General features: G+C 44.2%; 1 protein-coding gene across 2 annotated transcripts; it reads right to left on the minus strand.

Annotated features, from left to right (window-relative positions):
* Positions 1 to 9,679: 9,679 nt before the first annotated feature.
* On the minus strand, positions 9,680 to 112,529 carry LOC120916461 (carcinoembryonic antigen-related cell adhesion molecule 1-like). Of its 2 annotated transcripts, none has more exons than XM_040327438.1 (9): positions 112,157 to 112,529; positions 104,945 to 105,301; positions 86,392 to 86,664; positions 81,656 to 81,910; positions 65,926 to 66,064; positions 63,147 to 63,178; positions 30,157 to 30,185; positions 19,786 to 19,845; positions 9,680 to 10,266 (listed from the first exon to the last, which is right to left on the minus strand). In XM_040327438.1, exons 1-9 carry the CDS (start codon positions 112,200 to 112,202, stop codon positions 10,183 to 10,185), a joined length of 1,275 nt encoding a protein of 424 aa, XP_040183372.1. In that variant the 5' UTR covers positions 112,203 to 112,529; the 3' UTR covers positions 9,680 to 10,182. The 2 variants fall into 2 exon arrangements, with proteins under 2 accessions (XP_040183372.1, XP_040183371.1); XM_040327437.1 differs by having other exon boundaries at positions 63,129 to 63,178; positions 112,157 to 112,527.
* Between the last annotated feature and the right edge of the window lie 31,650 nt (positions 112,530 to 144,179).

The following is a 144,179-nucleotide window of genomic DNA, read 5'->3' on the forward strand; positions in this document are numbered from 1 at the left end:
GCATCAAGTGTTCTGAATGAGGCTGGTGGTAGGGGAAGCAAGTGGCTGCGGAGCATAGCCGCATAAGCCGATTGCTTCCTGTATAGTGTCGGCTCCTGTCACAGGCAGAGTGATACCAAATGCACTCCGCCTGGTACAGCAACAGCCAGCAATACCTGAATAGAAGACGGATATTAAAGGAAAGTGTATTACTAAAATCACAGTGTATGGGCATATCTGTTCTTCAATAGTTACTGGACTGCTTTCAAACTGATCCACAGGTGTAGTGCACCAGCAGATTACTTGCACTGAGCCATAGACTTCTGTTATTACCGGCAGGTTTGGTGCACTACCCCTGCAGGATATAATAGAAGTCTATGGCAAAGTGCAACTAACCTGCAAGAAAGCCACAGGTGCACTGCACCCGCGGTGTGGGTAAACTGCAGAGCATTAGTGTGAGGCCCCTTACACACGACCGAGTTTCTCGGCAGAATTCAGCCAGAAACTCGATCGGAGCTGGATTCTGCCGAGAAACTCGGTCGTGTGTACACTTTTCAGCGAGGAAGCCGACGAGGAACTCGTCGGGCCAAATAGAGAACATGTTCTCTATTGCCTCGTTGTTCAATGAGGAAAGTCGGCCCGCCGAGATCCTCGGCGGCTTCAACACTGAACTCGACGAGGAACTCGATGTGTTTGGCACGTCGAGTTCCTCGGACGTGTGTACGGGGCCTGAAAGTAGCCTTAAGCCCTTTTCACGCAATCGGTCCGACCCAGTCAGACCCTCCATTCACCTTTAATGCCAACTGCTAAAAAAAGCAAAAACAGAAGGGGATCCATCCCCTTCCATCTGGGTGGATCGGAGGGCCCATAGGGTAGAGTGGGCTGTGTCCATGTCCTCTCTGAATATGCAGAGTGCACATGGACCTGCCATCCACCCGCTCTGCATATTGTGGCCCGCGACTGGTTACCAAGTCGCTTAAGTGGCCCTCGCTCTTCAAAAGGTTGGTCATCCCTGCTGTATGTAGTTCAGAAGGCAGGCTCTGTGATATGTGTGACACAGCAGTATGAATACATGTTACAGAATTCAAAGTAAATGTGAAGGGGGTCCTCAAAATATAATTATTTTCAGATTAAAAGGAGTAGGCTAAAAAATAATGTATATACAATATAGAAATGTATATATGATTTTACATTTTGAACATAGATACACTTTAATAGTAAAAACACTAAAAGCACATTATTATTTTAGCACAAAGGCACACAAATGTATCTTAGTAAACTATAACACACTGTGATCGGTGAAGGTATCTAACCGGCATTCCCTTACTACGCTTAGGATATGAATACACGAGTTACAATTATTTAATATTGATGATGGATAAGGATTGATGAGACTATCTGATGCTACAAAGTTCAATAACCCACAGCTAAACCTTACCTATGTAATTTCTTACGACAAAGTACTGTCTACTGTATATCTGTGACTTCCTCATGTTGGCACCATCATTTACATAATACAGAACATGCGGTTCATATTGTACCATGAGAACATTTTCCTTTGTTTAGAGCTGCTCGGGTATATTGTGTTGAGAAGCAATGTCTGCAGTTAGATTTGGCAAATTGTACATCAATGGCAAACATTTTTGTGTGGATATATTGTGATATGGCACAGTGTTTTCTTCTTCGCATATCCAGATTTCAGCATGATAGTATTATTGTGGCTAGAATTAATGCTCTAATGTTTATGGAAATATTTAACACTGTTCAATTTTTCAGTAATAATGGTACTGGTAGAATCTCGGCTAAGCTTTAGGTTAAGGGTCAATTTGGGTCTAAAAATTGCTGTGCTAAAAAAATGGGCAGACAGGGTGCAAAGGACTGGTAACCAGCATTGCCTGTGGCCCCTCTGCAGCTGATTTCCCCCCCATCATTGTCTTACTATGCCTTGTTCAAAACTGTGTCTCTGTAGAGGCGGCCATTGTCAGGGAGCCAGCCTTGCCAGCCACCGAATGGCGCACATGCGCAGTGGAACAGCGCTCCGGCGCATACCCATGCGCGGTCAGGTGGCACGGCGCGTGCACGGGCGGGCACACGCGCGCACACCCCAAAACTAGACTGGCCTATTTAAACCAGCCCCTTGTCCATGACAGGTTGCTGGTTTGTCGTCAGCTCCTGCTTGAACTTCTGTTACTGTACCTGCCTCGTTTTGACCCGGACTTCCTCACGACTCTAATCTCTTTTCTGAACCTGACCTCTGGCTTACATCCCTGGATTTGCTGCTGTCTCCAACCCCTGACCTCTGGCCTGTATTTCTGGACTTGCTACCTTCTCCTGCCCTTGACCTTCGGCTTGCACCCTGGACCCGCTTCCAGTCTCTGCCCCTTGAAACGTGCTCCGTGTACCTGAAACTGTCCTGCTATCTGATCCACAGCTTGCCTCTAGTGAAGTACCCCTGGCTAAGTCTCCTGTCCAGTACCTGCTATCAAGCTCAGCTGCCTCGCTGGTACCGGTGCCTCCTTGCGCCTTCCCCCTCTGTCTCAACTCCAGGGGGCGGAGTGCGCCAGGTCGCAAAGGTGAGCCGCCCTCAGCATCTCGGTAAGTACATACCTGACAGCCATCTTGGTAGAGGCAGAGTATATTTTAGAGAAGGGGTCTCAAACTGGCGGCCCTTCAGCTGTTGCCAAACTATAAGTCCCATGAGGCATTGCAAGGCTGGCAGTTACAAGTATGACTCCCACAGGCAGAGGCATGATGGGACGTGTAGTTTTGCAACAGCTGGAGGGCCGCCAGTTTGAGACCCCTGTGTTAGAGCCTCCATCAAGGGGAACAGTGGGCAGCACAGTAGTGATATCAACAAATCTCACTCTAAATCTCCTGAGACTAGCAGCCACAGATGATCTTATACTGAAGATATACAAGGTGTGACAATTTAATTCCTGTTATCAAAAATAAATCTGTATTCTTCAAAAGATCTTAGGGAATTTGAAAATGATGTTCTTTCTGATCTTCTGTCAAAATTCAAGGCTCGCTCTTTGCAGAAATCTTTCTCGTTCCCAAATCCTCCTTTAGAATCGGTCGCACTTCTTTGTTCATGTTCAATTCTTCTGCCATCATTCTCACTGTGAATCTTCTATCTGAGCAGACAAGGGTTCACACTCTGGCCAATATTTCCATCTGTCCTTTGCGTTTTTGGCTGCCCGCCTCTTGCGTCATCTTCCCGACCCCTCCATAAACCTCCTATGCTATTCAAAAACACTTGATTTCTTCATGGAATGTTCTCCATAAGCCTATTGTTACAGAGCAAAAGTTTCACTTGCACTAATTTTCAATGCAAATCCGCTGCTCTGGATTCCTGTCACTCATTTTCTGCCAACAGCGCAACGCACACGTGTTATTTATTCTACTACTCCGTAAAGACAAATGGTCTGCGAACCAGGCGAATGCAAGGTAGAACATATCAGAATATGCTTGAGTGTAAATGGCTGTGACTCAACACCATAGTGCTATGCCATGGGCATTCCAGGAATTAAATTGTTACACCTTGTATAGCTATGAGCCTAGGCACACTCACATGCCAGGAAAAGCACTGCTATATTGTAGGAGAATTCCAGACAAAAAAGGTAAATTTTTCAGGGTACTGCTTAGTCTGAAATAGAGTTCAGTTCCACTTTAACCAGTTCCCAACCACCCTATAGCGAGGTTGTCCATTTCTGGGAGGACATTCATAGACTTCCACCCAGAACCCTGCCCCCTGCGCATTTCCTGCGGCGGGCATCGGGAGCATTCTGTGTCTTTTGGACACAGCTGATGACAGATCAGGGTAAAGGATCAATCACAGCGGCCCTTTACCATGTGATCAGCTGTGTTCAATCACAGCTGATCACATGTAAACAAACTTGCTGGTTATTGGCAGTCCATTCCTCCCACATTGTGTCTGTGGGAGGAAAGGAGAGCCGGTAACCAGTAAGCCTGCCAGCAAATCATTTACACTGATAATCAGGGCACTGATCATCAGTGCCAGTCAGTGCCACGTTATCAGTGCCCATGAGTTCAGCCTTATTAGCGCACATCAGTGAAGAAGAAAAATTACTAATTTGCAAATTTTTTTTTTTTTTTACATTTTCCATAATTTTTTTGTTTGTTTAGCAAAAAATGTAAAACCCAGTGATGATTAAATAGCACCAAAGGAAAGCTCTATCTGTAACAATGTCATATAGGTACAGTGTTGCATGACCATGCAATTGTCATTCAAAGTGTGACAGCACTTAAAGCTGCAAAATTGGCCTGGGCATGAAAGGGGTGAAAGTGCCCTGTATTGAAGTGGTTAAGGTTAAGTGGTTAAGTTGGGCTTTAGACATAGTACAGTACATTGGTATGTGATCAAATGGTGTGAAAAATATGAGCAGAATAATACAAGTAGTATTGGCATCAGTGCTACATACAAATTTGTGGTAAGATGACTCACTTTGGCAAGGTTCTTGTAAGGACTGTGGAACCCAAAAATGTATGTCCAAGCCAACCAAGCCAGTTTTGAAGAACATTACCAGGTCCAGGAAAAAATTTTTTTAATTTAGTGTGCGGAAGGGTTGGAGCCCATGTCAAGACTGCATTGCTGTCTGTGTCTTAATTGGGGAGATTTCTACTCAATGCCAGTCAAGAAATCCCAATGGGGATTCACACATAAAGTGTCATCTTTAGGAGAGTAAGAAAGGTTAACAAAGTTTTCACTGCTGTCTGGGCCTTCCTGTCCTGGTGGCAATGGCTTCTCTATATACAAAGTGTTACTTTTGCGATAACAGTAAGTGGTATCTATAAATTCCTACACGTGTGTGCCTGTTAATGTTGCTAGCATCAGTGTGTGTGTTCCCACACGAAACATAGGTTTAAATAAGGGATGTGATGGACACTGCGCTGCTAAACTCAAGTGCTCTAATGCATATATGCCCCTGGAAGAAGTAATATTTTACTAAACAGACGTAGTGCGGTGCGGCGCGCTGTTGTCACCCAAGAAGCTCCAAATGTTCCCCCAGTGGACGGGTGCCTGAGAATTTGTGTCTGGCCGGCACATCAGATTCAAGGCGATTTTTTAACTGCATGATTGTAAGTGCAATTTTATTTTTAAAATAAATTCTTTTACTCATGTAATACACTATGTGGAGCTGTTATTGTTTCTTACATGGTGGGCATTGATGCAGATGAAATTGCTTGTGAATGAGACCCATTAGGACCGTATATATCTGAACCACTGGATTGGGATTGACTACCTAGTACATGCTGTTCATGATCCCCTCTCATAAGGGATCGTGGAAATCTGGTAAGGAGCCAATCTATAGCCTGGTGGAGGATACATCACTGTTTCTTTTGGACATGTTTTTGAACTAATCTGAAATGTGGCACAATTACACGGGTGTTTGACATCTCATTTGTTAAATATTTATGGACTTTTATTGTCACAATTTCGAACTTTCAATTCATTTTACTTTCACATTTATTTAAAGTTATAATTTAACTTGAGTTATATGTTTTTTGATTGAAATATTATTTGGTTTTTCTTTTTGTATTAATCACCAATATCACTATTATTGAGGGGTGTTGAGATGGCTGCATAGTGCACCCTAGTGGCCATTATACTCCAATGTTTTGATTTAGCAGCGAGCTTTATATATATCACCCACTTGTAAATGCCTAAAACTTGTGTTTGTCAAGGAGGGTTTAGAGGTAGCGCGATTTATATTGTTTTCATATATAAACATAAATAAAAAATACCAATAAAAGTTATAATACTTCAAAGGAAATATGTGTCTATGATCCTTAATGTGTACAATTCATTATCATGAAATAAAGACTTATACAATATCACACAACTATATCACAAGGATTACATTACAATTAGAGCGGTAAATCCACGCTGTTCAAAAAAATGCTAACAAGCACAATACCGGTGATGTATATGTTGTTCCGTAAATTAACCAACCTCCGATATCTCAAAATTTGTACCTAAAACTTCACACACTGTGTGCCACCTCTGATTACAGAACTCTCACCTCCAGGTTGATGTCATATAGCCTGTATATGGTAATCCTCCCAGATTAGGATGGTAATCCCCTCCTCCTCTATGCCTCTAGGGGGCTTTCCATTCGAGCTTCCTGAGGGTTCCAGTGATAGGGGGAGTGTGGTGTCCTTTCATTTTATTTTATGGATGCTGCCAAAATGCCTTGCCCTTATGTGATAGAGAAACATAGGGGTAATGCTGCCTCTGAAGCTACAGCCTGCATTCAGATAGTCATCGACCTGATCTATGCGTCACTGACCAACCTAATCAGAATCTCTTCCCAATATCTATCATCAGCAGCCCCGAGGAAGGGGGAGTCCTTTGTCCCCTGAAACGCATTGGCTTTATCTGTACTCTTAATAAAACATTTTTATATTTACATCTACCGGACACCTGGTGCTCATTTACATCCACTTTTCTCAATTACATATGGAAGCGACCATCAGGCTGCACCCAAAGGTAGCAGCCCAGGCCCCCAACAGTGACCACCACCCTCCCAAAAAGGCCGGGCACCAATCTTTGGAGGGAAATCCTTCTTACCTGCCTTCTTGACCTCCTATCTACAAATAGTGACCGATCAAGTCAGTCCAGCGCAATCTCTACTCTAAAAAGTACAAGTTGCCCATATGTGGGAAAAATACCAGAAAGCCTCATATGGTGCAGTATGTTGGTAATATAAAAATGTTTTAGAAGCAAAAATGCACTTTCACTTTAAAATCTTTAAATACGCTTCAATACAAACAATCCCAGACCTTACTTCTGCAGGACGTCACTTCCAGTCCACGTCTGACACCGCCCATGCCCAGAGGTGGCACACAGTGTGTGAAGTTTTAGGCACCAATTTTGAGATATCGGTTGTTGGTAATTTAAAGAACATTTACATTACCAGTATTGTGCTTGTTAGCACTTTTTTGAACTGCGTGGACTTACCACTCTAATCGGATTGGAATCTCTGTGATATAGTTTATGATATTGTAGAAGTCGTCGTTATGACTTGTACAAATTAAAGATCACAGACACATATCACCTTGGAGTATTATAATTTTTATTGGAGTTTTTATTTATTTGTATATATGCATTGGAGCACTTGAGTTAAGCAACGGCTCCTTTATAATTAGTCCTGGTGTCACAGGGACGCGATCACAGGAAGAAATAAAAAACCTGACAGAAAAGACTGATTGATATATTATTTGTAGTAATCAAATCTCATATACCTAAATTATGGAATTCAAATAAATTTCCATCTGTAAACGAATAAAAGGAAAAGGGAACTTATTGTATGAAATTAGAAAAATACATTATCTCAAACAAAGCAAATTGAAAAAACTGTTATAAAATATGGAATCCCTAAACTAAAAACATAAATAACTTCATTAGTTCAACTTTGTTAAGAAATGTTGCTAATAATTACAGGTTATGTTCTTAACTTGTTTGAATATAACATTTGTATTGAACAAATTTGTCCCAATCCTCGGGGTCCTACATTACACCCCTCTATTCTGTTCCATCCCACGCCATACAACCCCTTCCCTTCCTCTCCTTTCCCTTACTTTGCCTATTTTCAAAATAACAGCAAATATGACCTTGTATTTGTTAAGCTGCTTTGTATTGTAACATCTATATGTCATTCTGTTTTCTATACCTTTCGTTTTGCTACCCTGGAGTATTGCCTATAAATAATAATAAACCCATAACTAACAAAAAAATACACATTTTATTTCTTCTCCACTCGATCGCTCAATGCTTAAAAAAAGAAAAAGTAATTGGAGTTAGACTATAATGTACCAGAAATGAACAAAGGCAGACATGTTGAAGTCCAGCATGGGTGGCAACCATAGTGCTTTCCGTAGATACAGTGGAGAAGAGGGCATAGCCAACCCGCCAGGATAGGAAATACACTAGATTACCAAAAGTATTGGGACGCCTGCCTTTACACGCACATGAACTTTAAAGGAATCCCAGTCTTAGTCCGTAGGGTTCAATATTGGGTTGGCTCATCCTTTGCAGCTAGCTTTAACTCTTCTGGGATGGCCATCCACAAGGTTTTAGGAGTGTGTCTATGGGAATGTTTGATCATTCTTCCAGAAGCGCATTTGTGAGGTCAGGCACTGATGCTGGATGAGAAGGCCTGGCTCGCAGTTTCCGCTCTAATTCATACCAAAGGTGTTCTATATGGGTTGAGATCATTACTCTATGCAGGCCAGTTAAGTTTCTCCACCCCAAACTCGCTCATCCATGTCTTTATGGAAAAAAACATGCAAGGTGCTTTGTGCACTGGTCCAAATCATTTGGTGGAGGGGGGATTATGGTGTGTGGTTGTTTTTCATGGATTTGGCTTGGCCTCTTAGTTCCAGTGAAGGGAACTCTAAAGACGTTAGTATACCAAGACATTTTGGACAATTTCATGCTCCCAACTTTGTAGGAACAGTGTGGGGATGGTTCCTTTCTGTTCCAATATGACTGCACACCAGTGCACAAAGCAAGGTCCATAAAGGCATGGATGAGCGAGTTTGGGGTGGAGGAACTTGGCTGGCCTGCACAGAGTGAACAAGAGAAGAGACTGAGGCCGCGTACACACGGTCGGTCCATCCGATGAGAATGGTCCGACGGACCGTTTTCATCAATTCACCCCTAAAGTGGCCTGATGTGCGTACACACCATCAGTTCAAAAACCGATCGGGTCAGAACGCGGTGACGTAAAACACACGACGTGCTGAAAAAAACGAAGTTCAATGCTTCCAAGCATGTGTCGACTTGATTCTGAGCATGCGTGGGTTCGATTTTAAAGCAAGTTCTATCATTTTTGTCCGAAGGACAACAGACCGATGGGCCATACACACAGTCGGTTTGGACCGATGAAACTGGACTTCAGGTTTTTATCGGTTTGGACCGACCGCGTGTACGCTGCCTGAGAGCCGGGCCTTGTCATCAGCATCAGTGCCTGACCTCACAAATGCACTTCTGGAAGAATGGTCAAACATACCAATAGACACCGTTCCTAAACCCTGTGGACAGCCTTCCTAGAACAGTTGAAGCTGTTACATCTGTAAAGGATGGGCCAACTCAATACTGAACTCAAACAAACTAAGACTAGAATACCATAAAAGGTTATGTGTGTGTAAAGGAAGGTGTCCCGATACTTTTGGTAATATAGTGCATGTACAGGATTACCAGGTAAAATAAAGGGGAAACAAGCCTGAAAACAAAAAGAAAACCAATGCAGCCACTGTATCCAAGGAGTGGTAAGCTGCAATATATTACATTTCTTTTGGTTTAGAAACTCTTTAGACCCCTTTCACACTGGGGTGCTTTTCAGGCATTTTTGCTCTAAAAATAGCGCACAAAAAACACCTCTCAGTGCTGCCCAGTGCTTTCACACTGGGGCGGTGCGCTTGCAGGATAGGAAAAAAGTCCTGCAAGCAGCATCTTTGGGGCGGTGGGGGAGCAATGTATACACTGCTCCTCCACCGCCCCTGCCCATTGAAATGAATGGGTGCCGCCTTAAAAGCAGCGCTAAGCGGGTGCTTTTAACCCCTTCTGGAGTATTAAAAGCGCCCGGCTAGTGGTAAAACTAGCAACGCTTTACCGCTACCCCCCACTGCCCCCAGTGTGCAAAAATACTGCATGTTCTTTTGTAAAAATAAATGCAAAAAAAAAAAACACATCTAAATTAGATTTCTATTTGAAATGCATTTTAAGTGGTAAACAGAAAGCATTTTACTGCAGGAAAAAGTATGAATGCCCCCTAATTGGTTCCAGTTAAAAAAAAATAATACAAAAAAAAAAGTTACAATTTTGTTAATCAATTACTGAACGGTAAACATGACTTCAGATACACACGTTAACCAGCAACAGTTCATAGTCCATACCGGTTATTTGCATCTACAGTTTGGCTTTACATCTCAGTTCTGTCCACACTTCTGTGGTCTACATATATTGACTTGGAAATCGAGCATGAATTCAGAACTGAAGTTAAGCCAAGATTTCAGATCCTAGTTGTGAACACTTCCTGTAAACATTCCATTGACCTCGTAAATCCTTCATAGTGGCACAAAGGGACATCATCCCGAGTCCTGATGATGGAGAGTTGAGTGACACTAACAGGAAGACACAAACAAATTGTGCTGCATTTCCAGTCAAGGTGGCCAAGATCAGTTTAGTCTTAGGTCGGAGTACACGGTCTCCTGAGGGCGCACCAGGTCGGCTCTATTTGCATACAGCACATCAGGAGGGGGCTGAAAGAAAATACAGAGACAGCTTTCAATACAGAGTTGACCTATTATTATTTATCCATACAGTCATTTTAATAAGCTTACATTTTTAATTATTATCGAAATATTTAACTTAATGTACACATGACACACATACAGTATAAATATGCAAAAGAAGAGGTTGTGAAATGGATGAATCTATTTTAGCTTTTTTCACAGAAACATTTACCACGAAAAAGAGGAAGAAAGACCCAAATTGCACAGTTTTTTTTTTTCTTTCAAATATTAAGTGTTAAAACTGAAGTATGGATTCACAATTATCAAACTAGAAAATTAAGTATGCAAAATCTGAGGCGATGAATCTAACAGTTTCAGAAGCTAGATTCCCTGCTTTGGAATCTAGCTTCTCGTTTAAATGGGTGGCAAGAGACTTGGGGGCCAGATTCACAAAAGAGATACGATGGTGTATCTCCTGATACACCGGCGTATCTCTGTGTTAGGGCCGTCCTAACTATGCGTCTGATTCATAGAATCAGTTACGCATAGTTAGCCCTAAGATCCGACAGGTGTAATTGAATTACACTGTCGGATCTTAAGGATGCAATTCTAGGCCGGCCGCTAGGTGGCGAGGCCATTGCAGTCGGCGTAGAATATGCAAATGAATACTTACGGCGATCCCCGAACGTCCAAGCTGCCCGTCGATCTAACTTTATGTTGTTTCCGTCGAGTTACGTCGCGTAAAATTAGGGCTACCTCCTAGGTGTCCTAAGCCATGTTAAGTATGGCCGTCGTTCCCGCTTCGAAATTTAAAAAACAACGTTGTTTGCGTAAGTCGTCCGTGAATGGCGCTGGACGCCATTTACATTAACGTCTAAGCCAATGACGTCGGTGCGACGTCATTTAGCGCAATGCACGTCGGGTAATTTACCCAACGGAGCATGCGCAATACGCTCGGCGCGGGAACAGGCGCCTAATTTAAATGGTGCCTGCCCCATTTGAATTGGGCGGGCTTGCGCCGAGCGCATTTACGATACACCGCCGCAAGTTTACAGGTAAGAGTTCTGAGAATCAGGCACTTACGCTGTAAACCTGCGGCGGTGTAATGTAAATCACATACGTTACGCTGCCCAGGAGCAACTTAATTCTATGTGAATCTGGCCCTAAAGCTGCATTCACACCTTGGCGTACCTAATCGCGGCGTTTTGTCCCGCGAATTGCGGCGACAAATTGCGGCGTTTTGTACCGCGATTTGGATTGTGAATGCAGCTTACCCCCCGGTCTACATCTCCTATGCCGAACGCCGAAAGCCGCCTGAAAAAAAAGGTCCGGGACTTGTTTTCAGGCGGCAGGTGTACGGCATTCGGCGTGGAGATGTGAACCATCTCCATAGAGGGCAATGTAAAATCATCCCTCCAGCGTCTTAGGCCCCGTACTCACGACCAAACATGTCTGCTGTACGCCGTCGTAAGTCCGAATCTGTGCCGTCGTAGCTGTGCGCCTGATTCATAGAATCAGATACGCCTCTCTGTTGCCAAGATACGAGCGGCGTAAGTCTCCTACGCCGTCGTATCTTGGGGTGCATATTTACGCTGGCCGCTAGGGGCGCTTCCATAGATTTACGCGTTGAATATGTAAATTAGGTAGATACGTCGATTCACAAACGTACTTGCACCCGCTACGCCGTTTACGTTAGGCTTACATCCGGCGTAAAGTTACACCTGCTATATGAGGCGCAGCCAATGCAAAGTATGGCCGTCGGCAAGCGTATCTTTTTACGTCATTTACGTAAGTCGTACGTGAATAGGGCTGTGCGTAGGTTACGTTCACGTCACAGGCATTGGGCCTGGCGTATCTTAGGGCGTAAATTCGACGTGATACTGAGCATGCGCACGCATGTGCCGTTCGTTAGGCGCGTCATTTACGTGGGGTCACGATTGATTCACATACAACACGCCCACCTCTTCCACATTTGAATTACGCGGGTTTACGCCTGCCCATTTACGCTACGCCTGCCGCAACTTACAGAGCAAGTGCTTTGTGAATACTGCACTTGCCCGTCTAAGTTGCGGAGGCGTAGCGTAAATAGGATACGCTATGCCCGCACAAAGTTACGCCCTCCTACATGAATCTGGCCCATAGATTACACAGTGCATAACCAATATGTTCTGGCATCATTTCCTACAATTGCTTGTTAATATCAGAAGCGATCTTAGGGCATGGCGGAACTTGACACATACATGGTTTGGGAAAATGTTTATTTTAAAAATGAATGTAATGCCTCAAATATTGTATCCATTTCAGACCCTGACTGTGTCAATTCCAGCTAATGCTAACTTACTAAGTCATATTAAGCTGGAATTTATACAGTTCATATAGGCAGATTATCCACCCAGGATTAAGGCAGATTCACTACTATGCCTAAAAAATGTGGGGGCATGGGATTTCTAGATCTCCGCCATTACCAAGCAGCACATCTATATAGAGTCTTAGACTGGTGTAACCACACAGGGTCAAAGAGTTGGCTATCTATTGAACAATCCACCATGACTTTCCCTCTTAAGGCCCTTCCATTGTTACCATGTAATAAATGTCCAAACCAGGTAAAGGAACATCATATTGTTGGCAATACCTGTAAAGAGGCGTGATCAACTAAACCTAGGGGGATCAGATGCTCCATGTTGTTGAACTATGACACCAGTGATTGGGAACCCAGATTTTACACCAGGATTAACTGACCTTAAATTTAATTGATTCATAGAAATGAATAAAATCAGAATGCAAAACTTTAGGGACTCAGGAAGATGAAAATCCATAGCTGATATCCAGTCAATGCTATCACCATTTCTTCAGGTATGGTGGGCAATTCAACTACGACATTATCACTATCATTTGCACCAACAGCAGTGGAGGAGAATACTGTCTTTGAACAACTATACGCGTCAGGTCAAATCATCAGACAAGGCCTTTCGATGGCATATGCAGAATTGATAGCACCTCCGGAATTATATATTCCCTCTTATATTGTCGCATGGGAAAATAATTGAACATATCAATCTCTGATGAGCAAAGAGACTTTATTTTCCATTGTATGCATATGCATCATTTATATCATCCAGAATGCAAGAATCAGGATATAAATTATTAACTCAGTGGTATAGATCAGTGTTTCTCAACTCTAGTCCTCAAGGCGCACCAACAGTTCATGTTTTCAGGATTTCCCTCAGATGAAACAGCTGTGGTAATTACTAAGGCAGTGAAACTGATTAAATCACCTGTGCAAAATATTGGAAAGCCTGAAAACATGACCTGTTGGGGCCCCTTGAGGACTGGAGTTGAGAAACACTGGTATAGATCACCCGAGAAATTACATTGTATGAATTCAAACGCAGACCCCACTTGCTGGCGTTGCGGAGAAGATAGGGGGCAATTTTCCACTTATTCTGCCTTTGCCCCCAAATATGCCCTTGCTGGCAAAATGTATGCAATTTAAACAAAGACCTTACTTGTCTATGCCTTGACCAGAATCCAGCAGTTTGCCTAATTCACCTCAGTCCCCTTTCTAACAATAAATATCAACAATGAGTGGTGAGGCATTTGCTAAACACGGCAAGGGCTTGTGTGCCAGAATTTGTGCCATCACTGTAGATCAATGAATCAGAGCAGTAAATGAAATTATGAGAACAGAGTTACTTACGGCATTGTGAAAATGTGGAAAATCAATGGGGCTCTGCAGTGCATCCCCACAAGTGTTATAAATTCAATGTGATATGTTTTTTTTTAAAGAAAATTTGGAGCAGAACATGCGCATATGCCACATGTGTTGCCCTCTATTCTTCCCTCTCTTCCATTCCTATAAATATTATAGGTTTACTGGGGTGAATGATGCTTAATAATGTGGAAAGATTGAAATAGTAGCCTAATAGGACATAAGGGAGGAGAGGAAAGAGAAGGGAGGTGAACTTCTGTACCTTTGGTTCTGAATAAGAAGAGAAAGAACTAAGCAGATAAGAATATGCTACATTTAGAAGTGGAGGCTGGTGCGCTGTGGGATCTTACATGGTCTCCGAGAGTGGCCAGTTACTCCTCATCAGCGGGAGCAGCACTCCGGCGATATATATATATATGCACACACACACACACACACACACAAACAAGAAATTCTAACCCCAACCCAACCATCAGAACTGACTGGTTCATACAACCTTCAGTAGACAAGAACTATGGGCCAGATTCTAATATATTTACGTTGCTCCACGGCAGCGTAATGTATCCCATTTACGTTACACCGCCAAAGGTTTACAGCGTAAGTGCCTGATTCACAAAGCTCTTACTTGTAAACTTGCGGCGGTGTAACGTAAATTCGCTTGGCGCAAGCCCACCTAATTCAAATGGGGCGGGCACCATTTAAATTAGGCGTGTTCATTGCGCTAAATGACGTCGCAAGGACGTCATTGGTTTCGGCGTTAACGTAAATGGCGTCCAGCGCCATTCACGGACGACTTACGAAAACAACGTTGTTTTTTAAATTTCGACGCGGGAACGACGGCCATACTTAACATGGCTTAGAACACCTAGGGCTCAGCCCTAATTTTACGCGGCGTATCTTGACGGAAACGACGTAAAGTTAGATCGACGGGCAGCGCGGACGTACGGGAATCGCCGTAACTAGTCATTTGCATATTCTACGCCGACCACAATGGCCTCGCCACCTAGCGGCCGGCCTAGAATTGCATCCTTAAGATCCGACAGTGTAATTCAATTACACCTGTCGGATCTTAGGGCTAGCTATGCGTAACTGATTCTATGAATCACCTGCATAGTTACGACGGGCGGATCACAGAGATACAACGGCGTATCAGGAGATACGTCGTCGTATCTCTTTTGTAAATCAGGTGACAACTCCAAAAAGTGATGAGCTTAGGGATAGTGTTCCTCCCACATCACTACCGAATGTAAGGCCATACATTGTGCAATCTTCTTTCCCTCAGCCACGGGTCAAAAAGGAAAGGAAATTACCCAATCACCCCCATCAACACAGTCAGTGTTGATGGGGGAATCCCTCCCACAGCGCTACTGTGTTCTGTTGGCGGGGAGCCCTCCCCACTGGCAGAATACAATGATCACTGCTGCACAAATGTAATAAAACATGTTCAATAGTATATTTAACAGAATGTGAGGGAGAAAATAGAAGTTGATTGTTAGGATTTACATACAGTACACTTTAGCAAACTTTCTTGTACCAAATGTCTTCTCTGTTTCTCGCTTATCTCTATTGCTTTTTTTTATTTATCTATTCTTGTATCTCTCTCCGCACAAGACTGAGTTTTCTTTACTCTGCTGTCATTTTCTGACTCTCTTAAAATGAACATTGAAGAACAAGTTTACAAAAAATAATAAATGTACATATTCTTGCTGGTTAAAAAGTATGCATTTGTTATTGTTATAAAGTATTGCACCTGTGATCAGCAGATTGCAAGTGCAATGTCAGACTCCTGCAGACAGTGGGGTAGATTCAGAAAGCAATTGCGTCTGCGTAACCATAGTGATGCAGCGCAATTGCTTAGTTGTGCCAGCGTAACGACTTTTTTGTATTCAGAAAGCTCGCTGGCATAAGGCTCTTATGCCGGCGTATCGTAGGCTGCATTCTTACGATGGCCGCAAATTGCATACTAACGCCGATTCACAACCCTACGCGAGCCCTGCGTACGCATTTTACGTCGTTTGCGTTCGTCGGGTTCTGCATAAGGCTGCTCCTGCTATTAGCAGGGGCAGCCAATGCTAAGTATACCCGTCGTTCCCGCATCGCAAATTTTTAATTTTACGTTGTTTGCGTAAGTGAATCGTGAATGGCGCTGGACGCCATTTACGTTCACTTTGAAGCAACGTCATTTGCGACGTCATTTGCCGCAATGCACGTCGGGAAAGTTTCCCGACGGAGCATGCGCACTACACGTTCGGCGCGGGAACGCGCCTAATTTAAATGATCCACGCCCCCTACGGGATCATTTAAATTACGCGCGCTTACGCCGGCCATTTTTATGGAGCGCCTCCGCAAATTACGGAGCTACTGCTTCCTGAATCAAGCGTAGCGCAAGTAATTTACGGAGGCGTAGCATAAAAACGTAACGCAGAGCCTCTGTAAAAAGTGCGTGGCACTACCTGAATCTACCCCACTGGCTGCAGCTTTCAGCCCATACCTCAGTACGGACTCTCAGTTTGCAAGCTAGAAGACGTGTAAATGGACTACGAGTGTGCTCACAGCCTATTCATACTACAAGTCTGTCTACGGCTATGGTAGATGGGACTTGTAGTTTTCTCATTCACAGATTCCTGTGAATGAATGAGGCGGCTGGGCAGGCAATTTTAAAATGTGACAACAGCTGCTGGGTAGAGGAACCCCTGCCCGCTGAAACTGACAAAATAAACAGAGCAAGATTACTCATGGTATTCTAAGAAATGCTACCTGCTGAGATATAAATCACATTTATGATCAACAAACAATATTTTCTAATTTGTAATAGAATGTACTAGACATGCAGTTTAGTAAAAGTTAAATTATAAATGATGAGCAAGCAAGAAAGTAACCGGTCTGGGCTGTAGCGCCCAGATCTGCATAGATGACATAATGCTAAACTGAAATTCGAAAAGAAAGAATGAACTCACTTTTCACACCAGCAAAACAGAATGGAATATACAGTCCAAGATGTTTAACCAAAGTGACAGATTAAAAGCATACAGTATAACAAAATAAAAATTACAGTACTAATTCAATAATATAAATTTATATTATTGAATAGAGTTCGGCTAACGGTTTGGCCCAAGCATGAGTTTGGGCCGAACATTGGCTGTTTGCCTGTTCAAAATACACCCGAATTGTTGGGGGTTTCCACTGTTTGTTTGGCCCGCCGATTGACCACAATGCACTGCGCCACTGCACAGTGCATTGGAAGCCCTGATTAGCTGAAGCAATTAAAGCTTTGCCCAATCAGGGCACATAGCACTGTCAGAGCCATGATTGGACGCTGTGATGATGACTCCAATCATGGCTCATTGCTCTTAGGCCTCGTACACACGATAGGTTAAACAGAGGACAATGGTCTGATGGACCGTTTTCATCGGTCAAAACCGATCGTGTGTGGGTCCCATAGGTTATTTAACCATCGGTTAAAAAAAAGGCAACTTGTTTTAAAATTAACCGATGGATTCCTAACCGATATGACAAAACCGATCGCTAGTAGGCACGACCATCGGTTAAAAATCCATGCATGCTCAGAATCAAGTCGACGCATGCTTGGAAGCATTGAACTTCATTTTTATGAGCACGTCGTTGTGTTTTACGTCACCGCGTTCTGACACAATCGTTTTTTTTAACCAATGGTGTGTAGGCGCGACGGACCATCAGTCTGCCTCATCGGTTAACCAATGACAACGGTCCTTCAGACCGTTCTCATCGGATTGACCGATCGTGTGTACAGGGCATTAGTCGCACCAAACACTATAAAAATATTCTACCCATAGTGGCCATTTCCAGTGTGATATTAGCATGGAGAGAGATAGAAAAGGGCTCTGCTCGATGCTACTAGCGAGTTAGTGTGCTATTGTGACTCTATTGTCATCAGTGTAGAATATCAGTTTAGTGTGAATCTAGTGATAGTGCAGTGTGAGTGTAGTTTGACCATTCACTTTTACTTTAGTGTGAATCTAGTGATAGTGCAACCATTAATTTTTATTTTATTTTGTCAGGGCAGGTTTCCTGCAGTATATTTCAGTGTGTTACTGCCCGTTCAATGCAGTATATTTCAGTGTGTTACTGCCCATTTAATGCAGTATATTTCAGTGTGTTACTGCACGTTTAATGCAGTATATTTCAGTGCCTTGGTGCAAATTTTCCGCAGGAAATTGCAGTGCCTTAGTGCATGCTTAACGCAGTATATTTCAGTGCATAGGTGCACGATTAATGCAATATATTTTAGTGCGTTGAAGCACATTTAACGCAGTATATTTTAGTGTGTTAGTGCTGGTTTACCACAGTATATTGCAGCGCGTCAGTGCAGTCTAGGGGGACAGGAGCCACACCGGAGCAGAGATTCTTGCAGCTCTGCAGGGGCAGGCCCAGAGGTGGTTCACGCCACACCAGCTGGAGCCAGGAATGGTGGTGTGTGATAATGGCATAATGCAGTGTTTCCCAACTCCAGTCCTCAAGGCACACCAACAGGTCATGTTTTCAGGATTTCCCTCAGATCAAACGGCTGTGATAATTACTAAGGCAGTGAAACTGATCAAATTTACCTGTGCAAAATAATGGAAAGCCTGAAAACATGACCTATTGGTGTGCCTTGAGGACTGGAGTTGGGAAACACTGGCATAATGTTCACCTTTAGATAGGGAAAATTGACACATGTGCCATGCCTGACACATCTGGCTGCCATTGGCTGCCTTTCAGCAATGCAGTGGCGCTGAAGCTGACCTGGGTTGCGCACTATAAAGTAAGGTGATGGGCAGTGCAGATGAAAGGTCTCTCCTATTTCCCGGCCGGCCAGACAAACCCACCCCCCCAGCCAGCCAACCTCGATGGCCACCCAAGCCCCCCCTATACACTGGCCATTAGCAGTTCGACTTTATTTCTCTTATAGGCAGTACAGCGGTGCTCAAATTATTGGGCCGCACAGCCATTACTTTGACAAGATGTCACCAAAACCGGCCCGCTGAGTTAACGGCCCACTGGGAACCTCCCTGTAGTCCCAATGGCCAGTACATGCCTGACTGTGGGAGATCAGATATAGTGAATGCAGGGTCCTGGGTTAAATAACACAGTAAGGGTTTATATTTATTTTTTAGCAGCCGGTTATTGGTTGAAGAATATGTTATTTGTTTTAAAATTTTCTTGTAGAATTGTCTCACAATTTATCATATTCATCAGCGCAGGAGGTTTTATACATTTGTTTAGATTAAAAGCATAGTCTACACAAGCATGAGATCAAATGGAGAGCTCTCCCATGGATCCCATATGTGGTTAAAGAAATTTAAGGATCAGATGTTCGACTTTTGAATGTTCATTTTTTTCTTTTCATGTTGTATAGAGTAAGAGAGGGTTATAACCCCTCTCCGTTTTTTTTGCCATCTGTGTCCCATTGGAGAGATTTCCCTTCACTTCCTGTCCCATAGCCAAACAGGAAGTGAGAGGAATTCCATACAAATTAAGGGAATCTCAAGGGAATCTGAAGGGAATCTCTTGGGAATCTCTTGGGACCCCCCCCCCAGGTCACTAGAACTAGTGTCCACATCAGAAGATATCCTCTTTATTACTTTTCTGGGGACAACACAGTTTAAATGATAATTGTAAAGACAAAATAGGGTGAATCATCCGAACAGGGGCACAGACAGTAATAAATACTGACAGGCGTTCTAATTAATCTCTCCTCCATCCAAAACTTTTTTTTTTTAAGTTTTGCCTTGGGTCACACTTTAATTTACAATATTTTTTTTTCATCGATTAACGTTTTAATTTTTTAGTAATTGTCAATGTCAAAAGGATGGTGTTACCTGCTGTCTTCTTGGCATGTTTTTGCTAAAAACGATATCAGCATACTGTAGCTCAGGTTCCTGAAATGAGAAATGAACAATAAAAAAATGCAAACTAAAAGAATGAAACGGTATCAAAACACAAATATAAATGTACATTTTTATCTTTATTTTAATTTTTTACTTGTGATCCTGCCAGTGATACAGTTCCTGTCCTCGTGTGACAACTCTAACTCACTGTATGATCTCTACAGAAGATCAGAAATGTAATCCAAGAACAGGAAACATATTCGGAATACAGGACCTCTCCCTGTCTCCCCTGGAGGTGGGGATTCTGTAATTTCTAGAAGAGAGAGGTGGCGGCAATGCTACCTTACAATACAACATTAAAGCACAGGCATAGAAGATAGGACATTATAAGCTTGTAGGCAGATGCAGTCTATGTTCTCCATTGTAGGTGGCGCTCATCCACAGAAGCAATGCAGATGGGAGAGGAAGTTGAAAGAAGCGGTCTCTCTCTGATTTCCTTTGTCTCTTAGGTAGTTATCCGATTGGATGCACATACCCCATGCGACCATCTTGGGTCAGACGGAGTCTATTTAGAACACTGACCCCTGAGTGGTTTTATGCAAGTGGACAGGTTAGGGACAGTAGCAGCAACAGGGAAAGGTTCTGGAGGAGTAGGGAGAGAGCAGGAACTAAGGGCCAGATTCACAGCCGAGATACGACGGAGTATGTCAGATACTCCGTCGTATCTCTCAGAGTATCTATGCGACTGATTCATAGAATCAGTTACGCATAGATATCCCTAAGATCCGACAGGTGTAATTGTTTTACACTGTCAGATCTTAGGATGCAATACCGCGGCCGCCGCTGGGGGGAGTTCGCATCATAAACCAGCGTCGGGTATGCAAATTAGTAGTTACGGCGATCCACGATGGTTTTTCGCATTCGCTACGTCGTTGCTAGTCTAGTTTCCCGTCGCAAAGTTAGTCGTCGTTTTAGGTGCCCTAACTTTACACAGCACACGTATGTGCTGTATAAAGTATGGCCGTCGTTCCCGCGTCGAAATTTAAAAATGTTTCCCTCTTGCGTAAGACGTCCGGGAATATGGAAGTACGCTACGCATGTCGCCGTCCGAAAAAATGACGTCACTTCGCGCAAAGCACGGCGGGAAATTCAAAAGGGAGCATGCGCAGTAGGTCCGGCGCGGGAGAGCGCCTAATTTAAATGGCACACGCCCCTTTGAATTACGCGGGCTTACGCCGGAGGCCGCCGGCGGAAGTTTTCTCGCAAGTGCTTTGTGAATCAGGCACTTGCGATGAAAACTTGCGGCGGTGTAACGTATCTATGATACGCTACGCCGCCGCGATTCTACGTGAATCTGGCCCGAAGTCTACTGCTTCAGGAAGCTTCCCATATGGGTTAGACTGGCCAAGCCGCACCTTGCTCCCAGAGTCTTTGACCACGGTCAATTCGCTGCATATTTTACGTGGCTCTGGATGGTGAGCTTCTGTTCACTATTGTTCAATACAACGTTCTTTATAAATTGGGATTCTGGACAGAGCAAAATCTGGTGCAGCTCTATATAGCAGACAATCAGCTTTTGACTTCCGCTTGTTCAATTAAATGTTGTAGATGTAGCTGTTGCACTCTCAAGTTTTAGTAAATCAACTTCTGTCTGTTTACTGCCTGCCACACCACACTGCACCTACCCAACAAGCACCTACAAAACAGATCTAGCAAAACACATTTAAATAATAAACATACCAAAAAGGCAGTAGTAAAAAAAAATCATTGTTAGGATTTACATGCGCTTCTTTAACTGCTTCCCACCCAGCCAATGTATAAAATGGCTAGGTGGGAGCTTCCCCATTCTGAGTGGACGTGCCCATACGTCGGTTAGAACGGGAGGTCACACAGCAGCGCAATTCTGTGATGAACATCACAGAACAGGACATGGGCGCTGTGACTAGCCTTCCCGATCACGTGATGGCTGTGTCCAGTTACAGCCATCAAACAGAGCTCAGTGCGAGGGAGCGGGGGATGCTGCAGCTTATGACGGATCTCTGTGTAACTGATTTTAGTGTTCGGTTACATAGAGATCACACATACTGCAGCCATCCACACACAGTACACAGCCATCTCCACATCAAGCACCCCTGTCCCTGTCCAAGTGTGCCATGAACATCTGTACCAGTGTCCCAGTGCACAAAACCTCTGTGATAGTGTACCAGTGTCCCATCAACATCTGTACCAGTGCAAAAAAAATCCCCAATAGTGTTCCATTGCAACATCAACATCTGTGGGCGCACCCACCGCAGGCTTTGTGACCGTGTCCGCGGGACCCGTAGACGCCCGCCATTGTAAACAAGGCATCTCCCTGTTCAGCCTAGTGACAGGACAATGATCTTCTGCTCCTTGACATCAGTGCAGGGCCGATCCTAGGCAGGGTGTACGGGGTGCTCCGCACCCAGGCGCCACAGAGGTGGGGCGCCAAAGCTCCAAAGTGCTCCCCTCCCTCCTCCTTGTCAGTGGTTCCCCATCCCACTTGCTCTCTCTGCTGGCAACTGACAAGAGCGCATACCTCCCGCTGTCCCCGGAATCCGGGCTGGGTACCACAGTGGAGCCTAGTACTGGAACACGTTTCGGCATTAGGCTCCACTAATTAATTTTTCCTGTGTGCATGGAGCAGTCTCCTGTCTGCCCCGCCCCCTCTGCGTGTGTTGGCTCTTATCCCATAGGCGGTGTGATGAGAGGCTTCTGGGTTGGCCAGAGCTGCTGCCAATCATCCCGTTTACTCCCAGAAATGCTCTCCGAGTGCCACCCTCCAAGTAACCAAAGATGCCACGTATGCCCCGCCCCCTGTAATGTGCTTCTGCTCCCAGTGCGCCCGAGCTACAGGGATCTATTGGACAGGTACTGATCTATGGGGAAACCTAATGTGGGGGCTCTGATGGGGACACCTGCTGTGGGGGGGGCTCTGATGGGGGACACCTGCAGTGGGGGGGCTCTGATGGGGACACCTGCTGTGGGGGGGGGGGCTCTGATGGGGGACACCTGCAGTGGGGGGCTCTGATGGGGGGCAACTGCTGGGAGGCTCCGATAGGGGAAACCTGCTGGGGGGGACTCTGATGGGGGACACTAATGAAGACTTTTTAGGGGAGCATCTCTGTGCTTGAGTCGTAGCCATAGAAACATGTGTAAAGGGGAGGAGTTGGTAAGATGACCACGCCCATGTGGGGCCGCCAGAAATATTTCTGCACCCAGGCGTCTGTGACCCTAGGATCGGCCCTGCATCGGTGATCAGTGTCGTGTCACTGGTAGCTAAGCCCCCACACAGTTAGAATCACTCTCTAGGGCACACTTAACACTTCATCGCCCCCTAGTGGTTAACCCCTTCCCTGCCATTGTCATTTACAAAGTAATCAGTGCATTTTTATAGCACTGATCGCTGTATAAATGACAATGATTGCAAAATAGCATCAAAAGTGTCTGCTGCAATATCGCAGTCACGATAAAAAAATCGCAGATCGATGCCATTACTAGTAAAAAAAAAAATAATAATAAAAATGTCATAAAAACTATCCCCTATTTTGTAGACGCTATAACTTTTGCGCAAACCAATCAATATACGCTTATTGTGATTTTTTTTTTACCAAAAATATGTAGAATACATATCGACCCAAACTGAGGGAAAAAAAAAAAAATTATATTTTTTGGGATATTTTTTGGGATATTTATTATAGCAAAAAATATTGAATTTTTTTTAAAATTGTTGCTTTTTTTTATTTATGACGCCAAAAATAAAAACCGCAGAGGTAATGAAATATCAGCAAAAGAAAGCTCTATTTGTGGGGAAAAAAAGCATGTAAATTTTGTTGGGGATTTACGTCGCATGACCGCGCAATTGTCAATTAAAGCGATGCAGTGCCAAATCGCAAAAAGTGGCCCGCTCGTTTGGCAGCCAAATCCTCCTGAAGCGGTTAAATACTGAAGTTTCACAAATGTGCACAATTTTAAAGCATGACATGTTTAGTATCTATTTACCCAGTGCAATTTTTTTTTTTTTTTGCCAAAATTTGGGTATTTTATTGTCTTTGTGCGCATTGAAATTCATAAAAGTTTATTTATGCAGTAGTGTGTAAAATTGCATTCGAAAAACACCTGTGCAAATTCCGTGTGACATAAAAATTTGCAAAGTCCACCATTTTATTTTCTAGGGCCATATACAGTATACTGTTTAGGGGGTTCTGAGCAATTTTCTGGTAAAAATATGTTTTTTACTTGTAAACAAAAAGTGTCAGAAGAAGGCCTGATCTTAAATTGGATAATGGCTGACCAGGCCATTTATTTGCGATACAGCACTGCGTCGCTTTAACTGACAATTGCGCGGTCGTGCGACGTTGTACCCAAACAAAATTGAAGTCTGTTATATTCGCACAAATAGAGCTTTCTTTTGGTGGTGTTTGAACACCCCTGCGGTTTTAATTATTTGCGCTATATAAAAAAAATAACGACTATTTTGAAAAAAATACAATATTTTGTACTTGTACTTTGTACTCGCCATGCCTCTTACTAAATACCTTGGATGGTCTACATTCCAAAAAGGTAATTTGGGGGGTATTTGTACTGGCTTGTTAGGGTCTCAAGAAATTAGATAGGCCGTCAGTACATCAGGTGTGATCAATTTTAAATGATTGTCACCATAGCTTGTAGACTCTCTAACTTTTACAAAGACCAAATTATATACACTAATTTAGGTTATTTTTACCAAAAATGTAGCAGTATAAATTTTGGTCCAAATTTATGAAGAAAAACTACTTTTTTTCAAAATGTTCAGTCTTTTTTCATTTGTAGTGCAAAAAAAAAACAAAACAAAAAAAAACAGTGGTGATTAACCACTTCCTTACTGGGCACTTAAACCCCTTCCTGACCAGAGGACTTTTTGCGATTCGGCACTGCGTCGCTTTAACTGACAATTGCGCGGTCGTGCGACGTGGCTCCCAAACAAAATTAACGTCCTTTTTTCCCCACAAATAGAGCTTTCTTTTGGTGGTATTTGATCACCTCTGCGGTTTTTATTTTTTGCGCTATAAACAAAAATAGAGCGACAATTTTGAAAAAAAAAAACATTTTTTTTACTTGTTGCTATAATAAATAGCTCAATTTTTTTTTTACGTTTTTTTTTTATCCTCAGTCTAGGCCGATACGTATTCTACATATTTTTAGTAAAAAAAAAAAAAAAATCGCAATAAGCGACTGGTTTGCGCAAAAGTTATAGCGCCTACAAAATAAGGGACAGAATTATTATTATTTTATTTTTTTTTACTAGAAATGGCGGCGATCTGCGATTTTTATTGGGACTGCGACGTTATGGCGGACACATCGGACACATTTTTGGCGCCATTCACATTTATACTGCAATCAGTGCTATAAATATGCACTAATTACTATATAAATGTGATTGGCAGGGAAGGGGTTAACACTAGGGGGTGAGGAAGGGGTTAAATGTGTACCCTAATATTAGTGTTCTAACTGTGGGGGAAGGGGGGTGACTGGGGGAGGTGACCGATCTGTGTCTCTATGTACAAAAGACACAGATCCGTCTCCTCTCTCCCCTGACAGCACCGCTGTCTGCGAGAGCCGGGAATGAGAGATGATCTCATATGTAAACATATGAGATCATCTCTCATTGGCCGCACAGATCGCCTAGGAAACGGCCGCTCCGATTGGCCGTTCACGGCGATCTGTGACTGGCTGTGTCCAAGGGACACGGCCAGCACAGCAGTTCCCCGCTGCGCGCTCGGGAGGGCGCGCGGGGAACGTGCAAAGGGGCGGCCGTAAAAAGACGGCCTGTTAGAGATTGGGAGCCGCGCTGCGGCCGTACAAAGTCGTACGGCCGTCAGCAAGTGGTTAAATACTACCAAAAGACAGCTTTGATTTCTGTGAAACAATGATAAAAATGTCATATGGGGACAGTGTTGCATGGCTGAGTAATTATCATTGAATTATGAAAATTGGCCTGGGCAGTGGGCAGGAAGGGGGTGAAAGTACCCTGTATTGAGGTGGTTAAAGAATAATTCAAGGCATGGATTTCACAGTTGCATTGTACCATATATGTTGGGGGCACTCTAGTAGCTACTCCTACCCCAGTGATCTCCACTAGATTCCAGGTCCCATGCCAAAGGGCTGCGCTGCTACTTGGCTACCCGACACAGGTGCCACTCAAAATGCAAAGGCGACGTGGTGACATCAGAAAATGCTTTGCCATTTAGAAATGGAAATAGTTTGCTCAGGCCAGCTTGGCTCAAACAGGTAATATGAAACCTGGAATTCTACTTAACCATGGTAGCTGCAAATGTTTAATTAATTGTGTCGTTTGCTAAATGTGCACTTTTGAAAACTAAAAAAATAAAAATGGTTTTGGCAGTGAAAGCGTTAAAATTTAAGAGGAAGTTGAAATAAGATTTTATCATGAATTCAAGGGTTCTCCTTTTTGACAGGCTTATCCTCTTTAGACAAATTAAATGGATACATTTTAGTAGTTACTTAATTTTATAGTATATTATAAACCAAGCTGCATATTTCAGATTTTACTCAATACAATTTTTCTTACAGTTTGTTTTCTTTAGAAAGCAGTGATACCTGATTAGAAAAGCCAGTCCCATACCCATGCCAGTCTGTCTCCTACCAGCAGTGGCACTGCATCCATTATGGCGAACGGGTGACGCTGCCTCTCTTCAGCCACCCCCTTTGTGTATAATGGATAAATTCATGCATTGCATGAATCTATCCATGGCCACTGTAGTCAACCCCTATTCAGGCGTCTGAACACTTTTCGGACGCCGGGCGCCTGCATTGCAATGGTGTTTTTTTTTTTTTTTTTAAGCACCTGATTAGAGACATAGGGCCGGATTCAGAAAGCACTTACGCCGACTTATCTTCTGATACGCCGCGTAAGTGCACGGATGCACCGTCGTATCTCTGCGCCTGATTCTTGAAAAAAGATACGCCTGAATTTTGGCTCCATCCGACTGACGCAAGTCTCCTACGCCGTAGTATCTTGGACGCATATTTACGCTGGCCGCAAGGGGCGCTTCCATTGATTTACGCATCGAATATTTAAATGACCTAGATACGCCGATTCACGAACGTACTTGCGCCTGTCGCTGTAATCTACGCCGTTTACATAAGGCGTACGTCCGGCGTAAAGTTATTCCTCATATAGGAGGCGCAACCCATGCAAAGGTATGGACGTCGGAACAGCCGTCGTATTTTACGTTGTTTACGTAGAACTATGTGAATAGGGCTGGGCGTAGGTTACGTTCAGTGATTCGACGTATCTTAGGCGTTAGGTCCGACGTGATTCTGAGCATGCGCACTGGGAAGAGTCCACGGGACGTTCGTTCGTTCGGCCATTCATTTGCATGGGGTCACGGTTCATTTAAATGGATCACGCCCACTTCCTTCCTACTTTGAATTAGGCGGGCTTACGCCGGCCAATTTACATTACGCCGTCACAACGTTGGAAGCGAGTGCTTTGTGAATACTGTTCTTGCCTCACTGAGTTACGTCGGCGTAGCGCATATGAAATGCGCTACGCCGGTATAAAGATGCGCCGAGCTACGTGAATACGGCCCATAGGCTCTATTAGGGTTCAAAAAAAGTGACCTGCGAGTGCAAAGCATTGCGGGTGGTTACAGTGGCACTATTTGATGGGCACAGTGACAGCATTTGATGTGGCACTATTTGATGCGGCACAGTGGCAGCATTTGATGTGGTACTATTTGATGGGCACAGTGGCAGCCTTTGATGGGCACAGTGGCACTATTTGGGCACAGTGACAGCATTTGATGTGGCAGCATTTGATGGGCGCAGTGGCAGCAATTGATGGTCACAGTGGCTACATTTGATGGCACAGTGAGGCAGCAATTGATGTGTTTTTTTTCAGAATTTTTCAGTTTTTTTTTCCACCCCCCCCCCCCCCCCCCAAAAAAAATGTTAAGCACCAGCTGCCATTGCCTGCCAGTAACCTACCATTGCCAGCCTGTCCCCTGCCAGGACCATACCCCTGCCAGCCTGTCCCCTGCCAGGACCATACCCCTGCCAGCCTGTCCCCTACCAGTAACATACTTGCTTAATTGTCCCCTGCCAGTACCATACCCCTGCCGGCCTGTCCTCTACCAGTACCAAACCCCTGTTAGCCTAACCCCTGGCAGTACCATACCCCTGACAGCCTGTCCCCTACCAGTACCATACCCCTGCTAGCCTATACCCCCTGCCTTACCATTAACATATCTGCTACCTTGTCCTCTGCCAGTACCATTGCCCTGCCAGCCTGTCCCCTGCCAGTAACATACCCGCCACCTTGTCTCCTGCCAGTACCATACCCCTGCCATCCTAACCTCTGCTAGTACCATATCCTTGCCCTCAGTGTAGAAGCAGTGGTTTATCTGCAGAGTAGGGTTGCCACCTCATCCCTTTAAAACCAAACACATATGAATTGCACAGGTGCTAAGGCGACTTTAAAGCGGATGTGCCATTAAAAAAAAATGTTTAAAGCCAGCAGCTACAAATACTGCAGCTGCTGACTTTTAATATTAGGACACTTACCTGTCCTGGAGTCCAGCGCCGTCCGCAGAAGAGGACGAGCGATCGCTTGTCACTCTGCTGCTCCCCCGCCATCCTCAGTGAGGGAACCAGGAAGTGAAGCGCTCCGGCTTCACTACCCGGTTCCCTACGGCGCATGCGCGAGTTGCGCTGTGCCGCTGATTGGCTCCCGCTGTGCTCTGGGAGCCGAGTGTTCCCAGAGCACAACGGGGGGAGGACAGGAGGTGACGTTCTGCCCGCAGTCTGCCCGAGACTGTGTGGCCGGAAGTGGGTGCAAATACCTGTCCTCCCTGTCCTGCACCCCCCTCCCCCCTGAAAGGTTCCGATCAGCGTAAGTTCCACTTTAGGGTGGAGCTCCGCTTTAATGCAGATAAGGCACCAAGTGAGTTTAATTACCACCTTAATCAGCCACAGAACCTGTGTAATTAATATGTGTTCAGTTTTAAAGGTATGAGGTGGCAACCCTTACTGCAGAGGTCCAACACATCCCCTTCTGAGTCAAACCTATAGCTCTTCAACCAGCAATGCTCACTTCCCATGTGATTGGAGAGCTGTAGCTTTGACTCAAAAGGGGACATGTCAGAGCTCTGAAGAGAGATCACGGATTCAATATAGAGTAAGAGTTTTCTCTGAAGCATGCTGGCAGGGGACAGCCTTTTCTACTCAGGCTCTGGCTGCCAGCTAAAGAAACGAAACTTTAAGGGCCAGATTCACAGAAAAAGTACGCCGGAGTATCTGCTGATACACCGGCGTACTTTCAAATTTGCCGCGTCGTATCTTTAGTTTGAATTCTCAAACCAAGATACGACGGCTTCTGGCTTCGATCCGACAGGCGTACGGCTTCGTACGCCTTCGGATCGTTGGTGTAATACTTTGGCGCCCGCTGGGTGGAGTTCGCTTCGTTTTCCGCGTCGCGTATGCTAATTAGCTGTATATACGGCGATCCACGAAGGTGTCGCGCGGTCGTCGCATTCTCTTACGTCGTCGCTAGTCGGCTTTTCCCGGCGTAAAGTTACGGCTGCTATTTCGTGGCTTATATTTAGACTAGCCTTGTTAAAGTATGGCCGTCGTTCCCGCGTCGAATTTTAATTTTTTTTTTTTCGTGTAAGTCGTCCGTGAATAGGAACGTCGCCGTTCAAAAAATTACGTTGGTGCGACGTAATTTCGCGCAAAGCACGACGGGAAATTTCAAAACGGAGCATGCGCAGTACGTTCAGCGTGGGAACGCGCCTAATTTAAATGATACACGCCCCATTTGAATTAGGCGGGCTTGCGCCGGACGAATTTACGCTACGCCGCCGCAAGTTTACAGGCAAGTGCTTTGTGAATCAAGCACTTGCCCGTAAAACTTGCGGCGGTGTAACATAAATGCTATACGTTACGCCGCCGCAATTGTACATGAATCTGGCCCTAAGACTTTGCACGCCTTTTGTTTTGATGCAATGATTTTAACCGATTTGAACTCAAAGTTGAGTTGGGCTTTAAGATCAGTAAAATATTAAAGGAATTTTTTTTTAATATATATTCTAACTTCTTGCATTAACTAAACAATTGATAAAGAATCTAAAAAGGAACACTCAAAAACAGGATCTAATGGTCAGAACCCTCTTTCATGCTTGTGCAACATGGCCCCACAACTTCCCCATCTTTTTCCTCTTTTTGTCTTTTTGCAGAACATTTCCTAGACACATACAAACAGATGACATGGTGTGCTATCATGTGTATGTACTGCTTAAATAGGAGATTACTATTAATTATAAAAACAATATGTTGACTTACCGGAGCTGCTTCTGGGGGGTTGGTCTGACCTAAATAGAGATAAAGGCCATTATTAATATGAGACACTTTATACCCCTAATAACTAAACAGGTTCATAGCTGCGAGGCAGAAGTGATTATGTATCCAAATTTCTAGCTGCAAGTCCCGTCTGTACTAACAAAGAGCCCAATTCAGTACATGGATGTCTTATTTTAGCTATTTTAAAGCAACACTCTGGAAAATAATCTAGTCCAAATACATGAATTTTAGATGCATTTCTAAAAGAATTTAAAATCACATGACTAATTGAACAGAATAATAAACTTTTAATTCTTTTTTTTTTTTTTTTTTTTAAGAAAATGGAGAATGCCAGACCAAAACCAGATAAGAGTCCAAGATAATTAAAATTATATATATAAAAAAAAAAAAGCAAAGACATGTTTCGGGTGCAATACCACTCCCCCCCTTCATCGGGGCTTCAAGAACACACACAAAATATAGTCATACTGATGAAAAATTAAATCTTAACCCTTTCATGCCTAAGCCCATTTCTGACATTTGGGCCCGGATTCACAAAGGAGTTACGACGGCGTATCTCCAGATACGCCGTCGTAACTCTGAGTGTGAGGCGTCGCATCTCCGCGCCTGATTCATAGAATTAGATACGCCTCACAGTTGCCTAGATACGAGCGGTGTAAGTCTCCTACGCCGTCGTATCGTAGGGTGCATATTTACGCTGGCCGCTAGGGGCGCTTCCGTATATTTCCGCGTAGAATATGCAAATTAGCTAGCTACGCCGATTCACGAACGTACGTGAACCCGGCGTATCAAGATACGTCGTTTACGTAAGGCGTCGGACCGGCGTAAAGTTACCCCTCATAATGCAGGAGTAAGTCATGTTAGGTATGGACGTCGGAAACGTACGAACAGCATCGTATTTTACATCGTTTGTGTAAGTCGTCCGTGAATGGGGCTGGGCGTAGGTTACGTTCACGTCGCCTAAGCATTGAGCGGGCGTAATTTACTTTGAAAATTCGACGTGATACTGAGCATGCGCACGCATGTGCTGTTCGTTCGGCCATGCATCTACATGGGGTCCCGCTTAATTTAAATATAACACGCCCACGACATGCCTACTTTGAAATACGCGCGCTTACGCCAGCCTATTTACGCTACGCCGCCGTAACTTAGGACGCAAGTGCTTTGTGAATACTGCACTTGCCTCTCTAAGTTGCGGCGGTGTAGCGTAAATGAGATACGCTACGCCCGCACAAAGTTACGCTGCCCTACGTGAATCTGGGCCTTGGTGTTTAATGTTTGGGAGTAATTTTCTAGCTAAAAATATGGATTTGAACTTGTATATATATATATATTTTAGTATAGACCCTAGAGAATAAAATTGTGATTGCAATATTTCATGTCACACTGTATTTGCGCAGCGATCTTTCAAATGCAATCTTTTGGGAAAAAATATACTTTCATGAATTTAAAAAAATAAACTAAACAGTAAAGTTAGCACAATTTTTTTGTATAATGTGAAAGATGATGTTTTTTAAACATGTCATGCTTTGAAATGGCGCAGACTCGCGACTGTAACGGTTTAGGGGTTAACACCATTTACGATATTCCATTCCACCAACCCAAGACAGCTTATCCGACAATCCAGCAGACAGGACCCATTCCATTCCCCAGAATAACGAGACACAAGCTCTGTTCTTTGGTTCCAAACGAATGAACACTTTAATGGTAAATTCAGCTTGTTATATACAGTTAGAAACCAAATCTGGACAATTATTCTCACCTGCCACATAATACACATTCCTTTAGTAAACATAAGACTGTTGGTCTTACTGCAGGGAGGAGTTCTTCCCGTGAATTGATATAGGATGAGGTAGATAACATGGGGGGGAGAGGGGAACGTGACGAGTTATTTATATGAATAATAGTGTTGATGTAATTAAGAGAAACATAGGCGGTGTATGTGTGTTGGCCTCCTAGTTTGTTTACTGTTTTTTGTTTGTTTTATTTTGTTTATTTTTTTTCAATATGTATTTATTTGTTTTTGTTCCAAGTGTTGTAAACTAAAATAGAAGCAAATAAAAATTAAGTGAAAATGTTGTTCTCGTTAGTTACCCAATAAATATGAAAATGAACAGCAATACACTGAATAGATGACTAACCAGCAAACCTCAACTCCTCCTCCCTATTTTATGACGGACCTGTTTTTCTTCTGTTATTGCCAACTAAATAGAATTATCAGTTTAATAAAGTATGCCGCTATTTATAAAACTGGAGCTCAATTACAGAAAATTATTTCCTCCATGTTGCAATCTGGAAAAGCACTTAAAAGTGTACACAATGCCTCGAGGCTGCCATGAGAAAGTGCCAGATGGATGGCGCTAGTTCCCCGAACAAGGAGCAGTTGTACTAATTTCTGCAAAGTGGATCAACTTTGGTGCTTTCTACAATGTTCACATATGTCACTGGTCTCCAAACTGCAGCCCTGAGGCTGGATGTGGCCATGGGTGTCCGCTGAAATTTTTTCAGAGGGGGGCACTTCGGCAGCGGTGATACACAGTCGCATTTGACCCTTTCTTAAAATGCTAACGGGGGTTAAAAGCGCCCCCACTAGCGGCCAAATAGCGCAGCTAAAGCGCCACTTTTTAGTTGTGCTCTACCGATAACGCGGCCAGCTGGCAGTGTGAAATAGCTCTTGAGATAATTCAGCTACATCCATGCCCATATGAATATAGCCTAGAGAATGTACAGACCCCTCCATTCAGCACAGATGGAACACTCCTTCAGCACATACCCCCGCATTCTGCACAGACCCCCCCATTCAGCACAAATGGACCCCCCCATTCCGCACAGACCCCCCTCAGCACAGATGGACCCCCTTTACGTACATACCCCCCCTTCATCACAGATGGACCCCACATTCAGCACAAACCCCCCCTTCAGCACAGGCGGACCCCCCTCCCCCATCTCATTCAGTACCTCAGATCAGCCATCAGCGCGGCACAGGCACAGCAAGTTCCCTCCCCCTGTGTACACATAAACACCGGAGGGGGAGGCGGCTTCACTCTGTTCGCTTGCCTGTGTGACATCCGGGTCGAGACCGCTCAGACAGCCCGCAGCCGCTAGACTCTTCAACACCTTCTTGATTTTCCGGGGGGGGGGTCAATTGCCCCCCCTTGCCCTATGGAGCGCACACCCATGGATGTGGCCCTTTGCTTGCCTTTATCTGGCCCTTGAGGCATTATTCTTTCCATTGACGCCAACAATGGGGCATCATTTCTGCCACTGACATCAACAATGGTGCACTATTCCTTCCACTGACAACAAAAATGGGGGACTATTCCTTCCAACGACACCAACTATTTCTCCCCCTATTACCAAAGATTAAAATACCAGGCATTAAAATATTACTATGCAGTGCTAATCTGATGTTGAATATGACATATAAAGTCCATATAGTAGATAATGAGGAAACAGATGAAAGCCCTGCATCAGCTTCAGTGTGATGAATGATACAGGCAGCACCACAGTGTTTTCTACCCCAATCCTCAGCACCTGGCATCAGGTGAAACAGCTCACATCAAGGTTTCTATGAGCTGCAGATGCAGACTCCCAATTCATGCAAACGACATTGTGACCATATTATGCACACTCTGCTCCCAGATCACGTGAAGCTCAGCAAGGTAATAAACATGAAAAATCCCATAGTGAAGCATGTGTAGGAAGATTAAATTTCTTTATTTAGAAACCTTACAAACATCCAATAAAATCAGGCATCAAAAAACGGAATAGTCAAGATGGCCACAGCTTGTAGCCAGGGCCAGATTAAGAACATCATGGGCCTGGTGCTGAGGATTTTGGTGGGGCCTTTTAGGCTGCATTCACACCTCCGCGACAAGTAACGCCGCGTACGCCGCGTATTTTGCCGCGAATAGTGTAACTTTTTTTTTACAAATCCTTCCTATTGCTTTGTATGGCCGAACACCAATGCCGCCTGAAAAAAAGGGTCCGGGACTTTTTTTCATGCCGCAGGTGTACGGCGTCTATGAGATCGTGCGTTTTGTCGCGGAGGTGTGAATGGGGTGTAATAAATAATAAATAAATGCGTGGGAATGACATGAACGCAGCCCAGCCAAGGCAAGTGACCAAAGGCACAGAACCCAGAAGGAAGACCGGGTGAAGATGGAAGTGTCCAGGCCCCGCCTGATTCATCGCAGCACTGGAGGGCTCAGTCTGAAAATTGAAGTGTACACTAATGTGCTAATATGCTGTGCATACTTGTACATTGTGGCATAACCTACCCCAGGGCCTCTAAAAAGTAGTAATGTCAGGAAAGTTTACTACCGCTTTATTACCACAGGATCCCAGGAGCCCATCATGGGGCCCCCTACTGACCCGGTGGACGGTGGCCCTTGGGCAGTGCCTAAGTGCACAGTTGCCAACATTTAAAAAATATTTTCAGGGCCACTTTTTTATATAAGTGCTATATTTAGAGTAGCTGAGATCCCCGATGTTCCTCTATACATCATAGTAGTAATCACAAAATTAAATGAGTACTAATAATGGGGCAGAACAAATATGAGAACTGATATTTCCTTTAGTTGAACTAACAAAAGTGTGTCCATTCTAGAGCTGGTAACATTGAGGATATTCAGTATAATTTTAAAGAACTGTTTTTGTGGGTAAGCGACAAAGGGGATGAGTATGGACGGTATATAAGTGGGAAGTATGTGCAGGTGAGGGAGAGGAATGTGGAGGGTCTAACAGTGGGCACTATGTACAGGAGAGGAGTACAAAGGGTACGGAAAAAGTACTATGTACAGGAGAGGAGTGTGAAGGGTATGACAATAGGCAGTATGTACAGGAAGAGTGAGGGGGTATGACAGAGGGTAGTACGTACCAGAGAGAAGAGTGGAGGGTATGATGGGGCAGTATGTACAGGAGAGGAGTGTGGAGGGTATGACAGTGGGCAGTATGTACAGGAGAGGAATGTAGACGGTATGATAGTGGGCTCTATGTATAGGAGAGGAGTGTGGAGGGTATGACAGTGAACACTATGTATAGGAGAGGAGTGTGGAGGGTATGACAGTGGGCACTATGTATAGGAGAGGAGTGTGGAGGGTATGACAGTGAGCAGTATGTACAGGAGAGGAGTGTGGAGGGTGCGACAGTGGGCACTAAGTACAGGAGAGAAGTGTATGACAGCAGGCACTATGTACAGGAGAGGAGTGTGAAGGGTATGACAGTGGGCGCTATGTATAGGAGAGGAGTGTGGAGGGTATGACAGTGGGCACTATGTACAGGAGAGGAGTGTGTAGGGTATGACAGTGGGTACTATGTATAGGAGAGAAGTGTGGAGAGTATGACAGTGGGCACTATGTACAGGAGAGGAGTGTGGAGAGTATGACAGTGAGCACTATGTACAGGAGTGGAAGGATATTTAGGGACTGAGTAGTGGTTAAGCGGGTCATACATGGATTGAAATTACGCCAATTATGCAGAGACCAGCCATAGTCAATCTATGTATGGGCTAGCTGGTTTTACACAAGTCAATCTATTAATCAACTTGAGTACAACCAGCCTGTTTTTTTTTTTTCTTAAAACAATCAGTGCTGCCAGCTAAAGTTAGCAATACTGATCATTGTACGCACTGGCAGAACACAATAACACTGCAGGAGTGATTCCCCCATCCACAGGTCAGCAGGTGAGAGGGTGTGTGGGGACAGGCTGGGGAGAGATACTAGTCAGTGGCTGGGTAGGCACTGGTAGTATCAGAGCCAGATACACACAGGTTACATACGCCACGATCGTTAGAGCGAGAACAATAATTCTAGTACTAGACCTCCTCTGTAACTCTAAACATGTAACCTAAAAAAATGTAAAGCATCGCTTAGGATACCAAAAAAAATTGTGCTAACTTAACTAACTAACGTTTTTTTGGAAAAAAATGTTTCATTCATTAAAAAAACAATGTTTGAAAAATTGCTGCGCAAATACCGTGCTAGAGCTGCACAATTAATCGTTAAAAAAATCGTGATCTCGATTCAACCCCCCTGACGATCTTCAATGCAGAGTTTGCTGATTCTTTCATATAACAAGTAGAGAGACTTTCAGCTGTCAAAAGAAAATATCTGGGCAGTCTGCCAAGTTTTTAACAGGAAACATTGTAACTGACACTTCCTTCTTAGATCAAAGGGATACACTTCTGTGTGTAAATAACAAATCTGGGCAGTCTGCGAAGTTTGTAAACAAAATGAAACATTGTAACTAACTAACATTGTAACTAAATTTAACCACTTAAAGTCCAACACTTGTTTCTTAAGTTAGAAAGCAATATTATTTGCTAGAAAATTTCTTGGAACCGCCAAACATTATATATATTTTAGCAGAGACTCTAGGGAATACAATGGCTATTGCTGCAATATGTTATGTCACACTGCATTTTCCCACTTCAATGAATAATAAAAACCATAAAAACAAAACAGTGAAGTTAGCCCATTTTTTTTTTTTTTTTTTTTTTAATGTGAAAGATGATGTTACGCCGCAACAATTGTGAGAGAATCGTGATCTATCTTCTAAGCAAAAAAATTGCAATTCTCATTTTAGCCAGAATCGTGCAGCTATGTACCATGCAACATAAAAAGTGCAAAGACCACCATAGAGTAATTTTCTAGCAAAAAACAAATGGTGATTTTTACATGTAGTAGAGAAGTGTCAGAATTGGCCTGGGTGGCAAGGGGTTAATTACCATGAGTAATATACAAATAATTATTATAAGCCCTGTGACCCTATCAGTCTGCTGCAGTGTGTCAGCTTGTATTTATATTGGCCGCTCTGAATGTAGCTTCTGACAGGCTGTGCAAGCAGGCCCGTATCTCCGGAACCATAAATGATAGCCGTCCCATATTTTAACCAGGTGTGGGGTAGCTATTCCCATGCCTACCCCCAAATGTGGGGTTTCTGTGACCTCTGGTCATCGAGCTACAACCCCCCAAATTCGATCTTAGAAAAAAAAAATTCTTAAAAAAAAAAAAAATTGTTTTTTTTTTTTTTTTGGGCAAATGGGCCTATCTTGAGAAAGGGGCCTGGAGCTGCAGCTCCATCAGCCCCATTGTTAATCCGGCCCTGCTTGTAGCGTGCTTGCATCCTACGTCAAGTCCCCCCTAACGCATTTTTGTCTTCATATAGACATCTTTATGCAAATGAGCCATGCAAATGAGGCGTGACCCCATGAAAATGATGGGCCGAGCGCCACAGATATGTATAACCAACAGCGCATGCGCCGTCCCAGTGCGCATGTTCAGAATCACAGGGTTTGGTTCCAAACCCCTTATATCTACATCATGGATGATGGTACGCTCCCCTACAAGTATTAACTTTCATACCCTCAGAGGTTACACATCAATGCTCAGAATCACGTCGGAACTACTCCCTAAGATACGTCGGATCACTGCCTACGGCGTGAACGAAATCTACGCCTAGTCATATTCACGTCCTACGTAAAATACGTCGGCTTGTGTTCCCTGCTGCAGCCATTTGCATGGATGCTGCCGAGTTACACCTCCTTTATGGGGCATAACTTTACGCCGGACGTATGACTTTACGCGCACTGCGTCGGACGGACGGACGGACGTTCGTGAATCGGCATATCTCCCTCATTTGCATATGTGAATAGAAAATCAATGGGAGTGCCAAATACGTCCAGCGTAAATATGCGCCCACTCTACGCCTGCGTAGGCAATTTCCTTTGGTCGGATGAAGCCTATTTTCAGGCGTATCTTAGTTTCCGAGTCCGGCGCATAGATACGACGGCGCATATTTGCACTTACGCGGCGTATCTTTTTTTTTAAGTGTATTTTTGTGCGTGTACTCGAGAGCGGAGCCGGACTGCAGGAGTTGGGAGTAGGCAGGCCTCCCCCAGAGGCAATCTGCCACCTTTCTCCATGCCCCGGGTGGCAATGGCGGGTGTGTGAGGGGGTCCTCCCACATAGCCCGCCCTACCTGCTCCGCTTTGAAGCCCAACGGGGCAGAGGGACTCCCTATAAGGGAGTGAGAGGATTTGCCCGCTCAACCAGCCTTGTTAGTCCTTCGCCTCTCTTTTTAGAGACCGCATGGTCAAAGTGCGTGCATGTTAACCCAATTTCGAGTGCGTGTAAGTGTGGTGGTTTTTGTGGGAGGGGGTGGGGGTACTAAGCACAGGCTTACCTTGCATAGCACACCCACCGGGAGCCGGGCTGAGACCACCAAACTCAATTCACATGTAGCCGAGACCGGGATCCAAACCCCTAGCTGCAGAGATGAATGGCTTGTCAGCGCAGTGCCAATAGCGTTGAGCCACCGCAGCTCCCCTTACGCGGCGTATCTTGAGATACGTCGGTGCAAGTGCTTTGTGAATCCGGGCCTATGTGTTTGGTGCAGACATTCTTTTTTTGTTTACAAACTTTTATTGCAAAAGATAGAGAGCGGTACATAGTTGAATATATATGAAAAAACAGCATAATTACAAAAGTTGCGGTAAGTTCATATCAGAAACAGAAATATAATATGACACAGCAAAGCAATTGGGGTTAACAGGCTTCTTTTAGTGATGGAAAAAAACCATGGAGGATCTTGAAAGAATGGTGCAGACATTCTAAGGCCCCGTACACACGACTGGATCTATCTGCTGGGATTTATCCGCGGATCAGTTCCAGCGGATAGATCCGGTCGTGTGTAGGCCCGAGCGGACAATTTTCGGCGGATAAAAATCCAGCCGACGGATTCCCAGCGGATAAAAATTTTGTAGCTTGCTACAAAATCTATCCGCTGGAATCCAGTCCAGCGGACTGATCCGGTCGTCTGTACAGACTCACCGGATCAGTCCGTCCGCTCCCATCCCTCGCGTGCGCCGTAATGATTCGACGCATGCGTGGAAGTATTTACCGTCCAGCGTCGCGCACATCGCCGCGTCATCGTCGTGGCGATGGCGCGACACGTGACCGCGGATGTTTTCCGCACGGATTTTGATCCGATGGTGTGTACAAGCCATCGGATCAAAATCCGGAGGGGAAATGTCCGATGGAAACGGTCCGGCGGACCATTCCCATCGGATAACCCCTCGTCTGTACGAGGCCTTATGGACAACTCTTCAAGTTGAAACGAGCATACGGAACAGTAAGGCAACGGCAGGCCCAAATCTAAACCAGCAGCTCCTTAGGGGGTAGTGCTTCATATATTTGAAGACTCCAAAGTGATCCTGATATATTAGAGAAAGGTTTAAAACCTATTAATCAGAAAAAAAGAAAACCTTTGCTTGCAGTTTTATAAATAATCTCCTAACCAAGACGACCACAAACAGTGTAACTGAATAAAAATAGCTTTGCTACTATGAAAGAATAAATGGGATTCAAGTTTCTGCATGCCTGATCTACTTTGCAGCCTAGAAACCAGCGGCTATGTACAGACTGCATTATAAAGCCTTTTATAAAGACTTGGCTTCATTTTCTGCTCACTCTTCCTGATAAATTTTCAGGTCACACTCCCAGAAACATCAAATACTTTGCACACACCTCTTCCACTAATTGGTTTGCATGGTTACAAAATATACAGCTTTCTTTGTTATTAATTGTAGCCGTTGTGTCATTCTGAATAACATATTTCTCACTGTAAAATAAAGAAGGCTTTTTTGAGGTCATAGTTGTATTACGTGTATAAATAGACAGTGAAACCAGTTCCGTCTGTGAAGCTTAACCACTTAAGCCCCGGACCTTTAGGCAGCTAAATGCCCAGGCCAGGTTTTGCGATTCGGCACTGCGTCGCTTTAACAGACAATTGCGCGGTCGTGCGACGTGGCTCCCAAACAAAATTGGCGTCCTTTTTTCCCCACAAATAGAGCTTTCTTTTGGTGGTATTTGATCACCTCTGCGGTTTTTATTGTTTGCGCTATAAACAAAAATAGAGCAACAATTTTGAAAAAAATTCAATATTTTTCACTTTTTGTTGTAATAAATATCCCCCAAAAACATATATATATATATAAAAAAAAATGTTCCTCAGTTTAGGCCGATACGTATTCTTCCAGCTATTTTTGGTAAAAAAAAATCGCAATAAGCGTTTATCGATTGGTTTGCGCAAAATTTATAGCGTTTACAAAATAGGGGATAGTTTTATTGCATTTTTATTAATTTTTTTTTCTTTACTACTAATGGCGGCGATCAGCGTTTTTTTTCGTGACTGCGACATTATGGCGGACACTTCGGACAATTTTGACACATTTTTGGGACCATTGTCATTTTCACAGCAAAAAATGCATTTAAATTGCATTGTTTACTGTGAAAATGACAGTTGCAGTTTGGGAGTTAACCACAGGGGGCGCTGTAGGAGTTGGGGTTCACCTAGTGTGTGTTTACAACTGATGGGGGGTGTGGCTGTAGGACTGACGTCATCGATCGAGTCTCCCTATAAAAGGGATCACACGATCGATGACGCCACCACAGTGAAGCACGGGGAAGCCGTGTTTACATACAGCTCTCCCCGTTCTTCAGCTCCGGGGAGCGATCGCGACGGAGCGGCTATAAACGAATAGCCGCGCCGTCGTCCCGGATCGCTCCCCGCGGGAATCCGACCGCCGCATGTAGCGGGGGGGTCCCGATCGGACCCCCCACCTGCTAGAAGGCAAGGACGTACCTGTACGCCCATTTGCCTGTACGTGCCATTCTGTGGATGTACATATACATGCGGCGGTCGGGAAGTGGTTAAAAGTGTTTGTCAGGTAGGGTTGCCACCTGTCTGGTATTTACCCGGACAGTTGGGGTTTTGAATCATGTGTCCGGGTTTCAGACCAACTGAAACCCGGACACATTATTCAGACCGGATTCTGGCTTCCCAGCAGGGTTGCTGTCTGCAGTTCTCCAAGCAAAGCGTGCAATGTGTTCTCAGTGTTCCCCCTTAAATCAGAGTTCCCAGAGCATCCCTTAGGTCAGAGTCCCCGGGCTTCTCCATTACATCAGTCTGCAGAGTTCCCCTTTACAGTGTAAGGAAACTCTGCAAGTTCAGATGTAAAAGGGGAAATCTGCGGATTCTGGTTTAAAAGGGGAACTTTTAAACCCGATGTAAGAGGGGACTCTTGTGATTAAAGTGTCACTAAAGGAAAAAAACATTTTTTGCTGAAATGACTGTTTACAGGGTATAGAGACATAAAAGTTAACTGATTCCTTTTAAAAATGATTACAAATAGATACAAATCAATCATATAATGTGCCTGCAGGTTAGTTTCACTTTTAAACTGGTTTCATGTTCCTGTGAACTAGAGAGACCCACAGAACAAAAACAAACAAATCCAGGGCAGTGTTTTGTTTTTAAAATGAATCTGATTGGTTCTGTTAAGTTTTAGACACACAGTAATGACAGCTTAGACCACCGTGAAAAGCTCCCAGTACTGTGGTTATAAGGAGCCAGACAACCAGGAAGTGTGGAGATCACAGCAGAATTACAGCAACTTCAAAGCAAAAACAAACAATAAGGACATGAAACCAGGACTGCAGTAAGGTAAAGGAAGCTATTTAGCTAAAAAAAAAATTCCTTTAGTGATCCTTTAACTTCAAATGGTTATAAATGTTAACCACTTGCCGACCGCGCACCGCCGTTCTACGTCGGCAAGTTGGCTCTGCTGGGCGAGAGCACGTAGTATAACGTCCTCTCTCTCAGCCGCCACTAGGGGCGCGCGCGCGCCCCCCGCTCGCCCCCGTTCGCTCGTTACAGAGCGGGGACCGGGAGCTATGTGTGTAAACACCCAGCTCCCGGTCCTGTCAGCGGGGGAAATGCTGATCTTCTGTTCATACAATGTATGAACAGAGGATCAGTGTTTGCCCTAGTGAGGCCACCCCCCCACAGTAAGAACACACCCAGGGACATACTTAACCCCTTCCCCGCCCCCTAGTGTTAACCCCTTCACTGCCAGTGGCATTTTTATAGTAATCCAATGCATTTTTATAGCACTGATCGCTATAAAAATGCCAATGGTCCCAAAAATGTGTCAAAAGTGTCTGAAGTGTCCGCCATAATGTCGCAATACCGAAAAAAAATCGCTGATCGCCGCCATTACTAGTAAAAAAAATATATTAATAAAAATGACATAAAAATACCCCCTATTTTGTAAACGCTATAACTTTTGCGCAAACCAATCAATAAACGCTTATTGTGATTTTTTTACGAAAAATAGGTAGAAGAATACGTATCGGCCTAAACTGAGGAAAACAAATGTTTTTTTATATATTTTTGGGGGATATTTATTATAGCAAAAAGTAAAAAATGTTCATTTTTTTCAAAATTGTCTCTCTATTTTTGTTTATAGCGCAAAAAATAAAAAACGCAGAGGTGATCAAATACCACCAAAAGAAAGCTCTATTTGTGGGAAAAAAAGGACCCCAATTTTGTTTGGGAGCCACGTCGCACGACCGCGCAATTGTCTGTTAAAGCGACGCAGTCCCGAATCGCAAAAAAGTACTCTGGTCTTTGGGCAGCAATATGGTCCGGGGGTTAAGTGGTTAATCACAAAATATATGTACTGCATAGTATATGCTGTCAAAAAATTAAAATTGTGTGCCGCTTAATCAGGTTTGACTTGAAGAAAAAGGTGGCAACCCAATTGTCAGGGCATACTAAAAAACATATGTAGTACATCTCTGCAATACATTCACATTTCCCAGGTATTACCCCACCTCTTTGCATTACTTACACCTGACCCCTGTACTCTGAGGGTTACTACTGACTCAAGCACTCTCTGCATTACTTACTCCTGATCCCTGCACCCTTTGCATTTCTTTCTATGAGGGTTACTTACTACTGACTCTAGCACTATTTACATTACTTACTCCTGAACCCTGTGCTATGAGGGTTACTTACTACTGACTCCAGCACTCTTTACATTACTTACTCCTGACCCATGCACTCTCTACATTGCTTACTCCTGGGCTTTGCAACGTTTGCATTACTTTCTCCTGGGCCCTGCAATATTTGCATTGCTAATTCCTGACCCCTGTACTCTGAGGTTAACTTGTTCCTGACCCCTGCACTCTTTGCATTATTTACTATTGACTCCTGTGCTATGAGGGTTAATTAATACTGACTCCACCACTCTTTACATTACTTACTCCTGACCCCTGCACTCTTTGCATTACTTACTCCTGACCCCTGCACACTTTGCATTGCTTACTTCTGACCCCTGTACTCTGAGAGTTACTTACGCCTGACCTCTGACCCATGCGTTCTTTGCATCACTTATTCCTGACCCCTGTACTCTGAAGGTTACTTTCTCCCACCAACTGCACTCTTTGCATTACTTACTACCAACCCATGTGCTATGAGGGTTACTTACTCCTGACCTCATCACTCTTTGAATTACTCACTCCTGACCCCTACACTCTTTGAGTTACTCACTCCTGACCTCTGCACTCTTTGCATTACATACTCCTGACCCCTGTATTCTGAGGGTTACTTACTCCTGACCTCTGCACTCTTTGCATTACTTATGCCTGACTCCAGCACTCTGTGTCACACACTACTGACCCCTGCTCCGGGATCAGTCCTCAATAGCCACAAAGACAATAAATTTACTTTGTGTAACCAAATGCCTTTACAAACTCAGATCTGATCATGTAAAAGTAGCAGTGACATCATCACTCTGCTGTACATATCCTGTGCAAAAAGCAGAGCTGTGGGAGGAACTCAGCAGGCTCCACCCACTACAGGCTGCCTGTAAATTACAGGAGGGGGTGGAGACAAGACAGAGGCGGCTCTAGGCTTTGTGAAACCTCAGGCAAAATTGAAACACAAGGCCCCACTCACGCCCTTTGCCGGGGTTAACCGGCCGCCGCATGTATATGTACGTCCACAGAATGGCATGTACAGGCATATGGGCGTACATGTACGTTCCTGCCTTTCCGCGGGTCGGGGGTACGATCGGTACCCCCCCGCTAAATGCGGCGGGGAGCGATCCGGGACGAGGGCGCGGCTATTCGTTTCTAGCCGCCCCCTCGCGATCGCTTCCCAGAGCTGAAGAACGGGGAGAGCCGTATGTAAACACGGCTTCCCCGTGCTTCACTGTGGCGGCTGCATCGATCGAATGATCCCTTTTATAGGGAGACTCGATCGATGACGTCAGACCTACAGCCACACCCCCCTACAGTTGTAAACACACACTAGGTGAACCCTAACTCCTACAGCGCCCCCTGTGGTTAACTCCCAAACTGCAACTGTCATTTTCATAATAAACAATGCAATTTAAATGCATTTTTTGCTGTGAAAATGACAATGGTCCCAAAAATGTGTCAAAATTGTCCGAAGTGTCCGCCATAATGTCGCAGTCATGAAAAAAAAATCGCTGATCGCCGCCATTAGTAGTAAAAAAATAAAAAAAATAAAAATATTCCCTATTTTGTAAACGCTATAAATTTTGCGCAAACCAATCGATAAACGCTTATTGCAATTTGTTTTACCAAAAATAGGTAGAAGAATACGTATCGGCCTAAACTGAGGGGAAAAAAATGTATATATGTTTTTGGGGGATATTATAGCAAAAAGTAAAAAATATTGAATTTTTTTCAAAATTTACACTCTATTTTTGTTTATAGCGCAAACAATATAAACCGCAGAGGTGATCAAATACCACCAAAATAAAACTCTATTTGTGGGGAAAAAAGGACGTCAATTTTGTTTGGGAGCCACGTCGCACGACCGTGCAATTGTCTGTTAAAGCAACGCAGTGCCAAATCGCAAAACCTGGCCTGGGCATTTAGCTGCGTAAAGGTCTGGGACTTAAGTGGTTAAGGAAGAACCCCGAAACAGAGCATGTTATTACTGCTGTTGCTTGTGTGGTTCAGGGATGTGAACTGCGCCAATCACATGGGATGAATAGGAGAGGAGGGTCAGCAGGGACGATGTTCTTTCTCCCAGGTTCCTCCCCGTGTCTGAAGTGTCTAATGACAGACCACACGAGGAGAAACCTGGGAGAAAGAACATCGCTGACCCACACAAGCAACAGCAGTAATAACATGCTCTGTTTCGGGGTTCTTCCTTAACCCGGGCAAAGGGCGTGAGTGGGGCCTCAAGTTTAAATTTTTCCTAAGGCACCTGGAAAAGCGCACTCGGCTCTGTTACTCTGGGCTGGCATGGCATGGGAGATGTGTCTGGATGGATGCCTGGCACTAGCGGTGGGAGAGTTCAGTGCGGCCACCTGGAGAGTTGTGCTGTCACTTCTGCAGAAGCCGGGCTTTTGTATTCAGAAGTGACAGCGATAATCAGAAAGTATAGGGCAGCACCGGAAATAGTGGAACGCCACCCTGGTGATTGACCACATGAAAATTAGGTGGCCGCGAGGCCCCTGTGAATGTGAGGCCTTAGGCGACCGCCTAATTAAAGAGCCGCCTCTGAGACAAGACCAGTCACCCTGCACAAGGATAGAGAGCAGCAGTGACTGGTCTTTATTACAGGAGGCTCCTGCACAGGGGCAAAGTTTCACACTGCATTGATCTGGAAATAATGCACAAAGTACACCAAGATTCCAGCAAGAAAACAAATGGCTCTTTTTTTGACTTGTAAATTTCCCTCTGCTCTTGAGCCTTTCTGTTCAGTAAATACGCCCCAGCATTATCTAAACTGATATTTTAGATAGCAGCTTTCTAAGTTTAACCACTTGCTTACTGGGCACATAAACCCCCTTCGTGCCCAGGCGAAATTTCAGCTTCAGGCACTGCGTCGCTTTAACTGACATTTGCGCGGTCATGCGACGTGGCTCCCAAACAAAATTGACGTCCTTTTTTCCCCACAAATAGAGCTTTATTTTGGTGGTATTTGATCACCTCTGTGGTTTTTATTTTTTGCGCTATAAACAAAAAAAGAGCGACAATTAAAAATATATATATATATGTTTTACTTGTTGCTATAATAAATATCCCAATTTTTTTTTTAAAAAAAACGTTTTTTTTTTCTCAGTTAAGGCCGATACGTATTTTTCGACTTATTTTTGTAAAAAAAAAAAAAAAAAAAAAATCGCAATAAGCGACTGGTTTGCGCAAAAGTTATAGCACCTACAAAATAGGGGACAGAATTATGATTTTTTTTATTATTTTTTTTTTTACTAGTAATGGCGGCGATCTGCGATTTTTATTGGGACTGCGATATTGCGACTGACGTATCGGACACTTTTGACACAAATTTGGGACCATTCACATTTATACAGCGATCAGTGCTATAAAAATTCACTAATTACTGTATAAATGTGACTGGCAGTGAAGGGGTTAACACTAGGGGGGGAGGAAGGGGTTAAATGTGTAGCCTGGGTGTGTTCTAACTGTGTGGGGGGAGGGGGGTGACTGGGGGAGGTGACCGATGCTGTGTCCCTATGTACAAGAGACACAGATCGGTCTCCTCTCCTCTGACAGCACGTGGAGCTCTGTGTTTACACACAGAGCTCCGCGTATCTGCTGTGTTGCCGACGATCGCGTGTACCCGGCGGACATCGCGGCCGCCAGGTACACGCATCGGCTCCCCAGCGATGCGCCGGGATAGTGTTTACCCGCTGCGAGCCCCCAGAGGCGCGTGCGGGTAATGCACTTGAAATGACGTCCAAAGACGTCCAGTTGGCACCTGAGAGCCGTGCTGTTGACGTCTTTTGTCAATAGCGCGGGTCTCAAGTGGTTAAAGAACCTTTCAGTATTATTAATGAATTTATTTTTATTACATAGAGAAGTAGTTCAAGGAATGAGACTAAAACTTTTTGTGGCTAACAAGGGTTCCTTTTTCTCCCCTCTTGGAATATCTTTGTATACAGTATATAATGGCACTAGTTCATATAATCATACGCACCTACCCGGTTCACACAAAATAATTGGTGGTTTTCAAATTTGCAAACTTTAAACTGAAATGAAACTTCCTCTTCTGTTACCAGTGGAAGTCTGCAATACTTAGATGTGTCCTAATACTGTCTTGGTGCAACGTTCTCACTGTTGTTGCACCTCAACATTACGCAGCTTGGTTAAAACTTAAATCCAAAATTCATTAGAATCTTCCTCTTAAAGGGGAACTAAACTGAAAAAGTAAACAATTTGTCACAGACCGGCTATTGATTGCAGAAGAGATGTGTTATATACTCTTCTGCAATAAAACGACTTACCTGCCTGTTCCCAATCTTCTTGAGAATGTACAATTAGTTCTGTTGTCATCTATTTATATTAAATCCCATCAATTTACCTTCCTCTTCATTCCAGTGGTCTTTGCTGCACAGTCTTGACAGCCAGCTAAAACGGTCCTTTAACCACTTCCTTACTGGGCACTTAAAACCCCTTCCTGCCCAGAGGACTTTTTGCGATTCGGCACTGCGTCACTTTAACTGACAATTGCGCGGTTGTGCGACGTGGCTCCCAAACAAAATGTACGTCCTTTTTTTCCCACAAATAGAGCTTTCTTTTGGTGGTATTTGATCACCTCTGCGGTTTTTATTTTTTGCGCTATAAACAAAAATAGAGCGACAATTTTGAAAAAAAATATATTTTTTTTTTACTTGTTGCTATAATAGCTCAATTTTTTTTTTTTTTAATTTTTTTATCCTCAGTCTAGGCCGATACGTATTCTACATATTTTTAGTAAAAAAAAATCGCAATAAGCGACTGGTTTGCGCAAAAGTTATAGCGCCTACAAAATAAGGGACAAAATTATTATTTTTTATTATTTATTTTTTTACTAGTAATGGCGGCGATCTGCGATTTTTATTGCAACTGCGACATTATGGCGGACACATCGGACACTTTTGACACATTTTTGGCACCATTCACATTTATACTGCGATCAGTGCTATAAATATGCACTAATTACTGTATAAATGTGACTGGCAGGGAAGGGGTTAACACTAGGGGGTGAGGAAGGGGTTAAATGTATTCCCTATATAGTGTTCTAACTGTGGGGGAAGGGGGGTGACTGGGGGGGGGGGTGACCGATCTGTGTCTCTATGTACAAGAGACACAGATCTGTCACCTCTTTTCCTGACAGCACCGCTGTCTGTGAGAGCCGGCAATGAGAAATGATCTCATATGTAAACATATGAGATCATCTCTCATTGGCCGCACAGATCCCCTGGCAAACGGCCACTCCGATTGGCCGTTCACAGCGATCTGTGATTGGCTGTGTCCAAGGGACACGGGCAGCACAGCAGTTCCCCGCTGCGCGCTCGGGAGCGCGCGCGGGGAACGCGGAAAGGGGCGGACGTGAAAACACGGCGCCCCAGAGAAGTAGAACCACCCTGCGGCCGTATATAGTCGGCCGGCCGTCGGGAAGTGGTTAAATAAGCTGTACTGTGCTGGACCGCCACAGGCTGCCATGAGTACGGCTTGCCCAAAAGAATGTATGGGAACACAGCACACGTGTACTAAGAGGTTGTCCCACTGGGAATTTTTTCCAAGGGAAGGCTAATCAAGTGAAAGATTGACAATCGTTGGGTCCCAAGCTAGAACACTACTGGAAACAAATTAAACGCATTGCTCAAACATTTCACGGAGCGCCCAATAACGGACGACCCGGCCTTTTTCCTTCTCCATGCCTCGAATACCCCTGGGAAAGTGTAGTACCAGGCTACTTTCATAGTCGGTGCTGCTGTAAATTTAGAGGGTGGTCAGAGAGTTAGTTGCCTCTGACCGTGTTTATTTGGCCACATTTAGGGCCTCTGTTCCAGCTTTGGCTGTACTGTGGTGTCCGTTTAATAAACGGTGAAGTTTTTTCTCCGTTCAGTTCACGGCAGTTCTCAGGAGGAGAATTATCTCCTCTGCAGCCGGTTTAATAAACTGAGAACTTCAGTTCTCAGATGGTGAACAGAGGTGAAGTTTTTTCTCTGAAAACAGCCGAGATCTGTGTAAAAGTGGGTGGACTGCCTGTAATCTCGTGAGATATTGTGAGATTACGGTGCAGCCGAATTCAAAAAGTGAAACTAAAGTTTAAAAGAACATGTAATTAATGTTTTCAGACATGTGATAACACATTATATATATATATATATATATATATATATATATATACACACACACACACACACACACACACACACACACATATATACCGGATTTATATATATGTATACATATACAGTATATATACACAAATACATGAATATATATATATGTGTGTGTGTATACATATATATAAATCATGGGCCAAATTCCCAAAAGAGATACGCAGGCGGAACTGCTGTTCAGTCTGTGCCTAACTTTGGAAACGATCCTCAAAAGGCTTTTTCCAAAGTTAGGCAGAAGATCTGACATGTGTAAGACACTTACACGGTCAGATCTTAGGATGCAGTACCGCATCCGCCGCTGGGGGCATTTCTCATTGAAATGCAGCTTTGAGTATGCAAATGAGGACTTAAGCAGATCCACAACGCTTTTCAGCATTGTGATTTCTGCGTAAGTTCCGATTTGCTTGCGCAAAACTAGGGCTGGTTTTACAATGTGTAAAGTTAGTCACACCTTGTAAAGGCCCATTCAAGCGACGGCATTTGGTATGCATTCCTGAGGGAGAACTCCACGGCAATTTGTAAAATCAAAACCGGCATGGGTTCCCCCCCCAGGAGCATACCAGGCCCTTAGGTCTGGTATGGGTTGTAAGGAGACCCCCCCCTACGCCGAAAAATCGACGTAGGGGGTCCCCCTACAATCCATACCAGACCCGTATCCAAAGCACGCTACCCGGCCGGTCAGGAAAGGGAGTGGGGACGAGCGAGCGCCCCCCCCCTCCTGAGCCGTGCCAGGCCGCATGCCCTCAACATGGGGGGGTTGGGTGCTCTGGGGCAGGGGGGCGCACTGCGGGCCCCCCCACCCCAGAGAACCCTGTCCCCATGTTGATGAGGACAGGACCTCTTCCCGACAACCCTTGCCGTTGGTTGTCAGGGTCTGCGGGCGGGGGCTTATCGGAATCTGGGAGTCCCCTCAAATAAGGGGGCCCCCAGATACCGGCCCCCCACCCTAAGTGAATGGATATGGGGTACATCGTACCCCTACCCATTCACCTGGAGGCAAAAAGTTAAAGTTATTAAACACACAACACAAGGGTTTTTAAAATAATTTATTAGTCTGCTCCGGAGGCCCCCCTGTCTTCTTTATTAGCTCTAATACCGGGGGGGGGCTTCTTCTTCCACTCTCCGGGGGTCTTCTCCGCTCTCCGGGGGGGGTTTCTTCTTCCGCTCTCCGGGGGTCTTCTTCTATCCTCGCCGCTCTCCGCTGTTGACTCGGCGCACCCCGGTTCTTCTGCAGCTGTCCGGTGCCTTCTTCTTCAGCGCTGGCTGCCTGCTATCTTCGTGTGTTAGCTCAATTACTAACAGGCAGCCAGCGCGGTCTTCTGTGACGTCATGTTCTTCTTCTCCCTTCTTCCGATGTTGACACGTCGCCTCTTCTCACTGCAATGATGGAAGCGCGCCTTGCATCCCATTTATATAGGCATCACCGTCCCATCATGCTCCGGTAGGTGCCCACGTGGTGGGTGCCTACCCACGTGCACCCACCACGTGGGCACCTACCGGAGCATGATGGGACGGTGATGCCTATATAAATGGGATGCAAGGCGCGCTTCCATCAATGCAGTGAGAAGAGGCGACGTGTCAACATCGGAAGAAGGGAGAAGAAGAACATGACGTCACAGAAGACCGCGCTGGCTGCCTGTTAGTAATTGAGCTAACACACGAAGATAGCAGGCAGCCAGCGCTGAAGGAGAAGGCACCGGACAGCTGCAGAAGAACCGGGGTGCGCCGAGTCAACAGTGGAGAGCGGCGAAGATAGAAGAAGACCCCCGGAGAGCGGAGAAGACCCCCCCCCGGAGAGCGGAAGAAGAAACCCCCCCCCCCGGAGAGCGGAGAAGACCCCCGGAGAGTGGAAGAAGAAGCCCCCCCTGGTATTAGAGCTAATAAAGAAGACAGGGGGGGCCTCCGGAGCAGACTAATAAATTATTTTAAAAACCCTTGTGTTGTGTGTTTAATAACTTTAACTTTTTGCCTCCAGTTGAATGGGTAGGGGTACGATGTACCCATATCCATTCACTTAGGGTGGGGGGCCGGTATCTGGGGGCCCCCTTATTTGAGGGGACTCCCAGATTCCGATAAGCCCCCGCCCGCAGACCCCGACAACCAACGGCAAGGGTTGTCGGGAAGAGGTCCTGTCCTCATCAACATGGGGACAGGGTGCTCTGGGGTGGGGGGGGCCGCAGTGCGCCCCCCTGCCCCAGAGCACCCAACCCCCCCCATGTTGAGGGCATGCGGCCTGGCACGGCTCAGGAGGGGGGGGCGCTCGCTCGTCCCCACTCCCTTTCCTGACCGGCCGGGTAGCGTGCTTTGGATACGGGTCTGGTATGGATTGTAGGGGGACCCCCTACGTCGATTTTTCGGCGTAGGGGGGGTCTCCTTACAACCCATACCAGACCTAAGGGCCTGGTATGCTCCTGGGGGGGGGGAACCCATGCCGGTTTTTTCTTTGAAAATTGGCATGGAGTTCTCCCTCTCAGGAATGCATGCCGAGCGACGCTGTCATTTTTTTTTATAATTATTTGTTTTCCCGGCGCGTATATTTTTTTTCACCCGTCGCAACTTTAGTGTCCCGTCGCAATCCACAAAGCCCGGCGTAAATTACGTTCGCGCGCTGCACGTCGGGAAAATTACGTCACACGCATGCGCAGTACGGCCGGCGTGGGAGCGTGCCTCATTTAAATTTTAAACGCCCCCCGGAGAGGAGGACCGCCTTGCGACGGAGGCACTTAAGTTACACGGCGTGTAATTTCTAGGTAAGTGCTTTGTGGATCAGGCACTTAGGTAGAAATTTTAAGTCAGTGTAACTTAACTGCTGAAATTTAAGTTAGGCTACGTTTTTGGGAATTTGGCCCACTGTATATATGTGTGTGTGTGTGTATACACATATATAAATACTGTATATATGTGTGTATACATATATATATATATATATATATATATTATATATATATACATATATATATATATATATATATATATATATATATATATATATATATATATATATATATATATATATATATATATATATATACACACACACACACACATGCGTCGTCGTATCTTTTTGTCCACAAAACAAGATACGCCTGAATGTGGGCTAGATCCGACTGACGTACGTCTTAGTACGCCGTCGGATCTTAGGTGCATATTTACGCTGGCCGCTCGGTGGCGCTTCCGTTGATTTCCGCGTAGAGTATGCAAATTAGCTAGATACGCCGATTCTCAAACGTACGTCCGCCCGGCACATTTTTTTTTTAAAGCTTTTTCCGGCGTAACGTTACCCATGCCTATATGAGGTGTACGCAATGTTAGGTATGGACGTCGGGACAGCGTAAAATTTTTTGCGTAAATCGTTCACGAATAGGGCTTTGCGCAAGTTACGTTCACGTCGAAAGCATTGACTATTTGCGACGTGATTTTGCGCATGCGCACTAGGATACGTCCACGGACGGCGCATGCGCCGTTCGTAAAAAGTGTCAATTACGTGGGGTCATACCAGATTACCATACAACACGCCCACTCCAAGCCTGCTTTGAATCACGCGGGCTTACGCCGGCAGATTTACGTTATGCCGGCCCGCATATGGGAGCAAGTTCTTTGTGGATACCCTAGGAGCCACTCTGATTTACGGCGACGTAGCGCGCTCGCCTAAATATACGCCCGTTTTTGTGGATCTGGCCCTGTGTATATATATATATATATATATATATATATATATATATATATATATATATACACACACACACAGATATACACAATATCTATATACACACGTGTATATTGTTGTTAATATTCATTTTTAACCCACTGGTGCTGATATTAGGAAGAAATAAGCCTTCTTCCTCTTATCACACCAGCTTCTCTCACAGATTCTCCACCTCTGAGCTGGTGAATCTGGAAGGGAGATATTTCAGGTGAAGAGCTGTGAAATCTTCAGATCACAGTTTATTAAACTGCCCATTTGTAACAAAACATCCATGTGCTGTGATGTGAAGTGAAAAACATGTTCTCTGCTCCTTATCACAGTTTATTAAACCGGCAATGCTCTGTGATAAGCCGTGATCATCATGATCTCGGCTTATCACCGTTTATTAAACGTACACCTGTGTGTGTACACTGTCGTTGTCTGGAGAGTTGGTAGCAGTAGAGTCAGGGTAGTGTGGATATTTCTCCTCGGCAGCCAATCAGGAGGGTTGACCGCCTAGCTGTGCATGCTGGGGAGGGGTATTTATGGGGCGGACCCCATTGGTTCGGGGTCGACTTTGCCGTTATCTGCCTGGGCAGTCGTCCCACCACCCCCGTGTGTAGCCCTCCTGGCCGGGGTGTGTGTGTGTTTCAGTGTCCCTGGCTCCGGGACCATGTTGGTCTGGAGCAAATAATCTACCTTGTAGGCTCAGGCCCAGATTCTCAAAGGACTTACGACGGCGTATCACCACGTACGCCGTCTTAAGTCCAAATGAGAGCCATCGTATCTATGCGCCTGATTCTTTGAATCAGTTACGCATAAATTCAGCTTAGATACGAGCGGTGTAAGTCTCTTACGCCGTCGTAGCTTAGTTGCATCTTTACGCTGGCCGCTAGGTGGCGCTTCCGTAGATTTCCGCGTCGAATATGCAAATTAGCTAAATACGCAGATTCACGAACGTACGTGCGCCCGGCGTATCAAGATACGTCATTTATGTAAGACATACGGCGGCGTAAAGTTACCCCTCATAAAGCAGGGGTAAGTCATGTTAGGTATGGACGTCGGAAACGTACGAACAGCGTCGTATTTTACGTTGTTTGCGTAAGTCGTCCGTGAATGGGGCTGGACGTAAGTTACGTTCACGTCGAAAGCATTGACTATTTGCGGCGTAATTTTGAGCATGCGCACTGGGATATATTCACGGACGGTACATGCGTCGTTCGTTAAAAGCGTCAATCACGTCAGGTCACTATTCATTACCATAAAACACACCCACACTAGCCTACTTTGAATTACGCGGGCTTACGCCGCAACAGTTACACTATGCCGCCATAACTTTGGGCCCAAGTTCTTTGTGAATACGGGACCTGCCTCACTAAGTTATGGCGGCATTGTGTATCTGAGATATGCAACGCCCGCCTATAGATAGGCGCGTTTACGAGAATCTGGGCCTCAGTGTGTAGGCTGAGTCTGCGTTTGCAGAGTTGTCCTGTGCTGTCCGTCCCGAGGGAGGAAGCCGACCGATGAAGAACCTATCTGAGGGAACACCACAAGGCTGGTATCCCAGGAGAGGCCTACTACTTCATCGAAGAACACATCGTTTCTGAGAGGCTGGACGATGGTCACCTATCAGTCCCGAGATTACTAAAGCCGTTTAAGAGAGAGACGGGTGCTTAATCCAGTGTTGAGAAGGATTTTGGACCAAGAATATCTCCACCTTTGGGAAGGTCTGTGGCAGAGACTTTGCTAATTTTCCGAGTGACACTCTGGCTGCTAGTCCGGTAAGAGCGGCCTATCAATATGCACTATACCCACTCTGGCTAGAGTGGTGACGAAAGTTGTCGTTGGAAGTAGGACTGTTTCCGAAACCCAGTTATACGCCTGAATCCATTACCTACCATCTCTTCTATCTTCTCACCTAATACTACTTTTACCATTTTTACCCCGTTGGGTAATAAAGCACAGGAAAAGATACCTACAGTGTGAACATTGACTTTCTTACAGCTGTCATCCAATACTCTATACAGGGGAGAATTAGAGGTAATATGCCACCCAACTCAAACCAGCAGCTCCTTCGGTGTAGTGCTACAAAAGTATACAAAAATCCATCATACGCCATCTCCTAGATGCCGCCAAGGCATGCATTCCCCTTAAATGGAAATCCCCACAACCCCCGACAGTCAGGATGTGGCTCTGCAAGGTAGGGGAAATAAGAAAGCTGGAAGACCTGCTTCTCTCAGCACGCCATCAACAAGAACGCTATTCCAAGACTTGGTCACTTTGGAACATGGTTATCTTCTCGGATGAGGGTAGAGCCCTCCTTGACTGTGATCCGGCCGACTAAAAAAATTCTACTGAACTCAGACCCTTCTTGGTATCCTAGAGATATAACAACATCGAACCCTTCCCCCGCCACCTCTGTGTTCATATTCGGTATCCTTCCGCTCCCTCCTTGGTCTCCCCCCCCGACTTTCCTATACTATCCTCTGTCCCCATTCCTCACCCACCCTCTTATTTTTTCTGTTTCTCTTAAACTCTCGTTTCTTCTCTACATGAACCAGTGTTTGAAGGCTCCATGTTATTTTTCTATTATTTAGAAAATTGATTTGGGCTGGTTCTGAGACTTTACCCCATTGGAACATACTGAAGTTTTGCTATTGACCCACTTTGAAAAAACCTGGCTCCGAGGTATTACCTACCTCATCCCTGCTATGGAATACGCGAGACACCTCAGGTAGTCGATAGACAAAATCATCCTAAATCCTCACTGTGACATTTTCTTCAATGCATACTTGTATTGATGTATAATACACCAAAATGTTCATATCTAGATGTATGTCCTTGAACCATGTCCTTTGAATAAATAAAAATTTGTAAGTAAAAAAATATATACAAGGGGCTGTGTAATCAGTGCTAGAGGTGGAGCCAAATGATGTGACATTTATCCACAACAACCCACAACTTGTAGGTAGGGTTGCCAACTTTTCTTCAAGTCAAACACGAACACTTTAGCAGCACACAGCAATTTTTTTTTATAGTATAAAGTATACATATATTTTGCAATGAAATAACATTTCTAATCATATGAAGTTATTCAAAAGAGTCCCCCTTTTACATCAGAGTCCACAGAGTTCTCCTTTTACATCTGAACTCGCCAACTTCTCTTAGGCCCCGTACACACAACCGGATCTATCCGCTGGGATTGATCCGTGGATCAGTTCCAGCAGATAGATCCGGTCGTGTGTACGGCCCAGCGGACATTTCCCAGCGGCTAAAAATCCAGACGACGGATTCCCAGCGGATAAAAATTTCTTAGCATGCTAAGCAATCTATCCGCTGGAATCCAGTCCAGCGGATTGATGCGGTCGTCTGTACAGACTCACCGGATCAGTCCGTCCGCTCCCATCCCTCGCATGCGTCATAATGATTCGACGCATGCGTGGAAGTATTTACCTTCCAGGGTCGCGCACGTCGCCGCGGCGACGGCGCGGCCACGTCTCCGCGGATGTATTCCGCGGGGATTTCGATCTGATGGTGTGTACAGCCATCAAATCCAAATCCGCCAGAGGATTTATCCGCTGGAAACGGTCCGGCGGACCGTTACCAGCGGATATCCTCTCGTCTGTACAAGGCCTTACACTGTAAGGAGAGACTCTACAGACTCTGATGTAAGGAAGAACTCTGGGGACTCTAACATAAGGGATGCTCTGGGAACCCTGATTTAAGGGGGAACACTGAGAACTCTAATGTACGGAGAGGACTCTGATGTAAGAGGGAACACTTTAGCCTCTGATGTAATGGGGAACTCTGATGTAAGGGGTGTTCTGAGAACCCTGATTTACTTTAGTCTACTCACTCAGGCAGGAGAGAGAAGGGGGGGAGACTTCAGACACAGACAGGGATGGATGGTGAGCTCACTCACCCCTTGGCAGTCAGTACCTCTCATCCAGATATATCTGACGCATCCAGACTTTCACATTTCTTGCCCCCACTTTCCTTTTCCGAGGCACAGCGCCGAGGATTGGAGTGTGGACAGACACCAAGGTGTAGGGGCGGAGGAGGAGGAGTAGATCAAACCCTCTCTCCTCTCCTGTCTTTGTGTGTGTGTGGGGGGGGGGGGGTTAGTGCTGGCTTTGGGCAGTGTGAAATAGTGTAACAGACACTCTTGAGTTACACAACTGCAGCCAGTAACCGTGCTGGGAAGCCATAGTCCGGTCTGAATAATGTGTGCGGGTTTCAGATGGTCTGAAACCCGGACACATTATGATTCCAAACATGAACTGTTCGGGTGAGTACTGGACAGGTTGCAACCCTACTTGTAGGCTAGGTAATTGCAGGAAGGGCAGCAATGCCTGGTATTATGGCTGCTGGATGGGTGGAAGTTTGACAGACAGCGATTATCCCACAGTTCCTGAGCCTGGGACACAGTTAATAAAACTGGGAGGAGATTGCGGATGCCATCTTTGAAATGGGACAAAATCTAAGAAACCTTTTCATCCAGGGATAGTCTCCTAAAATCAGGGACTGTCCCCTGAAGCTGCAAGCATCTGGTCAACTTATTGAAAGGCCAATTTACTCCAGATAAAAATATAAAAACAGCAGTTAGCATTGAAAACACTCTTAGCTAGATTCACGTAGGGTCACGCTGGCGTATCAGTAGATTTGCCGTCGTAACTCTGAATCTACGCTGTCGCAAATTTAAGAGTATTCTGGAAACCAGATACGCTTAAATTCGGCTAAGATACGAGCGGCGTAAGTCTCCTACGCCGTCGTATCTTAGGGTGCAATATTTACGCTGGCCGCTAGGTGGCGCTTCCGTTGAGTTTGGCGTAGAATATGCAAATGACTAGATACGCCGATTCAGAAACGTACGTGCGCCCGGCGCATTTTTTTACGTCGTTTATGTACGGCTTAAAGTTAGTCGAACAAATTTCTGGCCTAGTCAATGTTAAGTATGGCCGTCGTTCCCGCGTCGAAATTTGAACATTTTACATCGTTTGCGTAAGTCGTCCGTGAATGGGGCTGGACGTAATTTACGTTCACGTCGAAACCAATACGTCCTTGCGGCGTACTTTGGAGCAATGCACACTGGGATATGTACACGGATGGCGCATGCGTCGTTCGTAAAAAACATCAATCACGTTGGGTCACCAATCATTTACATAAAACACGCCCCCTCATCCTCATTTGAATTAGGCGCGCTTACGCCGGCCCCATTTACGCTACGCCGCCGTAACTTAGGAGGCAAGTGCTTTGCGAATACAGCACTTGCCTCTCTGACTTAAGGCGGCATAGCGTAAATACGATACGCTACGCCGCCTGAAAGATGCGGCAATCTACCTGAATCCTGCTATCTATGTACACAGCTGTGGGGTTACGATGAAACAAAACTGAGCCGCAACAAAACATGTCCCTGAGAATTTGGTCTGTTGTCGTCGTTTGTTACAAAATGAAAAATGAGGAACAAGATTGTGCAAATAATGGCAGGCAGTCAGCAATAGGTTTTGCAATATATGATGAACTCAGAAAGATGTGCCCACCTCCAGGACCTTGGTGACATAACACTAAAACTTCCCTCCACCTAGAGAAGAAATATTACAACCGGGGGGGGGGGGGGGGGGGGGGGAATGCAAATAACACCAATAAATAATGACCATTTCACAGCTTGTTTATCAGGCTTGACAAATGTTGAGGTCATTCTGAACCCTGACCTGCAGGAAACTGGACTATTGGCAAAGCTGTTCGCTTCCTGTTTGATATATGGAGGGAAATCCCCTTTAAACGAATGTGATATATTTCTACTGTGCAAAACTATCTCTCAAAAAAAAAAAAAAAAATTACTTAAGGCTAGGTTCACACTGCTGCGAATTCAAAATCGCGGTAAAATCACGATTTTACCGCGATTTTGCGGCTGCGGTTTTGCCGCGATTTCGGCCGCGATTTAAGAGACATCTGTGCAGGGTTCAATGTAAATCGCGGCCCAAAATCGCAAAAAGTAGTACAGGAACTACTTTTTGAAATCGCTGCAGCGCCGCAGATGCGGCGTCGCATCGATTAGGACTGTGCCATTGCCGACAATTGCTGGCAAATGCCGCCGATTTGAGATGCGATTTGACATGTGAAATCGCATCTCAAATCGTACCCAGTGTGAACCTGGGCTAAGAGTTGTTTTCATTTTTAATGTCTATAGTGGCCAACTCACACACACACACAAATAATTTTAGAAACGGCACATATGTTAACCACTTAAGCCCCGGACCAATATGCAGCCTAAAGACCCAAGGTGTTTTTACAGTTCGGGACTGCGTCGCTTTAACAGACAATTGCGCGGTCGTGCGACGTGGCTCCCAAACAAAATTGGCGTCCTTTTTTCCCCACAAATAGAGCTTTCTTTTGGTGGTATTTGATCACATCTGCGGTTTTTAGTTTTTGCGCTATAAACAAAAATAGAGCGACAATTTTGAAAAAAAAGCAATATTTTTTACTTTTTGCTGTAATAAATATCCCCCAAAAACATATATAAAATTTTTTTTTTCCTCAGTTTAGGCCGATACGTATTCTTCTACCTATTTTTAGTAAAAAAAATCGCAATAAGCGTTTATCGATTGGTTTGCGCAAAATTTATAGTGTTTACAAAATAGGGGATAGTTTTATTGCATTTTTATTTTTTATTTTTTTTTTACTACTAATGGCGGCGATCAGCAATTTTTTTCGTGACTGCGACATTATGGCGGACACTTTGGACAATTTTGACACATTTTTGGGACCATTGTCATTTTCACAGCAAAAAATGCATTTAAATTGCATTCTTTATTGTGAAAATGACAGTTGCAGTTTGGGAGTTAACCACAGGTGGCGCTGTAGGAGTTAGGGTGCACCTAGTATGTGTTTACAACTGTTTGGGGGTGTGGCTGTAGGAATGACGTCATCGATCGTGTCTTCCCTATAAAGGGAATGACGCGATCGATGCGCCGCCATAGTGAAGGACGGGGAAGCCGTGTTTACACACGGCTCTCCTCGTTCTTCAGCTCCGGGGAGCGATCGCGACGGAGCGGCTATAAACAAATAGCCGCGCCGTGGTCCCGGATCGCTCCCCGAGCGGACCCGACCTCCGCATGTAGCGGGGGGGGTCCCGATCGGACCCCCCACCCGCTAATAGGCGAGGACGTACCTATACGCCCATGTGCCTGTACGTGCCATATTGTGGACGTATATGTACATGGGCTGGTCCTTAAGTGGTTAATGGATAAACTGTGAATATTCTTGGTTTCAATATTCAAGCCTTTTCTGGCACTTTTGTTTTCAAGCAAAAAAAATACAGATTTTTACTTGTAAATTACCTAGAACCCCCAAACATAAAATATCAATTTTAAGCAAAGACCCTAGAGCAGGGGTGTCCAAACTCTTTTCAAAGAGGGCCAGATTTGATGAAGTGAGCATGCGTGAGGGCCGACTATTTTGCCTGACATTCTTTGAACCATTAAAATTTGGTCTAAGTGTGTTCTTCCAAGCACAAATTCAATGCCCAACAAGAATTCTCTTGCCTTTGTGGCTGTGTGTGGTGAAGAGATGAGCTTGGGCGTGTTATTTGGATATGCTGTATATATTTATTTTGTGGCCCCAACGAATCCCAGAGCGCTGCTCAGGACTAAGGATGAGGTTGGGCCTGTTGTTTTTATATAACGTATTTATCGACATATAACACGCATGGACATTGCCATGAATGCAGCCTCACCATTGCCATGAATGCAGCCTCACCATTGCCATGAATGCAGCCTTATCATTGCCATGAATGCAGCCTCACATGTGCCATGGATGCAGCCTCACAGGTGCCATGAACGCAGCCTCACAGGTGCCATAAACGCAGCCTCACAGGTGCCATAAACGCAGCCTCACAGGTGCCATAAACGCAGCCTCACCACATGTGCCATAAATGCAGCCTCACCACATGTGCCATAAATGCAGCCTTACCTTTGCCATCAATGCAGCCTGACTGATGCCCATCTGCAGCCTCAGAGGGAGGGGGGCGGGACAAGTGCCGACAGATTACAAACAGGAGAATCTCTTGTTTACTTTGTGGCATCTCTAATACAAAGTCCCGCCTCCTATGATAGACAGAACAGTCGTCCAATGCCAGCCCAGGAGGCGGAACTTCAAATACAGACGTTGCTGAGTAAACAGGAGATTCTCTTCATGTAATCTGATGGCGCTTGTCCTGCCCCCCCCCAAGGCAGTGCCGATAAATACGGTATATATCCTTTGTGGCGGTATATATCCAAATCCCCAGGGGGGCCATATTAAATCAACAGGGGGGCCGCATTTGGCCCACGGGCCAGACTTTGGACATGCCTGCCCTAGAGAATAAAATGGCAATTTGTATTTACGCAGCGGTTTTGCAAATTCAATAAAAATAAATACTTTTTAATTAATTGTAATAAAAAAAAAACACAATATATAACTCAATGTTTTGGTAAAATATATAAGATGATGTTCCGCTCATTATATAGATACCTAACATATCATGCTTTATTGCGCATTCTCGTTGAACAGCAATGAACTACAATACTTAGATCAAATAAAATTAATGTTACGATACTTAAAGCGTTCACAAGAACGAACAATACAACATTGTTGTACGTGACCCAGGAACCAAAAAGGTCCAAAAACTAACATCATAATGCCAACTGACACGTTTCGGGGGATATGTCCCTTTCTCCAACACAAAACTGATAAAAATCAACCTGCGGGGGCACTTAAATTAAGGCATTGTACCCCAACAACAATTGGTGTCACCCCTACCTTGCAATGCCAGCAATGTTTATATAAAAACAAAAAAAGGCTACATTTAGGGTGTATTTTTTCCTAGACCGAGAAAGAATGGAATCAAATGCAACCCTGAAACCAATGTTACCTGAATATCCATTCACAGTTCCTCATCTCGATCATAATAGGGCAATGCTGGCAAACATACATAACTTTATAATAACCACACAGTGGGCAAAGTGGTAGGTGTGGAGCCCCCAATGCCACATTGTTAGTTCACAGAGATTCTGGGCCACGTACCCGAGCGCATTGTTGCGTCCGGCGTAGCGTATCTCTGATACACTACGCCGCTGTAACTTACAGCATAATTTCCTGATCCTCAAAGAATTTGCGCCGTAAGTTACGGCGGCGTAGTGTAACTTTCGCGGCGTAAGGGCGTGCAATTGAAATGGATCTGATGGGGGCGTGTTTTATGTAAATACGTCTTGACCCGACGTAAATGACGTTTTTTTTTAACGGCGCATGCGCCGTCCGTGGGGGTATCCCAGTGGGCATGCTCGAAATTAACCCGCAAAAAGCTGTGACGTTAGGACGTGAACGTCATTCTACGCAAAGCCCTATTCGCGAACGACTTACGCAAACGACGTAAAAAATTCAAAATTCGACGCGGGAACGACGGCCATACTTAACATAGGATACACCTTATATAGCAGGGGTAACTATACGCCGAAAAAAGCCTTACGGAAACGACGTAAAAAAATGCGCCGGCCGGGCGTACGTTCGTGGATCGCCGTATCTAGCTAATTTGCATACTCAACTCGAAATCGACGAAAACGCCACCTAGCGACCAGCGTAAATATGCACCTTAGATCCGACGGCGTACTAAGACGTACGCCAGTCGGATCTAGCCCAGCTTCAGGCGTATCTTGTTTTGTGGATACAAAACAAAGATACGCCGGAGCAAATTAGAAGTTACGCGGCGTATCAATAGATATGCCAGCGTAACTTCTTTGTGGATCTGCCCCTCTGTCTCTTCCCCAGAAATGTGTTAAAATTATCCCTTGCAACAGACAGACCTACGCAAAGCCACAACTTCTTGTTTTGTGAAGAGGAACTGGTCTATAGGCTTCTTTTTGACCTGTAAACATATTCTCTGGAAAAGATAGATAGATAGATAAGATAGATAGATAGATAAGATAGACAGATAGATAGATAGACAGATAGATAGATAGATAGACAGATAGATAGATAGATAGATAGACAGACAGACAGACAGACAGACAGACAGACAGACAGACAGACAGACAGACAGACAGACAGACAGACAGACAGACAGACAGACAGATAGATAGATAGATAGATAGATAGATAGACAGACAGACAGACAGACAGACAGACAGACAGACAGACAGACAGACAGACAGACAGACAGACAGATAGATAGATAGATAGATAGATAGATAGATAGATAGATAAGATAGATAGATTTACCATTTCTTGAGTTTTTACTTTTAATTGTTGAACTTTGGTCTTTCAAAAGCCTGAAAATAGAAGAAGAATTTTAGTTAAAACTAAACTACATAAATACATTTAAAATGTTTAGAGACAAGTTACCAACATAAGATAAAAAGGCTGATAATGGTTGGTACACAAATGAGTGCAGTTTTACCATAAAACACCATGCATGTTATTCATTTATATACAATAAAATGCAATAAAAAGTGCATATACAGTGTACACTGTAGTTGGATGCTAGATATTTTTCAGGTATGTTTTTTTAGGGTTTGAAAAAAAAAACAGTACAAACTCAGGAAGAACATACACCAATCAGCCATTACCTTATAACCACCCACCATAACCCATCAAGGCATGAACTCCAATAGAGCTCTGTATGCTGTTGTATCTGGCACCAAGCTGTCAGTAGCTTTACAGTAGTACCAGACCACGATATTGTGTCAATCTCGCCTTTGTTATTGGCGAGATTGACACATGCGAGCCCCGTCGCGGGAGCCAGAGCCAAGCTCTGTAGCTCATTGGGAAAGTAAAAATTATTTTTTTCCTTTCCCAATGAGCGAGAAGGCATTGCTGACATTAAGGCAACAAGTCCCCTCCATAGAGAGAGAACACTCCACTCACTCTCACGCTCTCTGTGTTTTTCGTATTGCAGCGAGCGTGAGATGTACAGCCTGCACCGCCGAGCACCAGCGTTGGGATCACGCTGGAAACACATTCTCGTGGGCAGGTACTGTAGCTTTAAGTCCTATGAGTTGCGAGGTGGGGCCTCCATGGATCAAATTTGTTATTTTTTTGGGCAAATTCCACAGATGTAGGATTGGATTGAGATCTGGAAAATTTAGAGGCCCATTCAACATCTCAAACTCATTGTGTTCCTTTAACCACTTAGCCCCCGGACCATATTGCTGCCCCAAGACCAGAGAACTTTTTGCGATTCGGCACTGCGTTGCTTTAACTGACAATTGCCCGGTCATGCGACGTGGCTTCCAAACAAAATTGGTGTCCTTTTTTCCCCACAAATAGAGCTTTCTTTTGGTGGTATTTGATCACCTCTACGGTTTTTAGTTTCTGCGCTATAAACAAAAATAGAGTGACAATTTTGAAAAAAATGAATATTTTTTACTTTTTGCTATAATAAATATCCCCCAAAAATATATAAAAAAACATTTTGTTTTCCTCAGTTTAGGCCGATACGTATTCTTCTACATATTTTTCGTTAAAAAAAATCGCAATAAGCGTTTATTGATTGGTTTGCGCAAAAGTTATAGTGTTTACAAAATAGGGGGTAGTTTTATGGCATTTTTCTTAATATTTTTTTTTTACTAGTAATGGCGGCGATCAGCATTTTTTTTTTCGGTACTGCGACATTATGGCGGACACTTCGGACACTTTTGACACATTTTTGGGACCATTGGCATTTTTATAGCAATCAGTGCTATAAAAATACATTGGATTACTATAAAAATGCCACTGGCAGTGAAGGGGTTAACACTAGGGGGCGGTGAAGGGGTTAAGTATGTTCCCTGGGTGTGTTATAACTGTAGGGGGGGTGGCCTCACTAGGGGAAATGACTGATCTTCTGTTCATACATTGTATGAACAGAGGATCAGCATTTCTCCCCCTGACAGGACCGGGAGCTGTGTGTTTACACACACAGCTCCCGGTCCCCGCTCTGTAACAAGCGATCGCGTGTGCCCGGCGGCGATCGAGCCCGCCGGGCACGCGCACAGGAGTCGGGGGCGCGCCCCTAGTGGGCTGCGCGAGAGCCGACGTTATACTACGGGCTCTCGTGCATGGGAGCCGACCTGCCGCCGTAAAACGGCGGTGGGCGGTCTGTAAGCAGTTAAAGGAGTTGTAAAGGAAAAAATATAATATAATATATATATATATATATATATATATATATATATATATATATATATATATATATATATATATATATATATATATATATATATATATATATATATATAAGTAATGTCTGCAAGGTAGACAGACAGAATAGTGTAATGATTCTGTTAAAAAACGAGTAAATACCTATTAAATTCCTTCATCTATATCACCTCCAGCGTTCTAGTTTCTGTTCTCTCATTCACTTCCTGGTTTGCGGCACTCGTTCATGTAAGAACTACATTTCCCAGTATGAATTGCGGCACACCCAGTAATTCACACCTCCTTGAAGTCTCTAACACGTAGAGAGCGTCCTGCCGCACAGATGTAGTTCCCAGGAGGGGGCGAGCACGTTACTGACCACCGCAGTAAAGCCTCCCTTAACGGTGGTGAGTAACAATCAGACAAGCAGGAAGTGAAGAGAACAGAGAAGAAATAGAGCAACTTCTGAGCAAAAACGAACAATGAGGAAGTGAAAAGAGGAATGTCTGCAGGTAAAGGATGCTACTTATGAAAAAAAAATGTTTTTCCTTTACAACCCCTTTAAACCATTATCAAATTCATCAGACCAGGTCATTTTTCCATTGTTCCTTGGTCAAGTTCTGATGCCCATGTGCCCATTTTAGGCGCTTTTGGCTGTGGACACAGCTAATATACATTTTCCCACCCCTGCTTCACTATGCCTGCAAATGGATGCCCCGCCCCTAATTATTATAAGACTGCGCCTTCAGACAAAAAAGTGTCCCTATACATTTTTTGGAGAATGTTGGCTATGCTTATTGGTAATTTCAGCAAGCATAATCTGCTCATCATAGCAAGGTGCAATGTTAAGGACATCTTCTATCACTTAAAACATTGACGGTATCTTGTCTAATAGGCTTACTTTTTGCGACGTCTGTGAACCACGAAAAGGTACACTAATGCAGCAACAAGAACTAGCACTAAGACGACTGCAATCACGATTCCAATGATTAGTGCCAGACCATTACTCCCTTGAGTATTCCCATCATTGTCCTTAGGCTCTGATAAAAGATACAATTTTGAAGATCAGTAACACATTATACATTCTTTTTTTCAAAAAACTTTTATAAAATGCAGAAATGGATGACAGAACATGGAACACATTCGTTGCTATGAACAGCAGCCTTCATATCACACCAATTTTTAGAAGTCATTCTTGGCATGTACTGAGCTCATTAATACAGTATGGGGTAGATCCACGTACCTGGGCGCATTAATACGCTGGGCGCAGCGTATCTAAGATACACTACGCCGCCGCAACTACGCCGCCGCAACTTATTTTATTTTTTCGAATCCACAAAGAATTTGCGCCATAAGTTACGGCGGCGTAGTGTATCTCTGGCGGCGTAAGGGCGCGGAATTCAAATGGATGTAATGGGGGCCGTGTTTTATGTTAATACGTCGTGACCCGACGTAAACAATGTTTTTTTATCACAGTGCGCATGCTCGAAATTAACCCGGAAAAAGCCAATGCTTCCGACGGTGACGTCATTCTACACAAATCCCTATTCGCGAACGACTTACGCAAACAACGTAAAAATTTCAACGACGGCCATATTTAACATTAAGTACGCCTCAGAACAGCAGCTTTAACTATACGCCGGAAAAAGCTGAACGAAAACGACGTAAAAAAATGCACCGGCCGGACGTACGTTCGTGGATCGCCGTAAATAGCTAATTTGCATACTCGAGGCGGATTTCGATGGTAACGCCACCTAGCGGCCGCCGAAAAATTGCATCTAAGATCCGACGGCGTACTAAGACGTACGCCTGTCGGATCGATCCCAGATGCCGTCGTATCTTGTTTTGTGGATACAAAACAAAGCTACGACGCCGGAAATTTAAAATTACGCCGGCGTATCAATAGATACGCCGGCGTAATCCTTTTGTGGATCTGCCCCTGTTTATGTTCTTTTAAAAAGAGTCAGTACAATGAAATTTGATATTTGAAGTTTTAGAAAGATATTGGTTACTTCATTCAATAACCAGCTTTGCATGTAGATCTCTTAGTTACATCGCCGCACCTACATTCCCAGCTCTGCCAACGTACCAAGGCCTTGCTAAAGCAAAAGGATGTCACCACTCAAGACCCCAAAAGGAATGAGAGTCATTGATGAAATCTTCCAATCAGCAGCCGTCCAAAACCAAAATAATTTTCCATGCACTGACCCATTAATGGGCCAATCTTAACAAGATTGAGTCAGCAACAAAAGCACACGCCATAGGTTACCATCCTCTCCGACCATGCTTGAGGGTCTTTGTAAGGCTAAATAAAAATTATTATTTTCTTGTTTAACCACTTAAGACCCAGACCAAAATGCAGGTAAAAGACCAGGCCCCTTTTTGCGATTCGGCACTGCGTCGCTTTAACTGACAATTGCGCGGTCGTGCGACGCGGCTCCCAAACAAAATTGGCGTCTTTTTTTCCCCACAAATAGAGCTTTCTTTTGGTGGTATTTGATCACCAATGCGGTTTTTAGTTTTTGCGCTATAAACAAAAATAGAGCGACAATTTTGAAAAAAATGAAAACATTTTAATTTTTGCTGTAATAAATATCCCCAAAAATATATAAAAAAAACATTTTTTTCCCTCAGTTTAGACCGATACGTATTCTTCTACATATTTTTCGTAAAAATAAATCACAATAAGCGTTTATTGATTGGTTTGCGCAAAAGTTATAGCGTTTACAAAATAGGGGGTATTTTTATTGGCATTTTTATTAATATTTTTTTTTACTATAAATTGCGGCGTTTTTTTCGGTACTGCGACATTATGGCGGACACTTTTGTGCGATCAGTGCTATAAAAATACATTGGATTACTATAAAAATGCCACTGGCAGGGAAGGGGTTAACACTAGGGGGCAGGGAAGGGGTTAAGTATGTTCCCTGGGTGTGTTCTAACTGTAGAGGGGGGTGGCCTCACTTGGGGAAATGACTGATCTTCTGTTCATACATTGTATGAACAGAGGATCAGCATTTCACCGCCTGACAGGACTGGGAGCTGTGTGTTTACACACACAGCTCCCGGTTCCCGCTCTGTAACGAGCAATCGCGGGTGCCCAGCGGCGATCGATTACTTACCTGCTCTGTGCAATGATTTTGAACAGAATAGCCCCTTTTCCCTCTTCTTCTGGGGTCCCCCACTGGCACTTCAGACCCCTCCTCTTTATCGGGTGCCCCCGGGGAAAGGCGCTTTCCCTGGGGGCACCCATGCACGTTTTTTTTTCAAGTCCCGCTGCTGCATCCATTGACACAGCCCATTGACATTGACTCGTTCCCCCCTCTGGTGTCTAGTGTCACAGGATTTGATTGACAGCAGAGGGAGCCAATGGCTCCTCCTGCTATTAATCTGTCCAATGAGGAGAGAGACAGCGGCTCATATGCATAATTACTAAACCGCATGTTTTTTTTCGATCCACTGTACCTTAGTAATCCTTTATGTTACTGGCTGCTTCCTGTATATGGATTCATCGGGTAGACATCGCGGCATCGAGGAAGTGACAGAATACCCGCACACTACCCAATGAATTCATATACAGGAAGCGGCCAGTAACATAAAGGATTACTAAGGTTCGCCTACCCCTGACAGTGACTGAAGGATTGGCTCTGGCGGCTTGGCTGCTCTAGTCCTGCAAAGGGAACTGCGTTCCTGCTGTAAAAAAAGTGCAGGAAATCCGTTCCCACGCGTTCCCGCAGGACTTGAGCCCTGGTCCCTCCAGAACCTACGTTTGCTAATATATAAATGTCTCTCCATATATCTCTGTAATTTTGATTTCATTGTCTTACAAGGAATAGCAAACACGCTGTACAGAAAATTGAAGTAGGATTTACTTTGGAGTTCAGTGACCTTTACAAACACACTCCGCCTTGTATATTAAAATGGTTGAGCAATTCCCCCGTGAATCAATGATAACCTTCTAATTTGCAGAAGGCCTACTTCCTCCATATATAATAGACTCGTTCAATAAATTAATATACATTTAAATTGGATAAGAGTGTTATTTCACATTTCCTGTCATTGTTCATTTTCCTGCCTAGGGTTCATTATATTGTACATGTGTTGGTTGGCATGAAACAGAAAATCAACAGGATTCCATGTTGTAGTATTTCCTGAGTGCTGATAAGGATTTGGCAAGGGAAATGAAAGATCTAAATACTGACAATTGCTGGTCTGGGTATAGAAAGTTCCAAAATGTGTAAATGATGCCGGTATTCTGAAGAGAAATGTCGCCTGTTGAATAATGCCCGCCCTGTACTGCGCATGTGCAGCCGAAAGCCTCCGAACATTGGAATACGATTCCGATGCTGGTGCAAGTCTGCAAGGGGCGGACTTGTTCATGATGAGCGCGTGCGAGGGGCAGGTGGTATCAAAAGGGGGCGAATTCAGTAATGATGGATAAGATGGGGGCGGAATTTGACACGAAACTCAAACACATCTCCTAAACAGATATATGCTACTGTTCCTACATGTGTGATGGGCAACACGTTTAGGAAGAATAGCAAAAGATATATTTGTTTAGGAAATGTATTCGAGTTTCGTGACAAATTCCACCCCCATCTTAACAGCACTGCCGATCATTACAAAATACGCCCCCTTCTGTTGCCATCCGCCCCTCACACGCTCCCATTATGAATACATCCGCCCCTTGCAGAGTTGCACGAGCATCGGGAGCGTGCGGCACAATGTCATTTTTTGTGCACAGGTGCCGTGAACAGCTGATCCTAAATTACGATGTTCGGATGCTTTTGGCGGCTCCGTACTGTGCAAGCGCTGCCCCCCGCCCTGGGCATTATTCGACGGGGGCATTTCTCGCATTCGGGGGCATTCACCCTTTCATGCCTAAGCCTATTTATGACATTTGGTGTATACAAGTTAAAATCCGTATTTTTGGCTAGAAAATTACTTAGAACCCCCAAACATTATATTTATATATTTTAGCAGAGAATCTAGAGAATAAAATGGCGACTGTTGAAATATTTTATGTCACGCGGTATTTGTGCGGCAGTGTTTTAAACGCAACTTTTTGGGAAAAATTAACTTTCATGAATTTAAAAAAAATGAAAGTAAAGTTAGCACAATTTTTTTGCATAATGTGAAAGATAATGTTACACCGAGTAAATAGATACCAAGCATGTCACGCTTTATAATTGTACGCACTCGTGGAATGGCGACAAACTACGGTACCTAAAAAATCTCCATAGGCGACGCTTTAAACTTTTTTTACGGTTACCAGGTTAGAGTTACAGAGGAGGTCCAGTGCTAGAATTATTGCTCTCGCTCCGACGATAGCGGCGATACCTCACACGTGTGATTTGAACACCGTTTTCATATGCAGGCGCGACTTCCGTATGCGTTTTCTTTGTTGCGCAAGCTCGCAGGGAGGGGGGCGCTTTACATTTTTATTTATTTTTTCTTATTTATTTTTATAATATTAAATTGTGTTTTTTTTTTTTTACATTTTGATCACTTTTATTGCTGTCACAAGGAATGTAAACATCCCTTGTGACAGTAATAGGTGGTGACAGGTACTCTTTATGGAGGGATCGGGGGTCTAAAAGAAAACGGCGATTCTGAATATTTTGTACTTTTTTAAATCCGGCGCCATTGGCAGCCAAGAAACCCGGAAGTGACGTCATGACGTCACGTCTGTGTTTTCATTGCGGAGACTGAATCAAAGTCGTTTACAGCTTAGTTTCCGTCTGCGCCTGGACACTGGAGGTGCCGGATGGAGGATCGGGTCTCCCGGTGGGACGGGAGGCCCGGCCCCGCTCCTCCTGCATAAGGCTGCATTCACACCTAGGCGTTTTGTCGCCTGAAGCGCGACGCTCGAAGACGCTAGAGGGGAAAAATAACATTATTCTCTATGGAGATGGTTCACATCTCCACGCCGAAACGCCGAACGCCTGTAGCTCAAACAAGTTCCGGACCCTTTTTTTTGGCGCGTATCGGGCGGTTTGGGCGTATTTGAGCGTTTCCATTTCCCATAGAAAGTAATGGAAACGCTCGATTCAATCGACTTGCGCGACAACGAGCGTTTGCTACGGGCGTTTTGTCGCTTTAATCAATAGAACATTTCACCCAGGCAGAAGATTAAAAAAATCTACCAACATAGCAACAAGTGATGAAAAGATGATAATTTTTCCTATTGGCTAAAATAAAAAACGTCGAAGTACAAAAACGTCGGACAACGCTGTATGCAAACGCGCAAATAAGCATGAATACGCGCGACAAAACGCTGAAAAAAACGATCGAACGACCGACGCTCAGGTGTGAATGCAGCCTAACAACCGAGCGGCTTTTAGCCGCATCGGTTGTTATGTCTGGATAGCCAATCGCCGGCTCTAAACAACGGTACCGGGATGATGCCTGCAGCTGCAGGCATCATCCTGGTATAACCCCCGAAAGCCAAGGACACATATATGCGTACGCTCGGCGTGAAAGGGTTAAAGCTGTTATGATGCATACATTCACTTCTATCTGCTGGTACATATCAGAAGCGTTGACTACAAATAATACAATTTTAGTCGCATCTGACCATAACACCTTTTCCATGCGGCCTCAGAATCTTCAAAGTGCATTTAAGGTAGCCAGATGAGACTATAATAAAAACACAAAACCTCAACAGTATGTCTGGTGGGAATCCAATAGAGCTCAACATCCAAATAACACAATTTCTACAGTAAAGCATGGAGGTGATAAAATCCTGTTATGGGGTGTTTCTCTGCAGGAGGGACTGGAGCACTTGTCAGGATAGAAAGAAAATAAATGGGGAAAAATACCATCAAATTCTACAGGAAAATCTTCTGCCCTCTGCCAGAAAGTTGTCAATGGGAAGAAGGTTTACCTTCCAACATGACGATGACCCAAAGCACAAAGCAAAAATAACCGCACGGTGGTTGAAGGAGAGAAGGGAGAATGTCCTTGCATGGCCTAGTCAGAGCCCAGACCTAAACCCCATTGAAAATCTGTGGAATTTCTTGACAGTGTTGGCCACAACACCCAAGCACTGCGTGGAGATATCCTTCCCAAGACACTTTGAAATCTCCAAACTATGGAGCCCCATCCGGACCAAAATTCTAGTTTGCAAAAGCCGTTTTCTTCATTCAAAATGAATTTTCTGTACTGTAGTCCTGCAAATGTGCCAATCCCGTGTCCTTTTCCTGACCAACTCCACTGTGACAGAGGCTCACGCCGTCATTGTATATATTTATATATAATGTGGATAGGCGTCCCTGTGTCACTGTGTATATTAGCATTTTCAGCCTGTTTTTCTTACAGACAGGTATGCTGATTGCACACCTGTGGGCGGGGTTTATATTCTTCCCAGGATTAGAGCCCAGGGCCTTCTACTGCTGCCTTTGTCTACATTGAAGATATTGTAATCACTTCAGTTTCTGGTGAACCCAGTGGAAGTCTGGGGGAATAATTACAAATGTTGCTTATAACAGTCATGTTTTCACTAACTGTCCTTAACTTTCCAAAGGAAGAAGAATGTGCTTGCTATGAACAGTAGAACTATTTGTGAGCTCCATCTCACAGTAAATAAAGTGTGAAACCTTAAAGCGGAGTTCCACCCACATTTGGAACTTCCGCTTATCCCACTCCTCACCCCCTTACATGCCACATTTGGCATGTAATTTTTTTGGGGGGGGAGTGGGGGCTTCAGGAGGAGTGGGACTTCCTGTCCCACTTCCTCCTTCCGGGTAGACGATTAAGCCTAATCGCCTAGGCGATTAAGCTTAATCACCTACAGGAAGGGGTTGCTGTAGGCGATCGCCCAGGACACGTGACAGGTCCTCGGCGATCGCCTGTCCAATCAGACGACGCCTCGCCGCTCGCGCATGCACAGTGCCGCTCGCGCATGCGCAGTGGGTGCCCGGCCGTGAAGCCGAAAGCTGTCACGGCCGGGTGCCCACACTGAGCATGAAGATGCCGGCCGGCAAGGGGGGGCGAGGAGCAGAGCCCCGTCCGGCGCGTCGCTGGAGCCGTGGAGCAGGTAAGTGTCGGTTTATTAAAAGCCAGCAGCTACACTTTTTGTAGCTGCTGATTTTTAATAAACTTACAAAATGGGTGGAAAACCCCTTTAAAGAGGATAGGAACCCCCCCCTGAAAAACGGGGGGAAAAAACCTGCAAGAGAAAGGCATAATGAGCTAGTATGAATAGCAAATGTGGCACTTACCTGAGATTGAAGCCCCCGAAGTGCTCTTCGTTCCCCCTCCGCCACCATGTCCCCTCGCATCTTCTTCCTGTTATCGCCGCTCCGGCGCTGTGATTGGCTGGAGCGGCGATGAGCAGCATGCGCGGAGATATGACATTAACCCCAAAAATGCCATTCACCAAACCGGTACGCTCAGTGCACCTGCGCCGTTGTCTATGGCGCGCATGCACCGTAGACATTGGCGCCTGTCATTATTGTAAATATCTCCTAAACCAGGCAGGTTTAGGAGATATTTCTTGCACCGACAGGTAAGCCTTAATCTAAGCTTACCTGTAGGTGCAAGATGTGTGGTTGGGTTTACAACCACTTTAACAGGGACATGCAAGAAAAATGTGAATTGAAGTCCCACACAACTGCTAAAAAGGGGACTCTGGAAGAAGGGAAGGATCAGAGAAGACAGGATCAAACAACCTTTTTTTACACAATGTGGAGGAGTAACCCATTAGGTTCCACAGTGAGTATAACAGGCATGATTTACCGCATATACAAACTGATTTTATTGTTGTGGGTTTAGTAACACTTTAACCACTTCAGGACCGCCCCACATACATATACTGCGGCAGGGCGGCCCTTAAGCGCAAAATCACATACCTGTACATGATCCCTTCCATCGGCTCTGGGGCGCGCACACTCATGGCGCCAGAGCCACGCTCCCATTGTGATTGGACACAGTGGGAGCCAATCAGTAGGTCCAGCGGCAGCGATGGCCGCGGGCCACCCGCGATTGTTCGCTGGAGAGACAGTGGTCTGCCTAGGTAAACAAGGCAGACCGTCGTTCTGTCAGACAGAAAGAGAGATCGATCTGTGATTCCTACTAATCAGGAACACAGATGTGTCTCTTCCTCCAGTCAGTCCATCCCCCACACAGTAAGAAAGCACACATAGGAAACACAGTTAACCCTTTGATTGTTAACCCCTTCCCTGCCAGTGTCATTTATCATCCAGTGACAGTGCATTCATTTTTAGTACTGATCCCTGTATTGGTGTCACTGGTCCCCAAAAAGGGTCACTTAGTGTCAAAGTACTGCTAAAATTGCTGATTGCCACCCCATTACTAGTAAAAACAATAAAAATAAAAAAAAAGTACATAAATCTCTCCCATAGTTTGCAGACGTGATAACTATTGCACAAACCAATCAATATACTCTAATTGGGGTTTGCTTTTACCAAAAATATGTAGCAGAATACAAATTGGCCTAAACTGATGAAGAAATTCGATTATTTGAAATTTTTTATTGGAAGCGTTTTAGGCTGCATTCACACCTCGGCGTACAAAATCGCGACGTTTTGTCCCGCTAATTGCGGCGACAAATTGCGGTGTTTTGTACTGCGATTTGCGGCGACAAAACGCCGCGATTGTGAATGCAGCCTCACCCCCTCTATGGAGATGGTTCACATCTCCTATGCGGAACGCCGAAAGCCGCCTGAAAAAAAGGTCCGGGACTTTTTTTCAGGCGGCAGGCGTTCGGCGTGGAGATGTGAACCATCTCCATAGCGGGCAATGTGTTTTCATCCCTCCAGCGTCTCGGGGCTGCTGCGGCGTCACACTACAGGCGACAAAACGCCTAGGTGTGAATGGGGGCTTACAATTGCTTTTTTTTTACAGTTTTTTTTTTTTTTTTTTTTAAATTGTCGCTTTTTTTTTTGTTTATAGCACAAAAAATAAAAACCGCAGAGGTGATCAAATACCACCAAAAGAAAGCTCTATTTGTGGGAAAAAAAGGACATCAGTTTTATTTGGGATCATTGTCGCACAATTGCTCAATTGTCAGTTAAAGTAACGCAGTGTCGTATCGTGAAAAAAATGGCTGGTCAGTAAGGGGTTAAAACCTTCTGGGACTTAAGTGGTTAAATCCATGTATGGCTGGCTTTAGTGTTGACCCTCCCTTTCCTATTTTAAGTGCTGCCAAGGAAAGGATCACACGAGGCTGATATACAGTAAAGTCAAATGAAATGCAAGCATTTGCACTAGTGGCATATACAAAGAAATGTAGTGATTTTATTTTATGCAAACGAAACTGCATTAACAGCTGTTTTTAATATCGGCATGGACTTCAACTGGAAAGTGTTTCTTCTAAGAAGGAGGGGTTGAGTTAAATGTGTTGTCATCTGATATACAGACCACAGAAAGAAGCCCAGAATGGGCAGACATGTGATAAGTTCTCCTAAATGCACATGTGGGTAGTGCACCCCGTGATGACAAAACGTCATTTTCAGATAGGAAATGGTAGCATAGATTAGTTTCACCCACATGTTTTTTTTCCTATCGATGATGAATTAAACTTTAAATACCGTATTTATTCGAGTATAACACGCAAAATTTTATACCCCAAAAAAAAAATCAAAGTTTGGGTGCGCGTTATACACGAGGACTGGGGTGGGGTGGCAGTGGCGTTCCACTTTAAACCTAGCCTTTTGTATCACCTTGCCCCCCCCCCCCCCCGCCGCTGCCGCTAACGCCGCTGCTACCGCCGCCGCCACCGAAGCCGCCACCACCGCCACGTTAATCACCGCGGCGCGGGGAACATTACAGACAGCTTTCGTTTGAATAGCTGTTTTCCCCGCCGCGCGTAGACACTCCCCCTTGGACGGATCTGTCCAATCGCGAGCAAGGGGGAGTGTCTATGCGTGGCAGGGAAAACAGCTGTTCAAACGAACGCTGTCTGTAATGTTCCCGCGCCGCGGTGATTAACAGTAGGTGGCTGCATATACAGGGGACATGGCTGGACATACAGGGGACATGGCTGGACATACAGGGGACATGGCTGGACATACAGGGGACATGGCTGGATATACAGGGGACATGGCTGGATATACAGGGGTCAATACATTGTCAATAAATTATTTTTGGCAATTACAATGATTTTATACCGATTTTTTATCGAAAATTAGGGTTGCGCGTTATACTCGCATAAATACGGTATACTGTTGACAATTTTCAGAAATAAGTGAAAATAAAACAAGGTTCCAAAGTCTACAATGTATTGTCAAGTTCCACTGATCATCACCATTATACAAGACCCAGGGGTCATCTCCTTTATCCACTGAAACATCAACAATTTTACAAGAATGATGTGAATCATTGCACGTCATCACTGACCCACCAAGGAACACACAAACTCAAATGCCCCGTACACATGAGCGGAAATTCCGTCAGAAAAACCTTGGATGTTTTTTTCCGACGGAATTCCGCTCAAGCTTGGCTTGCATACACACGGTCACACAAAAGTTCTCTGAACTCTTGACCGTCAAGAACGCAGCGACATACAACACTACGACGAGCCGAGAAAATTAAGTTCAATGCTTCCGAGCATGTATCTATATGTTTCTGATTAAATTGTTTCAATTATGTCAACAAAGAATGTTCTGATTAACAATCTTTCTATGAACTTTCAAAATAAAATCTGTGTTGTATTTTTAGTTTTGGATAGAGAAGGGAAGGATTGCAACCCTTGCCATTTTTTCTTTATTGCCATCTGTGGCCCCACTAGATGAATTGTATTTGTCCTGGTGACCATTGTCCCAATGTTGATGGGAAATCCAAAACACTAGAACAAGAGGTGAAGATAAATCATCCAATGGAGATACATGCACTGATGACAACTAAAATGGGATTTCCCCTCACTTTGTAGAGATTCCATCCTACTTCCTGTACAAGGAAAAAAGTAAGAGCTTATTATGATGTAGCTACATACAGTGGATATGAAGGTAGATTTTTGAAATCTCGTTAAAAGGCACAACGATTACGGAGAAAATGTTTAAAGGAAAGTGTTAAATTGTGTACAGTTAAAGTTAGCTATATATGTTTGTAAAAGGAGAAATTAAAGCGGTGGTTCCCCCTTAAAAACGACTTTTTCTTATTCCACTGCCCCCCCACATTCCATCACGATTAAGGCTCTTATTATTTTTTCCATGCTGTACATACCTTAGTACAGCATATTCACCCGTGCATCCGGGTTGCGAGTCCCGCTGGAGTGGGCGTTCCTCACATGCTGTTGATTGACGTTTTGCCCAAAAACGAGCTCCCCCCGTCGCGTAAGCCGCGTCACGGTTGGCGAAAGGAGCCGAACGGCGAGTCGGCGCTATACTGCGCATGCCGTTCGGCTCCTTTCGCCAATCGTGACGCGGCTTACGCGACGGGGGGTGAGCTCGTTTTTGGACAAAACGTCAATCAACAGCATGTGAGGAACGCCCACTCCCGCGGGACTCGCAACCCGGATGCACGGGTGAATATGCTGTACTAAGGTATGTACAGCATGGAAAAAATAATAAGAGCCTTAATCGTGATGGAATGTGGGGGGGCAGTGGAATAAGAAAAAGTCGTTTTTAAGGGGGAACCACCGCTTTAAGTGTGAAAAAAATATAAAATAAAGAATTAAAAAAAAAAAAGTAAGCGCTTGTGCCAAACTCAATGTGATCACACCAACCTAATTGCTCAAAGTGGGAAAAGAAACATAACAAATTGTACAGACTGATGATAAAAACAATGACTTGAAATAAGTTCATAAAGAACTTTAGCAGGCAGCCCAGTAGAAGAATAAGAAGAGTCTTCTGGGGTAGCTGGGGATGAAACACAGGCGCCACTCTAAGTACATTAAATCAAGGGATTTTTTATTTCACATGTAAACAGGCATGTAGGCATAGTTTGCCAAACATTCGGGAAGCCTGTGCATTCATCAGGCTTGAAGAAGGAGCGCATGCTTCGTAAACCTGTTGCCTATTGGCTCCCTACAATGCGGAAGTGACGACATCCCCTGGCCCCCACCGCATGCGTTCCAGAGACAGAAAGTGTCAACGATCACCGGCGCTGCCTTCCCACAGAGACCACAGCCATCACCTTAAGGATGCACAGACATCGCGGACATTTGGCAAACTATGCCTACATGCCTGTTATGATCTTTCCACTGTGAGTACCCTGTTTACATGTGAAATAAAAAAAAACCTTGATTTACTGCACTTAGAGGGGCGCCTTTGTTTCATCCCCATCCTAGCCCCTGTTCATCTCCTCTCAGAAGAAAAGAAAATCCTCTCAACTGGCTAGGGTTTTACCCTTCCTTACTCTATCCAAAGCTGAAATAAAAAAATGTTTTGGCTGTACATTCAATTTTCAATTGGTTATAGGAAAATTAAATCATTTTAAAATTATTCAGACTATAAAAAGCATTTGTACTGCCCATCATTTAAAATATATGTACAATATTTCTCAAAATTTCCCCTTGCAAATGAAAAAGAAAAACCTTTATGCACCACAGTTTTGTTTGGCTCCAAGCATTCACATGCAGTTTAGTGTAAGGCAAAATGAATACAGCCATTTCTTACGAAAAGTTATTAATTAGAGAACTAAATGACGAGTCACATTAGTGACAAACTTCAAATATTTGTAAAGTTAAACCTTTTTTATATAATTTTGGTAACAGTAGAGAAAGGTTTTAACACCTGAAAGGTTTTTTTTTTTTTTACGTTATTTCTTGTGACGAAGCTCAGGAAGTGAGCTTCCAAAATAAGGCTCTCTCTTATGCCCCGTACACACCATCACTTTATGTGATGAAAAAAAACGACATTTTCTGTGAAGTAAAAAATGACGTTTTTGAAACTTCAATTTTCAAAGACGAAGTTGCCTACACACCATCGTTTTTCTCACAATGTTCTAGCAAAGCGAGGTTGCGTTCTCACCACTTTTTCCATTGAAGCTTGCTTCATAAGTAGCTTCTGGGCATGCGCGGGTGAAAAAACTTTGTTTTAAACTACGTTTTTTACTACACACGGTCAATTTCTGTGAAGTAAAAGTTGACGTTTTGAAAAACGACACATAAAATTGAAGCATGCTTCAATTTTCTTTGGTCGTTTTTTAGAAGACATAAAACGACGTTTTCCCCCACACACGGTCAATTAAAGTGACGTTTTTAAAAACGTCATTTTTTTTCATCACATAAAGTGATGGTGTGTACGCGGCATTAGTTGCTACAATAATCCTTATTGGAAGATTTCCCATCTTTTCCTGTTTGGTGAATACTCAAAACTTCCCTCACTTTCACTCCCAGTGACAATAGTCAACAGGACAAGCAAAGAGAAGTCAATTCTCCCCAGCAGGGTCATGGCAATAAAAAAACATAATTGGGTTCTATCCCATCTTCACTGGCATGACGTTGCAGTAATACTTTCATGACCTGTCTGTCTCTTGCCTGGTCTGTGTATCAGCCTTAGGGCTTGCTCTATCATACCTGCATGTATACGTAATCTTCCCTCAGTGTGACTCCACCCTAGCCTCAACAGGAACCACTTTTTAACACTGTGTTCTCCAAGCCTGCCTTGCCGTGCAATATTGTATGTTTGGTTTTCTTCTTGCCGTGTGCTCTATGTTTGTCTCTGTTACCGATCTTGGCATGTTCTTGACTATCCCTGCCTGCTTGTGACCCTGATCTTTGGCATGTTCTCTGTTTATCCTTGTCTGCTAGTCACCCCGACATTTAGCTTATCCTCCTGTAGCCTTCCATGAGCTGGGAGACCCTGGGGGCCGCGACCTGGAGTCAGCTGCAGCGTAGTCCATCCTCACCACTAGAGGCTTTGGTGAACACCTGCTGGGTCTTAGACTCCGCGCCCTGGGGAATCTTATGCTCTAGCTCCCTGTGGGATCCATGTTGGTGCCCCAGTGGACCTGCCTTCCTGTACCACTCAGGGTTCCATCCACAACAGTCAGCCGTAGGGTCCACTACCGTGCACTCCTGACCACAACGGTGTGCATCTGTCACCTGGCCTCAGGTGACCTGACACTCACACTATCCAAATCCAGTCTAACTCAAGGCAAACGTTCTTGTTTAGATTTGAAAAGAGTGGTAAGGGGTTAGAACTAGGGGTGCACCGAAATGGAAATTTCAGAACCGAAAAGAAACCGAAACCAAAAAAAAAATCAAACCGAAAATGACTTTTTTTTTTTTTATCATTTAAATTTTTTTGAATGGGCACAGTGGCTGCGTTTGGTGGGCACAGTGGCTGTGTTTGATGGGCACAGTGGCGACATGTGTTGGCACAGTGGCTGCATGTGATGGGCACGGTGGCTGCGTTTGATGGGCACAGTGGCTGCGTTTGATGGGCACAGTGGCGATGTGTGTTGGCACAGTGGCTGCATGTGATGGCACAGTGAGGCTGCAATTAATGTTTTTTTTGGTAGTCAGAGAAGGCAAGCATGGCTCAATAACACACAAAAGTTAAAAAAAAAAAAAAAAAACTTTTGTGTGTTATTGAGCCATGCTTGCCTTCTCTGACTACCAAAAAAAACATAAATTTCAGCCTCACTGTGCCACTGTGAAAAAATGGCAGATAACATTTTTATTTTATCTGCCATTTTTTCATTAAGAAAGTGCTGGTTAGTCACCTCAGTCAGTATTAAACCCCCCCCCCCCCCCCCCCCCAGCGATTTTGTTTGTTCCATGATCTAAGTTCTAACTTCTTTTCTAGCAGGTTCTGTTGTTCTGCTAATGCTTACTTTTTTTGGAGCACACTGCTCGATTCCTCCTAAGCAGGCAGTGTGACTATTCTGTGTCACAGGCAGCTCCGAGTCCTCCCTCGCCTCCGGCCGTGACGTCACGCTGGACTGTACCAAGAGACTCCCCCATAAGGGGAGGTAAAAAAAAAATCAGGAAATGGAGCTAGGAGGACTCCGGTGGAGCGCGATCGGCAGTCGGCACACAATTTGTACAGTGCCACTGCCCGCACTCTGTAATGGTCTGGCGGCCGCAAATGCATCTGTACAAGAATTGCGCCCTCTTCTAGACTAAATGGTACCACCCACGGAGGGCGGTCATTATCGGCGATTTTAAATGTGTTTCGGCTTGTCCCTAAAATTGATATTTTCGGCCGATATGTATCGGCCACCGATATATCGGTGCATCCCTAGTTAGAACCACCATCAAGTTTTGATCAACAATGTCACTGAGTATGCAAGTGAGGGGGAACCCAAAGCTGTATTTGCCACCAGAACAGGAATAGATGTGAAATCTTCCACTGTCTAGGAGGGGATTGGTCTCACATTGGAAGGAGCTCCTCTTAGTTCTTGTTGGGTCTTCAGGACAAGAAATTAAGGGAAATCTCCCTAATGAGACACAGATGGAAATATAAAAAACCTGACAGCAGTTTTAATGCTTACCTACTCTATCCAAAATGGAAAAAATCTTTTGGATTTAGATACAACTACGGAGCTCTAATATCTTTCTGCAAAAAGCACAGCTCTTCCAAAGAATCTGCTTGGTTGTCTTAAAAAAAATAGGTGTAGCTCTATCATCAGGCACTTTTTTGCTAGCTTCCTTTTGTGTGGAGTCAAGCAAAGTGTTGCCCAATACCACAGTGCATTGGAGAACATATTAATGCACTTACCAATAGTTGCATTCACATATATAGAATCCACGGCAGTAAGCTGTGTCACTGTATTATTGGCCACACATGTGTAAGTCCCCTCTTCCTCGGCCTTGTTTTGATCTACCTGAAGCTGACTCTCCTGTTTTTTTATATTTGTCCCATTTAGTCTCCAATGGTAAGTGGCTGATGGGACAGAATCAGCAGAACATTCTAATATAATGAAAGAATCTGAAGGTGACCGCTTGGCTTTTACTTTCACGTTTTCTGGACCATCTGCAATAACAAAATACTCCAGCATCAGAACAGCAGAACTGAAGAAGGAAACATGTTGAAGAAAAACATTTTACTATTGAAAATGGAGAAATACACGCTACACTGCCCAAGAGATGATAACAAGGGATTCCAAGCATCAAAAGCACTCATGAAACGCAAAGGCTTTCCAATGTTTTGAAAAATCACTAGCTTCCTTCTAAAATTGCTAGTTGACTTTTGATTCACAGGCCTGGGACAAACATGAGGCAAAGAAAAGTTGGAATTCCTTAGATCTATACTAGTTCTGAGCTACTGGCTTATTAGGCGGCCAGTCAGCGCTTTTGCCTCACAAAAATTTAACTTCAAATGTTAGTAGATGAAAAAGCAAGACAGCGGCCACAGTAGAAAGGTTGACTTTTTTGGGGGGGCGAGTGGTCATATTTTGTAATGGCAGTTGCAAGAAAGCCTAGCAGACCTTTAAAAAAAATTTCAGCATATAAATGTCTCATGATCCCAGTCTAAATTGATTCTGTCTACACTAGGGATGAGCCAAACACCCCCCCGTTCGGTTCGCACCAGAACCTTCGAATGGACCGAACATTTAGAACCCCATTGACGTCTATGGGACTCGAACGTTCAAATTCAAAAGTGCTCATTTTAAAGCCCAATATGCAAGTTATTGTCGTAAAACGTCTTTGAGAACCCGGGTCTTGCCCCAGGGAACATGTATCAATGGAAAAAAGTGTTAAAAACAGTAGTTTTTTCAGGAGCAGTGATTTTAATGATGCTTAAATTAAAAAAATAATAGCTGGGAGTCTATAGTATGCCTGTGATAACGTCTTTAAATAGCACTGGAAGAACTGATCTAGCTAAACTATACAGTGTATAAATATATGTACAACAACTGGGATGTATATATATATCCTCTACACACTGTAACATTAACTGGCTTTGGCCAATTATGGCTCTCTTGTGCGCTGTGATTAGCCAAGCATGCGGGTCATAGTGCATGCTTGGCCAATCATCAGCCAGCGATGCCGCAGTGAATTATGGTCTGTGAAACGTACTTCGAATTTGGCGCGAACGACCCGTTTTGTTCGTATTTCGACGAACGATCGAACATACGATGTTCGAGTCAAACATGATTTCGACTCGAATACGAAGCTCATCCCTAGTCTACACACCTTATCATAATTTTTTTAATTTGATGGTCGTGTTCAATTTCTCTTTCTATCCTTGTAATGCTGCCATACTTGATGTGATTTGTCTTTTTGATTTTTAAATGTTGTCTCTTTTAAAAAATAATTTGATATAAAATTTATTATATGGATTATTCTGCAAGATTTTAAATAAAAAAAAATGCAATTAAAATTAAAATCAAAGAGCACACCACGTGTGCTGCAAATTGGTCATTCTACCCATTATTTATGTTCAGATCTATATCTAATCAGACAATACTATGACACATGGCAGTCATCAAAACAAATCGATTAAAAACTAGATCAAAATGGAAATACTTATGCTCATATTAATGTGTGTTAAATAGAACCAGACACAACCAGGTTTATTCATTAAATTAAATGTTTAGGCTTAAAGAAAAAAATTATATTTGTTAACAAAAGTCAAGCTCTCCTAAATGATGTGCCCTAAATACAGTGGCCCGGATTCACAAAGACTTACGACGGCGTATCAGTAGATACGGCGTCGTAAGTCCGAATCCGCGCCGTCGTATCTTTAAGCGTATGCTCAAATTGAGATACGCTTCTCTGTTGCTAAGATACGACCGGCGTAAGTCTCCTACGCCGTCGTATCTTATCTGCATATTTACGATGGCCGCTAGGGGCATGTACAGCGATTTACGCCGAGAATATGCAAATGAGCAAGATACGCCTATTCACGAACGTACGCACGCCCGTCGCAGTAATATACGCCGTTTACATAAGGCTTTTTCAGGCATAAAGATAAACCACCAAAAAGATGGCACAGCCAATGTTAAGTATGGACGTCGGGACAGCCGTCGAATTTCACGTCGTTTACGTAAGCCGATTTAGAATGGGGGTGGGCGTAGGTTACGTTCACATCGAAAGCATTGACTATTTGCGATGTGATTTTGAGCATGCGCACTGGGATACGTTCACGGACGGCGCATGCGCCGTTCGTTAAGCGCGTCATTTACCTGAGGTCACAATTCATTACCATACAACACGCCCACTACAGCCTACTTTGAATTACGCGCGCTTACGCCGGCCCATTTACGCTACGCCGCTGTAACTTAGTAAGCAAGTGCTTTGTGAATACTGCACTTGCCTCTCTAAGTTGCGGCGGCATAGCATAAATAAGATACGCTACACCCACACAAAGTTACGCCGCCCTACGTGATGCTGGGCCTCTGCTTTTAGCCTCCATTGTTGCTGAATCAATTATTATGCCTTGTACACACGACCGGTTTTCCCGTCGGGAAAACTGCCCTGTTTTCCTTTGGCCAGGAAAACCGGCTGTGTGTATGCTCCTTAGCAGTTTTTCCAACAGGAAAACTGCCGTTAAAAAAAATGAAAACATATTCTCTTTTTTCTCACCGCGAATCGCGGCAGTTATTTTCCTGCAGTTTACCTATGGGGAAATACTGCTGTGGAGCATACACATGGTCGGTTTTCCCGACCACAGCTCTCAGGCAGTTTTCCTGTTGGGAAAACCGGCCGTGTGTACACGGGGAAAAGTGACAGAGCCGGTTCTCGGGTTTGCCCTCGGATTCCCAGCGGTCTTTTGACCGCCTAGAAACCCGATCATGTGTACAAGGCATAATAACTAGGGCAGTAAAAATTAAGATGCTTTGATGGTTAAAGGGAATGATGCCCATTGACCAACCCAAGGTTGGTCACAAGTCAACTTGTAAATGCTTCCTGATCCATACAGTAATATAGTGGAGGTACTTCTGGGTTTACAAGCTAATTGCTGACATGCTAGGATGATAAGCTGGGTGAAATCCTGCGCATGTACACTATGAACATTAGGAAGCCAAGGAAAGACCTACGACACAATTATTGCTGGAACAATGACTGCAGTTGTCACTTGGGCATTGTGAGTTCCTCAAAACAGAATCTCAAAGATGGTGGAAATAAGGTAAGTGGTTGCATGTGCAACAAATACAGGACCCATAAAAAGTCAAGAGTCTAAAGATTATAAGGGTCATACTCAACTATAGGTACACCCTACAAATTTATAAACTACATTTTTGCCTTTACAGTTGAAAATGAATGTGTCTGGTGCATTCATCTTTACTTTAACATAGCCTTTCTCAACCAGGGTTCCAGGATTTAGGCCTCGTACACACGATAGGTTAACCAGAGGACAACGGTCTGATGGACCGTTTTCATCGGTCAAAACCGATCGTGTGTGGGCCCCATAGGTTATTTATCCATAGGTTAAAAAAAAAGCCAACTTGCTTTAAATTTAACCTATGGATTCCTAACCGATAGGTCAAAACCGATCGTTAGTAGGCACAACCATCGGTTAAAAATCCACACATGCTCAGAATCAAGTCGACGCATGCTTGGAAGCATTGAACTTTTGAACCAAAGGGTGGCGCCATTCGAATGGAACTTCCCCTTTATAGTGCCGTCGTACGTGTTGTACGTCACCACGCTTTGCTCGAGCATTTTTTCATCACGATCGTGTGTATTCAAGGCAGGCTTGACAAAATTTGTTTTTTTTCCATGACATGAAAAATGGTCGTGTGTACGTGGCATTACAGTGATGTTCAGAATGAAACCTTTACAGACAGCTAAAAGGATGATTGGGGTTATGCAGCTGGTTTGCCAAGTGACATAGGCTCCATAACTATGCAGACACCATCAGAGGTCAATCAGCCACAGTTCAGGAAACCACTAGCAAACTCTAAAGCCTCGTACACACGATCAGTCCATCCGATGAGAACGTTGTTATAGGTTAACTGATGAAGCTGACTGATGGTCCGTCGTGCCTACACACCATCAGTTAAAAACCTGATCGTGTCAGAACGCGGTGACGTAAAACCCAACGACGTGCTGGAAAAAAACGAAGTTCAATGCTTCCAAGCATGCGTCGACTTGATTCTGAGCATGCGCAGGTTTTTAACCAATGGTTTTCCATACTAACGACCGGTTTTGACCTATTGGTTACCAGTCCATCGGTTCAATTTTAAAGCAAGTTCTAATTTTTTGGACCGAAGGTTAACTGACCGATGGGGCCTACACACGTTCGGTTTGGACCGATGAAAGGGTCCTTCATTCCGTTTTCATCGGTTTTGACTGATCGTGTGTACGCGGCCTTAGGGATTTTGACCCTTCCCTTCTCTATTTAAGGCCACAAAAATGCAGACTATACACACACACACACACACACACACGTTAACCTAATAAGGGTGACAAATATGTTCAGAACTGACGCACACTATAGATTATTATAATTATAGGAAATATTTACAAAATAGAGCGTATAATAGCATAGAAAAAAAACAGACTTACATGCTACGATTATTGTGATGGGATCGCTGTTCCTATTACTCACAGGGTTACTAGCCTGGCATTTATAATCTCCAGAGTCTGAACGTTTAATCCTAGAGATGGAAGCAGTCCTGTTATTATCAGATAGAATGGCCCCAGAAGTGAGAGTGGCTCCGGAAGGGACCCTGCTCCATACTATCATCTCCGCATTAGTAGTGGTACAGGTGAGGGTGACTGTATTATTTTCTTTGACAAGTGAGGAAGAAGCTGAGATGTTAGGTTTGCCAACCATGTCTGTAGATGGAGGAGAATAGGGATAATTAACAGAGTTTATAAAAGTCACACTGGTCATGATTTTAAATAAACAGATTTTCAGAAACATATATTTCTTATTCCAGGGTGGATAAAAATCTGATGTTTTATTTTATTTTTATCAACAAAAAAAAAATTTTTTTTTTTTATTTAAATCAGATTTTTTTGGATTTTTTATCAAATTTATTTTATCAAAATGCTTTTGGAGTAAAAATCTATTTAAATATGTTTTCTATTTACTGTAAGATATATTAATAATTTAGTTTATCCAGCATGGAATGGAGTTTAGTTATGTAGCATGAGGCTGTATATTCTGTAATATTACATTTTTTAGTTAACTCAATCAATGAATCTAAGCTCTGCAAGCTGAGATAACATGCACTGCATTGATGCATTCACACAATTTCACAGTAACCATGAGATAAAACAAAATTCAGGAATATGCCTTTATTCCATTGTTTTGCAAAAATATGTACACTACAAACTGTATAATGTGCAAAAAAACTGTATGATTGCTTAATTGGAAATTCCCAAATCCCCCGTCTGTGGCCCAATGGCTCCATAAAGTGGACAACATTAGCTGAATGGAGGACTTGATTCTCACTAGTCAACACCGACAAGAGACGTATTCTGGGACATGGCAACAGTGGAACATGTTCAAATACTCTGATGAAGGTCAAAACCTAAGGGGGTCGCCCCGACCCCCTGCCCCCCTACGGGCGGGACTGTGGATTCTTGAATACTGGGATTATATACTAGAGTAGAAATGCTCCTAACAGATTCCTACATAGCTCCATGTTCGTACACTTGTCTTGCACCCACCTCCACCTCCCCATCCCCCCCTTTTTTCTTTTCTCATTCATACTCTTCTCTCTTAGGACATACTCTTCTCTCTTTTGCAGCTGTTATACATAGACCTTTAAACATACAACACAATCTCCTTGGGGGCTTATGCCTCGTACACACGACCGGTTTTCCTGTCGGGAAAACTGCCATGACAGCTTTTGGCCAGGAAAACCGGCCATGCTCCATCGCAGTGTTTTCCTGACGAGAAAACTGCATGAAAACCGTTGTGTGTATGCTTTCCTGAGGGGAAAAAAATATGCATGCTCGTAAACAATTCGACGCATGCGCGGAAGCATAGAACGTCATTTTGTCGGCTTGTCGTAGTCTTTGACGTCACTGCATTCTTGGCAGTCAAAAGTTCAGCGGTCTTTTGTGTATGCAAGGCAGGCATGAGAGGAATCCCATTGGGAAAAGCGTAGTTTTTTTTCCTGCCGGGAAAACTGGTCGTGTGTACGAGGCATTAGTCTACAGATATGTGGTGCAGTCAACCCTTTTGGTCTTGCTGCCCTCCTCAGAACAATGGGTATCATTGGAACTGAAACATATAGAAAGAAAAGACAAGAGGGCGCACCGATCTTGTGCATTAACAAAGATAAAATGTATTCAAAAGGTAAAACAGCAATGATCATACTCCCATATAGACAAGATACAAAAGCTTGTCAATGCCACAGAAAATAGAAGCGTGTCTCTACAATCTGAACCGGATGTTGCGGAGGACCAGATAGCATTGCAAAACGGCTTAAGCGTTACGAGGGAGAACGCTCTTTCTCAGAGCCAAACCGATGAATGACTGGCCTCTTCTAGTTACCTCTATATAAACACACATACATTGAAGTCTACACCTACAGGATCTTGCCACACCCGTCCCAATAAGCCTCCAATTGAATGGTATATAATAATATATATATATTATATATACACACACATATACACAGTTGTGCTCATATGTTTACATACCCTGGCAGAATTTATAACAAAAACTTTGCTTTTACTGGTTAGTGTTTGGCTGAAGCAATTTATTATCAATCAACATTGTTTACTCTTTTTAAATCATAATGGACAACATAAACAACCCAAATTACCCTGATCAAAAGTTTACATACCCCAGTTCTTAATACCGTATATTTCCCCCTTTAACATCAATGACAGCTTGAAGTCTATTGTGGTATTTGTGGATGAGGGTCTTTATCTTCTCAGATGGTAAAGCTGCCCATTCCTCTTGGCAAAAAGCCTCCAGTTCCTATAAATTCTTGGGACGTTTTGCATGAACGGCACGTTTGAGATCTCCCCAGAGGGGCTCAATGACATTGAGGTCAGGAGACTAACATGGCCACTCCAAAACCTTCACTTTATCCTGTTGTAGTCAATGACAGGTCGACTTGGCCTTGTGTTTTGGATCATTGTCATGTTGAGTCTAGAGTTCAGTTTACTCACAACTGGCTCCCAAAATTCAGAAATGCAGTGCAGTCCGGTCATCTACTCACTTTCTCCAGCCCTCTGGAACAACATGGAATAAGATCCACCCCTGAGGTTCCACAGCTGAGGGACACTCATTAGTTTTAGCTTGGTGCCAGTAAGGCAATGTTTTAGCATATACCCTGGATGCAGAGGCCTTTTTAAATGCACTGAAAATTATCTAAACACTTTGGCTGGGCTGTTGGACAAGGGTAAAACTGACCCTTTGCCCATGTCACTATACTGTAAATGCTTGGGCATGTTTCTGACACTCATTAGAACTGAGAAAGCCACTTGGATAAGTGGCAAAGTATTTTCATTACTAATTTTGAATGTGATGAACTGCTACTAGCTATACCAAAGTCTAGATAAAAGAAAATCTTTACAGACATCAAAGCCTATAGTTTTTTGCAAGTAATCCTTAAGACAGTTTTTTTTAAAAGACTGATGTCAGTGCTAACACCCATCCCGACACCTCTGCCCTGTCAGGGAGGAAATACAAGTAAATAAACTAATCTCTGAGAGGGTAAGGCTCAGCTAGTTTAACAATTCAAGAGTACAGATTTCAATTATTTTATAAATGCCCATTGGTGGCTGGTTCTCTTTAAAAGATTTGTTTCTCTTGTAAAGTTTGATTAGAGGGAATGTGGAATGTTTCCATATATATTTTCTTTATTATGTTTATGTTTAGGAACATACAAACAAACAGCTTGTTTACAGAGTTCAATAGCTAAATTTTAGATTGCAAATATCTGATGAGTTAGAGGAGCATCTAACCCCATCTTCGTTCTGTATGGCACTTTACAGAGTTTATCCTACTTTGTACTGAGCACCTATTGATTTTTTCAGCTGTTAACAAACATAAACTAGAGGGGAAGTCTTCTAGCGAGGACATCAGTTCCAATAAGGATGGTTGAAGGTGTGATTTTCCTTTACTTTGGGAAGCGTTCATCTTTCTGTTAACTTCCTGTTGTGTTGAATTGGAAGTAAATCTCTCCATTGGGACCACAGCCATGAAAACCCTTATGACCTGTACACACGGTCAAAATTTCCGATGGAAAAAGTCCAATGGGAGCTTTTCCATAGGATATTCCGACCGTGTGTGTAGCGCCTGGTTACTTTGAAGTACTGGTGCTTTTTAAAATTTAAAGGGAGATCAGAGTGTAGTTAAACTCTGATCCAACTTGTTATGCTTAAAACAGGGTCTCTGTCTCAGCTTGGCTTTGCTGTGGGCTTGGCTGTGCTGTGGGCTGTGTTCTTCCCACCCCTGTGCGGTAGATGGCAGCAGTGGAGTCAAGGTTTGGGTGCTCTTCCCCAGCAGCCAATCAGGAGGGTGTAGCCTCGCTGTGCATGCTGGGGGAGGGTATTTATGAGGTAGGCGCCATTGGTTCTGGGTCTTCTTCATCCAGTGTGGCACCCACCTTTAGGGTGGCCACATCACGGCATCCCGGCGTTATGGCCTACCTGGCCGGGGCGTGCGTGCCACGCGGTGTTCCTGGTTTTGGGGCCATGTTGGCCCGGAACATCTGAGCAGCGACTGGGACCCAGTGATCGACTGGGTTACCTCCCTTTAGGATCACAAGCGGTATTGCTGTTTGGTGGGGATTCATCAGAGGAGCGCCACTGAGAGGCTGGCGATCCAAAAGGGTCTCGACAAACCACCGGGGGTCAAGGTAGCCGGACACTGAAGGATTGATCACCTGTCAGTCGGTACCTGGGCGACATTAGGAAGGAGATCCAGGCGTAATTCACCTAAGGAGGATTAGCTGCAACCAGAGAGGGCCTGTGGCAGAGGCATCTCCCCGCTAGCGGCCAAGAAAGAGGCTTTTTATAGCACCTGCAATACGCCCTCAGTGTGAAAGGGGTCTAAAGGATTGATTATCCTGTTCAGCTACTTTTGTGATTTGTACACCTCTGCCAGCCACCTCTTTTGTCTGAGTGAACAAATACAATGTCCACTAGTTCAGGAAGATGCCCGCCGAAAATCCGCCATTTGTCAGGGGTTAGCTCAATGTGCTCCTCTTCAAATTTTCTCCGTCTTCTGCCCACTGATGACGCATCCTCTTTCTTTATATAGGGTGCTAGAGGAGTGTTGTTTGGGGCAACTGTCAACATTGTTAACCAATCATGGGTAAGTAATATTTATCTGCCAAGGTGGCTGGTAAAACCCGGACCGGATTCCACCTTAGTTTTCTGAAAATGAACGCATGCGAGGTGAAACATAATGTCCATCAATCACCTCACCTTTCATAATGTCACACTGTTTAAGTTTAAAGTCCATTATAAAACCTCAGGTGTGTCAGTGATTTGGTTCAGCCAGGGTGGGTCATCACTGGGAGAAACAGAAGGACTCTTCCAACCAATGGCTCCCTGGGGATACTGCCACATTAGCTTATAAGGAATACACACTACTACTAAATTGTATGTAGCACTACCCCCGTAGGAGCTGCTGGTTTAGATATGGTCCTGCCGTTACCTCAGTATTCTCCACGCTCGTCTCAGGGGTCTTCCTTGAAGAGTTATCACAAAATTGTCTGCACCAAACACGAAGCCTCTTTCAAGGTTTTTATTAACAAAGTTCTCCAACAGAGGGGTAGAGGGACAGGGAAAGACTCGGGTACCTTTGCTTTGCGGATCAGGGGTACAAACTTAGATCCAGAGGATTAATTCGGTTCCACACTCAATTCCAGCTACACCAGCTAGGCCTACTCTCACGACCTAGCAGCTGGTGTGAAGCTCACTAAAGTCTCTGCCACAGACTTGATACGTGTCGTCAGGCCGTCCCACAATCTTCTGCCACAAGATCGTGTAACTACTCACACACTCTGTAAAGTTCCAATAAAGTACACGACTCACGGTGCCAAGAATCTTTCAGCCAAACTGGCAGCACGATGAGGTAAATTTGCCAGGATAAGTCCTTCTATTGAATTCCAATGGTTCAGCTTCCTCCAGCAGGCAAGATAGCGAAGGACCATCCCTGGACTAGTAGGCCCCAGAAACTTCTGGGCCTACTCTCAGTTGCAAAGCCTCGGACCAGCCGGCCCCAAGGCTGTGAGACAGCTCACACATCTCCTGAGGCCATGAGGGCCATCAGGTCAGGATCAGAAGACCCCGCCAAAACGGTGTCTGTCCCATAAGTACCCTCACCCAGAATGCACAGCGGGTTGACCACGCCCCCTGGGCTGCATCTGGGAAAGAGATACCCAATGCATCCAGCCTGTTGCCTTTCCAACCTTGACTCATGGTGACAGCGACACCCACCGTCAAGGGGAAAATCATGCAACCCAGCTGAACTGAAACAGAACCAACAATTTAGCATAATCTGAGCTAAACTACTGCTCAGACAACTATAATTTAACACACAGCGCCTACTCAATGGGAGCAGGGAACAACATGTATTTTAGATCTACCTGGACTTTAGGTTTATAAAAAGGCTGAGCTGAACTTAACACAGCTATATACTTCAAATTGCCAGACACTGCTGCCATGGAGATCAGAATAATAAGGCAATTCTTTACTACTTCACTTATCACCCAAGCGACATACTTAATGGTATATCAGTGTTCCCAATCTGCAGGATAAAATCTCGATCACAAGTGCTGTTTGTACAGCATTGGCATTATATAGAAACCATACATAGTTTCTAAATCCTTTAGTGACAAGATGGGGAAATGTCCACGTGTCTCTATCTTGAAATATGTTCCGGAATGGTAAAAAAAAAAAAAAATCCAGGATAAATTGCAGTTCTGGAAAACATTAAAGTGACTCTTTCGCTATCCGGCACAGCATAGTTCAGTCTGGCAGAGCAGGAGACCTGATTTTTGTCTGCTGCAGTTTGGTAACACCAATTAAGTCCCTCCCATATTTCTGTCACTCTCCTCACTCCACCTATCAGCATGTTCCTTGCAGAGCAGCACAAGTAATTGACTCCTTGTGATGCTTTTCTCGCCCTCAATCTGAGCTCTACTGTTAAAGAATTGCAAGAAGCTGATAGCACATCACATTTAGGTACTTCGGATGTTTGCCTGGAGTTTAGGTTTAGCTGTCCCACCACCCACACTGCCTTTACTGTACTGAAGACTAAGCTTGCTGAAGAATCTTTAGCCTCCAATTGTGTCAGATGCCTAGTTCCCTGCTATGTGCTGTAGTTCCCTTGTCTGGTCTAGAAGTCACTATTGTGTTCTGTTATTATGTAGGTGTAGCGCCCTGGGGTTTAGTCAGGGAGCTCCTCACCAAATTCCTTATCAGGGGTAGCTATTGTAGAAAGTTGATAGAGATCCCTTGATTTCTACCTAAGTTTGGCCTTGTTGTACTTTTCTCTTCTGACACTAGGGGGCCAGGCACTTGGTGGCATTAGATGTGAGAAGGAAATTTCAAGGTCAAGTTATGGGTATATGGGATATCTCAGCCAATGGGAAGGGGTTTTCTTGAATCCCTTAGCCTGCTGGGAGAGCCTATATATTCGGGTGGAGACAGGTGATCTATGTTCGGACTTCCATCTGGTTGGACTTGCGTTGTCTGCCCTGGGCTGCTAGGCCAGAGATCGGGCCTATCCCAGGGACATCTGGCTGCCAGGCTGTCTTAGAGCCTATCTAGAAGTAAGAGGACAGCGCAGGGTTGGGACTGCGCCTTGCAGTTCAACCAAAAGTGACAGTTCTGCCAGCCGGAGAACCTGTAGTGGTTATAGGTAGAAGAGAAGCTATTGCCACTAAGGGACCAACTCCTTTACCAGGGACCAGCCTCCCGGAAGTGGGGAAAACAGGTACCTGTTCCCCCCCCCCCCCTGAAAGGTGCCAAATGTGGCACCGGAGGGGGGGGGGAGACGGATAAGAGGAAGTTCCACTTTTGAGTGGAACTCTGCTTTAAGGCCCCTTTCACACTGGAGATCTGATCAGGCCTGCTTGTCAGTTTTTCAGGTGGACTTGATCGGATGGCTTATTCATCCTAATGTACAGATCTATTTACACCTGTCTACCTCCGATTCAGAGTGTATTACATTGCTATAAGCAAGCATTTTACTGTATGAAACATAATAATTTTGTCTGTTTTGTTGTGATTAGCTGTGATTGGTCAAAGCTAATCACATGGTACAGATGGGCTGTGATTGGCCCTGTCTGTACCATGTGATAAAATTGACCAATCACAGCTAGCAACACCTTTGTACACATTAGATGGCTTGAAAGGAAGCCATCCATTGTGTACAACTGTCATGTGACCTGCTTCCATCATTACCTCCTGAGTTTCTTTAAAAAGTAAAGGTTGCACATAATAATAAATACAATAAAATGTAATATTTCATGTATTAGCCAGAACTTCCAAATAGTCAACAGTTGATGCAACAAACCACAATTTGCTAGTATGCATGGTCCCAGAAGGAAGCCTCTTCAAAAGATGATGCACTAGAAAGCCTGAAAACTGTTTTCTGAAGACAAGCAGACTAAGGACATGGATTACTGGAACCATGTCCTGTGGTGTGATGCAACCAAGATAAACTTGTTTGGTTCAGATGGTGTCAAGCATGTTTGGCGGCAACCAGGTGAGGACTACAAAGAAGCATGGTGGTGGGAGTGTCATGCTCTGGGGCTTCATGAGTGCTGCCGACACTGGGAAGCTACAGTTCATTGACGGAACAATGAATGCCAACATGTCCTGTGACATACTGAAGCAGAGCATGATCCCCTCCCTTCAGAGACTGGGCCGCAGGGCAGTTTTCCAACATGATAAGAACCCCAAACACACCTCTAAGACGACCACTGCCTTGCTAAAGAAGCTGAGGGTAAAGGTGATGAACTGGCCAAACATGTCTCCAGACCTAAACCCTATTGAGCATGGGTGCTCAACCTGTGGCTCTCCAGCTGTTGCAGAACTTCAAGTCCCATCATGCCTCTGCCTTTGGGAGTCATGCTTGTAACAGTCAGTAGCTTGCAATGCCTCATGGGAATTGTAGTTCTGAAACAGCTGGAGAGCCACAGGTTGAGCACCCATGCTATTGAGCATCTGTGGGGCATCCTCAAACGGAAGGTGGAGGAGCACAAGGTCTCTAACATCCACCAGCTCTGTGATGTCGTCATGGAGGAGTGGAAGAGGACTCCAGTGACATCCTGTGAAGCTCTGGTGAACGCCATGTTCAAGAGGGTTAAGGCAGTGCTGGAAAATAATGGGGGCCACACAAAATATTGACACTTTGGGCCCAATTTGGACATTTTCACTTAGGGGTGTGCTCACTTTTGTTGCCAGCGGTTTAGACATTAATGGCTGTGTGTTATTTTGAGAGGACACAAATTTACACTGTTATACAAGCTGTACACTCACTACTTTACATTGTAGCAAAGTGTCATTTCTTCAGTGTTGTCACATGAAAAGATATAATAAAATATTTACAAAAATCTGAGGGGTGTACTCACTTTTGTCAGATACTGTATATCACCTTATTCATCATCCCATAGACAAAACAAGCATTTATCCCTTCCAGTACAGAGGGAGTCTAACTGAAAGATTAGGTTTTCCTCCATCCGGGAGTTCAGTGTTAAAATGTCCTACGTAAAAAAGGGGCCACTAAGCCACTGGTCCAGATGTCAACATTATGTGATATTATTTTGTATTGAACGCAGTAATGTAGATCAAGTTAGTTTCACTTATTGTGTAGAATGTTAATGACGACTTGTTGATAAGACTTTTAATTATGGTGCCTTTACACCCTACATATCTTTAAAAAATGTTTTATAAAGAAGTAATTCAGAAATGAAGTATTTGATTTTTCAGATTTGACTTTCTTTCATAATCTCCTAAAATTTTTACTCATTTTTTTTAATCATGTAATTGTAATTTAAAAAATAAATTACATTTCTTACGATATTTTTAATTGCTAGGAGTCTTTTTTTTTTCTTTAGGTTAACTAATGAGTTCAGTGATCATTCAAACGCATTTCCCAAGTTCACAATAATCTAGAGTAAATCATAAGATTATTCATTGCAGCAGGTACAGCATTCCTTATATTCCACCGAAATTAACAAAGACAGACTAAATTAACACCTCTAGACTTTTATAGGGTAATGGCCAGACTGCAAGAAATACAGTAGATGTAAACTGACTTTAATGGACCTTTGTGAAATTGCTGATAAATTGTGATAAAATCTGGCTTTTTACTAACTATACAGTAAAACAAACCATGCCCACTTCCATCATTACCCCCTGGGTTTCTATAAAAAGAAAATATTCCACATTATAATAAATACAATAAAATGTAATATTGCATGTATTAGCCAGAACCTCCAAATGGTCAACAGTTGATCAACAAACCACAATTTGCTAAAATTATCTGTGGTAAGTTCTATCATTTTCTCATCTACGACCACTTCTAGGAGAATGGAGAAAACAAGCCAAACTCTGTTGGCCCAGAATCACGCAGATGTTATAATATTTCATTTGAATGTCCATGTGAACTATTAAGTTAAAGAACTGCTTTACCTACCAAAGGATTCAAATGTTTCTTCAGCTGCTTAGCCAGACAGCAAAACCAGGTTGGTGATCTTTTCTCTACTGCATTTAAACAATGAAACATGGTCACCAACCTGCCCCTATTCTGTGCTTAAAAAAATTGCATTCACAGACTATTGACTGATAGTGTTGTGCAAAGCACAGGAAGCTTGATTGGCTCGGACTCCTCTGTCAAGAAGTGTGAATACTGCTGTGAAAGGAATCCCAAGATGTCGATATCAAGTATTTATCTTAATTGCATTCAAAAACACATTTAAAGTGTATCTAAACCCAAAAATAAAATTGTAATACACTGTATTCTAGTCTTTAGATGAGATGCCTACACTAGTTTTCTTATTTCAGGCTTTTTTTCTCTCTTTAGGTTCACCTGGAAATCAAGCAAACAACTGTCACGCCTACCCCAACGTAGGTGGTCAGACACTATAGCTGGCTCTGTGCACTTCACCTATAGCAGACCCTTTTCCCTTAAGGCAAGCAGGCCTACCGGTACTTGGTTGCCCCCAGAACATAAACACGATGCTATAGTGTCTGGCCAGCCCAGCCGGGCAGACGCAAACAGAGCAAACAACAGGTACTTCAGATAGCATGGTACAAGTAGAGTCCAGGTAGAGGCAGGCTGAGTTCAGAGAATAATCCAGTATCCGTTCCAGGTAGAAGGGCAGGCTGCGTTCAGGGGATAATCCAGACCAATCAGAATCAAACACAGGCGATCCAACAACAAATAAGACAGACTAACAGGGGCTTGGTCTAGAACAATGCAGGTAGTCTGTCTATCACAAGAGAGGGATAGAGTGTTCAGTTTCCTTATATAAGGTGACTGAGCAGATCAAACAGCCAATACCCTGTACACACGAGCTGAATGTCCGTCAGAAAAAACTTAGATTGTTTTTCAGATGGAATTCTGCTCAAGCTTGGCTTGCACACATACGGTCACTCTAAAGTTCTCTGAACTTTCGACCATCAAGAGCGCGATGATGTATAACACTACGACGAGCCGAAAAAATGCTTCCGAGCATGTGTCGAATTGTTTCCGAGCATGCGTCGGAATTTTGCGCATCGGAATTGCATACAGACTATCAAATTTTACGTCTGTAAATTTGAGAACCTGCTCTCAATCTTTTGCTGGCGGAAGTTCCGACAGCAAAAGTCTGATGGAGCATATACACGGTCGGAATTTCCAACCAAAAGCTCACATCGTACTTTTGATGGCGGAATTTCCGACCATGTGTACGCAGCATAACAGGTGAACACAGATAGGGAGAATGCAAGAGCCAACACCCAGCTGCTGGAATAGGGAGCAGGAGCACTTAAGTGGTCATGACAACAACACACTTCCCGTCTGTCCCTTTGTGGTCACACTTATTTCTCCATTGTATCCATGGAAGGAGCCATGGTTGTCACACGTCTGCCTTTGTTCTTATGCACTGTATGGTGGATTGATGGGATTAATAGTCTACACAAGAAATATAAGGATGCTTTCTTTTCGGCTTATAGGAAGTGACAAAAACACGGGTTTTGTGCAAATTACACTGCACTTTGTCATAGACGTCTATTGCATCGGACAGTTTGGGTGCTTTTTCTGAAAGTGAATCAGTGTGAAAGGGGCCATAGTGAAAATTACAGCTGACTTTTTCATACAACAATGTAAAGATTGATAACCAGCAATATGAAGACACAATGGCAAGGGTGTAAATATAGGAGTAACAGGGGTCGCATTTGCAACCCGTCCCATGCTTCAGGGCCCCTGTCAGATTTGTCTACTCCTAAATAGGAGGGGAGGCATATATGATCCCCTCCATTATCCTCCTGGCTCCTGCAGCTACTGAAAGTCCGCTTCTCCTCCTCTTCCTCCCGCAGGCATTCAGAGGCAGCTGCAGTCAGGAGGATAATAGAAGTGATCGTTTCTTCTATATGTCGCCTCTACTATCCAACCTGGTGCCCTGTCATGATCAGACGTCAGGCTTGAAGACCAATTGCAATAGCAGTGGCAGGACAGGTATACAGGCAGTCACTTCTGGCAGATGACACAGGCTCATCTGAGGTGCGGAGTCTAAGTACTAGCTGGTTTTCCTCAGAGCTCCTGATGGTGGAGATGGATTTAGCTCCAAGCTAGTTCCAGGTCGCAGTCCTCAAGTTTGCCCCACCAGGGTGTGAGCAAGCCGGGGTCCAATAGCAGATAAACAGACAAGGATGAAACAGCAGCATGGTCAGTAAACAAGCCAAGGGGTCAATTTACAGGCTGCAGGTTGGGATCAAGCAGTAGAGTAGTCAATGAACAGTCCGAGGGTCAAACACAGGTGGTTGCAGGTACAGATGGCAGCAGGAAAGACAACAACAAGGCACAATAACCTGGCAAAGAGGAAGTGCTGAGACAAGGCTTTTATAGGAAGTTCATGGGAGGAGCAAGGGGTTCAAGGTTCAACAGCAATCGAGACACTAAGCAGAATAGTCTAATGAATCAGGTTTATGCAGCAGATCAGGCCGGGAGCTATCCAGCATCCCAGATAGCTCAGTGGGAAGAGCCAATGCCAGACACAGAAGAGGGTTCAAGCCCAGGTCCTGACATGCCCTGATCTACTGATGCTGACAGGGGGTCATGGGTCTGCATCTCAGCTCCGCCCCCTTGATTCCAGCTCCTGCCGGGTAAATCTTGCTTCCTGCCCGAGCCTAAAAATGCATTCCCTGCCACAGCAGAGAAAGCATACACATTGCACTGCCCAGCACCTGTGTGGCCTCCTGCCCCCCTCTTACAACACTGCCCAGGTACCCCTCTTCTTCCACTTTGTCCCCCTCTTATCACACTGCCCCCCCCCTCCTGTCACACAGCCCAGGTACCCTTATCCTGTGACACTGCCCCCCTCCTGTCACAATGCCCCACTCTTCTGTCACACTGTCCATGTACCTTTCTTAGATGTGATGGCTGCATTTGTTTTATTTTTTTAGACTGACTTTCTTTTATTTTCATCTGGTGATCTGTCAGAACAAACTGTCCTGTCGATGTAGCAGTTAAAGGGATCTGACCAACTATTTACCACTGACAAGGGGTGCTTACAATGATCAACTTTTATTCATGTTAACCACTTAAGGACCGCCTCCTGCACATATACGTTGGCAGAATGGCACGGCTGGGCACAAGCACATACCTGTCTGTCCTCTTTAAGTGCCCAGCCGTGGGTCGCGGGCGCGCGCCTGCGACCCGGTCCGAAGCTGCGGGACCCGTGGACCCGATCGCCGCTGGAGTCCCGCGATCGGTCCCCGGAGCTGAAGAACGAGGAGAGCTGGGTGATATAGGGAAGCACGATCAATGACCACACACGTCCAGCCCCGCCCCCTACAGTTAGAAACACATATGAGGTCACACTAAACCCCTTCAGCGCCCCCTAGTGGTTAACTCCCAAACTGCAATTGTCATTTTCACAGTAAACAATGCATTTTTATAGCATGTTTTGCTGTGAAAATTGAGACACTCCTTATAAGGTCTTAATTCTGGCCATTTATTTTCTCTGCTCCTGGCATGGAAACTGTTAACCACTTACAGACCGCCCACTGTCGTTATACATCGCTCCCAGGGATGGACTGACAACTCATGGGGCCCCTGGGCAATAGAAGATTATGGGGCCCCTGGGCAATAGAAGATTATGGGGCCCCTGGGCAATAGAAGATTATGGGGCCCCTGGGCAATAGAAGATTATGGGGCCCCCGGGCTTACAGATGGCCACCACGCCAGGAGGCATTGCATAGGCAGGGCAGCTAAAATCTCAGGATTTTCACATCAAAAGCATGTCGGTTTTGGACATATCAGGGACAGATGTAAAAAAAACACAGATTTTTACATATTGTCCCTGGTTTTATCGAGCCTGGCAACCCTGATGGGGCCCCCTAGTGGCATGGGGCCCTCGGTCAGTGCCCGAGAGTTCCAATGGACGGTCCGCCCCTGATTGCTACTTTGAAGAGGAATACCGTTGTTATGGTAGCAGCTAGCTACCATAACCCCAGTACCCTCCTCAAGAGTGGGCGGTCCTCTTTCAGATAAAAGTGGTCTCTGCGGCAGATACACCATGAGATCACTTTTATCGGTGGTGAGAGAGGGGCCCCCCCTAGGGTTGCCACCTGTGCAGGATTCACCCGGATAGTTCGGGTTTGGAATCATGTGTCCGGGTTTCAGACTGCCTGAACCCCGGACACATTATTCAGACTGGACTATGGCTTCCCAGCAGGGTTGCTGGCTGCAGTTGTCTAAGCTGAGAGTGTCTGTTACATTCCTTTTTCACACTGCCCAAAGCCAGTACTAACAATTTCCCCACACACAGACGGGAGAGGAGAGAGGGCATGATCTGCCCCTCTTCCTCCCACCCCTACACCTCTGTGTCTACCCACACTCCAATACCCAGCACTGTGCCTCAGAAAAGGAAAGTGGGGGCCAGAAATTTGAGGTGCAGCAGCCTCACATACATCTGGATGAGAGGTGCTAACTGCCAAGGGGTGAGTGAGCTCACCATCCATCCCTGTCTGTGACAGAAGTCTCCCCCCTTCTCTCTCCTGCCTCTGAGTGAGTACACCAAGGTAAATCAGGGTTCTCAGAGAACCCCTTACATCAGAGTTACCCCTTACACCTAGAGGCCACAGTGTTCCCCCTTTCATCAGTCCTCTCCGTACATCAGAGTTCTCAGTGTTCCCCCTTAAATCAGGGTTCCCAGACCATCCCTTATGTTCTCCCTTACATCAGAGTCTGCCGAGTCCCCCCTTACAGTGAAAGGGGAACTCTGCAGATTCAGATGTAAAAGGGAAACTCTGTGGACTCTGATCAGTGGCGGAATTATCATGGTCGCGGCAGTCGCGATTGCGACTGAGCCCCGCAGTTCCGCTACTTTAGGGGGGCCCGCAGACCCCCCTTCATCTGTCTGCCAGTATGAGGTGCCGCGGAACCCCGCCCGTCCATCTGCCAGTGTGAACGGCCCGCCAGTTAACTCCGCCGCGGGAGGAGGGGGGTTTGTCCATTGATACTGTTGAGGATGAGGGGAGAGAAGGCAGAGCTGAGACAGTGGACATGGACCACCCTGCCCCGCCCCTATCCAGAGAGAATGTGGGGAGGCGAGGGAGGTCACTGAAAAAGACCAGCTGACACCAATCACCTGAAGAGGGAGGAGCTGGCAATCCATGAGGAAAAGGCATCCCTAGGCTCACGTGTGACAGAGTTCTGAGTAGGAATCAATTGTCTGAACTAAGTAAGTGACAAATTGCCAGTGCAATCGATTCCAACCTCCACCACCTCTGCCTCTTACTGATCATCCCATCCCCCACCACTGCTGCCACCCCCCATAACACCACCACTGCCACCCCCCATAACACCACCGCTGCCACCCCTCCTCAACACTATCACCTCTGACACCTCCCCTCAATACCACCACCACTGCCACCCCCTCTTAACACTACCACCCCCTCTCAACACTACCACTGCCACTGCCACCCCCTCTCAACACTACCACTTCCACCCCCTCTCAACACTACCACTTCCACCCCCTCTCAACACTACCACTTCCCCCCCCTCTCAACACTACCACTTCCACCCCCTCTCAACACTACCACTGCCACCCCCCTCTCAACACTACCACTGCAACCCCCTCTCAACACCACCACTGCCATCCACTTTCAACACTATCACTACCACCCCCCATCAACACAGCCGCTGCCACCCCCCAACACCACCGCTGCCACCCCCTTCAACACCACCACCACTGATGCCACCCCCCCCCCAACACCCCTCAACAAAATTATGCTTTTTCGGGGGGGGGGGGGGGCTGAAGTTTCTAGTTATGCCTCTGACTCTGATGTAAAGGGGGAACTCTTGTGAGTAACTTCATATGATTAGAAATATTATTTAATTGCAAAATATATGTATAATTTCTACTATAAAAAAATTGCCGCTCTCCGGTGCCCTTTGCCGCTTACCGAAAGCTGTCTGCAGCTCTACCCCCTCCTTGTGACAGCAGGTCAGGGATCCTCTCCCGGGAACCCGTTGTGACAATTTAAAAAGAGCGGGGCTCCGCCCACACGGCCACGTCATTCATTCACAGATCCCTGTGAATCAATGAGCTGCAGTAGCCAGCTTGTAGTTATCAATGAACTACAAGGGCACCAATGAGCTTCCTCTCCTTCACTAACTGCCTGCTTGTATCGGAGGTAACTACACAGCTACACAGACAGTTTGCAGAAGCCTGACATTACACCTTTGATCTGCTGATCGTGGGAGCAATGCTTTACAGGCTCCTAAAAATAAATGCACATTTTTTTAACCGGGACACTTATTTTTTGGAAAGGTGAACCCAGGGGAGGGCTGGCAGGGGGGGCAGGGTGGCCGGGCTGGTGACACTATGCACAGCCACCACTACCGAATGCTGTTTTTGCAGAGCAGGAATATGCCTGCTGGAGCTCTGTTAACATAGGTCACGGCCGCTGCTCACCTCCCACTGTGAAGCCATGCCTGTGTCAGCTCCGAGGTAGATGGCTGCAGAGCTGAGCTATGTCTCGTTTCATACATAGCTCAGCCTCAGCGCACACCAGCGCTGACATCCCCTTCTCTCTCTGCACTGACACGAGGAGAGATAGAGCTCATCTGCTCCTTCTCCTGAGTCTGCCCTGCCCACACTCCCTGGGCATGTGTGGACACTGGACAGGAAGTTTGAACCCAAAAAAGCTCTAGACAGCCTGCCTGCGCCTCAGCCTCCATCCTGGAAAGCTCACCCTCTCCAGTTTCTCCTGCCTCCCAGTGTATAAAAAGGGGTGCTCTGTGGACTTTGTTAAAGGGGAGGGGGGCAGGCTTTGGTGAGCAGAGACCCTCTTTACACAATAGTCCACAGCATGCACCCTTAAATTACGTTTCCCAGAACCCCCCTCACATCAGATCTGATGTATACTGGGTCTGTGCGGACTCTGATGTAAGGGGAGGCCTCTGTGCGGACTCTGATGTAAAGGGAGGCCTCTGCATGGACTCTGATGTAAGGGGAGGCCTCTGCGTGGACTCTGATGTAAGGGGAGGCCTCTGCGCGGACTCTGATGTAAGGGGAGGCCTCTGCGCGGACTCTGATGTAAGGGGAGGCCTCTGCGCGGACTCTGATGTAAGGGGAGGCCTCTGCGTGGACTCTTGTGATCATGAAAAATATTAGACTGTTTTCCTCGATCCATCACTTTTCCACGCTCGATGGGCCATTTGACTGGACTTGCCCCCCAGGCCTAAGGCTGCCAGCCCTCCCCTGGGTGAACCTATCCTCTAAAGTCCTACTATATCTCATCATTATGTCCCCCTTTTGCAAATATAGTTATGTAAAAAAACATTAAAAATAAGTGCCTATACTGTGTAAAATCCAGTAATACACTCTCTTACCCTGGTCTGCACATGCTCAGTTGCTCATCATTTTTTGGCACTGTGCCTACAGTCAGAGCCACCAAAGGCTGATCTGCTGACAGCTTTAAGATTTACTGCTGCTCAGGGGCTCTGAGCTTCAGCAAAATGGCAGCCCCCAGCAAGAAGAAACAGGAACAATGCTGGAGGCAATTTACAGCACACACTCATTTTGGTAGCATAATTATTAATGTGGAATGTATGCTCCTGGATAAAAAACATTTTTTATCAAGTTGTTATGGACAAAGTCCTGCTTTAAACATTTTCTGAATGGATACATTTTATATTTTTTTATTTGTTAATCACCCCAACCATCCAGATATGAGCCACCTCCCAGCTAACCCTGGCTAATCCTGTAGATAATTATATGAATGTAGAAGACAGTACAAGCAATATGGTGCTTCCTGGTGAGGCGCAGTGTAAGTAGTTTACGTTGTCTGGGAGTTTATGATTGTCTTCGAGTGGCTGTAAAGGCAGAATACTTTTTACCTTCATGCATTTTATGCATGAAGGTAAAAAAAAAATCTGCATGTAGCCCCCCCATACTTATCTGAGGCCGATCTTGACCCAGCTATGTGCGCAAGAGCACAAGCTCTCTCTCCTCATTGGCACAGACACAGCAGCGGAAGCCATTGGCTCCTACTGCTGTCAATCACAGCCAGTAAGGAGGGAGCAGGGGCGGGCCAAACAGCGCTCTGTGTGTCTTATAGACACACAGAACAGGCCTGGGATCCAGAACGCAGGTGTGCCACAATAAGAAGCGGCTTCCTATGGTGACACACCAAGAAAAGGAGCCAAGATCGCTGGCGGGGGACCCGAGAAGAGGAGGATCGGGGATACTCTGTGCAAAACCATTACACAGAGCAGGTAATCATAATATGTTTGCTATTTAAAAAAAAATCTTCCTCTATAATCACTTTCAGTAAATCAAGCTTTATGACCATCACAATAATCATAATTAATTCCTACATTGTCTGTATGTGTTTTGTTTTCAAATAAAGTGGAAAATAAATGAAGATATGGAAATACATCGTCTGACAATATGCTGATACATTCATTACTCACCATAGATTTTCAGGTATACAGGTGTATCACTTTGATTTATATTTGTTTGCATCTTCACTATGTAATTTCCCTCATCAGTTCTATTTAGGTTGGAGATCTGTAGAGATCCATCAGGGAAAGGTGTCACCCTACTATTATTTAGAGGTCCGAGAATAAGTGGGTCCTTATCACCAGGGAAATATGAAAGGATTTGATAATCTTTGCCTGTGTTTGGTCCTTTATACCAAACAAAATTCCGAATTCCCCCAGTAATCCCAGTAACACTCAGAGTGACAGATCCTCCGATGACCGGATTCTGAGGGATCAGCTGAACACTCATCATTCCACCGGACACATCCACCAACACACCGAGGAGAACTGCAAGAGAAAGTGACAGATAAGAAGATCAGAGATTAAATATTAAAAATATAAAGTAATTTAAGTATTTTGCAGTATTCAAACGTGATGAAGATTTGTCTGGAGTGGCTCAGCTCTGTAGTTTTATAGGCAACTTCTAAAGAGAATCTTCTTTGGAATTCATTGGCACAGGCAATATACTGTATATTCCTATCCACGCAAATATCTCAATGCATGTATTGCTTAATCTCTTAACCCCCGGACCATATTGCTGGTTAAAGACCAGAGCAGTTTTTGCGATTCGGCTCTGCGTCGCTTTAACTGACAATTGCGCGGTCGTGCGAAGTGGCACCCAAACAAAACTAGCGTCCTTTTTTCCCCACAAATAGAGCTTTCTTTTAGTGGTATTTGATCACCTCTGCGGTTTTTATTTTTTGCGCTATAAACAAAAATAGAGCGACAATTTAAAACAAAATGAATATTTTTTCCTTTTTGGTATAATAAATATCCCCCAAAAATATATAAAAACATTTTTTTTCCTCAGTTTAGGCCGATACGTATTCTTCTACATATTTTTTGTTAAAAAAAAAAAAATCGCAATAAGCGTTTATTGATTGGTTTGCGCAAAAGTTATAGCGTTTACAAAATAGGGGGTATTTTTATGGCATTTTTATTAATATTTTTTTTTTACTAGTAATGGCGGCGATCAGCGATTTTTTTTTGGTACTGCGACATTATGGCGGACAGTTTTGGGACCATTGGCATTTTTATAGCGATCAGTGCTATAAAAATGCAATGGATTACTATAAAAATGCCACTGGCAGTGAAGGGGTTAACACTAGGGGGCGAGGAAGGGATTAAGTATGTTCCCTGGGTGTGTTCTAACTGTAGGGGGGGTGGCCTCACTAGGGGAAATGACTTATCTTCTGTTCATACACACAGCTCCCGGTCCTCGCTCTGTAGCGAGCCGACGTATAGCTACGGCTCTCGCGCAGGGGAGCCGACCTACCGCCGTATAACTGCGGCGGCTGGTCGGCAAGCAGTTAATCTCTTAAAATACAAAGGAGTCTCCAATATATGCCAAAACACAGATGCCTTGAATTCCATAGCAACTGACCTTAAAAGCAGAGGCGTAACTAGAACCTTCAGGGCCCCAATACAAGAAACCATGAAGGGCCCCCCCTGACCGGCCGGATGGGACTCTTCCCTCCAAGCCCGATGGCAGAATGCCAGGGCCCGGGCGCAAGTGTAACGTTTGTGTGGTAGTTCTTCAACTGGTGTCAGATATTTATTTCTTTCTTCTATTAGTTTTATTATTATTTTTTACAGTTTTATTAACAAAAAAAAAATTGCAATTTTTTATAGGGTCCCACTGGGGTGGAGGGTGCTTTGGTGATATATCAGGAGTCTAAACAGACCTCTGATGTTTCACATTTGAGACAGAAAAAGGAGATGGAGGACACAGCCCTCCATCTCCTCCTCTGCAGCCTCAGCTGCACAGAATGAATGAACAGGAATAGCTCTGTACAGAGCTTCCTGTTCATTCACAAACTGAAGCATAGGAAACACCATTTACTATGTTTCAGTTATGAATGGACAGAGTCAGCGAACAGTATGGATCACCGACTTTCCATTCAGAAAAGGCTTCATCTTGACAAATCCCCTGCAGCAGTTGGCAGGAGAACTCTGCAGAGCTGCGGGGACTGGGGAAGGGAGGGGGTGCCAGGAAAAAGCACAGGGGGGCTGGAGAGCACACGGGGGGGGGGGGGGGGGTTGCAGAAAAAATGCATAGGAGAAGCGATGGGGGCATTTTTTTTTTCCATCTGGAGGCACCCCAATCTAAGGCTTGGTTCACATTACTGCATGTCACAGAATGTGTGCAAAATTGTGCTTGTTCTTCACACGCAGACAAACACGCTGCTCTTTACCAGACCTGCATGGGTGTCAATCATTCTTAAAGGGGTTGTAAAGGTTCAGTTTTTTGTCATACTTACCTCCACAGTGCAGTTAGTTATGCACAGAGAGGCCCCGATCCTCCTCTTCTGGGGTCCCTATGTGGCGCTCCTGGCTCATCCTCTTCTCTAATGTCCAGCTTGAGAATCGCTCTCCAACGGGACACCCTTGCGGGCGTGCTCCCGTGTCCTGCTGCTGCGTTCATAGACACAGACAGCAGGACTCGGCTCCACCCCCCAATGCCCACATCATTGGATTTGATTGACAGCAGCGGGAGCCAATGGCTGCACTGCTATTAATCTATCCAATCAGGAGACGAGACACAGGCCGGAGCTGGTGTGCTTGTCCCTGGGGTGAGAAAGGCAAAGCCTAAGGCATGTAAAACAGGGGGTCTGGTGGCCTGCAACATGACAAAAGGTTTTTCAAGGTAAAAAACAGCGAGGGTTTACAACCCCTTTAACCACTTAAGCCCCGGACCTTTAGGCAGCTAAATGACCCGGCCAGGTTTTGCGATTCGGCACTGCGTCGCTTTAACAGACAATTGCGTGGTCGTGCGACATGGCTCTCAAACAAAATTGGCGTCCTTTTTCCCCCACAAATAGAGCTTTCTTTTGGTGGTATTTGATCACCTCTGCGGTTTTTATTTTTTGCGCTATAAACAAAAATAGAGCGTCAATTTTTGCTATAAAAAATATCCCCCAAAAATATATAAAAAAACATTTTTTTCTCTCAGTTTAGGTCAATACGTATTCTTCTACCTATTTTGGTAAAAAAAATCGCAATAAGCGTTTATCGATTGGTTTGCGCAAAATTTATAGCGTTTACAAAATAGGGGATAGTTTTATTGCATTATTATTATTATTATTTTTTTACTACTAATGGCGGCGATCAGCGATTTTTTTCATGACTGCGACATTATGGCGGACACTTCGGACAATTTTGACACATTTTTGGGACCATTGTCATTTTCACAGCAAAAAATGCATTTAAAATGCATTGTTTACTGTGAAAATGACAATTGCAGTTTGGGAGTTAACCACAAGGGGGCGCTCAAGGGGTTATGTATGACCTAATATGTGTTTCTAACTGTAGGGGGGTGTGGCTGTAGGTGTGACGTCATCGATTGTGTCTCCCTATAAAAGGGATCACACGATCGATGACGCCGCCACAGTGAAGAACGGGGAAGCTGTGTTTACACACGGCTCTCCCCGTTCTTCAGCTCCGGGGACCGATCGCGGGACTCCAGCGGTGATCGGGTCCCGGAGTTTCGAACCAGTCGCGCACCCACGGCTGGGCACTAGCACAGGACGTGCCTGTGCCCAGCCGTACCATTCTGCCGACGTAAATGTGCAGGAGGCGGTCCTTAAGTGGTTAATGGTACCCCTACGCATTGGCAAACATGGTGCATTTTCTGCACTGCACCCCATTTCTGTGCAATAAAAAAAAAAAAAAAAAGAAGGATAAGGGAATTTTTTGGGGCAGCCCGCTGAAATTAATTTGCTGCCCTATACGCAACACACTGCTTCACAGATGTGTACCAAGGGCTTGTTCACGTGTGGGGATGAGGCGCAATAAAACCACATGATTTTGCTGCATTTTTACCACCCCCAACTGTTCCCCCTGTGGCTGCAATGGAAGTATAACCCTAGGTGAATGGGGCAGCACTGCAACCACCCCTCAACTGTGTGCATTGCACGCAGTCGCAGCATAGCGATGATGCATTTAGGGGGGTTAAAACAGGCGGCGAGGAGGCAACATATTGCCTCTTGACCATGGAGCACGTCACCGTTTATGTGGATACCTACTATTGCAGCACTTTGGGATTTGTCAGCACAGCAGCACTTGTAAAAGGAGTTTTTGTATTGGAAATGTATTCATGCAATTTTGCACATTTATTTGAACTTTCACTGTCCACATGCTTGTTCATTAATTCACGTTACTTCATTGTGTTTTTTGTCTATATGATGTATGCACATTATTAGCACTTTAATACACTTTATTTGGGTTTGTTAGCGCTGTGGTATATATAGTTTTATACATTTTTTCCACAAACATACACACACTCATATATTACACACACAGTATCCCACAAAAGTGAGTACACCCCTCACATTTTTGAAAATATTTTACTATAACTTTTCATGTGACAACACTGAAGAAATGACACTTTGCTACAATGTAAAGTAGTGAGTGTACAGCTTGTATAACATTTGCTGTCCCCTCAAAATTACTCAACACACAGCTATTAATGTCTAAACTGCTGGCAACAAAAGTGAGTACACCCCTAAGTGAAAATGTCCAAATTGGGCCCAAAGTGTCAATATGTTGTGTGGCCACTATTATTTTCCAGCACTGCCTTAACCCTCTTGGGCATGGAGGTCACCAGAGCTTCACAGGTTGCCACTGGAGTCCTCTTCTCCTCCTCCATGATGACATCACAGAGCTGGTGGATGTTGGAGACCTTTGTGCTCCTCCACCTTCCATTTGAGGATGTCCCACAGATGCTCAATAGGGTTTAGGTCTGGAGACATGCTTGGCCAGTCCATCACCTTTGCCCTCAGCTTTAAGGCAGTGGTTGTCTTGGAGGTGTGTTTGGGGTGGTTATCATGTTGGAATACTGCCCTGCGGCCCAGTCTCTGAAGGGAGGGGATCATGCTCTGCTTCAGTATGTCACAGTACATGTTGGCATTCATGGTTCCCTCAATGAACTGTAGCTCCCCAGTGCCAACAGCTCTCATACAGTCCCAGACCATGACACTCCCACCACCATGCTTGACTGTAGGCAAGGCACACTTGTCTTTGTACGATTCACCTGGTTGCCGCCACACACGCCTGACACCATCTGACACCAAATAAGTTTATCTTGGTTTCGTTAGCCTATAGGACAAGTTTCCAGTAATCCATGTCCTTTTTATATATATATATATATATCCTAATGTATAGAATGCATTAGGATAAAAAACCCTCTGGTGATTTTATTTTTCTTACTTAACCACTTAAGACCCGGACCTTTAGGCAGCTAAAGGACCTGGCCAGTTTTTGCGATTCGGCACTGCGTCGCTTTAACTGACAATTGCGCGGTCGTGCAACGTGGCTCCCAAACAAAATTGATGTCCTTTTTTTTCCCACAAATAGAACTTCCTTTTGGTGGTATTTGACGACCTCTGCGGTTTTTATTTTTTGCGCTATAAACAAAAATAGAGCGACAATTTTGAAAAAAATGCAATATTTTTTACTTTTTGCTATAATAAATATCCCCCAAAAATATATAAAAAAAATGCTTTCCCTCAGTTTAGGCCGATACGTATTCTTCTACCTATTTTTGGTAAAAAAAAATCGCAATAAGCGTTTATCGATTGGTTTGCGCTAAATTTATAGCGTTTCCAAAATAGGGGATAATTTTATTGCATTTTTATTAATTTTTTTTTACTACTAATGGCGGCGATCAGCGTTTTTTTTTTGTGACTGCGACATTATGGCGGGTCCCGCGGTTACGGTCACGGAGCTTCGGACCGTGCCAACCACGGCTGGGCACTTAAAGAGGACGTACCTGTACGGGCATGTGCCCAGCCGTGCCATTCTGCTGACGTAGATGTGCAGGAGGCGGTCCTTAAGTGGTTAAAGGAGTTGTAAAGGCAATTATAGGCATCAAATTTACACCGAAAATTGTTAAAATCTACAATTGTGTACAAATATGAACGGTACTATTATGATGACTTTTGTTATGCCTTATGAAAACACAATAAAATATTTAAAACAGAAAACTCTACAATTTTATTTGAGACAGGCTTTAACCACTTCCCGACCGCCGCATGTAGATGTACGTCGGCAGAATGGCACGTACAGGCACATTGGCGTACCTGTACGTCCCTGCCTAGACGTGGGTCGGGGGTCCGATCGAGACCCCCCCCCACTACATGCGGCGGTCGGATTCCCGCGGGGAGCGATCCGGGACGACGGCGCGGCTATTCGTTTATAGCCGCTCCGTCGCGATTGTCCCCGGAGCTGAAGAACGGGAAGAGCCGTATGTAAACACAGCTTCCCCGTGCTTCACTGTGGCGGCTGCATCGATCGTGTCATCCCTTTTATAGGGAGACTCGATCGATGACGTCAGTCCTACAGCCAAACCCCCTACAGTTGTAAACACACACTAGGTGAACCCTAACTCCTACAGCGCCCCCTGTGGTTAACTCCCAAACTGCAACTGTCATTTTCAATAAACAATGCAATTTAAATGCATTTTTTGCTGTGAAAATGACAATGGTCCCAAAAATGTGTCAAAATTGTCAGAAGTGTCCGCCATAATGTCGCAGTCACGAAAAAAATCACTGATCGCCGCCATTAGTAGTAAAAAAAAAAAATAATAATAATAAAACTATCCCCTATTTTGTAAACGCTATAAATTTTGCGCAAACCAATCGATAAACGCTTATTGCGATTTTTTTTAACAAAAATAGGTAGAAGAATACGTATCGGCCTAAACTGAGGAAAAAATTGTTTTTTATATATGTTTTTGGGGGATATTTATTATAGCAAAAAGTATAAATATATATATATATATAATATATCAAAATTGTCGCTCTATTTTTGTTTATAGCGCAAAAAATAAAAACCGCAGAGGTGATCAAATACCACCAAAAGAAAGCTCTATTTGTGGGGAAAAAATGACGCCAATTTTGTTTGGGAGCCACGTCGCACGACCGCGCAATTGTCTGTTAAAGCGACGCAGTGCCGAATTGTAAAAACCCCTTGGGTCATTTAGCAGCATATTGGTCCGGTCCTTAAGTGGTTAAGCACCAAATTATGGACTTTATAATACAGCACACAAGAGGATAACAGAAAACAAATACAGATTGACTGGCTATGGGAAAAAAAAACTTTTGTTAATTAATAATTCTCTCGCTTTTTCACTCCTGATCTTACCTGATGCAATAACATAGAGGCTGAACCGGTGTTGCTTGGAGATCATTTTCTTTAGTTGACAAACTCAGATGTAAAAGTTAAACACCAATCTTTTCATTCAGTCCAATTTGTGCTTCTCCTTAGTCTCAGATATCCTCAGTGTCACTTCAGATTTCCTGGATGGCTTTGTCTGAATCCAGAAAGTACTAGATCCGTAAACGTTTGTGCTTTTTAATTCTCCCTTCCCTGTTCTCCTCGGTCTCTTCTGTGTCTGTGTGACTCTCTGTATACTGGGCAGCTCAATATCTGGGAGGTGCAAAAGGGGAAGTCGTGCAATACTCCACAGTCAGCTGTTACTCTGCTATACAAAGCATTCCAGTTGCGCACACTCCTAAGATTATTTGCATTTACAGTTGCTTTCTGTTTTTCATTTTCAGGGCTTCCACTGTTCCTAAATTAAAAAAAAAAAAAAATGTTGCCTTTAGTTATAATTTAATTTGAAGAGTAGTGATGGGAAAATATCAATATTTTGATGCTGTCTATAAAAAGACAATGAAAGAAGAAACTGAGCTCCCAATTTATGAAACAATAGGAACAAGACTTAAATATCGAAGAAAGCTGGGTAGCTAGAAGAAGTTTGAATGAAAATCCATATAAAAATTTGTGCGAAAATTCTCAGTACATTTGATGGCTTAATAATAATAATAAAAAAAGTGTCCTTCGCGCTGCTAAACAGTGAATAAATAAAGTCTTCCAAAATATACAGTAATGAAAATGCAGCAAAAACTAGCAGCGTTTACAATACACAGCAATAAATAAATAAATAAAAGTGGATTATTGCGCATAATCTTATAAACACACTAATAATGTGGAAATAGAGAAATATATAGGGCCAGATTCACAGAAGAAATACGCCGGAGTATCTACTGATACTCCGGCGTAGTTTCAAATTTGCCGCGTCGTATCTTAATTTGTGATTCACAAACAAGATACGACGGCTTTTGGCTAAGATCCGACAGGCTTACGGCTTCGTACGCCTTCGGATCTTAGGCTGCAATACTTCGGCCGCCGCTGGGTGGAGTTTGCGTCGTTTTCCAGCGTCAGGTATGCAAATGAGCTTTTACGGCGATCCACAAAGGTTTTCGCGTTCGTTACGTCGTCGCTAGTCGTTTTTTCCCGTCGCAAAGTTACGGCTGCTTTAACATGGCTTAAATTTAGACGAGCCATGTTAAAGTATGGCCGTCATTCCCCGCATCGAATTTCAAATGTTTTTTTTCTTTGCGTAAGACGTCCGGGAATACGAAAGTACGTTACGTACGTCGCCGTTCAAAAAAATGACGTCACTTAACGCAAAGCACGGCAGGAATTTCAAAACGGAGCATGCGCAGTACGTCCGACGCCCCATTTGAATTAGGCGGGCTTGCGCCGGACGCCTTTACGTTACACCGCCTTAAGTTCACACGCAAGTGCTTGTTGAATCAGGCACTTGCGCTGAAAACTTGCGGCGGTGTAACGTATAGACGATACGTTACACCGCCGCAGTTATATGTGAATCTGGCCCATAGAGCTTGCAAGGAAATAGAGAAATATATAGAGCTTGCAATATAGAGCCCCAATCAGGGTTGACGGGTGCTGTATTTTACGTGTGCATTGATCCATCCGCTCCATACGTTGTATCCAACACAGCACTTTCTGCTGGTTGATCCCTTGGCCCACGATCACTGTTGGAGGTACTTATGTGTTTATGTCAATGTTTGTAGAAAGATAGTGACAGACAACAGTTTCATTTTTTCTTTTTTTCCTTTTTCTTTTCTTTACATGCATATTGTTTTTCTACATATATATATATATATATATATATATATATATATATATATATATATATATATATATATATATATATATATATATATATATATCCTCTATATACGGCTATCTGATTAATTGATTTACATGATGAACAATGATGAATTTGATGTTTTTTACATTCTGGCAAAATGTTTATTGTATATTTGCTATGCCTCATGAAATTCTAATCTGTTTTAGATTGTCTCATATACTCACGTGTCCCTGAAGAAGCCCCAGTGGGCGAAACATGCAAGACCTACAGTATATGTTATTATACAAGTCAATTAACGTTGATATTGCAATCTCCTATGTGATCGTGTCTTTTAGCCCCTTTTTTTGTATTGATAGATTGTATAATTAAAATGATATATTTTTATATAAACTCTGTCTCCTTGTATGATCTCTGTGGTTCCAGAGCTATTATCATTATTTCACTATATTCCAAGTTGCATTTATATAGTCCCATGCCCTCTCCCTTAATTGGGAATATATACTTATTACACTAATAATGTGACAAAAAGTGCATAGATGGTGGAGAAGTGATTAAAAGGGAAATAAATAAAGTTCATATGTGATGCAGCAGTGAATACTGCCTAAGAGGAGAAGAACTGAATGTCCACAAATCCCAATTAGGATAAACAGCTGAATAAAGCGTGTGTCTGGTCTCACAGAACTCTCACCTCACTAATGAATAAATACAGCATTAAGGATATTCCTAGATGACTTCACCTTCACAGAATAGATCATTCCACACTGTACATACTTCCACTAGTGCCTCTCCGTCTAGATTAACACAACCTTATCCAGTCTCCTCGATCAATACCTATATAAGCTCCATCCAAGGGAACAAGAGGAAGAAAGAGGGCCTCCCCAATGGTGTAGTATTTAAGTAAAAGGGGAACGTTTATTACGGTGTAAATGCTCTTACATAAGACAAGTAAAACGAGTGCAATATAAAATGAACAGCGGCGTCCTCTGCGCCTTCTCACGTCACTCCAGGTGCACGTCTGCCCACGGCCAATCCCTACGCGTTACGACACGATCACGTGTCTTCATCTGGGGAACCTCACATGTGATGGCTTGATAAATGCTGTTCGAAATCTAGTTTGCTTTTAACATAAAATTTTGGAATGAATTTAATTTCCAGAATGAAAAATAAATACTGTATATACTCGAGTATAAGCCGACCTAATTTTACCGCAAAAAAATGGGAAACCGTATTGACTCGAGTATAAGCCTAGGGTGTCCATCTGCATGCCTCACTGTGTCCATATGCATGCCTCACTGTGCCCATGCCTCACTGTGTCAATATGCATGCCTCACTGTGCCCATGCCTCACTGTGTTGTGTCCATATGCATGCCTCACTGTGCCTCACTGTGCCCATGCCTCACTGTTTCCATGACTAGACTTACTTTTAACATGGGAGTATATAGAAGGGGAGCCCGGCTTTGAAAAATCGGTGCTCCCTGGCCGTAGGGCCCCCAGACAGAAAACTTTGCACACTTGTAGAGGAGAACTGGGGCTACAACCAGAGGACCTACGGCCGGCCAGTACCCGTCCCCAAAGTTACCAGAGAAATTACCGTTTAACATGGGAGTCTATGAAAAGGGTGCCCGACTTTGAAAAATCAGTGCTCCCCTGCCGTAGGTCCCCTGGACAACAAACTTTGAGTTGGGTTATATTGCGCCAAGTTTGGGGTCCAGGAGAACTGCGGCTGGCCGTTACCGGGTCCCCAAAGTCCGGGAGATCAGGCACAAAAAGGTGACTCGAGTATAAGCCGAGGGGGGCATTTTCAGCCCTAAAAAATGTGCTGAAAAACTCGGCTTATACTCGAGTATATACGGTATATTGTTAGAAAATAACTTGTTTGAGAATTTTTTTTATATCCTGCTCTTTTGAATTTTCCCTTCACTAGGGTAAAAAATTGATATCCATTTCACACTACTAACAATTGGAAAATCGAACATTTGTTTTAAAACAAACATTCTTGTTTGAAAATTAACTAGTGTATACCGAGCTTTAGATCTACCAGATTGGCATAATATAGCCAATGATTTATCTATTGTATCAATACAACTCTTGTGGAATCGAATTATACAACGATATTAACCACTTCTATACTGCGCAAATTCCAGCACTGCTCTCCTAAATGTTTTTTTTTTGCTACAAAATTACTCATAACCCCCAAACATTATAATATATATATATATATATATATATATATATATATATATATATATATATATATATATATATATATACACACCCTAGGGAAAAAAATGGCGGTCATTGCAACTCAAACGCAATTTTTTGGGGGGAAAAAACTTATGAATAATAAAAAAAAAAGTAAAGTTAGCCCAATTTCTTTGTATAATGTGACAAATGATGGTACGTCAAGTAAACAGATACCTCACACGTCACACTTTAAAATTGCGCACACTTGTGGTATGGCACCAAACTTTGGTACTTAAAAATCTCCATAGGCGACGCCTGATTTTTTTTTTACAGGTTATATGTTTACAGTTACAAAGGAGATCTTAGGCTAGAATTATTGCTCTCACTCTAACATCCGTGGTGATACTTCACATGTGTGATTTGAACGTCGTTTACATATGCGGGCGCAACTTACGTATGCATTATTCATCTGCGTGCAAGTTTGCGGGGACGTGGGCGCTTAAAAAAAGAAAAAAAAAAAACATTTAACCACTTGCTTACTGGGCACATATACCCCCCACCTGCCCAGGTGAAATTTCAGCTTTCGGCACTGCGTCGCTTTAACTAACAATTGCGCGGTCGTGCAACGTGGCTCCCAAACAAAATTGACGTCCTTTTTTCCCCACAAGTAGAGCTTTCTTTTGGTGGTATTTGATCGCCTGTGCGGTTTTTATTTTTTGCGCTATAAACAAAAAAGAGCGACAATTTTGAAAAAAATACAATATTTTTGACTTGTTGCTATAATAAATATCCCAATTAAAAAAAAAAAACACATTCTTTTGCTCAGTTTAGGCCGATACATATTCTTCTACATATTTTTGGTAAAAAAAAAAAAAAAAAAATCGCAATAAGCGACTGGTTTGCGCAAAAGTTATAGCGCCTACAAAATAGGGGACAGAATTATTATTTTTTATTATTTTTTTTTTTACTAGAAATGGCGGCGATCTGCGATTTTTATTGGGACTGCGACGTTATGGCGGACACATCGGACACTTTTGACACAATTTTGGCGCCATTCACATTTATACTGCGATCAGTGTTAAAAATATGCACTAATTACAGTATAAATGTGACTGGCATTGAAGGGGTTAACAATTAGATCAGGCAGCAATTGGGATTTGTTGGCAGAAGTTACAGTGTATCATTACCACTCACTGACTGGCTGCTAGAAGTTACAGCACACATTATGGCTCACTGATTATTTGCTAGAAGTTACAACACATGACTTGCTTGTTGATTGGTTGCTAGATATTACTGTACATCACTACTGCTCACTGATTGGTTTCTAGAGGTTAGAGGACCTCATTAACACTCACTAATTGTGCAGTAACCTCTAGCAACCGTTATTACTACTCAAAGATTGGATGCTAGAGGTTTTTTAACTTCTTCAGACCCGCGCTATAGCCGAATGACGGCTACAGCGCGGACCTGAAAATCCAACTGGACGTCAATTGACGTCCGCCCCTTAGGGCGTTCCCCGCGCGTGCTCCAGAGCGTGCAGCGGGGAAACTCTGTGTTGGCCGTGTCCTTTGGACACAGCCAATTACAGTTCGGGTCAGAACGGCCAATCAGAGTGGCTGTTTGCGATGCGATCTGTGCGGCCAATGAGAGATGATCTCATATGTAAACATATGAGATCATCTCTCATTGCCGTTTTACACAGAGACAGCGTCCTGTCTCTGGAGAGGAGACCGATCTGTGTCTCTTGTACATAGGGACATAGATCGGTCACCTCCCCCAGTCACCCCCCTTCCCCCACAGTTAGAACACAATGCAGGGAATACATTTAACCCCTTCCTCGCCAGTAAACAGATTTTTTGAGTCTAGCTGTTATTTATTATATGTCTCAGAGCAGGTGGAGAGGAAAATTACATGAAAGGGGGGGGGGGGAGCAAGATAATGTTTGCCCAGGGTCCAATCAATATTAAAGATTGCCCTGTCCCCTGCTGATTGGATTGGAATCTGTCCCGTTTGAAAGATGCCTTACTCTCAGGCCCCATACACACCATAGAATCTATCCGCAGATAAATCCCATCGAATGGGTTTCTGCGGATAGATTCTATGGTGTGTACACTCCGTCGGATATCTATCCGCAGAGAAATCTCCTCTGGGATGGATTTCCAGCAGATGGATATTTGCTGACATGCTCAACAAATCCATCTGCTGGAATCCATTCCAACGGATGGATCCGCTCGTCTGTACAGACTTACCGGATCCATCCGTCCAAAGGGATTCCCCGCACGCGTCGTAATGATTTGACGCATGCGTGGAATTCCTTATATGACAGCGTCGCGCCCGTCGCCGCGTCATAATAGCGGCGACGGCGCGACACGTCATCGGCAGAGGATTTCAGCGCGGATTTCAATGCGATGGTGTGTACACTCCATCGCATTGAAATCTTCTGAAATCCTCGAGAGGATTTATCCGCGGATACGGTCCGCTGGACCGTATCTGCGGATAAATCCTCTCGTGTGTATGGGGCCTCAGTGTTGCCAACCTACCAGATTGAATTCCTGAAGAAGCCTGATTGGGTGAAATGCATTGAGGCGGGTCTTAGATGCCAACTTCACGTCTGGCAAGTTCCTCTCTGCGGTTTCTTGACACATACTACTGATCCATCCCGGGCTGGACTGTTTGGAGGTGAGTAAGGGGACTGGAGCCATCATATAAAGCGATTTATGACCCATTACCGGGGGTCATATATTTCTGGTGAGTGCATGGTGTGAAGGGGAAGTGCGAGTCATCACCCCTTGTTGGAGAACTGGATGTATTTATGTATCTATTAGCACGAGCGCAAGAAGGATTTTGTTTCGCTTCATATTATTTTGAAGCGAAGTTTAAAAATGTACTTTGTGTAGTTCCACATACAATTACTATCTTCAATTCTGTGACACGTAGACACTGTTGTGTCACACATTTCACAGAGCCTGCAATCTGAACTACAGGGGAGTTTTAGAAGGTGGAGTCAATACAAAAATGACTGCCTACAGGCAAGGTACAATGGGATATGTAGTCTTTAGAGATTGAAAGTTAAAGGAACACTAAAGGTTCGTTTTTTATTAGATCAATTGATTGCTGTAAGCAAGAGCCTTTAACCACTTGCCGCCCGCCAATGACAAATTGACGTCGGCAAAGTGGTTGTAGAATCCTGACTGGACATCATATGACGTCCTCAGGATTCTCAGCCATTGCGCGCCCCCGGGGGCGCGCATCGCGGCGATCGTTGTTGCGGGGTGTCAGTCTGACATCCCGCAACACCGATCTCGGTAAAGAGTCTCTCACGGAGACTATTTACCACGTGATCAGCCGTGTCCAACCACGGCTGATCACGATGTAAACAGGAAGAGCCGTCGATGGCTCTTCCTCACTCGCGTCTGACAGACGCGAGTAGAGGAGAGCCGATCGGCGGCTCTCCTGACAGGGGGGGTTCGCGCTGATTCTTTATCAGCGCAGCCCCCCCTCGGATCGCCACATGGACCACCAGGGATGCCCACTAGGGAAGGGCAAAACTAAAAAAAAGTGGAAAAAAAAGTTCAAAAAAAAAAGTCTGAAAAAAAAAGTCTGGGGGAAAAAAAAAGATGCCAATCAGTGCCCACAAATGGGCACTGACTGGCAACAAGTAAATCAGTGCCGCCCCACAGTGTCCATCAGTGCCGCCCCACAGTGTCCATCAGTGCCACCCCACAGTGTCCATCAGTGCCACCCACAGTGCCCATCTGTGCCACCCATAAGTGCCACCCCACAGTGCCCATCTGTGCCGCCCATGAGTGCCCATCTGTGCCGCCTATGAGTGCCCAGTGCCGCCCATGAGTGCCCATCAGTGCCGCCCATAAGTGCCCATCAGTGCCGCCCATGAGTGCCCATCAGTGCTGCCCATGAGTGCCCATCAGTGCCCATCAGTGCCGCCTATGTGTGCCCATGAGTGCCGCCTATGTGTGCCCATCAGTGCCGCATACCAGCGCCGCCAATCAGTGCCACCTCATCTGTGCCCGTCAGTACTACCTCGTCGATGTCCATCAGTGCCATCTCATCTGTGCCCATCAGTGCCACCATATCAGTGCCCGTAATTGAAAGAGAAAACGTACTTATTTACAAAAAAATTACAGAAAAAAATAAAAACGTAATTTTTTTCAAAATTTTCCGTCTTTTTTTAGTTGTTGCGCAAAAAAAAAAATCGCAGAGGTGATCAAATACCACCAAAAGAAAGCTCTATTTGTGGGTAAAAAAGGACGCCAATTTTGTTTGGGTACAGTGTAGCATGACCGCGCAATTGCCATTCAAAGTGCGACAGTGCTGAAAGCTGAAAATTGGCTTGGGCGGGAAGGTGTATACGTGCCCGGTATGGAAGTGGTTAAATATCACTTACCTCGTTTTTCCTTTTGACCTCCAAAGTACAGTAATCCAGGTTTGAAAATGCCATTTCCTGTCACTCCTCTTCTTGCTTTCCACCAGCATCTGAGCCGTTTTGCATGGTGGAAAGCAGAATGTGCTCACCCCCTCCCTATGACTACAGCCCTGCGTGAAGATGCTCTCTTATCCCTCACAGGCATGGAGGCTAAGACTAATGGGAACTGTAGTTCCCATTAGGCCGTGATGTAGCAAGAATGAATGCGCACCGCAAACCAGGAAGTCAGTGAGAATAACGATTCAGGAGTGACGGAAGTGAATAAAACAGATCGATTTCAACCGGTACCAAACCAGTTATAATGCAAAACATTACTTTTTACTTTATCAGCTACTGTCAGACTTTAATTTTAAGGGAAAATATTTTTGTCTTTACAACCCCTTTAACAGCAAAGGAGAATCTGCAATTCATGCAGGGAATTTAGGAAATTGTGGAAAAACATGGCAAGGAGAGAAGCAGAACATTAAAGGAGATTTTTCAAGTAAATTTATATTGTATTATCACAAATAACTATTGCTTTTATTGTTATTACAATGCTGATGTTAACAAATGAAAGTGTATGCTGTGGTCATAGGCTTCCTTTAATTATCACCGTTCAGAGAATATGATATATGTGGTGGTGGTGGTGTTATACCAGTTGTCTTCACTTGCAAAGAAACAAAAAGAAATGTCATGTCTTTTTGTCTTGCCTTATCTGTCCACTTTTTATTTCTGTCTGTGGCCCCATTGGGGTGAGTTTTCCCTAATTTCCTGTCCCTGTTATGTGCAAACAAGAAAAGGGGGTGCCGTTATTAAAGGGCCAGGAAGACAGCAATAAATACATTAAAAATGTTCTAATCATTCCACATGCTGTTTAAAATGTGTTTCTGCATTAGAGATAGAGAGATTTATCCTCACTTCCTGTCAAGGCAGAATCTAACAAAGACACAGATAGCAATAAAAACCTGGCAGAGGCTCTGACACTTCTCTACTCTATTCAAAATGAAATAAAAAAGGAGTTGATTTTTTTTCTAAGCATCCAGTTCAGTCCTACTCTCTCTTAGCTAGATTCAGAAAGAGTTAAGCCGGCGTATCAGTAGATACGCCGTCGTAACTCTGAATCTAAGCCGTCGTACGTTTAAGTGTATTCTCAAATTGAGATACACTTAAATGTAGCTAAGATACGACTGCCTGCGCCGTCATATCTTAGCTGTCTAGTTCCGCCGGCCGCTAGGGGCGTGAACGCTGATTTACGCCTAGAATGCGTAAATCAGCGAGATACGCCTATTCACGAACGTTTACGTACGGCGTTTTCAGGCGTAAAGTTAGTCGAACAAATAGCTGGCCTAGCCAATGTTAAGTATGGACGTCGTTCCCGCGTCGAATTTTGAAAATTTTACGTCGTTTGCGTAAGTCGTCCGTGAATGGGCTGGACGTAATTTACGTTCACGTCAAAACCAATAAGTCCTTACAGCGTACTTTGGAGAAATGCACACTGGGATATGTCCACGGACGGCGCATGCGCCGTTCGTTAAAAACATCAATAACGTCGGTTCATGGTTTATTTACATAAAACACGCACACCTCTTCACAATTTGAATTAGGCGCGCTTACACCGGCCCATTTACGCTACGCCGCTGTAACTTAGGAGGCAAGTGCTTTGTGAATACAGCGCTTGCCTCTCTGACTTACGGCGGCGTAGCGTAAATACGATACGCTACGCCGGCTCAAAAATACGCCGCCCTACGTGAATCCAGCTATCTGATTATAAGATAAGGTACCCCTTTTCTTTTTTTGTTTCTACTGATATATATATATATATATATAGTAATGTTTCTAGTTTTGGGTACTCGGCAAAGCCTTTGCATGTTTGAAAATAAATGTAGCACTACCCCCGAAGGAGCTGCTGGTTAGTTTTGGTCTGCCGCTACTCCACTGTTCTTCGTGTTGGCTCAGAGTCTAGGGTTAATCGAATTTCAAAAACACGGTTGCCAGTCACGGAGTCTTTCCAAATGCTTTTTTTATTCAACCACAACATTGACAGAACAAAGGGAATGGAGGGAGAGGGAAAGTTCAGGTTCCTTTCTGTAGATCAATGAAACCTTGAGATCCCTAAGACAGGTGCACTCACTGTCGTTGGATCTTGCTCACCCGGACAGGCCTCTGCCACAGACCTGGCAGCCAGAATGATGCACGAACAGTCAAAAGTAAAAGTCTCTGCCACAGACCTTATAGTATCAATAGCTGCTGAACGATCTTCTGCCACAGGATCTTATAACAGGGGCGGACTGACCATTGAGTCACTCGGGCACTTCCCGAGGGCCCCATGTCACTAGGGGGCCCCATCAGGGTTGCCAGGCTCAGTAAAACCAGGGACAGTATGTAAAAATCTATGTTTTTTTTTTACATCTGTCCCTGATATGTCTGAAACCAACATGCTTCTGATGTGAAAATCCCGAAATTTTAGCTGCCCCGCCTCTGCACTGCCTCCTGGCGTGGTGGCCATCTGTAAGCCCAGGGGCCCCATAGTCTTCTATTGTCCGGGGGTCCCATGAGTTGTCAGTCCCCCCCTGTCTAATAATCAGAATTTTCCTCAGTAAAGTCAGTTGCACAGTATGAAAAAGTCCCTTTAAACCGACATGGCAATACTGTGAAACAGAAAGGTCAGGATGCGTCCTCCAACGGAAGTACCAGGCTCCTCTCGAGATACCAGCTTCCAGCTGTGTCCTCTCCAAGACGAGTCCTCCCCGGGTTCCTTTAGTTGACCAGCTTCTTCCCGCAGGACAGTCAGCATAGGATCACCCTCGAGCCAGTAGGCCTCAGATAGCTTCTGGGCCTACCTCCAGTTGCGAAGCCTCGGCGCCAGCCGGCCCCGAGGCAGAAAAGTAACTGTCACATTCCCCAGGTCAAGGTGACCATGAGGCGAGAGAGCGAGGAAAATTGCGTCCACCCCTTAAGTACTCTCTCCCAGCATGCCCAGCGGTAAAGAAACTCCCACTAGGTTGGTTTTGGGAAAGAGCACCCACCATGACTGGCTGTAACTTCCAACACGGAACCAGAGGGGAAAACGACACCTGCTGGTACCCGTGGGAACTACACCCAACTCAGTCAAAGCTGGAGCAAAGGCCAGTTTAGCCATAAAACACAAATCTGAAATAACTACATTTCAGATGTCCCACTAAATTTGAATAATAGTGCCTGGTCAACAGGAGCAGGGCACTACATAAAGGATTTAGAACAATAACCCAAAAAGACTGTGAAAAAGAATGTATATTATGCAGTCTTTTATTCATGTATCCCATTAAATACAGTAAATTATGCAATAACCCACAAATATTTTAGTGTAACAAAGACTTTTGTGTTGAGTTATAAAGGACGCCTTTGCTGGCCTACAAATAGAGAAGCAGTCTCAAAGACTACTAAATCTGTCCAGATCCCGGCACAAAAATGAGTAATACACCTTCTTGGAAAGGAAGGGTTGCTTTAGATCAGGGATATGCAATTAGAGGACCTCCAGCTGTTGCAGAACAACAACTCCCATGAGGCATAGTAAGACAAGCCACAAGCATGTCACCCAGAGGCATGATGGGTCCGCTAATTGCATATCTAAAATGCTTGACTCCCGCATATGAAACCATTGCAATTTAAAAAAATAAATCTCCAGCTCCAGATGACTTAAAAGAAGATGGTGGCACAGGACCTGGCATGCAACAGTGGAGTGGCAGATCCCTACAGAACACTTCTTAATTTACTGGCCATCTGAGTATGTTTTCTTTGTGAATTACACAGCTAAAAAGGTAAGGGGGGGGGGGTCAACTTAACTATTTTCAAATGCAAAGTCTCCAGCTTCTGCTCAGGTCTGACCCTCAACCTGTCATGCCGCTCATCCCCAGCACTCCCTCGGATTTCTACTGGTCTCTGCCATCTTTTGGAACTTAATCTGCCTGGCTATCTCTACTCTGCCTACCTTTATGCGATTCCTAAAATATTAACTTCAGGGAAGCCTATCCCACCTCCACCTAACAACAACTGAACTTTTATTTTTTTCCTCTACTAATACATCACAGTTATTACCTTTTGTATGACTTGCTCCACACTTTTAGATTGTAAGCTAAGCTGTCCTGACCAGGGACCTCACCCTTCCTGTATTGTATTGTAACTGTATCTCCTCCCTTTATACTGTCAAATGCTGTGCAAGCTGTTGGTGCTATATAAATTCTTTATTATAAATAATAATAGTAAATGCACTGTACGCACACATACACACACTGGGCTAGATTCAGAGAGACTTACGACGACGTATCAGTAGATACGCCGTCGTAAGTCCGAATGAGCGCCGTCGTATCTTTGCGCGCATTCTTTAAATGAGTTACGCCTCACTGTTGCCAAGATACGACCAACGTAAGTCTCCTACGCCGTCGTATCTTGGCTGCATATTTACGCTGGGTGCTAGGGGCGTTTCTGTTGATTTACGCGTCGAATATGTAAATGAGCAAGATACGCCGATTCACGAACGTACGTACACACGCCCGTCTCTATGCCGTTTAGGTAAGACATACGCCAGCGTAAAGATAAAACACCTCTCTAGGTGGCGCAGCCCATGCAAAGTATGGACGTCGGAACTGCCGTCAGATTTTACGTCGTTTACGTAAGTCGTACGTGAATGGGGCTGTGCGTAAGTTAGGTTCACGTCCTACACATTGAGCCGTCGTATCATAGGGAGTATTTGCGACGTGATTCTGAGCATGCGCCGTACCAACGGCCATTCATTTACATGGGGTCACGGTTACTTTACATGTAACACGCCCACTACCTGCCTAATTTGAATTAGGCGGGCTTACGCCGGACCATTTTCGCTACGCCGATGTAACTTAGGGAGCAAGTGCTTTGTGAATACTGTCCTTGCCTCACTATGTTATGTCGGCGTAGTGCAAATGGGATGCGTTATGTCGGCGTAGTGCAAATGGGATGCGTTATGTCGGCGTAGTGCAAATGGGATGCGCTACGCCGGCCAAAAGACGCACCCAGGTACGTGAATCTAGCCCACTATGTGTAGTGTGTGTATATAGTGTTTGCGCATAGGTGGAATTCCTGTGACGTTCAAAAAGGGGGGGTGGTCCTGAATTGTTGATGAAATAGGATGTGTAGTATGCTGAGCTGTATATACTTCTGACCCTTGCACTCTGTGCATTATATACATCTGACCCCTCTACTACTACCTTTGGCCTTACACACACTGGTTTCTTTTAAACGCTGTTTATCCGGATATAACAGGAAAAAATCAGCATTATAAACTCAGCTAAGCTGCATTTTTTCAAAACAGTTTGGTGAGTTTAGCAGTATTTGGAGTTTGGGTGTATTTATTTCAATGGCCAGAATAAATTAAAATTCTGCCTAATGAAATTAATAAATGCTGAAGTGCTAAACATGCCTAGCATTTTTTGTGCCTCTCCTGAATGCAATTTTAGGGCGTTCAGAAAACATCTTCTAAACTTCCCTTCTACTAAACTGCTAAAGACGTCCTTATGTGCATGGACACATAGGATAACATTAGGGGAGTTTAAGTGCAGGAAAAAAAACCACCTAAACTCAGAATGGCCACGTGTCTTGTTAAACTCCCTTCCGCAAAAAAAGTTGTATCCCTATTGTGGGGTCACCAGTATGGTATTTGTAAAATGAAATCATATCCCCTATCAAGCGTCTCTTCTCCAGAGAGAACAAGCTCAGTGCTCGCAACCTTTCTTCATAACTAATATCCTCCAGACCCGTTATTAGCATTGTTGGCCTTCTTTGTACTTGCTCAATTTCCAGTACATCCTTCCTGAGGACTGGTGCCCAGAACTGGACAGCATACTCCAGGTGAGGCCGGACCAGAGTCTTGTAGAGTAAGAGAATTATCCCTATATCCCTGGAGTTAATCCCCTTTTTAATGCATGCCAATATTCTGTTTGCTTTGTTAGCAGCAGCTTGGCATTGCATGCCATTGCTGAGCCTATTATCTACTAGGACCCCCAGGTCCTTTTCCATCCTTGATTCTCCCAGAGGTTCTCCCCTTAGTGAGTAGATTTCATTCATTTTTTTTGCCACCCAAATGCATTATTTTAAATTTTTCTACATTGAACCTCATTTGCCATGTAGTTTCCCACCCAATTAATTTGTTCAGATCTTCTTGCAAGGATTCCACATCCTGTGGAGAAGTTATTGCCCTGCTTAGCTTAGTGTCGTCCGCAAATACAGAGATTGAACCGTTTACCCCATCCTCTGGATCAGTGGTCATCAACCCTGTCCTGCAGGGCCCACTAACAGGCCAGGTTTTATGTATTATCTTGGGGTGATGCAGTCTAGAATACTGCAATCACTGAGGAGCAAATGATATCAGCTGTGATGTATTTCAGTTATCTTGCAAACCTGGCCTGTTAGTGGGCCCTGCAGGACAAGGTTGATGACCACTGCTCTAGATCATTTAAGAACAAATTAAACAGCATTGGTCCCAGAACCCTGGGGGACCCCACTACCTACCTACCCCTGACCATTCCAAGTTCTCCCCATTTATCACCACCCTCTGAACTCACCCTTGTAGCCAGTTTTCAATCCATGTACTCGCCCTATGGTCCATGCCATCTGACCTTATTTTGTACAGTAAATGTTTATAGGAAAATGTGTCAGATACTTTTGAAAAATCCAGCTACACCACGTCTATGGGCATTCCTTTATCTAGATGGCAGCTCCCCTCCTCATAGAAGGGTAATAGATTGATTTAGCAAGAACGATTCTTTATGAATCCATGCCGATTACTGCTAATGATAGTTTTCATTACGAAAATCTTGTATATCGTCCCTTATTCCCCCCTTCAAGAGCTTGCATACTATTGATGTTAGGCTAACTGGTCTGTAATTCCCATGGATGTATTTTGGCCCTTTTTAAAATATTGGTGCTACATTGGCTTTTCTCCAATCAGCTGGTACCATTCCAGTCAGTAGACTGTGAGTAAAAATTAGAAACAATGGTCTGGCAATTACTTGGTTGCAAGCCATCTGGTCCCGGTGATTTATTGATGTTAAATTTCCCAAGTCTATTTCTTATTCTGTCCTCTGTTAGCCGTGCTTCCTGTGATCTGTCATGAGGACAAACACTGCCGTTTTGCTTACTGAAGACCTTTTTGAAGACTGAGAAGACTAAATTCAATACCTTCGCCATCTGCCCATCCTTTGTAACCTGATGTCCTTCCTCATTCTTTATGGGGCCACTATGGTCTGTACTCCCTTTTTTACTGTTTATATACCTAAAGAATTTTTGGGGATTTTTTTTTTGCTCTCCTCTGCTATGTGTCTTTTGTGTCCTATCTTAGCTGCCCTAATTGGACCCTTACATATCTTATTGCATTCTTTGTAAAGTCTGAATGCTGATGATGATCCCTCAAGCCTTGTATTTTTTTGAAGGCCTTTTCATTTGTATTTTTACATTAGAGTTAAGCCAAGCTTTTGTTGGCTCTTTTAAATGTATCTCCCAGTGGGATGTACTGGCTGATGCCCTTACTTAATATGCTCTTTAGGAACAAAGAACACAGAGGAGAGATAGGTTTGTATTAAGATTTTATCCCAATTTACACCTTCTAGCAAGGTTCGTAGTTTAGGGAAGTGGCTCTTTTGAAATTCAGTGTCTTTGTGTTCCCCCATCAGTGATCAGGTCTGTATTGTTGGTAATCAGTAGATCTAGTAACGCTTTGTTTCTAGTTGGTGCATCTACCATCTGACCTATGAAATTGTCCTGGAAGACATTTAGGAACTGGCAAATGCACATCGCTGTGCAAGTTAAAAAATGCATTTTAGCACATACGCATGCGCTATGCTGTGAACAAACTCTCATGGTATGTGGGAGGCATGCATTGTTTTGTCACAAAAAAATGGAAAGTTTGTAAGGGGGGGTTTTCCAAAGAAGTAAACATCTCCTTTAAATAGATCATATATAGAAAAATATGAATACACAGTTCATCCCATTTAAAGTTGGTCTAGGTCAAGAAATCATTTACTAATGACACTGATTCATTTTTTTATGTATAAAAACCCTTGTTTGTGAGTACAATTTCTTTTAAATACATAATAGTGCCTATATTTTAAAATCCGTGTTAAAAATACCCTGACATCTCATTCTATTTTACCTGTAGATAATGGGTTAACAGACTATTCTGTGTAATTATTTAACCTTTGTTGTTCTTTCTTGAAAATGTAATAAAATATATTGTACACTTAAAATCCCTGCTGCTGATTTGTTTTATAACAGTGCATTATTGCGAAATTAGGTTTTCTTTAGAATGTTTATTATTAAAAAATAGGCTGTGTTAGCTAAATGCAAATTATGTTGTAATTGTGTAACACATATTGATAAAATGTTTTACATTTAGCCCAAATTTGGCTAAACACTTTTTTTTTGTACTGTTGAGGACAGATCAAAGAAAATTTCCTCTGTTGGGGTTTTATTGCGGTGTCCCTGTTGAGGATGTATACCCTTACTTCCTGCCCTAGTGACAGCACACAGAGGAAATCTCTCAGTTGGGGATGCAGACGGCAGTATAAACCTGGAAAAGTTATATACAGGTAATTACATTTTAAAATAAAAAAATGTGTGGAGAAAGACTGCTAGGGCAACAGAAGGGTGCAGGTGTCAGGAAGTCGGATCAGCAAATTTAAAGCAAACCTTCACCATATTCTGCTACTTCCCTCCACTCCAACCCTCCTTCCATCCTCTGTGGGTATCACGCTGTTTTTTTCTTCCCTTGCATGTCAGTCGCTTTGGTGAATGGCATGCATACTGCCCGCTGTGCCTCCTGTGATATGCACGTCACATATCCCAGGAGGCATAGCCTTCCATTCAGAAAAGGAGGACGGGATGGGCCTATCGGTGCATTATTGGGAGGCCGGCGGGCACAAGACAGAGCTGTGGCCGGGCATGGGAGGATCTCAGCATGATATCGCTGGATCCACTGGATGGGTGAGTGCATGAAATGTGCAGATACCACCTTAAAGCGGGGTTCCACCCGCAATTTTTTTTTTCTAAGTCAGCAGCTACGAACACTGTAGCTGCTGACTTTTAATAAGGACACTTACCTGTTCTAGGCGCCCGCGATGTTGACCCCCCGAGGCCGATCCTGAAAGCACTCGGGTTTTCACATTGGGATTGCAGATGAGGCTTCTTTCAGGCGCTTTTTTTTTACACCAAAGCGCCTGAAAAACGCCCCAGTGTGAAAGGGGTCTTATTGGGCAAGTGATGGATTCCCTTTTACTGTCAGAGTGGAGCTCTGCCTTGTTTACATAGTCAGAGCTCTGTTCTGTGTGTCTTCCCGGTGATCAGTGGGTGCTGGCAGACCTCCATTGGCCAGTCCCTGCTTATAGGTTTCTGCTGTGATAAATCACAGCCGAAGCGGGACACGCCCCCTACCCGGAAGTGCAGAATCATGCATATATATGTGATTCTGCACAGCGCGGACGCCCTGTAGCAGTAAATCTGCTTTAAGGCCAGTAAGCTGACAATAACTGACCAGTAAGCGGAAATAAAAGTAAAAGAGGCCAACATAAAACTAGAGCGAAAGTTTATCAAAAAAGGTGTCAAATAACACATCAATATCTGGTTGGATGGATGGATGGATGGACTAGCAATTCTCAATTAATTCTCAAGGTGCTCATCTGATATCACACTTAATTCATCCTATCAAACAAATTATTTACACTTACAGTGCCTTGCAAAAGTATTCACCCCCCTTGGCATTTTTTGTGTTTTGTTACCTCACAACCTGGAATTAACATGTATCATTTAAGAATGTGCATCATTTAATTTACAGAAAATGCCTACAACTTTGAAGATTTTTTTTTATTATTATTGTTAAGCAAACAACAAATGGGACAAAATAACAGAAAAAGTCAATGTGCATAACTATTCACCCCCCCTAAAGTCAATACGTTGTAGAGCCACCTTTTGCGGCTATCACAGCTCCAAGTCGCTTTGGATAAGTCTCTATGAGCTTGCCTCATCTTACCACTGGGATTTTTGCCCATTCCTCCTTGTAACACTGCTCCAGCTCCTTCAAGTTGGATGGTCTGCGCTTGTGAACAGCAATCTTTAAGTCTGACCACATATTTTCTATTGGATTGAGGTCTGGGCTTTGACTAGGCCATTCCAACACATTTACGTGTTTCTCCTTAAACCACTCAAGTGTTGCTTTAGCAGTGTGTTTGGGGTCATTGTCCTGCTGGAAGGCGAACATTCGTCCTAGCCTCAAATCACACAGAGTGGTACAGATTTTGCTCAAGAATATCCCTGTATTTAGCACCATCCATCTTTCCCTCAACTCTGACCAGTTTCCCAGTCCTGACTGCTGAAAAAACATCCCCACAGCATGATGCTGCCACCGCCATGTTTCACAGTGGGGATGGTGTTCTTTGGGTAATGTGATGTGTTTGGTTTGCGCCAGACATAGAGTTTTCTTTGATGGCCAAAAAGTTTAATTTTAGTCTTATCAGACCAGAGCACCTTCCTCCATACATTTTGGGAGTCTCCCACATGCCTTTTCACAAACACAAAATGTGCCATTTTGTTGAAAGTAATGGCTTTCTTCCGGCCACTCTGCCATAAAGCCCAACTCTATGGAGCGTATGGCTTAGGCCCCGTACACACCAAAACGATGAGACTGGCCCGTCGGACCGTTTTCATCGGTTCACCTCTGAAGTGGCCGTACGGCCTGATATGTGTACACACCATCAGTCCAAAATCCGATCGTGTCAGAACGTGGTGACGCCAAACACACGACGTGCTGAATAAAACGAAGTTCAATGCTTCCAAGCATGCGTCGACTTGATTCTGAGCATGCGCGGGGTTTTGAACCGATGCTTTTCTGTACTAACCATCAGTTTGGTCCGATGGGGCAGCGGTCCATCGGTTCGGTTTTGAAGCATGTTTAGAAATTTTGGACCGAAGGAAAAAAGACTGATAGCCTATACACACGGTCGGTTTGGTCCGATGAAAATGAACTTCGGTTCATTCTCATCGGACCAAACCGACCGTGTGTACGGGGCCTTATTGTCAGCCTATGTACAGATACTCCAGTCTCTGCTGTGGAACTCTGCAGCTCCTCCAGGGTCACCTTAGGTCTCTGTGCTGCCTCTCTGATTAATACCTTCCTTGCCCGGTCCGTGAGTTTTGGTGTGCGGCCGTCTCTTGGCAGGTTTACTGTTGTGCCATGATCTTTCCATTTGGTTATGATATATTTGATAGGGTTCCTAGGGATCATCAAAGACTTAGATTTTTTTTATAATGTAACCCTGACCCTCAACAACATTGTCCCTTACTTGTTTAGAGAGTTCCCTGGTCCTTATGGCAGTGTTTGGTTAGTGGTGCCTCTTGCTTAGGTGTTGCAGCCTCTGGGGCCTTTCAAAAATGTGTGTATATGTAATGACAGATCATGTGACACTTAGATTGCACACAGATGGACATCATTTCACTAATTATGTGACTTCTGAAGGTAATTGGTTGCACCAGAGCTTTTTATGGGCTTCATAACAAAGGCGGTGAATACATACGCACGTGGCAATTATCAGTTTTTTATTTCTGAAAAATTGTTTTGTGTATATATTTTTCTAATTTTACTTCCCCAACTTAGACTATTGTGTTCTGATCCATCACATATAATTCAGATAAAAAAAAAACATTGAACTAAAGGCTGTAATGTAACAAAAAAAGGTACAAAGCCAAGGGGGGTGAATACTTTTGCAAGGCGCTGTATGTCCTATTATGCCCTTATTTTGTCTGCGAAAAATGCGCGTCATTAGTGGCCTGCTAATTTTGTATTAGCCACAGACTGCAAGTTCCTCATTATGTGTATGTCATGACTTCTACTCCCCCACTTATTTCCCATCTCTAGTGTTGCACAACTTTTTATTGTGAACACAATTGACAATTACTTTAACAGTGCATTACAGAACACATTTTTAGATAAGAAATTTTCCAAAATATCAGACGCAGCAAATCTTGTGACACATCATGTGAGAAAGGGAGAACTACAAAAGAGTTACATATGTCTTAAAAAAAATTACTGTACATATATTGTATCTACTGACTTAAGCCGTAAAAAAAATTCCTGAATGCTCAGAAATCATTAACTAATGATGAATCCTTATACAATGTGGTCCAGTTTGCGTTTAAAGTAAAAAATAAAATAAAAATCCTGATCCTCAAATTTTTGAGTTACCATTGTATGATGTGTTTATTATGAGTAATTGATATTTAGCGTATTTAGCAATACAACCAACTTTGTTTAAATGGTTCTTACATTAGTTTGTTTCATAAAATGTCATGGGTCATACAACAAATAATTTAGTGGTCACATTGTGGTGACCTTATAGTTAATGAACTTCCATTGAATTTTTTATATGGACTATTTGTATATTTATCTATATGTTATGTACCCCAGTGTTGAATATTAGTAATTTGCCTTGAAGTTGTGGTTCAACAGTTTTTCATTCCTTCAATGACCACCTAGGGGCATCCAGCAGTTGCCTTGACAGTAATAGGTAAAGGCTGCCCAACATCATGACATTTTACTATACCCTCATAGTATTTAACCACTTAAGACCCGGACCTTTATGCAGGTAAAGGACCTGGCCAGTTTTTGCGATTCGGCACTGCGTCGCTTTAACTGACAATTGCGCGGTCGTGCGATGTGGCTCCCAAACAAATATGGCGTCCTTTTTTTCCCAAAAATAGAGCTTTCTTTTGGTGGTATTTAATCACCTCTGCGGTTTTTATTTGTTGCGCTATAAACAAAAATAGAGCGAAATTTTGAAAAAAAAAATAATATTTTTTACTTTTTGCTATAATAAATATCTCCCAAAAAGATATAAAAAAATGTTTTTTTCCTCAGTTTAGCCCGATGCGTATTCTTGAGATGTATTCCCCGTGTGAACCGGCACTAAAGGTGGAAAAAGTTCTGAAATGATTTATCTTTGTCTCATTTTTTTACATCATTGAAACCTCACGCTCCGTGCTCCTCTATGGAGCCGCGGATGTCAGCGGTAACATGCCCGCTGACATCTGACCCGCTCCGATCCGCCAAAGTGTGACGGAGGAAAAACCAATTTTTCCATCCGTCTGGCAGATCGGATCGGGTGAACACGGACAGACGGTCCGTGTTCATCTGATCCCCCCATAGGGGAGAGCGGAGAAAAGACAGGGCGGTCCCTGCACAGTGTGCGGGGACCGCCCTGTCATCCGCCGGCTCAGCGGGGATCAACGGAGTGATCCCTGCTGAGCAAGCGGAGGTTCACGGGGCCTTACCCAGTCCACTGTATCTATACAGCAGCCATTCTCAACTAGGGCTCCATGGAACTTCAAGGATCCTTCAGAGGTTGCTATGGGTTCTTTGAGCTGCATCGGATTAACCTCCCACTTGATGGTGCATTCATATTTACCGGGCCAACACCACTTCACAGAGCCAGCGGTGTGACATCAATGATCTTTTAGTTGTCGAGTGACATTCTGACCACCACCAAAGGGTTGCACTTTTCCTACTGACCATCAATGGAAGGGGCATTGGGGAATCTCCATACCTCCCAACTTTCTGAGATGGGAATGAGGGACACCTATCAGCAAAAGTATGCAGGCATAGGACACACCCCCTTGCCACGCCCACTTAAAGGAGAATTATACAAAAAAATAAGATTGGTTAAACCCACAAGGGCTTTTTTTACCACTACTTTTTCTTTATATTGGCTTTTGGAATTTACAAATGCAGCAATTTAGAAATCAGATGAAAGGTTTAGCACTGGGAAACACTTTTTGATAGATAAAAAGTGCATTTTATATACATCTATATAGATCAGACCAAAATGAGGGACAAATGAGGAGAATGAGGGACAGAGGGACATTGCTCCGAATCAGGGACAGTCCCTCGAAATCAGGGACAGTTGGGAGCTATGAATCTCCCACCCACAGCTCATTGGCACAGAACTGAGGCCGCATTCACACCTGAGCGTAGCATTTTCAGTCTTTTTTTCCGGCGTTTTGTCGCGCGTATTCGCGCGTTTGCAAACAGCGTTGTCCGACCTTTTTTAACTTTGTCGTTTTTTATTTTAGCCAATAGGAAAAATGATCATCTCTTTCATCACTTGTTGCTATGTTTGTAGATTTTTTTTACCTTCTTCCTGGGTGAATATTCTATTTCACAGAACAGATTAAAGCGGCAAAACGCCCGTAGAAACGCTCGTTGTCGCGCTAGACGATTGAATCGAGCATTTCCATTAGTTTCTATGGGAATACAAAAGTTAAAAAATGCCCAAATCGGCCCAATTCGACAAAAAAGGGTCCAGAACTTGTTTGAGCTTCAGGCGTTCGGCTTCAGGCATTTTGGAGTGGAGATGTGAACCATCTCCATAGAGAATAATGTATTTTTTCCCCTCTAGCGTTTTATAGCTTCAGGCTACAAAATGCTCATGTGTGAATGCAGCCCGAGAGCTGACTTTTGAGTTCAACCAAACCTGGGTTTGAACCTGAGCTCATCCCTAGTTAGCATAACCCTACACTTGCAATAATGGTAATTTATGTATTAGTTATATATCAGTTCACTTTTTTCCACCTGCCTTCCCCCCCCAAAAAACTGCAAACTTATTACAGGCTGGGGGGAGGGAGAGAATGAGGATAATACTTTAGCAAGCCCCTGACAACCTACTGAATGTAAGCACTACTGTATGCCCACTGCATTACTGACACTGACTTATATTTGATGTGGAGAAATGCCTAGTTGCTAAAAGTGCTTCTGGAAGAAAGTTTAACATTAACAACAGAGTTTAAAAAAAAATGTTTTAAAGGAAATATTGTGTTGCCTGATAATTTCAGTATGAGATTTGAAAAACGCCAAAGATCACAAAAAAAAAAATCGATTGAACATAGTGTACCCCGATACTTCTTCCAAGTACACAATAGTGACCTGCAATAATTTTAAGTACGTGGTAAGGAGTTTATCCTGAAAATATCTTAAATGGGCAGAAAATTAAGAATTTATGTGAACCGAAAACCTTTTGGATCTGTAATTGAAATAGTTTGACCCAAATTTGAATGATTGGACCCAATGAGGCTATTTATTTAAAGCGGTAGTAAACCCGCTGTCTTTTAATCAGATAACTTTACGTCTATCATTGTAGTTCAAGAATGTGTTTTCATGCCATCTTGTGGTTGTATTTAGGTATTACACCCTGATGGTGCACACAAATGATTTTGATACTAAACAATATTGATTTCCTATTATACACAAAGGGCCAGATTCTCAAAAAAGCGCCTATTTATAGGCGGGCGTAGCGTATCTCAGATACACTACGCTGCCGTAACTTAGTGAGGCAGGTCCCGTATTCTCAAAGAACTTGCGTTCAAAGTTACGGCGGCGTAGTGTAACTGTGCCGGCGTAAGCCCACGTAATTCAAAGTAGGCTAGTGTGGGCGTGTTTTATGTTAATGTATAATGACCCGAATTTTCAAATTAAATTACGCCCGCTCAATGCCTAGTCGACGTGAACGTAACTTACGTCCAGCCCCATTCACAGACGACTTACACAAACGACGTAAAACACAACGCTGTTTCGACGTCCATACCTAACATGACTTACCCCTGCTTTATGAGGGGTAACTTTACGCCGGCGTATGTCTTACGTAAATGACGTATCTTGCTACGCACGTACATTCGTGAATCAGGGTATCTAGCTCATTAGCATATTCAACGCGGAAATCTACAGAAGTGCCACCTAGCGGCCAGCGTAAATATGCACCCTAAGATACAATGGTGTAAGAGACTTATGCCGCTCGTATCTTAGCCGAATTTATGCGTAACTGATTCTAAGAATCAGCCGCATAGATACGACGGCTCTCATTCGGACTTACGACGGCGTACATGGCGCTACGCCGTCGTAAGTCCTTTGAGAATCTGGGCCAAAGAGTCTTGATTTGTGATAAATATCTTTATATGCACATTACATTATATACAGGTTTTGTTTGATTGTGTTCTATGTATTTGTGTTTTTAGGATATTTATGTTATTTTTTTTCTGTCCTCTGCTATGGATGTAGACTGGCTCCTTGCGTTCTGAGATGATTACATTATCTTTGAGCTACGATTTTATTTTGTCTAATTGAAGTGTTTATATCTCATTGATCTTTTATGCTTGATGGCATTCCTGGTGTCACATTAATAGTATGTCTTGTTATTTATAGACTTGATGAAGGGCGCCTGCTCAAAACTGTTGCTGGAATATTGCACTTCTGTTTGTGAAATTTGTAGGGAAAAAAAAAAAAGGTATACAGTATATATAAAATAAATCTATACTTTAAAAAGTGAGCTGCATCCTGTCGAAACGTCAGTGTTCAATGTTCTGTTAACATGATTATGTATATAATGTTTTAATTCCCATTGCTTCTGCTTTTGTTGGTGCTGGAATATAGTGACCAGATAGAGAGGTGATACATAATAAACACAGTACATCCGTAAAGTATTCACAGAGCTTAAAGCGGGAGTTCACCCGAAAAAAATTTTTTAACATTAGATTGAGGCCAATTAAGGGAAGCAGAAACGGGTATTTTTTTTTTAAATCAATGCCGTACTTACCGTTGTAGAGATAGATGTTCTCCCGCCGCTTCCGGGTATGGTCTTCGGGACTGGGCGTTCCTATTTGATTGACAGCCTTCCGACCATCGCATACAGCGCGTCACCAGTTGCCAAAAGAAGCCGAACGTCGGTGCGGCTCTATACGGCGCCTGCGCACCGACGTTCGGCTACTTTCGGAAACTTGTGACGCGCTGTATGCGACCGTCGGAAGCCTGTCAATTAAATAGGAATGCCCAGTCCCGCAGCCCATACCCGGAAGTGGCGGGAGAACATCTATCTCTACAACGGTATGTACGGCACGGATTTAAAAAAAAAATACCCGTTTCTGCTCCCCATAATTAGCCTCAATCTAATGTTAAAAATTTATATTTTGGGTGAACCTCCACTTTAACCACTTGCTTACTGGGCACATAAACCCCCCTTCCCTTTGCGCGGTCGTGCGACGTGGCTCCCAAACAAGATTGACGTCCTTTTTTCCCCCACAAATAAAGCTTTATTTTGGTGGTATTTGATCACCTCTGTGGTTTTTATTTTTTGCGCTATAAACAAAAAAAGAGCGACAATTTAAAAAAAATATATATTTTTTTTACTAGTTGCTATAATAAATATCCCATTTTTTTTTTAAAAAAACACCTCTGCACAAAAATCGGCTGTTGCTGCAGCCCACTAATGATGCGAAATTCGTAAGAAAATTCTTTCGAACTTTGAACCGTGTATGGCTGCTTTTAACCACTTAAGGACCGCCTCCTGCACATATACGTCGGCAGAATGGCACGGCTGGGCACAAGCACGTACCTGTACGTCCTCTTTAAGTGCCCAGCCGTGGGTCGTGGGCGCGCGCCTGCAACCCGGTTCAAAGCTCCGTCACCACGGGACCTGATTGCCGCTGGAGTCCCGCGATCGGCCCCCGGAGCTGAAGAGCGAGGAGAGCGGTGTGTAAACACAGCTTCCCCGTTCTTCACTGTGGCGCTGTCATTGATCGTGTGTTCCCTGATATAGGGAAGCACGATCAATGACGTCACACGTCCAGCCCCAGCCCCCCTACAGTTAGAAACACACATGAGGTCACACTTAACCCCTTCAGGGCCCCCTTGTGGTTAACTCCCAAACTGCAATTGTCATTTTCACAGTAAACAATGCATTTTTATAGCATTTTTTGCTGTGAAAATGACAATTGTGATGCTTTGCTGAACTTGACCCATTCAACTGTATGGAACCGCCCCACAAGCAACGCAAACAGTTGTGGCATGGTGGTTTTTAGGGGGTTAAAACAAATTATGAGGCGACAATGCCTTCTTACTGCCTGTCAAACATCCTCTGAAAAGCAACCCACCATAGATCACCCTTCAGAGGGTGACACCAGCATAAATGAGACATTCCAGCCATTTATTATGATCAATGCCGTTTCACCAGGTTAACATTGCGGTAGAAGCCAGACTATGGTCTTGCGGTCAGGACCAGATGCAGACACTCCAGTCAAAGTAATAAGTTAGGAGTGACATCACCGTTAGCAGCCATTTTTCCAATAAGGCCGGTACACCTGCTGGCACACAGATGCCCCCAGAACCTAAAACTATTCAGGCCACTTTCACACTGTAATTGTAGTTTTCATGAGGGCTGGCCACTGTTTCCCATAGACTTTATATACACCCAGCATTTTTGGCATATTTCCTGAAAACGCACCAAAGATGCAGCATTCCGGATGTTTGGTGCACCTTCAGAGAACACACCAAAAACACAGGACATAATAGAAAGTCTATGGCAAACAGTAGATAACCCACATGAAAATGGCAGGCACACTGCAATACACCCACACTGCCATTTGGCTGGAGCCTTACTATAAAAGGTCACGAGCGTGCCCTCAGGCAGGAATAAATGTGCCAATAAAGGAACGTGAGATCTCCAGGGGAGAGGACACAGAATAATCCAGTGAACATAGATAAAGATCAGGATGGGTGGCAGACATGTGAGTAATTCTATAACCAGCCAAGGCCAGCATTCAGTGAAGCAGATGCGGGTATCAGGCCCCCGCATGGCACAGGCCCCAAAACACAGATCACAGAGTAAAAGGCTGCCATAAAAATGAGTTTTCACCAAACCAGAGCCCTGGCCTTGTGGTGCTTAAATAAAGCACCGCTAGCCAATCCCAAAGCTAGACTCGTTAGCTAACAGCTGGGAAAGGTGCTGGAGAGCATGTGGCCAGGTTCATTAGCTCACAGCTGACAATGTCTGGGAAGGGTGCAGTGGCAGCAATTAACCACCAGGAGGAGCTGGAGGGCTGCTACAGTCTTAGGAGCAAATCACTTCTAAATGTGTGCAGTAAAAATATAATCCACTCTAAATACAGGAATTCTATGTAACATGGACTCATAAAATGTCCTTGAAGCACTATTACTGCATTATATTTACCTTAAAAGGTTTGTAAAGGTACAATTTTTTTTCCTAAATAGCTTCCTTTACCTTAGTGCAGTCCTCCTTCACTTACCTCATCCTTCCATTTTGCTTTTAAATGTCCTTATTTCTTCTGAGAAACCCTCACTTCCTGTTCTTCTGTCTGTAACTCCACACAGTATAGCGAGGCTTTCTCCCTGGTGTGGAGTGTCCTGCTCGCCCCCTCCCTTGGACTGCAGGAGAGTCAGGACGCCCACTAACACACAGCTCCTTTCTCTATCTGCAACGTATAGAGCGTCCTGACTCTCCAGTAGTCCAAGAGAGGGGGCGAGCACGACACTCCACACCAGGGAGAAAGCCTTGCATTACTGTGTGGAGTTACAGACAGAAGAACAGGAAGTGAGCATTTCTCAGAAGAAATAAGGACATTTAAAAGCAAAATGGAAGGATGAGGTAAGTGAAGGACTGCACTAAGGTAAAGGAAGCTATTTAGGTAAAAAATTGTACCTTTACAACCCCTTTAAGCCCCATACACACAATCGAACTTCCACCGGACAAATCCGTGGAATTTTGTCCGAAGGGCGTTGGCCGTGAAATGGTTCTGCATACAGACGGCAGAACTTTTTCAGCCAACATTCAGGAAACTACGTGTTTTCTCTGCTCTTTACCGCCACCCTTAGGGTCACTTCTTCTAATGTTGTCTTATGGTTAGCATTAGTTCGGAGCATGTGTGTTTGTACTTTGGATTTTAGTCCGACAGATTTGTGTACACACGATCGGATGATCCGATGGAACACATTTGTTGTCGGATTGTAAACACAGAGCTTCACGTCCTGTCAGGGAGAGAGGAGACCGATCTGTGTCCCTTGTACATAAGGACACAGCGTCAGTCCCCTCCCCCACACAGTTAGAACACACCCAGGGAATACATTTAACCCCTTCCCTGCCAGGTACATTTATACAGTAATCAGTGCATATTTATAGCACTGATCGCTGTATAAATGTGAATGGTCCCAAAATTGTGTCAAAAGTGTCCGATATGTCCGCCGCAATATCGCAGGCCTGACAAAAAAAAATTGCAGATCGCCGCCATTACTAGTAAAAAAATAATAAAAAAATCAGAAATCTATCCCCTATTTTGTAGGCGCTATAACTTTTGCGCAAACCAATCAATATACGCTTATTACGATTTTCTTTTACCAAAAATATGTAGAAGAATGCGTATCGGCCTAAACTGAGGAAAAAAATCTTTTTTTTTAAAAAAAAAATGGGAAATTATTATAACAAAAAGTAAAACATATTGTGTTTTTTTTTTCAATTTTTTTTTGTATTTTTTTGTTTATAGCGCAAAAAATAAAAACCGCAGAGATGATCAAATACCACCAAAAAAAAGCTCTATTTGTGGCAAAAAAAAATTATAAAAATATAATTTGGGTACAGTGTTATATGACCGTGCAATTGTCATTCAAAATGCGTCAGCGCTGAAAGCTGAAAATTGGTCTGGGCAGGAAGGGGGTTTAAGTGCCCAGTAATGAAGTGGTTAAAATCAGTTTACTGTATCAGATCAGGCAGTGATTGCGATTGGTAAAGATCCATGTTCCTGGCTTGCAGAGATACAGAATCTATGCCTTCCCTACTGACAGAACTACAACCTGCCTTGTTTACATTGGCAGATCGCTATTCTGCCTGTGTCCTGAGCAGGGCCGCCATCAGGGGGGTACAGGAAGTACACCTGTAAGGGGCCCGGATGGCAAACCCCCCCTTTTTTTATTTATTTTTATATATATATTTATTATTTTTATTATTATTAAAGGGCCCAGAGGTCCCCGGGGCACCCGGATGGCAACCCCCCCCTTTTTTTTATAAAAAAAAATCATTATATATATATATCATTTTTTATATATATATATATTTTTTTTTTTTTATTAAAGGGCTCAGAGGTCCCCAGGGCCCCATGTGGCAACCCCCCCCCCATTTTTTTTTATAAATGTTTATTTTTGTTTATATATATATATTTCTTTATTATTATTAAAGGGCCCAGAGGTTTCTTTTTTCTTTTTATTAAAGGGCCCAGAGGCCCCCAGGGCCCCAGATGGCTACCCCCCTTTTTTTATAATTTATTTTATATATATATTTTTCTTTATTTCTTCTTTTTTTGTAAAGGCCCCCCCCCCCCCCCACTTCTCAATTTGCGGCAGCCCCCCCCCCCCCCGCGATTCTCTGCTCCAGGGGGCCCATGCCTGAAGCTGTGTAAGGGGCCCCAAAATTCCTGGTCCTGTGCAATTGGCAGGTGTGTGTTTTCACAGTGGAAGCGGGTCCCAGACCTGGAAGTGTCACATCATGTACTAGGTATGTGATCTGGCAGTGTCCGCCCACCATACATTTATTGTGGCAGGGCTATCAGCAATGGCTGCATATGATGGGGCACAGTATCTGTAATTGATGGGCACATAGATTGCATTTCATGGACCCAGAGGCTGCATATGATGGGCATAGTGGTTTAATTTCATGTGCACAGTAGCTGCAATTGATGGGGCACAGAGGCTCCATGTGATGTGCACAGTAGCTGCAATTGATGGGGCACAGAGGCTCCATGTGATGTGCACAGTAGCTGCAATTGATGGGGCACAGAGGCTCCATGTGATGTGCACAGTAGCTGCAATTGATGGGCACAGAGGCTCTATGTGATGTGCACAGTAGCTGCAATTGATGGGCACAGAGGCTCCATGTGATATGCACAGTAGCTGCAATTGATGGGCACAGAGGCTCTATGTGATGTGCACAGTAGCTGCAATTGATGTTTTTGTTTCAGTTTGTTTGCGCCCCCCCAAAACAAAAAAAATTGATCACCAGCCGCCACGGGCGATCGGCAAGTAGTTAAAGCGGAGATTCACCCAAAAACAAGTATCTAACATTACATTCAGTATACCTCAAACATGTACAGTATGCCAGTGTTTTTTTTTTGGGGGGGGGTGTACATACGGTATTATCTGTATTTTCCTCCCGTCTTCTGGGTACTCGCTCCCGCGGGAGTGGGCGTTCCTGTGCAGTGCCGCAATGTCAACTGGGACTTCGCCCATATGATTGACGTGCCTGAGAAAAACTCCCCCCCGGCGGATAAGGCGCGTCACAACTTTCCGAAAGTAGCCGAACCGCGAGTCGGCTCTATACGGCGCCTGCGCACTGACTAGGAGCCGTGTAGAGCTGACTGCGCAGGCGCCGTATAGAGCCGACTCGCGGTTCAGCTACTTTCGGAAAGTCGTGACGCGCCTTATCCGCCGGGGGGAGTTTTTCTCAGGCACGTCAATCATATGGGCGAAGTCCCAGATGACATTGCGGCACTGCACAGGAACGCCCAGTCCCGCGGGAGCGAGTACCTGGAAGCCGGGAGGAAAATAGCGATAATACCGTATGTACACCCCCCCAAAAAAAAAACACCGGCATACTGTACATGTTTGAGGTATACTAAATGTAATGTTAGATACTTGTTTTTTGGGTGAACCTCCGCTTTAAGTCACACTAGATTAGACATTCCCATCAAGGGTTCCTCCAGGTGTTGCAGGGTTCCTTGATTAATGGCTGATTAACATCTGATGGTGTCTGCATAGATCTAGAGCAATGTTTCTCAACTCCAGTCCTCAAGGCGCCCCAACAGGTCATGTTTTCAGGTTTTCCATTATTTTGCACAGGTGATTTGATCAGTTTCACTGCCTTAGTAATTACCACAACAATTTCGCCTGAGGGAAATCATGAAAACATGACCTGTTGGAGCGCATTGGGGACTGGAGTCAGGGCCGCCCGCCATCAGGGGGGTACAGGCAGTACACCTGTAAGGGGCCCCAATATTCCTGATGGCGGCCCTGACTGGAGTTAAGAAACATTGGTGCAGAGCCAACAGCATGACACCGATGATCTTTTTAGCCGTCTTCAAGGAGGACGATTCTGACCACCACTGTAAAGTGGGGAATTCCTCCAACCGGCCATCTTTGTATCTTCTCACTGACCCCGCAATACGTTGGTTTAACTAGTTGCAGACTTTAGTCGTGGTATAAAGGTCAAAAAAATAAGCGCATTAGGCTGGGTTAACATGAATACGGTGCCGGTGCGAGACGCCACTTTTGATTCGGATATGAATCGCACCGCTTTCCTATTGAAATCGCATGGGCCCTTTTTTTTTCCTGCACTGGCATAAAATTGCATTGGTGTTCACATCTATACAATCCAATTCTGTCAATCACACTGCATTTTTTTAACCATTTTGGGGTGTTAAAGGCGTTGTAAAGGTACAATTTTTTCCCTAAATAGCTTCCTTTACCTTAGTGCAGTCCTCCTTCACTTACCTCATCCTTCCATTTTGCTTTTAAATGTCCTTATTTCTTCTGAGAAATCCTCACTTCCTGTTCTTCTGTCTGTAACTCCACACAGTAAGGCCCCTTTCACACTGGGGCGCGAGCCGCGGTGGCGGTATAGTGCCTCTAAAAATAGCGGCGCTATACCGCCGGATTTGCCGCAGGATTCGGCTGCTAGCGCTGCGGTATTAACCCCCGCTAGTGGCCAATAAAGGGTTAATAC

The sequence above is a fragment of the Rana temporaria genome, chromosome 10 (genome assembly GCF_905171775.1).
Source record: "Rana temporaria chromosome 10, aRanTem1.1, whole genome shotgun sequence".
Classification (NCBI taxonomy): domain Eukaryota; kingdom Metazoa; phylum Chordata; class Amphibia; order Anura; family Ranidae; genus Rana; species Rana temporaria.

Bases quoted from the DNA above. Each gene is read 5' to 3' on its own strand.
- LOC120916461 (XM_040327437.1), bottom strand. From the start codon at position 112,202: ATGATCTCCAAGCAACACCGGTTCAGCCTCTATGTTATTGCATCAG. The intron at 81,911-86,391 runs GTAAGTCTGTTT...TTGTTATTGCAG, and splicing joins CATCACAATAATCGTAGCAT to ATGGTCCAGAAAACGTGAAA. The intron at 19,846-30,156 runs GTAAGTCAACAT...TTCTCATTTCAG, and splicing joins ACCCCCCAGAAGCAGCTCCG to GAACCTGAGCTACAGTATGC.